General features: G+C 34.0%; 6 protein-coding genes, 2 long non-coding RNA genes and 2 pseudogenes across 16 annotated transcripts; 4 read left to right on the top strand and 6 right to left on the bottom strand.

The window, feature by feature from the left end:
• Positions 1-33697: 33697 nt before the first annotated feature.
• Positions 33698-40058, bottom strand: LOC130976578 (uncharacterized). 8 transcript variants are annotated; one of them, XM_057901470.1, is made up of 10 exons: positions 39761-40058; positions 39218-39364; positions 37754-37838; positions 37619-37669; positions 37400-37506; positions 37188-37320; positions 35812-35941; positions 35402-35725; positions 35233-35334; positions 33698-34413 (listed from the first exon to the last, which is right to left on the bottom strand). In XM_057901470.1, exons 7-10 carry the CDS (start codon positions 35881-35883, stop codon positions 34288-34290), a joined length of 624 nt encoding a protein of 207 aa, XP_057757453.1. In that variant the 5' UTR covers positions 35884-35941; positions 37188-37320; positions 37400-37506; positions 37619-37669; positions 37754-37838; positions 39218-39364; positions 39761-40058; the 3' UTR covers positions 33698-34287. The 8 variants fall into 8 exon arrangements, with proteins under 8 accessions (XP_057757453.1, XP_057757452.1, XP_057757454.1 ...); XM_057901469.1 differs by lacking the exon at positions 39761-40058 and having other exon boundaries at positions 39189-39462; XM_057901471.1 differs by lacking the exons at positions 39218-39364; positions 39761-40058 and adding an exon at positions 38058-38131.
• Positions 40059-57994: 17936 nt separating this feature from the next.
• Positions 57995-58870, bottom strand: LOC130974694 (uncharacterized). Its single transcript, XM_057899553.1, has 2 exons — positions 58616-58870; positions 57995-58153 (listed from the first exon to the last, which is right to left on the bottom strand). The coding sequence occupies exons 1-2, from the start codon at positions 58868-58870 to the stop codon at positions 57995-57997; spliced, it is 414 nt and encodes a 137-aa protein (XP_057755536.1).
• Positions 58871-60958: 2088 nt separating this feature from the next.
• Positions 60959-65653, bottom strand: LOC130976527 (uncharacterized). 2 transcript variants are annotated; one of them, XM_057901408.1, is made up of 4 exons: positions 63925-65653; positions 63734-63833; positions 62808-63640; positions 60959-61180 (listed from the first exon to the last, which is right to left on the bottom strand). In XM_057901408.1, exons 1-3 carry the CDS (start codon positions 64542-64544, stop codon positions 62879-62881), a joined length of 1482 nt encoding a protein of 493 aa, XP_057757391.1. In that variant the 5' UTR covers positions 64545-65653; the 3' UTR covers positions 60959-61180; positions 62808-62878. The 2 variants fall into 2 exon arrangements, with proteins under 2 accessions (XP_057757391.1, XP_057757390.1); XM_057901407.1 differs by having other exon boundaries at positions 60959-61166.
• Positions 65654-70370: 4717 nt separating this feature from the next.
• Positions 70371-73126, top strand: LOC130976786 (uncharacterized). Its single transcript, XR_009084764.1, has 3 exons — positions 70371-70653; positions 70757-70900; positions 72781-73126. It is a non-coding gene; the product is annotated as an uncharacterized LOC130976786 (long non-coding RNA).
• Positions 73127-84757: 11631 nt separating this feature from the next.
• LOC130974092 (uncharacterized) lies at positions 84758-91801 on the bottom strand (annotated as a pseudogene).
• Positions 91802-91847: 46 nt separating this feature from the next.
• Positions 91848-94285, bottom strand: LOC130974094 (uncharacterized). Its single transcript, XR_009084399.1, has 3 exons — positions 93387-94285; positions 92266-92322; positions 91848-91916 (listed from the first exon to the last, which is right to left on the bottom strand). It is a non-coding gene; the product is annotated as an uncharacterized LOC130974094 (long non-coding RNA).
• A 781-nt stretch (positions 94286-95066) lies between these two features.
• Positions 95067-96722, top strand: LOC130977059 (uncharacterized). The gene is made up of 4 exons (XM_057902058.1): positions 95067-95175; positions 95706-95987; positions 96101-96590; positions 96662-96722. Exons 2-3 carry the CDS (start codon positions 95717-95719, stop codon positions 96382-96384), a joined length of 555 nt encoding a protein of 184 aa, XP_057758041.1. The 5' UTR covers positions 95067-95175; positions 95706-95716; the 3' UTR covers positions 96385-96590; positions 96662-96722.
• A 1830-nt stretch (positions 96723-98552) lies between these two features.
• Positions 98553-100563, top strand: LOC130976827 (uncharacterized). The gene is made up of 8 exons (XM_057901758.1): positions 98553-98600; positions 98685-99156; positions 99232-99318; positions 99444-99572; positions 99663-99797; positions 99979-100091; positions 100162-100255; positions 100341-100563. The coding sequence occupies exons 2-8, from the start codon at positions 98719-98721 to the stop codon at positions 100512-100514; spliced, it is 1170 nt and encodes a 389-aa protein (XP_057757741.1). The 5' UTR covers positions 98553-98600; positions 98685-98718; the 3' UTR covers positions 100515-100563.
• Positions 100564-100947: 384 nt separating this feature from the next.
• On the bottom strand, positions 100948-102373 carry LOC130974693 (protein FAR-RED ELONGATED HYPOCOTYL 3-like). Its single transcript, XM_057899552.1, has 3 exons — positions 102171-102373; positions 101516-102081; positions 100948-101064 (listed from the first exon to the last, which is right to left on the bottom strand). Exons 1-3 carry the CDS (start codon positions 102370-102372, stop codon positions 100948-100950), a joined length of 885 nt encoding a protein of 294 aa, XP_057755535.1. The 5' UTR covers position 102373.
• Positions 102374-116973: 14600 nt separating this feature from the next.
• On the top strand, positions 116974-121641 carry LOC130976467 (kinesin-like protein KIN-7K, chloroplastic; annotated as a pseudogene).
• The last annotated feature ends 22538 nt before the right edge of the window (positions 121642-144179 follow it).

Raw genomic sequence — 144179 nt, 5'->3', positions numbered from 1 at the left:
AAATTTAGGACAGCAACAGTTATAGTCTCACCTCTAAGATTCTTGCCAAAATGAAAACTTGCCATTTTCACATGCACCGAATTTTTTGAATTTGAATTTTTTGGCTGCTTTGCTACATTGCCGACCACCTTGGCATTAGTTCCTCCTTCTGCATTGCTGTCAGTCTTGCACACCTTCATATCATGACCAAACTTGAGATAGGAGCCACAAATACAAATAAGATGAAGACTTTCATATTCAACCTCATATTTAACACCTTCAACAAGAATCTTCCTAGTCAAATCTATCTGAACATAGGCACGAGCATATCGTCCTCTTTCAACTAATTTTGTTGTCAAATCAACCTTGACGGGGATGCCAACTATAGGCGCAACACGAAGCACTGCATCTTTTTTATAGCACCAAATTGGTAATCTAGAAATTCTAATCCACAATAAAGTTGTTCCAAAACAGTTTTCACTTGATCTAAACTCTTGATCCCAAGGCTTCACTGCCACATAATTTTCCTCAATCATCCATGGACTTCTTAAGAGAACCTTTTCTCACTCCTCAACGACATCAAATTTCACAAGAAAATAGTCAAATCCCACATCCAACAGATCAAAACCTCCCTTAATCCGCTATACCGTTCAGAGTTTATGAGACAATCCAGTGTAACTATAATGTTTACCTAACACCTTAATCATTGTAGCATTCTTACAAGGTTCTGCCAAACAATTCTTAGCTTCTTGGGTAAACGTTATACTCAGTGGCAAGAGATCTTCTTAGTTCCCAAAAACTACTGCAATGTTATCTCCTAATAAAGTTTCAACTAGTGAAAAAACTTTAACAACCTTAAAACCCACAACTTTATCCCTGAAAGAAACCTTCAAAGGCTTAAAAATTCCTCCCAAAATATGATCCACCTTTTTCCTTGATGCAAGCCCTCCTCCCTTGCTCTCCCCTTATCTCTTCCGCCAACATTATCGGCTGCCTCGCCGTATTTCACCTGTAAAATCTCTTTTCGGCTCACTCATCTTTGATTTTTAAAATTGTACATAGTATGGAGTACGTACTCCCACTAAACCCTAATTTATTTGGAGTCTTAGATTAAGTTGAAAGAATGATATTTCTAATTTTTTAACTAATTATAAAAAATACTTGACCCTAAAATATTTTTATTGAATAAAAAGGTTTTATTTTCATTTAATCAAAATTACAATATACATAATTTTTTAAGGTAAATTCTACCCAACCCCTTTAAAATAACATGTAAGTTATCCTTTATGATGTGTCAATTTTTAATTGGTCATCATCTTAACTATAGTTGGATTATTTTGTAATTCATTAGTTGAGATGGTAATAATATAATTCCTTGAAATAAGAGTACTTAAAAGTATAATTAAAATCAGGAATATAACAATATAATAATAAAATTTGTATTTTAAACAAATAAATATATCTTTTATCATACATAAATTATTTAAAAAAAATGAATAAATGGTTAAAATTAATAACACAAGTTTAAAACGATAAAATCTAACTTTTTTACAAGTATTTTTTTATAATATTTTTATTCTTTTAAATTTTAATTTATTGGTACTTTATTATTTACTTGATAATTAAACAAATTATTTTAATGAAAAATTATTTTTTGTATTATTTTAAAGAAGAGACCAATATAACGGTTTAAAAAATAACTTAAAAATAATATTTTAAATAAAGAATAGTTAATGTTAAAATTTTTAAATGCAAAAGTAAATTGTATAAATATTTAAGAGATAAATATAAAATATATGTCTAAAATAAATAAAACAGACAAAAATGAATAATTCTCTATTTTTCAAGAGTACTTCTATTTATATGTTTTATTTATTTTAAGCATGTATTTCATATTTATCTGTTAAATATTTATACAATTTATTTGTGTATTAAAAAATTTTAGTATTAAATATTTTTATTTAAAATATTATTTTTATGTTATTTTTTAAACTGTTATATTGGTCTCTTTTTTAAAATAATACAAAAAATAATTTCTCACAAAAATAATTTCTTTAATCATTAATAAAATAATAAAGTAGTAATAAATTAAAAATTAAAAGAATAAAATATTATAAAAAATACAGTAAAAAGGTTAGATTTTATCATTTTAAATTTTTGTTATTAATTTTAACAATTTCAATTTTTTTAAATAATTTATGTATGGTAGAGCATATATTTACTTGTTTAGAGTACAAATTTTACTATTATATTTATATGTTCATGATTTTAATTATATTTTAAGTATTTTTAATAGATTTACTTTATTATATTATATTTTACATATGAATATATTTTCTATTATGTAATTAAATAAAGATATTTTTTTAATAAAAAAATTTAATAACAAAACTAACCATTAATTATACTAGTAAAGAGTGATCCACATCATATAGAGGGATCGAGCGAGAATACTAGGAATGATAGGAATTTAACAACGCAGTTAGAGAATGATTCACTGAAGAAGAAAAGAGAGATTGCGTGAGAGTGCAGTAAATAACGACGAACGTCCGCGCTTCTTGACACGATGGCGACGGGTGATGCTTGGAAGGTGGAAGCTACCCGATAAAGAAAGAATTAAGGAGAGGAGTGGAAAAGTGTTTCAATTAACGGACTGAGATTTTGATATTTTAAGAAATTATACCATTACTCATCTCAAATAATAAATTACAAAAGAATCCAACTATTCAGCATTTTTGAAATATTAAATAATTAAATCAAATATTTTCTTTTGCATGTGAGAATAAATCAATAAGATTTTATATAATTTTTTTATTTTAAAACTGTATTGTATACTGTCTTAAAATTAAATTTCAAATATTAAATTATATCAATAGATAAATAGAGATAAGATTTTTTGGTTGAAAATATGAAAATTAAGCCAACCAAAACCACAAGTTATACTACAGAAACAATCACCATCTTTAAGCAGTAAACAGGTAGCATGCGGATAAACTTCAACCTCATCTCCACCCTCATATGGATATTCTTCAAAATCTAACCGTCACTAATTTCCACTCTTAGGGGTTATCCTAGATCACTTTCTCCATCAAATACATCTCCAAAATCTCTTTGTAGAAGATACACTTCATTCCTGCCTTCAGAACACACTCTGTCCCTAATTCCAGGTCCAACGCTTCTCATAACAACAAGCTCGCATAAACATATAACCATGTCTTCAATCGCAATGACAACTGTTAGCATCCACTTCAGATAGGCCGCTCTGTTACCCTGGTGCAAAGGCACCAGAATATCTAGATGGTAGTCTCGTAAGTGATTATGGGTTCGATCCGTTTGGTCTAGGAAAGCCAGCAGAGCACCTCCAATTTGACCTGGACTCACTTGATCAGAATTTAGCTTGCAGATTTGGACGAGGACAGAAGTGGTAGACGTGAAGGCAACGCCATTTCAACCGTACAGTGAGGTTTTTGGACTACAGATGTTCAGAGAGTGTGAGCTCATACATGGAAGATGGGCTATCTTGGCCACTCTTGGTGCTCTCACAGTAGAATGGCTCACCGGTATTACATGGCAGGATGCTGGTAAGGTATGTTTGTATTAACTATTTACTTTTTGAATATATACATGAGCTTTGCTATCCTGTTATTCCTGTTAAATATACTATAAAAAAAAGTTTTAATGTTATTTATAGTGAAAATATATTTTTTATATAAAAGTAATAAATAATATTAAAATATTTTTTATAGTATATTTAATCTATATCTTTAAGACACAGAATGGTAAAATATATATATATATATATATATATATATATATATATATATATATATATAAATTGAAATCAATAATTATACATGTATTTGTACTTTCAGTTATATAATATGTAATTGTACTTTGTATTCATGTATCCTTGTGAAATGGACTTGTTATGCCATTATTCATGTATCTACAAAAGTCATCCTTATTTTTTCAGTAAAAATACTAATCCTAAAATTCGAGAGACTTTATCTGATATTCTCGACATTTCCCATGTTGGGAATCAAGATAAATATTTGGGTCTGCCCTCAGTGATACAGAGATCGAAGAAAGCAACCTTTAATTATATTAAGGATAGGGTGGCGAAGAAACTACAGCATTAGAAAAAATCCCTCTTATCAGCCAGCGGCAGAGAAACATTGATAAAAGCCGTAGCCACTGTCATTCCGATATATACGTTGGGGTGTTTCAAGCTGCTTGAGACTCTTATTGAGGAAATACAGCGTATGATAATGAGATTTTGGTGGGAACAAAAGGAGAATGAAAAAAGACAACACTGGATTGGTTGGGATATAATCTGTAGACCTCGTACTCAAGGGGATTGAATTTCAAGGATTTAAAAGCCTTCAATCTAGCTATACTAGGAAAACAAGGCTGAAGAATCATTTCTCGACCTCACTCTCTATTGAGCAAAGTTCTAAAAAGCAGATACTTTAAATACACTTCCTTTCTAAGGGCAAAGACAGGATACAATCCGTCATTGGGGTGGCGCAGTATTTTGGAAGGGCGAAAAAATTCTCGAAGAAGGCTGTCTATGGAGGATAGGACGAGGTGAAAAAGTCAGGGTCTTTGAGGATAGATGGTTAAAATAGGTGGATCCTAACTCAATTCACAAGAATACTACTGCCAACAACAAAATTGAATGGGTCTCACAGCTAATAGATCACAACAAACAATGGCGAAGAGACATTGTAGAAGCAACATTTCAACCAGACATTGCACAGATTATTCTACAAACTCTAATAAATGAAGGGGAAGATTTACTAACCTGGCCAGCAGAGCGAAATGGACAGTACTCTGTTCAATCTGGTTACACCTATGCCTTTAGAATGCTCCACGATCCACCGGAACTGCTATCTGAAATTTGCCAGCAGAAATAAATGTGGCTAGCTCTTTGGAGGATCCAATGTCCTCCCAAAGTAAAAAATTTCCTCTGGCGTGCTCTTCACAATGGTCTTCCAGTGCGGTGAAATTTGAACTACCGATTCCCAACAGTTCTGCCACAATGTCCTAGATGCCCAAATCCTTCGGAATCGGTGACCCATTGCTTAGCCTCTTGCTCTCACTCAAGACAGATATGGTGTTTGGCAAAGATCCAACCTTCAGAAATGGCTGGAGATGACGACATATTCTGGAAATGGTGGGTGCATGTGAGTGGAAGGATGATGGGAGAAGATGGAGGAAACAGACAAATAGCAAAGATGGCTTTCACCCTCTGGCAAATATGAAAAGTGCGTAATATGAAGATTTTTGAAGACAAGAGCTTCTCACCTTTTGAAGTTTTCTCCATCGCAAATAAGATGGAAGAGGGATTTGCTACAAGGACAATACATGGATGAAGTAACTATTGAGTTCTTAATCTCGGTTGGTTTAAAGTAAGTTAAGTGGGACTACCTTAGTAAAGTAAATTAAGTGTGAGTACCTTAGTCTCGGTTGTTTTAAAGTAAGTTAAGTGGGAGTACCTGTTTTGGTTTTCTTGTATTGTGCTGTCCAAAGTTGGACCAATTCTATTTGTTACTTAATCTTCTAATTAATAATATTATATTCTACCTTTGGAAAAAAAATGTATTTAACCTTTTATGATATAGATTTTTACTATGCTAGTGTGGCATTTTATTTTATTTTTAATTTTAATTTTATATTTTATTTGAAAATGTTAATGATTATCTTTTGTAACAATATCTAATGAAAAAATAGTTAATTTGAAATTTAACCTAAGACATATATGGCAATGTCTTTTATTTATTTTAAGAACTAATACTTTATAAATTAAATATTGGAAATTTAGAATTCAAATTGAATTGATCATGTCCTAAGGTATTACAAGATGACTAAATAATAAATTTAGATAGTTACATCTAAAACTAGATCTAAGGTAAGGAAGAAAATAATAAAGACATATGGTATCTAGTTCATAATATATGGAAGTAACTTTTTCATGTGTGTTCCAAACAATTATTTTTTTAAGGAAAAGTATGAGGAGACAATAGCCTTATTGTACAATGCGTACAATGGGGTTTAATTGTAATTAAAATTAAATTATAGGTAATTATTTAATTTTAAATTCTTTCTAATTTGAAATTTGAATTAAATTAGGATTACCTTCAGTTATAGAATCAAAATAACAAACTCCTCTCTAAATCCGCCATTACCTCCTTTCTCTCCATCACTTCTTCCCTAACTAACCCTTATCTCTCTTCTTCGTTTTCTCAACCCAGATTACCCTAACCATCACCCCCCAGCCAACCAACCACCGTCGCCCACCCTCTCTCTCTCTCTCTTCTCTTTCTTTCCTCTTTCCCCATTTCTCCCTGCCGTGTTCGCTGCCCCCACGCCACCGTTCGCGCCTGCCAGCTCTGGCGAGCAACACCCCGGTGCAACCCAGCAGCGGCTGAGTTCTGTGCCGCTGCGACACCATCACTGCCCCCGTTCTTCTTTCTCTCCTTCATCAACGCAGGTTCCATCCCTTTCCTTGTCCCAGGTTCTTTCTATTTTATTTATTTCATTGCTTTTAATTCTGGTTTCTACATATAGATTAGGCTTAGGACTAATTAATATCTGTTGCTAGATTGAACGTGTTTGTTGGCTGAATTTTATGGGTTGATTGCTGCTTCCATTGAACTGAATGCTCTCTTTACATATGATGCACACCATATGCTCGATGAAATGCCTAAATGAAATCTGTATGTTTAATTCTTATGTATAGCCAGCATTTGACTTAAATTCTATTCTCATGAGGCATTATAATTTATAATTGTGCAGTTTTATGTGATTCCTAATGATGTTTGAGTTTGAATTTTGTTATGCACTTGTTTGTGATTTTTTATCAAAATACCAATTTGGTTAAAAATTCAGATGTTGTCAATTGTTTGGTATATTTTTAAGAAGTGCATACCATATTTTATTGAGTGATTTGAATGAAATGGTTTATTCATGTTGATTTTGAACATAAATGATCACATGCATCATCACTCGTTCTTTGAAGTTTTTGAGCAATTAAAATTGTTTTTTATCAAAATTATTGCTTCTTGAACAAAGGACTGTGTTTATGTGATTATTTTATACTCTTTGACATAAATAAGTGGGCTTCTTTATTATTGCCTTGATTATTTTCTTTGTGCTAATTTTGATTAACCCTTGCAAATTCAATACACAATTACAATAACAGTTTTCCAGCCTCAATTCACTCTAAATTGCTTTAGTCTAAGTTGTTTGCGCGTTAAATTGTATTTATTCCTTTATTAGTTACTTAGACTCCTTAATTGTGGAAAACCTCACTTTCTTTTGAGCATATTACACATTTTCAACCTGTTTTCCTCAACATTTTACATATTAGGTTTGTCTTCATATCATCACTCCGCGAAAGTTCTTTAATGGAGTCCAATTTAGTTGAACCGATGTGTCGTGTTCCATCTTCCAAGTGGCATATTTATTTTTATGTTTAATGCTTATCCAAATGCATCATAAACATTCATGATTCAACCAAATTTATGAAGATTTTATGTTCATGGTATGCTTTTATATATGAGAAATTTGTATGTGTTAATTAAGCATGGCATATTAATGTGACGCTGGATGAAACTAGGTCTTTCTTGGACTAACTTTTATTGGTATATGAATTTATATGGCTTAATGTAAATTGCATGTATAAGCATGAGATTATTGAATATGAAAAATAGCGAATGTTATTATCATCATTAAGATTTAATTTGATAATGAAAATTAAATAGCCAAGAGTTAGTTATCAACGGATGGGCGACTAAATATGTTTCCTGCATGTTCAGTTTGGAATATACATATGATCACACATGATAAACACTAAATGAATAAAAAAAACAACTCTACTCAACATTGGCTCTGAAACCGATGTCTGGACTATGTGCTTGGTAGTTGTATCTACTGCATGTTCATGTATGTGATGTATAGTGACATTGTTTGTGCTGGTTAGTGAGGTTTCTTTTTTGCTCTATGTACTTAGTAGAATGATTGACTTGATTTCTTTTTTATGGTTGCATTATTTGTGCTGGTTAGTGAGGTTTCAAGCAAATGATATATACTAAGGATTTATCTTATTTTTTTGGAATTGTAGGCCATGCAACTATCGGATGTTATTGAGGTTGGAAGTGAAGAGACGGATCTTGGTTATGAGGTTTGGACTCTAGAGGTCGGTGCCCATGTTCGCCGCAATGAGCCCCACCAATTTGATACTATAAACGAAAACGGTTATCTGGTCTGGAAAGAATAGGTTTATTTTTAAAAAATTTGGATGTTCGTTTCTAAATATTAATGATGTTCACCGTTATTATATCCATCCAGATGGTTAATTTATTAGACAAGATGGATGTTTATTCTGATTATATGATCTCACTTATTGATTACACGATTATCGCTACTCACAAATGTTGGATGTTCATCTTTACATATAACTGGATGTTCAGACCGTGGTCACTATAGCGTCTATTCAGGACGCTTCATGAAATGTTGACTCAATGTCAAAATTCAAGAACTCAATGCTTAACAAATTCAAGTCATTTGACTTTGGAAAAGTAAACATAAATCTCTGGATAAAGGCTAGATGTTCGTTATAGTAAGATTCTAGATGGTTACTTTCACAGAAAAAATGGATGTTCATTTTCGCTGTAACATCTGTTCAAAATGCTTCATGAAAACTCGACTCAAGTTCAAATTTCAAGAACTCAATGCTTAACAATTTCAAGTCGTTCCACTTTGGAAAACTAAAGATAAATCCCTGAATAAAGACATAGTTAGACGGATGTTCGTTTTAGCTAGAATATGGATGGTTCCTTTCACAGAGAAAATGGATGTTCACTTTCATGAATTTTTTAGAATGTCATGCCTGAGTGAATGAAGACCAACATATTCACAAAATTACAAAAGGTAAAAGAGGGTCCACATTTACGTCCTCCTAGTTTCACATAAATAAATTCCCAAGACTAGAACCAGTGTATAAACAAAACAAGCATATCAAAAGTTTTAGTCTAGTATGAGTATGCTAATTTTTCCTGCCCTTGACCTTTTCCATAGGTGGTAATCCTTCAGCCCGTCGCGTCAACGTCCTTGTGCTAGATGTTGTGAGTATGCTAACACCTGATCATGCAATTGATCCTCTGCAATGCAATTTAAGGTTATTTTCATTTTATAACAAGGAAAAAAAACATAACATGACAAATTAACAATTATATAATCCAACGACTAAAACCATATTCCCTACAAAAATAAGTAGAAACAATGCACAAACCCCTCCAGTGCGCACATTAAACACAGACCGACTTATACAAATGCTGCATTCAGCTTGAATTTAAGCGGACTCACAGACCAACTCATACAATTAAAAGCACAACAATTAGCAAGCTTTATTAAATTCACGCAATTAAATTCGCGCTAAACTTTAATCAATTGTTAAAACAAAGCCACCAAAAAAAATGAATAAAATAAATCTTCATTAAACACTCTTATCCTTTTTTAGGTTCTATACTGAAGATGAAAAATAATGCAAAGACTTTGGCGAACCTGCAAAAAGATCCAATACATAATTCTATATAGCCTTGGTTTAATATGTCCTATGTTATAGAAGATAAATAAAGATCAAACCTCAAAACTTCCTATTTGAAACCATCTATAGTTAAGATGAAAAACTAATTCATGAACACATATATCAGCAAATACAAAATATAAATGTCCATCCACACAGTTAACTCATGATCCAACTAACTAAGGGGAATGTCCATCAAACACACCAACCATCCAATACACTATCACAGCAACCACCCAAACTGATTACAAAAATACTAAGAAAGGAATACGAGGAGCACAACCGTCAATTACAAGCATACCAATCATCAAGGCAAACTACTTTTGCACAATTCATCAACCTGGCATGTCCATTTATAATTTTCTTCATTCACAAGAGGGCATGCGAATAAATGATTCAGAAAATTGCTATCCAGTTCAGATGAACTCGAATTAGATCATATACAATGGAAATGTTTACTTAACAAGCAAAACGCATGCAAAAAACAAAACATAAAATAAGCATGTACATAATAAACAATTCAATGACGTTGTAAACAAGACGGTTTACAAACTATAAAATGTATTGAAGACACATTTACTGTTTCATTCCTCTTCCTAGAAAATATTACCTGCTTAGAGTCTCCTTCATGCACTTTTGTTGTCCGAGGTTAAAAATCAAACGGTCCAAGCCTGAAAAGACAATTGTTTTACTATCATTAAACGCAATATCATAAAGTTCAAGTCATTCTTTGTTTACATTGACAAGAGCAACATTGTTAGTATCGGAGATTGTCCAAAATATTTCAAAATTGCAAGATTAACCATCCAATATACCACTAAAATGAACATCCGACAAATATCAAGCAAGTTTCAACAATGGTCAGCCAGTTTACGTCACATGGGATGCACTGGTCCCCACGGATACAGGAAAAAAAATTAAAGTCAAACTGATCTTTCAACCATATCAACCAAACTTTATTCAACCTTTTCCCACGCTGAAGTTAAATCATCATGAATTGTTACAGCCTCAACTAACTACAGACTCCACAGTCACCGGGATGCTACAATCGGACCTAATGCTTTCTTACCATGGTTAATCACTCATATCATCAACAAAATCCATATATGATACTACATGCAACAACGATTATCATTCGAAAAATGAACAACTGCACATACTTACCTTGGATGGTTAGGATTCCTCCGGTGATGATGTTCATTGTCTTTCAGGTGAACCGTTGAGGAGCTTGTGGCTGGTCTCCCAGGTTCCGATGTGCAGCTGCTCGCAGTTGACAACGACCACGCAAGTAGAGGGGTGCGACTGCTGCTTCCCGCCGTGAGCGCTCCCTTGCTTCCTGGTCTGATCGGAGACGGCGCTCAGAGGGGCTGCGTTGCGGCTACAGCGGGGCGTTCAGTGGCTGCCAGGCGCTGTCCTTGATGGCTGCGTTGTAGTCGTCTCCGTTACCTGTTCGCCTTCCACGCTTCAAGGTTCCGCCGCAAATGGGTCTTCTTGAGTCGCCGGTCAATGGAGCTATTTGGAGGGTTTTGGATGGGAAGTGAAACGTGCAAAACCTAATGATTTGGGATTTGGGGAAAAAAGTGTAATTAACATAAAATGTGTGGTATGGTAAACTAAACAGCCACATCAGATTAGGGTTAGTCATGGGTTAATATCCTCTTTAAAATTAGATTGGATCTTATAAACAGCCCATTGTAGGCATTGTATACATATTTCATTGTCTAATAAAAGGGTCACAATACCTAGGTCAACCACTTCCATTCTCGCCGACCACATTGATTTGGATTGAAGTTTTAGTGATTGGATACATAGAGTTCCAGAGGAATGCAGAGCTTGACCCAGAAAAGAGGCTTTACCCAGGTGGTAAGTTCTTTGACCCATTGGGCCTTGCTGAAGACCCAGAAAAGAAGGCCACACTTCAGTTAGCTGAGATCAAACATGCTCGCCTTGCTATGGTTGCCTTTTTGGGCTTTTCTGTCCAGACTGCTGTAACTGGGAAAGGCCCACTTAACAATTGGGCTACTCATTTAGGTGACCCACTTCACACTACTATCAGTCTATCATTGACGCCTTCTCTTCCTCTTCTTGAGCCTTTGTAAATCATCATCGTCATCGTCATTAATATAATATTGTGTATTTGTAAAACTCGTATTATGACTTTGGGTTGTAAACATTTTACTTAGCTGTATTAGTGCTTGGGGAAACGGTGAGTGAGAATTGGAGGGCTAAGCTATGTTTCTCTTAGAAGTTAGTATGATCTTATTATGTACATAAGTTTAATTAAGCATTGAAATAAGGGCAAAAGAGTTCAGCAAAATATGAAAGATAAAGTTGAGATATTCATAAATGATTAAATGTTATGGTAACTGGTAGAAAGTATGATAGAGACCGTGAGAAGAAAATTCCGGAAGTAGAAGAGATTAGTTCCCAGCGGAGAATAAATTAGGAATAATGCAATGTTTTAACAAAGATTTTCGTTAAGCTGCCATGCACATTGGCTGATTGGCAGAAGCATTGGAAGTTTGTAACGAAGATATATAAGGTAATTAAAAAGCCTTGCAGTTCTCTTGGTTTGACACACTCAACCCTAATTTTCACATGACTCTAATTCTTCTAACTTAGACATCGCAATATCTTTATAAGTACCACCCTCGTTCTTTTATGTCGAATAGGGTCCATCATCCACATGTCGAATAGGGCCCACTGTCAACGCAGGTGTTCGTCTTCACCACTTAACCTTAAATTCATCAACTTAATTAGGTACTTTCTGTTTAAAAGGTAACCTTTTTTCTGATATGTCCAATAACATATTTAATGGGTGAATTACACGTTAAGTTAGCAAATGCCTATACTAACTGATGGGGTTCAAATCAAATATATTTTCGATTAATGTTAACAATGTTTTTTTAATTGGAATCTCCCAGACTAATTCAAAATATTATAATTACAAGTATAGCAAACTATAAACAATGATGTATAGAATTTTTCATCTTGCAATGCCTCCTAGGCAAGGAATCCCTCAAGGCCTCCTAGGCGCAAGCCACCTCCAGTAAGAGATTGGGCACCTCCTAAGTAAGGCACCTTCCAAGATCTCATAAATAAGGCATCTCATAAAGCCTCTTGGGTAAGGAACCTTTGTTAAAAAGGCTAGGCACTTCCACAAGTTAAGGACATTTCCTAGTGTAAGTTGGGCGCCTTACCGTTGGAAGGCCAAACACTGAGAAACCGAGTCGTGAAATTAAGACTTGCATTAAAGCAGTAGTAGTAGATAGAGCAAGCTGAGAGGGCTATATGTTGTCAAGGATAGACTTAATAAAATTATACTGGAGAATTCATTTGGAATTTCGGATGCACCATTTTAACATACATCCTTTTTATGTAAATTATGGTTAATGACCTTGTGACCCTAAGCGTACGTATAAGACCAAATAAAATGAATGAAGATATAAGGCACATCCGTTTAGTTTTTATTTTTAGACAAACATTAAAATTACCAATAATGTATTCTTTGTGGAATCTATGTATAGTATCATATATTTCAAAAAATATATATCATATAAGATATAACATTATTATATTACTTGTTTCCACTAAGACTTGAGTGAAGTTAGAGGAAAACAAGAGAAACAAAACCCCTCAGTTGTGTTTTATATATATAGTGAAATCTTTGGTGGCCAAAATATTAATAGTTAAAGATGGTCAAGAGTTGACTTTTAAATAAAATAATGATACCTGGTGAATTTAGTTTCACAACTTTTCAATAGTCTAAAGGGTGGTTAAGAGTGTACAATAATTACTAAGAAGTTATCATACGGATAGAATTGTCATTTGAAGTTACCTTATGATGTGTTGTTGGATGTTAAACAAAAATATTATTGGGCCATTAATCCATTATACAAAATAAAATCAAAACTGCTCAAGCATGAGGTCTAATAATTTTTTTGGTACGATTGCAAAATAAAGTTTATTTCTTCAATATTTATTCCTTAGTTTGTTTGTATTTCTCTAAAAAAAATAACCGTAAAAAAATATTATAATACCCTAAAAATTTTATTAAGGAAACAAAATTAATATTTTTTACGACATATATTTGTAAGTTTTATTTTTTATATTTGTTTAAAAAATCGTTGGATTGTGAGAGTGTTCGGTTTTTTTTAATAATTATACAAAAAAAATAATGAATTAATATAAATATATTAATATTTGTAAAATACATGTTATAAATATCAAAGTCAGGTACCAGTATAAAATATATGTTAGAATATAAATACATATTTATTATCTATTATATACTACTGATTTTACAACTAAAATTAAATATGCTATATGTCACTTTTTCATTGCAATTAAAATCAAATTTTTCTCTCGAAATTAAAGAGTTCTCTCCTCCTCCTCTCTCTCTCCATTTCTCTATCTCTCTCATTCCTTCACTCACTCTATCTCTCTTATATATCATTATCAATTACTAATTATAAATTTGACAATCAAAATATACAACATGACATTCTCTAATTACATTCAAACAAAATTAAAATTTTGAAATTGAATATAGCTATATTATATATTATATTTATATATTACTAACTAATTTAATAACTAAATGTGTCACATGACACTCTCTTATTAAAATTTAAAGAAAATATATTCTTCCAAAATTACTAAATCTCCTTCTTATATTCTCTTATCTACCTCTTTTTTTTTCTATTTCTCTCTATCATTCGCACTCGATATATAATTTATATTTTATATTAGAAATTTGACAAATCAAAATGTGCCACCAAATATTCTTTTATTGTAATTAAAATAAAAAAAATTTTAGCTTCTAAAATTAACAAACTCCTACTCCCATTCTTCTTTTTTATCTTTCTTTCTCTTTTCTCTCATTCTCTATTTTTCTCTACCATTTTGTTCTACAAAAAATAAAATTAACAACATAATATAATTTAAATAAAAAATCTTATTATATACATATTTTTTATTTAGCTTTAAATTTTTTCTACTTATCTTTCAAATTTATGTTTTCACTTTTTTTTTTCAAATATTTATTGTATATAATTTAAAAAATACTAATATTGTGATTAAAAATTAGAATCGATATAAATTTTTTTATGCTAATATCTAATTATATTTGTATATATATAGAGTAACAAATATTATTTTTAAATAACAAGCATAAAAATTAATTATTTTTATTTATACAACAAACTTAACACCTAATTAAATATAAGAGTATACAAGTTATAAATTCTTTCAAATTTTAGATAACGAATATTAAAATTAATTATTATTAAAAAGTTAAACTCTTTCATATGAAATACTAAAAAACTTATTGTTAGTTTTGGAAGCTAAAGAAAAATTTTATGTGATTACAATAAAAGAATATTTGGTGGCATATTTTGATTTGTCAAATTACTAATATAAAATATAAATTATATATAGAGTGCGAATGATAGAGAGAAATAGAAAAAATGAGAGATAGATAAGAGAATGTAAGAAGGAGGTTTAGTAATTTTGGAAGAAAATATTTTCTCTAAATTTTAATAAGAGAGTATCGTATGACACATTTTAGTTATTAAATTAGTTAGTAATATATAAATACAATATATAATATAGCTATATTCAATTTTAAATTTTTAATTTTATTTGAATGTAATTAAAGAATGTCATGTTGTATATTCTGATTGTCAAATTTATAAATAATTAATAATGATATATAAGAGAGATAGAATGAGTGAAAGAATGAGAGAGATAGAGAAAGGGTGAGAGATGAGGGAAGAATTCTTTAATTTTGGAAAGAAAAATTTTCTTTTAATTGCAATAAGAAATTGACATATGACACATTTTGATTGTAAAATGAGTAGTATATAATAGATATAATACACATATATTTATATTTTAATATATATTTTATATTGGTGACTGACTTTAGTGACTAATTTTAGTGTACACATAACATAACCCTTTATTTAGTGAAGTTTTAGTCTTGCATGGAATGGTTAATTTCATTAAAAAAACTTTTACTGTAAATTTTACACAGAATCAATTCTGCAATCAAATCACAAAAATTTATTGAATGGTTAATTTACAAAGAAAAAGAGATTTCATTATTTGAACCTAAATTTTAAAAAAAATTGTGATGGTTTAGTTTGAATTTTGGTCTTTCTTAAATTCATGTTTTTTGATCTCTCTTACACAATTATATAACAACATGTACTTTTTTTATATTATACAAAAGATAACCAATAAAATGTAATGGCACAAAATATTTGCGAAGACACTATTATTAAACATATTATAAACAATATTGTCAATATTAAAATAGTAAGAAGATACTTTTTAATTATTAAATTTTCTGATATGTTAATTAAGTTATTAAAATTTTATTAATATATTTAATTTTACAAATGTTGATATATTTATATTAATTCATTGTTATTTTTTTATCCTTATTAAAAAAAAACGAACACTCTCACAATCCAACAATTTTTTAAACAAATATAAAAAATAAAGCTTACGAATATATCTTGTAAAAAAATATTAATTTTGTTCTCTTAATAAAATTTTTAGGATATCATAATATTTTTTACGATTATTTGTTTTCAGAGAAATACAAATAAATTAAGGAACAAATTATTAAAGAAATAAATTTTATTTTACAATTTAGCCAAAAAAATTATTAGACCTTATACTTGAGTAGTTTTGATTTTATTTTGTATAATGGCCCAATAATATTTTTGTCTAAGACCCAACAACTAGGGGTGCACAGACCCGGCCCGGCCCGAAGTTCCGACCCGGGCCCAAACACTTTAGGGGCTAATTTGGTGTGATTTCATCGGGTTTAGGGTCGGGTTAGGGTCTCAAAAATAGACCCGGTCATTATTTCGGGTTGGGTCCGGACCATAGCTCGGGTCACCCGAAGTCGGCCCGGTGGCCCGGTCATCATACATAATTTATATTTTGTGTTATTAGTGATGGATCATGATTATTTTTATGTAGAATTTAAGTATTGTAAACCTTAATATTTTGTGTTATTAGTCATTATAAGACTATAAATTAATGTTTTATGTTTAGAATGAATAAGACTTTAGACTAATGCATAATATTGTGTTATTTGTATTGATTTAAATATTTGATATTATTAGACAATATTAGTATTTATTGTGGTTTTGCTTTAGTATTGATTGTGGTTATGCTTTAATTTTAAAAAAGGGTTGATTCTTGTTATATTTTTTTAAGTAAATTTTACCATGTTAAATAATGGTTGGAGTCTTGAAAATTTGGATATTTTTACATGCTAGCTTACAAGAAGGTATCAACGTAATGTAATGTTAACGGCCCGGTTTTCACCCGGTATAATTGTGGCCCGAAAGTGTATTGATTTCATCGGGTCTAGGATCGGGTTCGGGTCTAATAAATAGACCCGGTGTATATTTCGGGTCGGGTCTGGGTCCCATCAAACCCGGCTTCACCCGACCCATGTGCACCCCTACCAACAACACATGAAATAACTTCAAATGACAATTCATCTACAAGGTAACTTTCTAGTAATTATTGCACACTCACTTAACCTTTTAAAATATTAAAAAGTTGTAAAACCAAATCCACCAAGTATCACTATTTTATTTGAAGGTCAACTTTTAGCTATCTTTAGTCATTAGTATCTTGGCCACTAAACTCTCTCTCTCTCTCTCTCTCTCTCTCTCTCTCTCTCTCTCTCTCTCTCTCTCTCTCTCTCTCTCTCTCTCTCTCTCTCTCTCTCTCTCTCTCTCTCTCTCTCTCTCTCTCTCTCTCTCTCTCTCTCTCTCTCTCTCTCTCTCTCTCTCTCTCTCTCTCTCTCTCTCTCTCTCTCTCTCTCTATATATATATATATATATATATATAGTATTTTGATACATTTAATAATCCACCTCCTAAACTTGCCTCCCAACTATTGTTAAAGATCGAACTCATACTTGCACACCAAGCATACCCAATTAATAGGTTCAAACATCATGAGCATCTCTGAAGAATGCAAAATGGACTACAGTGTTTTGCATTAAAGTTAGTACTCGAACCCAGCTACTATGCCTTACTTAACTCTGTTCTTCTGTTTTGTTTTACTCATCGTTATATTATTGCTATTCCATCTTTATTCAGGTATGATATTATCATCTTATTATTCCTTTTCCATTTTTGCTTTCATGGTTGTTATACATACATACATCTTTGTTTAAGGATGAACTTATTTTATTTTATTTTTTTGAAGTAAAGAGCTCAACACAACAAGGTGGAGCATATAAAATAATAAAGAAAAACCCGATAACTCTAGTCATGACAACCCCTAGTTATCTTCGGCATTGCCATCAACAACCATAGGGTTCGCCACCACTCCACTCATCGGAGAGCAAAAAGGATCTACTAATAATATCCACCACACGTGAGCTTTGATTCCTGAAGATTCTATCATTCCGTTCTAACCAAACCGTCCAGATAACAGCAAAGAAGCCAATCACCCACTTCCTTCTCTCACCTCTTCTTGCTGCAGCATTCGTCTAGCTTTCAAAGTGTTGTTTGAGTGTACCAGGCATGGTCCATTTCCTTCCAAGAGCGAATAGTCAAGTACACCACACTTGCCAGAAAATCTCACAACCAGCAAACAAATGAAAAGCAGACTCCACAGACTTACCATATAAGACACATATACGATCATTTGGGTTAATTACACCTAGTCTACACAGTCTGTCCTTAGTATTCACCCTCCCCACCAACACAAACCAAGAGAATAACTCAATCCTTGGTGGAACGAAACCCTTCCAAACTGCACTTGTGAAGCTATAGCTTGTGATTTTCTCCGGGAGAACCGCTTCCTGCAACACCTGCACAAATGAGTTAGTTGAATAAATACCAAACCCTCTCAGATGTTAGCTGAACAGACTGTAAAACCTGATGAAGTTGGTTTACTAGTGCCAACTCCCACTGAAAAAGCTCTCTCCTCCATTAAAAATTCTATATCCACTCTAGTCCATCCTAAAACCCGCAATTCCCAATAACAGAACCTTTGAGGTTTGAGACCGAGAAAAGCCTTGGAAATAACTCTTTAAGAACACCGTGAGGTAACCAGATATCCTCCCAGAATCGTACTATTCTGCCATTCCCTACATCCATATACAAACCCCTGATCATTTTTTTCTCTCACATGTGGCTCACTGATTTGTAACTGGCAAATATCCTTCCAAGGACCCCCTTCTAGGTACAGGCTAACCACACAGCATCTCATTCGGATTCAAGTTATTACAGGAGCATACAACTTTCTTCCACAGGGGACAATCCTCTTTTGAGAACCTCCACCACCACTTAAAGAGCAAAGCTGTATTCCGAATTACTGCGTCTCCAATTTCCAGACCACCTGCCTTTTTTGGAGCCATCACCACTTCCCATTTTACTAGTGGTATCCCATTTTTCCCATTCTCTTTACTCCACAAGAAGCGCCTTTGGAGTGAGATCAACTTCTCCGCTACCGCATTCGGCATCTTGTATAGGCTAAGATAGTAGATAGGCAAACTATTCAGAACAGACTTAATAAGAACCAGCTTACCCGCTTTGTTTAGGGTCTTTGCTTTCCACAGACTTAACTTGTCTTCCACCTTATCAATCACCGGTTTCCAAGTCTTCACAAGCCTCGGGTTTGCTCCAAGAGAAATGCCAAGATATCGGACTGGTAGAGACTCCTCCTTGCATCCCAGCAACTGACACATCTGACGCACCCAATGCCGATCACTGTTAACCGGAATGAAGCTAGACTTCTCAAAATTGATACTCAACCCCGACATCAGCTCAAAGCAACGTAACAATCGCTTGTAGTTCCTGATAGTTTCTTCCTCAGTAGGACAGAAGAGAATGGTATCATCTGCAAACTGTAAGTGTGACAGCTCAATGTTATCCCTTCCAATCAAAAGTGGATAGATGCGGCCATTCCTTACTGCCTCCCTGATCATCCTATGTAGCACATCAACAACTAGCATAAATAGAAACGGAGATAAAGGGTCTCCTTGTCGTAGTCCCCTTTTCATCTTGAAAGGCTTAGTGGGGACCCATTTATCAGAACCGACATAGACACAGAGCAGACACACTCCTTAATCCACCCCCTCCATATATGGCCGAAGCCCATCTTCTGCAAAACAATATCCACAAAGCTCCATTTGTCCCGGTCGTATGCCTTTTGAAAATCAAGTTTAATAATCGCGGCACTCTTCTTCCTAGCCTTCAGCTACTGCACAGTCTCACATGCTATCAATGCCTCATCATGAATTTTCCTGCCCTTCACAAACGCACTCTGTGTCTCTCCTACTAACCCTGGCATGACCTTCCTCATTCTCCGAACCAATAACTTAGATATGACCTTATACACACAACCCACCATACTAATAGGCCTGAGGTCTTTTATTTCTTTAGCCCCAACAAACTTCAGCGTCAGCGCCACCCAAGTGATATTCGAATCTCTAGGTAACCTAGAAGACTGGAAAAAATCCAAGACTGCTCCAGTAAACTCCTGCCCAACTTCTTTCCAACACTTCTTGATGAAATTCATATTATATCCGTCACTTCTTGGTGCTTTTGTTGACTCGCAATCCCATACTGCCTCCTTTATCTCTTCAATAGATGGCATCAACTCCAGTTCTGTTACCTCTTCCACAACTATCTGCATTACTAACCCATCCCAAAAGTCTACGTTAGGTGACACCTCCTGTTGGTACAAGTCCTTGTAGAAATCTCTTATGGCCACCTTAATCCTGGCTTGATTCCTCACTTCTCTTCCATGAATCATTAAAGCATCAATCCGGTTGTTCCTCCTTCGAGATGAGGCTAAATTATGAAAGTACCGAGTATTTTTGTCCATCTCCTTTGCTTGCCTGGATCTTGATATCTGCTTCCAATGTATCTCCTTCCTAATATACCACCTCTTACAAGAGTTGACCAGTGCCTTCCTTCTTGCTTCCAAGGTTCCATCATGCAGTCCATTACTGACCATATCATCTACTTTCTTGATCTCCTCCTCAAACTTTTTAATCCTCAAGTCCATAGACCCAAAATTCTCTCTATGCCATCTGCCCAAAGGAACCGTCATGGCCTTTAACTTGTCCAGGAACCGCAACTCCCCTAGGCTTCTCCACTCCTCCTTCACCATCCTCAAGAACCCTTCATGAGTGAACCATAATCAAGACTTCGAAAAGGTCTCGGCCCCCTTCCGACCTTTGCAGCTTCCATCACCATTGGGCAATGGTCCGGTAACCTTCTTGGACCACCTTGTAGCCTTGTATCAGGAAACTTTTCTAGTCATTCCAAAGTAACTAACATTCTATCAATGCGGCTACAAGATTGGTCCCTGAACCAGGTAAACAAGCGGTCAGATAAGTCTAAATCCACTAGTTCCAGATGAACTTATTTTATAGAAGCATCGAGTTAAAACAAATTAAATCCCTATGGTGGTTTCGAGATTCACGACTTTAACTATTTTAATTTATTATATTCAAAAGTCATTGTACTGATACTCGAAATTCAGCTTTAGACACTATATTGGTCCAATCCCTTCATCATTTTTGACATTGAACTAACTAATAGAATGCTAAGGTAACTCTAACATGTCATGCTAGATCCAGACTAAATGACCTCATTTCGTTTTGGCGCTTAAACAGGTAAAAATAAAATTATTTTGGAAAATAAAAAAAGATAAAATGATTTGTATATCATATAAATTCTTCTTTATCTTTTCGTTTTTGTCTTATTTAAACACTAAAACAAAACGATGCCGTTGTAAGTTAAAGTCACTTTAACACTTCGTTCGCAGACTAAATGCTAGTAAAAGTCTAAGAACTAATTATTGCCAAGAATTAAATCTCAAAGATCAATATAATGAATTTTAAATTTAAAAAACTAAAATCATAAAAGCCATCAATTTAAGAAACCACTTTTGAGAATTTAATTAGAAAAATAACTTAAAACTAAAATAAACTAACCTTAATAAAATAGAAGAGTAAAACAGTAAATAAAGTAGATTTGCAATTACTCTTCAATCTTTCTTCTCTAATGTTCTCTAGATAGTTTGAATAGACCACCAAACCCAAACAAACGATGGTTCTATAGTGAAATATAACAACTAGCATAATAAAATACACTAGGAAAAATATATAGAAAATGAGATATATAATGTTATTAATTATATCAAAATAATTCAAAAGGCCTATTTATACTCAAATCACGGCAGCAAAAACCAATTTTACTAGCAAATTTTCAATCACAATAATATAATAATTATTATATATCTTATTTAATTTTTATTTTTGCATTAATTATATATTTATCGTTATTATTATTTGTTATAATGACAATTATATACTTTTACAACTTCATTCCATTAAAACCTTTGAGCAATATAAAGTATAAGAATGTTGAATTACCAGTAAATATATTAACGATTATTTTTATTACTACTAAAATAAAATAAATAATTACTAAAAGATGATTGTTTTTTTAATAGAAATTGATGAGAAATATGAATTAAATCAAATAACAGATCTATAACTGATTTATAATTAATTTCATTTAATCAAATTTTAACTGAATCGATTAATGATAAGGACATCATATTTAAAATAATTCATAACACTTCACTTTGAATGTTCGGTTCTGTGGAAGTCTATAACTTAATTTGTTTTTTTTTTTTTGAAAATACTAGATAACTTAATTTGTTTCCAAACTTCTATAGAGAGACAAGAGAAAATATTCAGTTTGGTCCTAAAATTACACTCGAGCCTTAATTTAGTGTTTAAAATTTTAATTACTTCAATTTAGTTTCTAAACTTTTTAAATTTTAATCATGTTAGTCCCTGCGGTGATTTCCGTCAAAGAGTCAATTGAAAAATTTAGGAACTAATTTGAGACAATTGAAACTTCAAGGACTAAATTGAAACTCAAGTGAACTTAAGAGACCAAATTGAGTATTTTCTCGAGAGACAATAACTTAATTTGTTGTTTTGAAAATATTACATTTTTTTTCTTCCGGTAAATTCTCTCTATAATTAGAGACACAATAATTTTAAGAACTTATCAAATCTACGTAAATACATATCTTAAACAAGTAAGATACACATCGAGATATAACCATACAGTGGAAGTACCCAAAGCAAATTGTGATAACTACTTGATGAAGCCACTCATAAATGTTCTTATCAAAGTGGTAATGGATCAACTGTTCTAACATCATTTTGGTTATTTATATTGAAGGAACATTAAAAACAATTGAGAGAAAAAAGTTTAGCATAAAAATTATATACGATAGTATTCATATTAAAAACAAAATTTATAAATAGGAGAAAAATACTACACAATATTGGAATGTGCAATTTAGAGAACTCAAATATCGCTGCTAAAAGGGAAAAAAATTACACTCTTTTCCTTGATAAGATATTTGGTGAAGGATACTTTTAATTGGAATACTTAAAATTTGCGAGATGATGAAAATAATAAAACTGCATAATAAAAAATTAAAGAATATAACAGTACAAAAATTATTTTTCTTTAGGTTTAATTTGTTCCTACCAAATTACTATGGCACGCAAAGTGAATTATTGACAAATTTTCTGCAGAATATAACGAAGAACACTTCAACTTGTTTCTACACTAACATAATCAAGTCTTACATCAAATAATTGTTTACAGAATAATATTTTATGTTCTTCTTTCTAAAAATGTTGAGATTGATTGCTCAAAAATAATAAAATGTGAAAAATTTATAGACATTAAGTACATGTAACATACAACAACGTACTCATAAATAAAAATATTTATTTTAAAAGAATAATTATTCAATAAATTACAACTTTTTAATAAACTATAACTTTTGAATAAGTCACAATTTCATAAAAAGAAATAATCTTTTAAATATAACATTTAACATATTTTATATATATCTCACCTACCTGATCGAGGCTCAATTTTAAAACGTGATAAAGAGCAAAAGACGGTAGAAAATAGAATAGCTTTGAATTTGGCATTAGAGTCCAGTACGGTGACTTATAGTGATACGAATGCTGTTATATATATTCTACAAGAATATAATGAAGCTCAAACTCTAAAGAGAAGATAACTAAGAAAAGGGAGAAAGCAAGGAGGTATAGACAAAAAATTTTAAATTAGGGAGTGTCAGAAGTATGATTAATATAAGGGGTTTGGTGGTGTTGGGAGAAGTATGATTAAGAGCTTTAAAATGAGTAACAAAGTTGATCTTTTAGGTGTAATAGAGACAAAGAAAAAGATGCTTATGAAATTTGATGTGTTGGGTCTCTGGGAGGGTGATAATATAGGATGGTAGTTTGTAAGATTTGAAGGGAATTTGAGAGGTTTGCTACTAATATGAGAGGATAATTTTTTAGAAAGACTAACTGTTATAAAGATGTGAGGTAGTTGTGTGTTAAGGATATTTTGGCAAAAATAATTTTTATTGTGCTTTTTCTTTGGTACATATAAGTATGTATAGTTTGGATGAATGTCGTGTAGCAGGACAGGGTGCTAGTTAGTCTAGAGTGGCTAGAGAAGTTTTCTAAGACGCCAGGTGGATTGAGAGGGTTATTAGATCATTATCTGGTGACAATGGATGGGACCTTTCATGAGCTTGGATGATTGGCTTTCACATGAAGAATTCCTTAAGGTAGTCAAGGAAGATGACATAAGATAACTTTTGGAGATATACATGGTATTCAGTGGCGGAGTTTGAAATAAAATTTTGGGGGGAGTCGGAAAGAAGATAATTGTCAATATGGTTTTGATATGGACCCCATTTAAGATAAGCTCGTCTAACCTCGTCTCTCTTATTTGGGTGATATTGCCAAATTTAAAACCTTTTTCTAGAGTCTCGTTTCAAAGAATTAAGGTCAAACTAATCAGATGCAACTCTTTGAACTTTTGAAGGTTGTATCTCACTTTTTTCGTGTTTCATTAAAATAGAAGAACTATCTACAGGTGTTGATATTGTAAAAGTTATATGTTTTCCTTCTTAAATATTAACCTTCTTCTTAAAAAATGCATCAATTCTTTGATTTTTTAGGATTATTTTATATAAAAATTTGAATATATATCCGGTAAAATATGTAAAAAAGAAGTTAGAAGGAAAAATATTAATACAAATACGATAGTATCAATACTTATTGAATATTCTAATAATTTTTATCATATAAAAAATTAAATTAAATAAATAATAAAATATAAAATACTATTAAATTACATAAATAAAAAATACCTAATTTTTTATATTTGAACTCAAAGGTAGATGGAGTGTATGTTACTTATTGAATAGAGAGCTGCGAAATACGAATACACTCAATTCAGTCCAAATTTAACATGTTTTGAATGTTTAAAACTAAAAACTATTATGCAATAAAAGCAAGAGATGAAGATTGAACTTTGGTATTTTAAGTTATAGTAAAATATTTGAGCCAACTTAACTATTTTCTATATTTTGAAAAAATATTACTAATTTTTTTAACAAAAGTTTGGGGGCCACGGCCCCCTTGTCTCAACTAAATTCCGCCCCTGGTACTGTCAAGAAGTTTGAGCATTGAATTATTAGCTTGATTTATTATGGTAGGACAGATGAACACTAAAAATTATTTAGATAGACTGTGATTGTTAACAGAACAGATAATATTTTTGGATTGTATAAAAAAAAAATTGAAACAGTTGAATAGCTGATTATTTTGTGACTATAATTGTCTGTATTCAAGAATATAAAAAGTGTTGGCAGATTTCATACTTACAGTGCCTTTTGTTTGGTGTTTAATTTTTGTTTAAATTATTTTTTATAATAATTTTAAAATATTTAAAATTTTTTAATTTTTATATTTTTATATTTTAAATTTAAAATTAATTATTTAACTTATTTTAATAATTAGAAAATATCTAGATATCATAGCAAACATTATATGATTAAAAAGCTCTTTGAAAGAAGTCTAAAAGAAGTGAATTATGACTTTATAGTGTAGTGTGAAATGTTAGTTAAGTAGAAAAAATAAAATCTTTTTAACACTCAATAATAAATGTCAGTGAAGTTATTGGTAAATTATTCGTCAGGATAAAGAATTAGCAGAGTTGTGACTTGTGACCATGCGAAAATAGTAAATATTAATAAGAGTTAGAGAATGTTGTTAACAGCTTTGGTAGTTTATGTTTTATTTGTTTGTTTTCTTTAAATTTCTATTGCAATAATTAATAAGCTCAATTTTAAAGTGTGGATGTACTCTTTTTTTTTTGAAAAAATAAAATAAAATAAAATTCTTAATTAATAATTTTATATTTCTCAAAAACAGTAAAATCACGGAAATGAATTTTTTAAATTTTTTTAATTATTTAGTAAAATTTAATTTTTTATCTTATATTTTTTAAAGTGGAAAAAAAATACGTGAAAAAAATATTAAATAATAAAAAATAAACTTTATAAAAAAAATTAAGAAGATCTATTCAGATAGAATCACAGGTAAAGTACCTTTCAATTTGTGTGCTATAGCAGGCACTCTTCCAGTTTCACGTATTAAATAGGCGCATCTCTATGTAGCATAAGATTTTGTTTTACATTATTGTTTAATTTTTAATATTTTTCAGCTCAATATATCCGACGTTAAACCAAATAAGCAATCAATTTATTATCACTACTGGACTTCTGAAGAGGGAAATCTAGTGTGAACTGTGAAGGCAATATGGCGTCCATGCTATCGCATAGTAAGTTTCAATTCTAAATAAGTGAAAACTCAAGTGAAGTCGACTTTGCGTAAAGTTGATATTTGAGAGCTGTTAGATGAAAATTTAGTCAAATCAGTTAAATCATCTAACGGTTCTAAGTATTAACTTCACGTGAAGTTGACTACACCTTCTAAATATACTGTTGATATTATTGTAAGTGTTGGATTTTCTTGGATGCCTAGATTGCATTTTTCTCTTGTTACAGTTACAGTGGGTACTAAAAATATTTTTTATATATTTATATGTGTTTTATAAATTTTTTCTAACAAAGTAACTAACTACAAAAAATCAAAATTTTTCAAAAAAGAATAAATTTTTATAGTAAAGTAACTAAACTTGTTCTAATAGAATAATTAGATCTTATATGAACATAAAAAAGTTAGTTATTATCGTATTATTTTATACTTTTATTTTATTTAAATTATAAATATAAATCTAATTTAATTGTATTGTTTATGAAGTTTAATTATACATAAGAATCATATTTAATTATAGAATAAAACTGTAAAATATTATTTTGATTCCTAATGTTTGGACCAAATTTTAATTTAGTTCCTACCGTTTTAAAGGTCCAATTTCAATACCAAAAAATTTTAAATAATTTAATATTGTCTCACTCTTAAATTTGACACAAACAATTAGCATATTAAATAGTCATAAATAAAATTGATCCACCAATGATCACTAATTAAAAAAATTTTTTTAAGAGGAAGTATAGGGAGCCAATGGAGTATCTGTACAATGTGTACAATGGGGGTTTAGGGATGTTGATTCAGTAGGATATTAGATGTTTATTATCCCTGATATCCGGATGGTTATTCTGGATAGTATGAGTATATTGTGTTTGAAAAATTAGTAGTATTTTATTCTGGATGTTCATTTTTTAACTCATATTGTGCCAAATAAATAGCACATTGTATACATGTATAAATACTCCATTGACTCCCTAGCGGGATTCTTTTTTTATTCTGGATCATTGATGATTGACTGATAGAATTTTAAATGTTTTTTACAAGAAAGAAATCAAGAAGAATAAGTGTTACAAAAATGTTTTAGTTATTTTTTTTAACATAAGAAAAAAAATGACTTAACAATAACGTTGTTAATATCCATATCACTCGCCGTGTTAACTTTCAAATTTCAACTACATAAAGGATAAGCTGGCAAAGAAGATGCAATACTAAGAACAATTCCTATTCTCAGCTACTGGTCGAGAAATTTTAATTGAAGTCATTATTATGATAGTACTAATATACACTCTGAGCTGTATTAAACTTGTACAAACTTTAATAGAGAAAATTTTAAAAATGATCATGCAATTTTGGTGGGGCAAAACAAAACAAAAAGAAAAATACAATCAGTAATTGAGTTGGGACATTATTAGCAAACACAAGAGCAGGGTGGACTAAATTTTAAAGACCTCAGCATTTAACCTTATAATGGTAGCTAAGCAAGAATGGAGAGTTATCACTAAACCACGATCACTGATTTACCAAATCTATAACAACAGATATTATTAGACTCACTTCTTTCCAAAGAGAAGAAGAATTGGACCAACCCCTCGTGGGGATGGAGGAGCTTGTTAGAAGGCAAGAAAGTACATGGAAAGTTATAATTGTCTGTAGTGCATCACTCTATCTCTTCTATTGTTGGTGAATAAGCTCTATTGTCCATATCTCCCCGCAAGCTAGGAGCATGGAAATTCAACATTCCTAACTTGGAGTGAAAGGTGCTAAAGGGTCCAGGAGCCAGTGCTTTGGCAAAGACGTCGGTTAATTGATTAGCTGAAGTAACGGGAAGAAGTTTGATCATCCTACATTGAGCCTGGTCACGCACAACATGACAGTTAATTTCTATATGTTTGGTGCGTTTATGAAAGACGGAATTTGTAGCAATATGCAAATCTGATCTATTGTCACAAAACATACGAATGAGTTCCGTTGTCCACAAGTATCACTTTTAATACTTGTAACAAGTAAATTGATTTGAAATTGAAATTCGTATTGAAATTACTAAATAAAATGAGACCAACATCATTTACCTTTTGGGAAAAGAGAAAAGGTAACATAAATATTATTTTTAAATTAATTAAATAGGAATTAAAATGATCAAAAAATAACGCTTTCCAATAAGAAATAATATTATTCTAGCTCATGTGAAAATTCTTTTTGGATGAACATGCAAAGTTGATTGATCACTTTTATCTTTGATATTTTAGTTGCGGGAATTTAGATATCTAGTGAGCGACGGAGGCTCGTTCAAGTAGTTCCATATCCAATACATGAATGGTATGATAAATGGGATCTAAGAATATTAGTTCTAATCTCTTTTCTTTGCCATTATTTACTCATGCACGGTGGAGGATCAAGGAAAGTTGATTCTGATACTTACAAAATTATTTGGTCATTATATATGACCTCAGAATGGGTATTAAGTGTATCACTAGGTATTATCTCCAACAAAGTAGGAGAACAAGTTGGAGAAAATGATAACAATCAGGCTCTTGTAGCATTTTGGAGCACAATATTGTTAGTTCACATTGGTGGTCCACTAACCATTACAGCTGAAGCGCTAGAAGGCAATGCTTTGTGGCCCAGAACCTTTCTTCTATGGATATTACAATCAGTTAGAGTACTTTACATTATTCTATTGGCTTGGAAAAGCAACTCTTGGCTTTCATACTTTAGCAGTGGCATGCTTGTGGTTGGTTTTATCAAATGTGGGGAGAAAACTTGGGTTCAATATAATGCAAACATCCATATTGATAAAAAATTCATAGAGAAATCTGATGAATCCATTTCAAATAGAAATAATAATGAATCAACAATGGACTTTTCAAAAGATCCTCGAAAATTATTTGAACATTTCAATCTCTTCTTCTTTAGTCTCTTTAAGGATTTGGTCCTAAGTTCCGAAGATCTTGAGAGAGAGCAGTCTCGTTTTCGAAATTTGGACCATAAAAAGGCTTTTGAATTTGTGGAGATCCAACTTTGGTATGCCTACGATGTTTTCTACACCAAGGCCTACGTAATGTTTACTCGTAGGGGTAAAACATTGTGTGCTATTACTGCTTCCATCACTATCACAGTGTTCATTTGCTTCTGCATAGTTCAGGACACAACAATGCATAGGATATCAAAGGTAGATCAAGTTATTACGTGGCTACTGGTGGTTGGAGTTGTACTTCAAGAACTTGTCACTATAGGAAAACTACTATTATCAACATGGAATGTGAGGATGCACCCTGTGGATATTCCTTTTTTTGAAAAGTGGGGGGGGGGACTGAGAAACTGCAACTTAATAAATTTTTGTCTGCGATATAACCTATATTATTGGAGTTTAGAGGACATAAAGTCACGTCTTTTTGACAAAATAGATAGAACTTTCAAAGTAAATGAAATATTGACAAAAAATATATTTGACTACTTGTTAGCCAAATGCACAGGTAAGAATGGGATGAATTTTGCCATTATGGAGTCAGGTCTCAAGTCCATAGAATGGACCAAACATCACTACAAGAATATGGCCGATTAGCTACTACAAAAAGAGTCGTAAAATCGTCGCTAATCTGACGCAAAATATATTTTGTGACGGATTAGCTACCGCCTAGCAACTAATGGTTTTCTCGCTAATTACAAGTCGCAGATCAGTGACGTAAACACAACAGTCGCTAATTCATCGGAAAGTTTTTTAGCTACCGAATAAATAGTCGCAAATCAATCACTAAAGTAAAAGCTAATTCCGTAAAAGAAATGGACTAAACGGTAGTCGCTAATTAGCGATAAACTCTACTGCAGCAGACTCATCGCTAAATGCAAGCTAACTGCGTATACAAAATGGAATGGTTGGTTGACGCTAATTAGCGAGCAATTTTTTCGAATCTAACTCGTCGCAAGTTATCCGCTAATATGCTCGCAAATCTGTCACATTGTGTAGCAAATTTATAGCTAATTTTTAAAAATCCTTAATCAAATTTGTAGAAATTTTGTCGCTAAACCAAAGCTATTCGAAATGATAAAGTAGAGTTATGAAATAGTCACTAATTTGCTAAGAAATAATATGTAGTCAATTAGTTGCAATATTATCACAAAATGTCATCGCAAATTCCTTTTAAAATAGTAACAAATCGATAGGTATCTCACAATTGTTTCAGTCGCAATAGAGTCTTTAATTTGTCACCATCATCAACAGCGAGTATGTCGCTAATTTTACTAGAATATCAATTAGAATTCCAATTTTTTGGTTATACTAAAATAAACATCATATTATTTTTTTATTTTATTGATTGAAATGAAAGATTATAATGCATAAATATAAAATTAGTTCATAAAAATTATACATGTTTTAAAAAAAATCAAACCCAACATATTTATTAAAATAAAAGTCTAATGCAACATCTCCAACATAGATACTTCACAAATAAAATACCAAAACAAGCTAAATCTAATAATATCAATAACTATAAAAATCAATCCAAATAATTATTTATCAACTAAGTAAACTACCAATAAAAGTAAGCAAACTTCTATAAAAACTGAAAATGAAACAAATTGCCTAATCAATTATCTATCAAACAAATAAACTACGATAATAAGCTAAGCCTAACAAAATGCATTAACATAAGCCACCTAACCAAATATTATTCCCAACTAAATCACTCTAATGGTTCTTCTCTTGGGGGAATCCTGGAATCTTAGAAAGGAGAGACAGTAAATTACTCTGTATAGCTTCATTTACAACACTAGGCAACACTGCATTTATAGCACTAGGCAATGCTTCTTTAATAGCCTTAGTGATGTCTGTTTGTGAGACTGACTTGCCTGTAGAAACACCTGTATCTTCAGGTAATGGCACATCTCTATGATCATGAATACCAATATCCAGACTGCGGCCTAACCCATGAACTCGTCCTTTCTTGTTGGTTCCTGCAACTTCTGTCCACACGTCAGGATCAACTTCAGGTTGATCTATTAAATCTTCTCCATATTTTTGTGATATTGCCTCTCCATATGAGTCCTACAGCAGAAAAATAAGGACATATTCACTACAAGAAAAAGCGTGTTTTTCGACGGCAAAAATCAACGGCTATTTCTGCCGTCGATAATTTTCGACGGCTTGATGTCGATATTACTAAAAAAATAATTAAAAATAAATATATTAAAATCGATAGCCTATTCGTCGATATTTTTATAATGCATTAATTTATTTTCCTATTATCGTCATGGTAAGGGCGAACCAGAAGTCGAAAATAAAATCGACGAATATGACGTCTATTTTATTATTTTAAATATCGACAACCTTGCCGTCGATAAATTTGAACGGTCTAGATTACTCTCTCAAATGGATTGTACGGTCTAAATTTAATCTATATAATAGATGTCATATGTGTTGTTTTTTTAATATTAAAATCGACGAATATAGCGTCTATTTTATTATTTAAAATATCGACATCTTTGCCGTCGATAAATTTGAACGGTCTTGATTGCTTTCTAAAATGGAGTGGACGATGTAAATTTAATCTATAAAATAAACGCGATGTGTGTTGTATTTTTAATATTAAAATCGACGAATATAATGTCTATTTTATTATTTAAAATATCGACACCTTTGCCGTCGATAAACTTGAACGGTCTTGATTACTCTCTAAAATGGAATGAACGGTCTAAATTTAATCTATATAATAGACGCCATATGTGTTGTTTTCTTAATATTAAAATCGACGAATATAGCATCTATTTTATTATTTAAAATATCGACACATTTGCCGTCGATAAATTTGAATTTTTTTTAATTAAAATCGACAAATATGCCGTCGATTTTTATCACTAAAAACATATGTTCTCGCGTCCACTCCCGCTTCCAAATTCAAAAACGCAAACTTCCCAAATTCAAGTTAGGTATTCTTTGGTTGACTTTGCTTTCTCTTCACCACCGCTCCGTCCGACACCACCACCGGCGACCACCATCGCCTACCCTCTCTCTCTTCCTTCTTCTCTTTCTTCCTCATTTCTCCATTTCTTCGTTCCTGCGTGCGACACCCCTGTTCGTGGAGTCACCCTCTCTCCGCGTCTTCAAGCACCGACAAGCAACCACCAGCGGCGGCGACTTCTGTGCCACCGCGACATCACCACCACCCCACCGCCTCTCCATTCTTCTTCCTCCTTTCATCAATGCAGGTTTCCTTCCCCTGTTCCCTGTCTTTCTTTTCTTTATTTTCACTGCTTTTTAATTCTGTTTTTAGAAATTTTGGTTAGGCTTAGGTTTGTTAAAACTTGTGTTTCTGGACTGAAATTGTTGTTGGCTGTATCTTTTTGAAATTACTGGGTTGAATGCTGCTTAGATTGAACTGAAATTTACTGTTTTGAACTTTGCACACCACATGTTTGGAGAAATGCCTGAATGGAATTTTTTTATTTAATTATTGTTTTGCTTCTATTCTTTACACTTCATTTGCTTTACCCTTCCTTTCTTTTCTAATTGCTTCCCCTTTATTTTATTTCTGACATGCTTTCTATTGTGTGCCCATATAGGCCAACACCATGCATTCACAAGGTAAGAGAGATTATTTGACAGGGACCTTGACACAATTTCACTTATATTACCTCTTCCCACATTAGATTCACCCTATCCACCTCTTCATATCCATCTCTAGATTTAATTTTATTTGAATCAAGATAACATACTTTATGCACTTATATATAAGTTAATCTATTTACCTTGATCAATTATATAATGTGTTTCTTTAATTTATTTTTTCATTGTAAACTTGAGCTATCTGTAGGTAATAAGTTGCTTATCCTTTTTCAATTATTTTTGGCTTTTCAGGTTTTGATTGAACAGTTGACATCTTCTCTTCTGAACAATTTGCTTTTCTTGATTTATTATGGATTAGTTATTGAAAGTTAGCCCTTTCTATATACCTAATTAACTTGCATCTTTTTAGAAAATTGGCTATGGTAAAAGACTAATAAAGTTAAAGCCATTATTGTTCATGTCAGAATAAATAAATAAATCTTCAAACAAATTCATTTAATTTGGTATAATTTGCTCATATTTTTTGTCTTGTGGATACAGACGCTTTGAAAACAATACATTAAGCAGATTGGTGCCTCAGAGCCTCAACAACCTTACCAATGTTGCAGACCTGCAAGCATTGATAGTTTTTGGTATCACTCTTGGAATTTCAATATTTCCATGACAAGATTTTATTTTATTTTATGCTTTTCAGGATATTGTGCAACAATAAGCTGGAAGGTCCCCTGCCAAATCTTACTGGAATGAGCTCCCTGAAATACTTGTAAGTAGACAAGCATTTGATTTTAGATAACTGCATTATTATTGATCATGATAGTTTAGGTCATTTAGTTTTAGTTTTAGGCATGTAATATTTTATATGTACTCAAATTGATTAAATGTTTCTTGTAATACAATGGTGAAATTCTCTAAAATCCATGTTGAAGGGATTTGAGCAGCAATGCCTTTGATAGCACAGATTTTCCACAATGGCTTTTGATTATGAAGAATTTAACAAGTGTAAGTCTTTCCTTGATAATGTGTGGAATGAATAATCATAAACACCAAATATTGGTGAAACTAAGCAAGTAATGGAACATAATAAAAATTGCAACAATTAACTGCAATTTTCTTTACAAGGACGGAATATTAATTTGACATCATACACCGTTTAATCAACTTCGCTATAAGCTGGTTAACTTAATGAATGATGTGAACATTGCTAGAATACGTATTGATCAACAGTGTATTACTGTGACTGAAATATTAGAATGTTGAATTGATGTTAATTTCAATTTTTAACTATGCTACCAAGATGTGCATTAAAAAGATAAAAATGTATGTGAGGGCTACCTCATTGCATCTTCTAGATCCAATTCCAAGCATGCATTGAGAGAATGAGCATAAGATGTGAATATCTTCCAAATTCTTTTCAGATATCAACCTTTATTTGTCTGAGGATCTTGATCTGATGCAGGAAGTGGGAGCTCTACGTTGGCTCTGGATTCAACACACATGGCGAGTAACATATTCTGATATGCATGAGCCATTGTGGAAAATCTGTGCTATCAACACTCATGAACTTGCTGCATTACTTTCCTTGATTGTTAGAAAATTGGAAGATGAAAATTTAAATCACTGAACTGTAGTGTTATTTATTATTTTGATAAGTTTGTAAACTCATTATCTAATATTTAGTATAAATTTTATTTATAAATTTTATTTTTATATTTAAAAGTTTATTTGTCTTGTTATCTGATATTCTGTATAAATTTTATTTTTATATTTAAAAGTTTATTTGTATTAACGGTTCACTATTTTTCAAATAAAAAAAAACATATAACTATTAAAATCGACAGCAAAGTTGTTGCTTTTAAAAGTTGAAATAGACAAATCTAAATAATTAAATCGACGGCAGCTGTGTCGATTTTATTCAATCTCATATCGACGGCGTCGTCGTCGATTTTATTAAGCATATTATAGATAGGAGTGTTGTTGATTTTATTGAGTTAAATATCGACACATAGGCCGTCGATTTTATTGAATCAATTATCGACAGAGAAGGCGTCGATTTTAAATAATAATATCGACGGCAATGTTGTCGATTTTAGTAAGGATGTAAAATTCTCATACCCATATTACAGACGGAACAAATGTCGATTTTATTAAATTATTATCGACGGCCAAGGAAGCCGTCGATTTTATTAGTATTTTGAAAAATCGACAAGCTTTATAGCGACCAACTGCGCCGTCTATTTTGCCGTCGAATTTCATTATTATCGACGGCTAAGCCGTCGATTTGGCCGTCGATTTTAATGACGTTTCTTGTAGTGATTATTAAGAAAACTAAAACTAAATTATGCTACAAAATTAAAGACACTTACAATAATTTCCTTGGATACTTTAGAAACATATTCTCCACTTTTTTTCTTATGAACATCATCATATACTTCAAGGAAAGATACACGACGCTTCAACTTAGCTTCCTGTAACAAACTTTATTAGAATATACTATCATAAATCATTTGTTATAGACAATATTTTTCTTTATACCTTTCTTCTCTTGTGTTCGCCAAAACTGATAGACCCTGCAGTGTGTAGTTTATGAGTAGGCATAGCAGCCCTATTTTTTTGGCCGGCCACAGACTTGTTTTGCCACTTTGAATCTAACCAATGATCAACTAAGCCATTCCAAACATCAACTTTCATTGCTTTAGGTCCATGACCCTTAATATCAGCAATACTAGTAGAGTTTGCCTCCTTAAAAGCTCTATCCCTTGCTCTTTTCAAAATATTAGGATAGCGGTCATGCATTGTCTTATTCCAAACAGTTCTTGCCATAGCCTTATCATAATTCGATGCAAATTCATGTTTTTCCTAAATTTAAAGAGTGAAAGAATTAGCAAATACTCAATCCAATTATTTGTAAAAAATCGCAGTGAAACAACATTATAATTACTAACCAAAAAACCTTTAAACAATTCGTCCTTTATGTTTGGACAATAATCCTGCCATCTTGGCACTGGAGAAGGCATCCTACTTAATAAATCTTTCGTGATGTCACGAGTTATCGTATGATCTGTAAATCTCTTCCTACATCAAAAAATACACAACTATCAAAAACAGTTTAACACACAATAACATAGATCATTAAAGCAACAAAAAATTCTAGGCTTAGCTATACTACTCATAACTTTAAAATAATTCATGAAAATAAAATAGATCAAAAGAATATAAAGCTCCCAATAGTGCAAGACTAAAGCAGCAACCATTGTTATCTTCATGCAAGCAATCCCAACAAACAGTTTTTCAAATAAAAAACAAGTTTATAAAATGCACTATAAAAGTATCATCATAAAACCAAAGGCAAATGACACACATGACTCACCCCTTTTGAGGTTTGATGAAATATAAACCTGACCCCATTTCTCTAAAATCATGCATTGATTAAATAAAATTCAGGTAATAATAATGTTGTACTCTTATATTTTCTAAAATATAATGGTAAATTGTAAACACTCCTAATGCACCATTTAAAGAGAGATGAATGTCACTTGGACAAATAGAGAGAAGGTATCACAAATTCACCAAACCTCGGGAGGTTAGTGTCTTTTGCACTAAAGATAAATATATTTTATCTCAAATTGTAAAAGCCACAGGAAATAAAGAGGCAGATCAGAAAAAAAACAAGTAATAATCAGAACAAATATTTAGTTTACTCAAGAGGCATGTATTAACTGCTGGTCACATACCATTTTCATGGAGCTGCTGTTATCCATATTTATGTTTGCTGTTTTGACAAATTTCAGATGAAAGGAATACAAGAAATATGCACATATTTATATTTATTTTTCTTAATTGAGCAGAAGTGATAATACTGGATCAGAGGATATAAAAGAAAAGAGATTCTTTATTTCTTTAAAACTATTTACTAATAGATTTTTCCATAGTGATCTAAAATGGCCATATGTTTTGGACTTTAGTGAAATGGATTCCCTATGTCGTGAACTTAAGCTTAGATTAATATCAATGTTTTGCAAATAAGAAGAATATCCACATATTTATATTTATTTTTTATTTATTTCATAAAAATAAATATAATAATAATTAATAAATAATATAGCATAAATGAGACATATATAAGACTCTAACAGCAAACACACCTCTGTGATAATTTGTGATTGCATGAAAAAAACTAGGTACAAATTAAGTCAATTTTAATAAATCTAGTAATAAACTAGTAAATTAAAGATCCTGCACCTAGTGATACTCTTCTTTTTCATTTTAAGTAGAAAGTATGCTGATATAGGAAGGTCAACATAATAGTATAACTACTTACGGTTTATCGCCTTTCTCTACAGCTATTACCAGCTTTCCGTTACTCCTAGTTTCAGCATGCACACTTGATTGTCCAACATTAGGTAGCTCATTATCTTCTGCATCTAAAGCAGATGCGTCAGACGAATTCACACCTACAATGAATAAGAAAATTTTCAATTAGATGTGCAGTTATTTGTGAATACGTAAACATTTATCTAAAGTAAATCATACCATCTAATTGAGGTGATGATTGTGATAAAACTTGTGGGGATTGGTTTGATGCTGATCCCACATTCAAATGTGTAGATGAGGTTCATCATTATTATCGTTCTGTTGACCTAAACAAAAAAAAAGCCAAAAAAAATAGATAAAATAAAACCACTTCCTCGTCAAAGATTAATTAAATCACAATAAAGATATACAACTCAAACGTATAGTACAACTATATACCTAACACATGTATTGGTAGTTGAGAAGAATCAATATCAACAGTTTGCTCACCTAAACTCAATAAAATAAGCATACATCATATTTCCTAAACCCAGAGTTGTTAATGGTAAAATAAATTAAACGGCGAATGTATACCTGATCTACGTGAGGAAAGCTGAGATTGATCGAGACAAGTGTTTCGTACTATTCGTCCACCTCTACCTTTTGATGCCATGATTATCTGTCAAATAAGAAATAAATTAAAAAGAAAGTGTTATTAAAATATTTAAAATACAAGCAGTTAAAATATTTAGAAGCGATAGTTACCAATAAAAAAGAATAATAAAACATTATTATTCAGTTTAGATCACAAAAGTTGAATTACCATATTCCAGTAAAATTAATTTAAAAGAAATTCCATACAAAATAATGAAAAGATTGCACCGAGAAAAGGATTTACCTTAAACAACTAATCTATAATGATATTACCACAAACTAGAAGAAGAAATAGTCATCAAATTTTGTCTATTAACATGATATAGCACTGCGAGTCCCTGGTTCAAGGAACAAAAAAATAAATAAAACACTCAATATGAATGTAGGAAGAGTAGTGGGTTTTCACGTGGTGCATCCATCTATCGTAGATTAACAAGGTACATTTGATTATTAGAACCTAAAAGATGTCTATGCAATAGTGTATAATGTAATTATTAATAATTGGCATAATTAAAATTTGAATATGCAGCAAACTTAATTGATATGTGAAGTATTAAAATATAAAAAATTAATGTTATTCTTTTTTGCCTGTCCCAAACTGTGTTAAGGCTTTCTCTTATCCAAATATCATAGTGTTATTAGAGAGTTCATTATTCTATTTTAAAATATGAATTCAGGCATCATCAAACATAATAGATGGCAAGCTCGGATTGGAAGAGTTGGAGGCAACAAAAATCTCTATCTTAACGCTTTTAGTAAGTGAATATAAGCATCTAGCTATTCTATTCCACTTCTATTTTTATTTCTCAATGGTAATTCACTAGCACATGCCAACCAAATTTTTTAATTACGGGCAAAGAAACCTCCAAGTAACTAGACCAAGAAAAAGAACCATGCATATGATTACTAATTTTGGGTTACTAAATTTTAATTGCGTTGAATTAAAACACCTCCTAAAATATCATAGGTACACGTATATATAAAATTAATGAAAGCAATAATTGATGGATATACTAAAATTGGATGAACTTATAATAAACTGTGTAAAAAAAGTCATTACAAAAAATAACATCGTAAAAATAAAATAATATCTCTATTTATTTTATTTAATCAAGAGTATTTAATTATGGAATATAACTGTACCTTTAAAGGATTTGAGAAAAAAACGATTTGGGTTTGGGAAGAGGTGATTTTAAAGGTTTAAAAATATTTTTCAATCTCAAGATGCAGGCCTCCATGAATAATAAAATTCACAGCAACGGCATAATCTAATTCAATGAAGATGCCATAATCCAATAAAACTTTGAATGCAAGTAGTATCATCTTTCATATTAAATTAATGATAAGAACAAGCATGAGAAGAGATTAAGATAACCTGCAACTAGATGGAAAGGAGCAGCGAACCTGCTACAGCGACGTCGTGGATCAGACCTCCTTCAGCGGTGTTATGGGCTGGACCTCCTTCAACGGACCTCCTTCCTTAAACAAACGGCACCAACAGTCCTTCCTTTTCCACCACCAGAAACCCGTGTTTTACTTGTTCTAAGATGGCTAAATGGCAGAAAGGGAGATAGTGGGGATAGTGGGGTTTTTAATTTTTGATTTCAAGTATTACAAACTGCAAATTAAAAGTGCGCGCGGTTGTTGTTTTTTGCTTTTAGCGCTTTTTTCTTAATTAGATATTCTATAACTCTTTTAAATTTTTGTGTTTCTATTTTTAAATTTAAAAATTATTATTTTAAAAAAGAATTAAATTTGTAATTAAATTTTAATACAATTAACACCAAACAACAAAAAAGGCAACTCAAAAACCAACTATCCTCACTGACAGAAAACCACAATGACTAGAACAAGATAAATTGAAACAGTAACTCACCAATTAGAACAAGACCAACTAAATCAATAACTGAAAAATTAAAACAATAAAGAAGAAGAAAAACAAATTACCTTAGTTTTCACATGTTTTAAAAAAATCAGCAGCAGAAGGGAGAGGAAGCTGAAGCTTTCATACTTGATGGATATGGCTGAACGAAGGGTTACACAACGGCAGATGAGAGACTTCACAGCCGGAAAATGGCGACTGCGTGGAGGCTCGAAAATGCATGGGAACAAAGGCGTTTGGATGACGCTTGAGAAGGGCGTACCGCGGGGTACAGACGCGGTGGCGGCAGTGGCTGGGCAAGTTGAAGAATGGCGAAGAGATGGAGGTTGCATGTTCAAATTTCTGCTGCGTTCGAAGCTTCCAAGAAAGGGGCTCTTTTGGAGGTTTGGGAATGAGGTCACAGAGAGCTGAGGGCAACGAGATTTAAGGGTGTTTTGGTTGGTGCTGTCTATGGTAGCCATGAATGTGCTGTGGCTACAATGACTATGGCCTTTCTTCCAATTAGTAAACTACACGTGGATAGGAGAAAGTTGTTTGACTTTAAAAGCGTATCACTAAAAGTGTTGTTTAAAGAGAAAGTGTTACCTTTAACTTGGCTCTGATACCAAATTTTTAACTTTGAATAAAAATAATTTGTAAATTCTATAGTATTGACCATTTCTACTACTTTGATGTATATTTATAACTTTTTAATTTTGTTTTAGTTTATAATATTCTTTTTTGCATGGATTACTGTATATAAAATCTTTTATTTGTTTGTCTTTTTCTTTAATATAATTTCTCAAATCCTCAATAACTTCTTTTATTTCTACACTTTCTCTTGTTTCTAAATATCTATTTAATTTTTCAATTTCATTTTCCATTTTTTCTTTCAGCAGCTTTAATTCTTTTAAGTCATAATATGGTTTTCCAGGCATTTATAAATTTTTTAAGTTTAATTCCAACTTGTTTATATTTATTCTTATTTCTATCCTTTTTATTATAAGATCTTCAATTTCAATCTGAAGATTATTTAATTCCCTTTTATACTCCTTTATTTTACTTTTTAATTTTTCGCCCTTTTTCCTATTTATTTTATTTTATGGTCTTTCAATCTTTGTATGCTTCATTAATTATCTTAAAATTTCTGCAAATTCTATCATTGATTCATCACTATTTTCTAGAGATTCTATTAATTTTTCTAGTTCTTCGACTTCTCTTTTTAACTTGTCATAAATTATTTTTAGAGCTTCAAATGCTCTTTGATTTATTTCAGAAAACTGTAAATAATTCAACCGATTTTCTCTTTCAAAGAGCTCTTGTTTCTTGTCTTGATAAGTTACATATATTTTTTCTTTATTTATTGTCATAATTTAATGTTTAGGGTTTCATTTAATTTTTCGACCTTTTTTGTTAATTCTTTTATTTCAGAATTTTCTTCTTTAATCTTTAACTTGGATAAACTTAAAGGGATATTAATTTTAGATTCTCTTATTTGAAAATTTGATGAAACTAATTTTTCTGATGGTTCTTTTAATAATAGAACTGGGTTTTCAATAGCTTTATATTTTGGTATTTCTGTTTTTACAATTTTCTGAAATAATTCATCAACATAAATTATTTCTCTGTTTTTAAATATTATACTATGATGGCTATTTGTTAAAGCATAATTTATTGCATATGTAATTGAAAAAGGTTCATCGTCTTGTTCCATTAGATTCTTTCTATGAAATTTATAAGCCAAACTTATAGATCTTCCAAGGTTTTCAATTGATAAAGGTATAGCATATCCAAGATGGGCATTGAATTTAACATTTACGTTTGCCAAGTTTTCATGAACAATTCCAATTATTTGATCTATTGGGTCATCAGTAATTCTTTTATCACAGATTGCTAAGCTTATTGGTGAATTAATTCCTTTCATATATGTAGATTTGATTAAGACTTGTATAGTACTAATATGAATCCATCCAATTTTAGATCTTTTTTGTTGATCCTTAATTTTCTCAATCTGTTTACTCAATTCTTCATCATTTATCAAAGCTATTTCAAGTTCTCCATTGGCGGATTTTATCTTTATAGGGGCTTCAAGTTGAATTTTTCCATAGTATATTATATTTTTTCTATTAAAAACTTCTTTTAAAAGATTTTGTTTATTGAAATTTTCATTTGATTTGAGATTTAATTCTGTTTTTAGAACAGCCTGTCTTTCATTATCTAATAAAGCAGTTAATCTATAATAATCAGATTCTTCTGTTAATTCTAAGCTTTCTAAATAATTCATAACTAAGAAATTAGGATAAAGGCGTACCTTTCTGGAGAAAAACTTCCTTTATTTAGTATATTTTACATAAGATGTTTTTATCTCCAGAGGGGAGATTGTAGATACTAACTCCAGAGGGGAGTTTAGAATTGGTTTTTTCCTAAGGGAATTCTTCTTCAAACTATAGAATCGCCTCGGCAGCTTCCTCCTTGCTCTCCTAGCATATGAGTACTCTTAGCCTCCTGCTTTCTATGGTTTGATGCCTTCTACAATTGCCTAAGCAACCTATTTATAATGGTTGGATCTGATGGACAATTCCCATCCTTACCCTTCTTATGACGTCATTGCTTACGTCATTGTTTATTATCTTGCACCAGCTACATTGTTGGTGCTCTATGACCTAAGCGCTTATGTCACTATACAATAATGTTGAGAGATGCTTCAGATGTGATGTCCTCCTCTTTCATTATGTGACCTTCAGATGCATTGTCTTCTTCCTTTATCATGTGGGTTGATTCCATTTCATTATTGCTTTCTTCAGATAACTCTAAGACACATAGCTGGCACTTGTGATCTTCTCTGTCTTTTATCAAATAGCAGAGATTCCTCTTTATCCCTTCGGGGAGTTTTTCTAAGAGTCCAGATAAGTTGTAGAATGCTGATTCAAATTCCACTAAGAGTCTCATCTCTCTTTCTTCAATTTCATTCCTTTTACTAGACACAAGCAAAGTATTTCTGCTTTTATAATTGATTCTTGTGTGAGATTCCCTTATTATCTTTTGAGTTCTTTCGAAGACCCTTGCTAGTGTACTGGCTAGTCTTCCTTCATGACTGTAGATTGTTAAATCTTGAACTTGACCAATTGGTTGAAAATTTCCTGGGAAGACGGACATGAAGATTACTTGATGTGCTGGAACCAAGCATTCTTCTTCTTCATTAAAAATAGGTTGACTATTCGTAAATTTTAGGGATATATCCCTTGGATTTACGTTGTCAATCATATTTTTAAATCTCTTTACTGCATCAATGAATCATGCAGGAAACTCACTAATAATTTTCAAATCATTAAAAATTAAAATTGTATCAATTAATCCATACTGGAAAAACTGATAGGTGTCAGATGGGGAAGCATCTGGAAATATAACCAGCTTTGTTAGCTGTTTTTTGGCAATAGGATAATATCCCAAGATTGTCCTTTTTTCTTCAGTCCAATTTAGGACTATGTTAAGGGTTTCTCTGAGATTTGATCTACAGACCCTTTTCTTTTCCTTGATTTCAGCCCTTGTAGGAATGTTTTTTATTATTCCTGTTCTCTGGGTTTGAATTGGAGCTTTATCTGCTCTTTTTAGGGTTTGCTCTGGATGAAGAGCTTCATATTCCCTGAAAGATTCCTTTGCTTCTTCCAGTGTTAAAAACCCTCCTTTATGAATTATATTTGATTGATGTGTAAATGGTGCTGCTTTTTCCCAGGCATCATATACTCCTTTCATGGGGCCATTATAAATTACATAATATTTTTTATCTTGGGTGGATTTTTTGATAATTTCAGCAATTGTTTTATTTTCTGGAATTTTTTCTTCACCTGATTTGTCCACCACACTTAGCTGGCTGAACTCTGATGGTTTTGGTTGTTGTGTTGATTTCATTGCTTCGATGGCCTTCTTGAGGGATTGGATCTGTGTCCTTATTTGGTGACAATGCTTGCATTTTTCGAGTTCTTGTTCGTATTTCTGAATTTCTTGATCTAATGCGTTGTAGACGAACTCCATTCTCTTGTTAATGTATCTGCAATAACATTTTTGTCACCCTTAATATATTCAATTTTTATTGGATATTGTAACAAAAATAATTGCCATCTTACCAATCGTCCATGATTATAATCAACTTTTAAATTATATCGTATGAAACCTGTTAGGTAACTTGAATCTGTCCTTAATGTAAAATCTCTGGGTAGTTGATGAGCGGATAATTTATACGCTTTTTGGCATTGTTTTTAGGTAGTTTTTAGTAAGTTCAAGCTACTTTTAGGGATGTTTTCATTAGTTTTTATGTTAAATTCACATTTCTGGACTTTACTATGAGTTTGTGTATTTTTCTGTAATTTCAGGTAATTTCTGGCTGAAATTGAGGGACTTGAGCAAAACTCTAAAAAAGGCTGACAAAAGGACTGCTGATGCTGTTGGAATCTGACCTCCTTGCACTCAAAATGGATTTTTTGGAGCTACAGAACTCCAAATGGCGTGCTCTCAACGGCGTTGGAAAGTAGACATCCAGAGCTTTCCAGCAATATATAATAGTCCATACTTTATTCGGAAATTGACGACGTAACTTGGCGTTGAACGCCAAGTACATGCTGCTGTCTGGAGTTAAACGCCAGAAACACGTCATGATCCGGAGTCGAACGCCCAAAACACGTTATAACTTGGAGTTCAACTCCAATAAAAGTCTCAGCTCGTGGATAGATCAAACTCAGCCCAAACATACACCAAGTGGGCCCCGGAAGTGGATTTATGCATCAATTACTTACTCATGTAAACCCTAGGAGCTAGTTTATTATAAATAGAACTTTTTACTATCATAATCTCATCCTGGATTCTGGATTGTAATTTGAATCCTGTGATCACGTTTTGGGGGCTGGCCATTCGGCCATGCCTAAACCTTTCACTTATGTATTTTCAACGGTGGAGTTTCTGCACACCATAGATTAAGGGTGTGGAGCTCTGCTGTACCTCAAGTTTCAATACAATTATTATTACTTTTCATTCAATTCTCTCTTATTCTTATTCCAAGATATACGTTGCACTTCAACTTTGATGAATGTGATGATCCGTGACACTCATCATCATTCTCACCTATGAACGCGCGTAACTGACAACCACTTCCGTTCTACTCTAGGCCGGGCGCATATCTGTTAGATTCCCCAACAGAATCTTCGTGGTATAAGCTAGATAGATGGCGGCATTCATGGGGATCCGGAAAGTCTAACCTTGTCTATGGTATTCCGAGTAGGATCCTGGGAATCCGAAAAGTCTAACCTTGTCTGTGGTATTCCGAGTAGGATTCCGGTATTGAATGACTGTGACGAGCTTCAAACTCCTGAAGGCTGGGCGTGATGACAAACGCAAAAGAATCAATGGATTCTATTCCAACCTGATTGAGAACCGACAGATGATTAGCCGTGCTGTGACAGAGCATTTGGACCATTTTCACTGAGAGGATGGGATGTAGCTATCAGCAAGGGTGATGCCTCCAGACGATTAGCCGTGCAGTGACAGCGCATAGGACCATTTTCCCAAGAGGATTGAAAGTAGCCATTGATGATGGTGATGCCCTACATACAGCTTGCCATGGAAAGGAGTAAGAAGGATTGAAGGAAGAGTGAGTAGTGAAGTAGAGTTTCAAGAGGAACACAGCATCTCCATACACCTATCTGAAATTTCCACTATTGATTTACATAAGTATTTCTATCTTATTTTATTTTCTATTTGTTATTAATTTTCGAAACACATAACCATTTAATCTGCCTAACTGAGATTTACAAGGTGACCATAGCTTGCTTCATACCAACAATCTCTGTGGGATCGACCCTTACTCACGTAAGGTTTATTACTTGGACGACCCAGTACACTTGCTGGTTAGTTGAACGAGATTGTGGAAAGGAAGTGCTGAATTAATGTTTTTGTGCACATACCAAAGAGCCAATATTGTTGATCACAATTTCGTCCACCAAGTTTTTGGCGCCGTGGCCGGGGCTTGTTCGAGTATGGACAACTGACGGTTCATCTTGTTGCTCAGATTAGGTAATTTTCTGTTCAAAAATCTTTTTCAAAAATTTTTCTTTTATTTTTCGTTTTTCCTAACATTATTTTCGAAAAAATTAATAAAAATAAAAAAAAATTTTATGTTTCTTGTTTGAGTCTTGAGTCAATTTTTAAGTTTGGTGTTAATTGCATGCTTTAAAAAATTTTTCTTGCATTTTTCGAAAATCCCATGCATTCATAGTGTTCTTCATGATCTTCAAATTGTTCTTGATAAGTCTTCTTGTTTGATCTTGATGTTTTGTTATTTTGTGTTGTTTGTTGTTTTTCATATGCATTTTTCGTTTGTCAGAGTCCATGCATTAAAGATTTCTAAGTTTGGTGTCTTGCATGTTTTCTTTGCATCAAAAAAAAAATTTTCAAAATTATGTTCTTGATGTTCATCATGATCTTCAAAGTGTTATTGGTGTTCATCTTGACATTCATAGCATTCTTGCATGCATTCATTGTTTTGATCTAAAAATTTCATGCATTAAGTATTTTTGTTGTTTTTCTCTCTCATAATTAAAAAGTAAAAAATAAAAAAAAATATCTTTTCCTTATTTCCCTCCAAATTTTCGAAATTTTGGGTTGACTTGGTCAAAAATTTTCAAAATTAGTTGTTTCTCACAAGTCAAGTCAAAATTTCAATTTTAAAAATCTTATCTTTTCAAAATATTTTTCAAAAATCATATTTTTTTTCATTTTTTTATATATTTTCGAAAATTTTAAATATTATTTTTCAAAATCTTTTTCTTATCTTTTATACCATATTTTCGAAAATATGCTAACAATTAATGTGATTGATTCAAAAATTTGAAGTTTGTTACTTTCTTGTTAAGAAAGGTTCAATCTTTAAATTCTAGAATCTTATCTTGTAGTTTCTTGTTAGTTAAGTCATTTTAAAAATTAAATCTTTTTCAAAATATCTTTCTTTTAAAATTTTTATCTTATCTTTTTATCTTATCCTTTTCAAAATTTTATCTTTTTCAAAATTTGATTTCAAAATATCTTATCTAACTTCTTATCTTCTTATCTTTTTAAATTTTGATTTCAAATCTTTTTCAATCAATTAACTAACTTTTTGTTTGTTTCTTATCTTTTTCAAAACCACCTAACTACTTTTCCCTCTCTAATTTTCGAAAATATCTCACCCCTTTTTCAAAAATTCTTTTTTTTAATTAACTAATTGTTTCATGTTTTAATTTTAATTGCATTTTATCTCTAATTTTCAAAAATTACTAACCCCTTTTTCAAAATTATTTTCGAAATCTCCCTTCTCTTTTCTTTTTCTATTTAATTATTTAATTACTAACACTACTCTTCACCTCTCTCCATCTAATTATCCGAATCCCCTCTTCTACATTCTTCTCCCCTTTCTTCTTCTACTAACATAAAGGAATCTCTATACAGTGACATAGAGGATTCCTCTTCCTTTTCTTGTTTTCTTCTCTTTCATATGAGCAGGAACAGGGAAAAGGGCATCCTTGTTGAAATTGATCCAGAACCTGAAAGGACTCTGAAGAGAAAATTAAGAGAAACTAAATTACAACAATCCAGAAACAACCTTTCAGAAATTTTCGAACAAGAGAAGGAGATGGCAGCCGAAAATAATAATAATGCAAGGAGAATGCTTGGTGACTTCACAAAGCCAACGTCCAAGTTTGATGGAAGAAGCATCTCCATTCCTGCCATTGGAGCCAACAACTTTGAGCTGAAACCTCAGCTAGTTGCCTTAATGCAACAAAACTGCAAGTTTTATGGACTTCCATCTGAAGATCCTTATCAGTTTCTAACTGAGTTCTTGCAGATCTGTGAGGCTGTAAAGACGAATGGAGTTGATCCTGAAGTCTACAGACTCATGCTTTTCCCTTTTGCTGTAAGAGACAGAGCTAGAATATGGTTGGATTCACAACCCAAGGATAGCCTGGACTCCTGGGATAAGCTGGTCACTGCCTTCTTGAATAAATTCTTTCCTCCTCAAAAGCTGAGCAAGCTGAGAGTGGATGTTCAAACCTTCAAACAAAAAGATGGTGAATCCCTCTATGAAGCTTGGGAAAGATACAAGCAGCTGACCAAAAGATGTCCATCTGACATGTTTTCAGAATGGACCATATTGGATATATTCTATTATGGTCTATCTGAATTTTCGAAAATGTCATTGGACCATTCTGCAGGTGGATCTATTCACCTAAAGAAAACGCTTGAAGAGGCTCAAGAACTCATTGATATGGTTGCAAACAACCAATTCATGTACACTTCTGAGAGAAATTCCGTGAATAATGGGATACCTCAGAAGAAAGGAGTTCTTGAAATTGATGCTCTGAATGCCATATTGGCTCAGAACAAAGTGTTGACTCAACAGGTCAACATGATCTCTCAAAATCTGAATGGATGGCAACATGCATCCAACAATACTAGAGAGGCAGCTTCTGAAGAAGCTTATGATCCTGAGAACCCTGCCATGGCAGAGGTTAATTACATGGGTGAACCTTATGGAAACACCTATAACTCATCATGGAGAAATCATCCAAATTTCTCATGGAAGGATCAACAAAAGCCTCAACAAGGCTTTAACAATGGTGGACGCAATAGGCTGAGCAATAGCAAGCCATATCCATCATCTTCTCAGCAACAGACAGAGAATTCTGAACAGAACACTTCTAATTTAGCCAATCTAGTCTCTGATCTGTCAAAGGCCACTTTCAGTTTCATGAGTGAAACAAGATCCTCCATTAGAAATCTGGAGTCACAAGTGGGCCAGCTGAGTAAGAAAGTCATTGAAACTCCTCCCAGTATTCTCCCAAGCAATACAGAAAAGAATCTAAAAGGAGAGTGCAAAGCCATTGACATAGTCAATATGGCCGAATGCACAAGGGAGGAGGAGGACGAAAATCCTAGTGAGGAAGACCTCCTGGGACGTCCCTCAAGCAAGAAGGAGTTTCCTATTAAGGATCCAAAGGAATCTGAGGCTCACATAGAGACCATAGAGATTCCATTAAATCTTCTTCTGCCATTCATGAGCTCTGAAGACTATTCTTCCTCTGAAGAGGATGAAGATGTGACTGAAGAGCAAGTTGCTCAATATTTAGGAGCTATCATGAAGCTGAATGCCAAGTTGTTTGGTAATGAGACTTGGGAAAGTGAACCTCCCTTGCTCATTAGTGAACTGGATACCTAGATTCAGCAAATTTTACCTCAAAAGAAACAAGATCCTGGCAAGTTTTTGATACCTTGTACCATAGGCACCATGACCTTTGCAAAAGCTATGTGTGATCTGGGGTCAGAGATAAATCTTATGCCACTCTCTGTAATGGAGAAGCTGGGGATCATTGAGGTACAACCTGCCTTGTTCTCATTACAATTGGCAGATAAGTCATTGAGACAAGCTTATGGAATAGTGGAGGACGTGTTAGTAAAGGTTGAAGGCCTTTACATCCCTGCTGATTTCATAATCTTAGACACTAGGAAGGAAGAGGATGAATGCATCATCCTTGGAAGACCTTTCCTAGCCACAGCAGGAGCTGTGATAGATGTCAACAGAGGTGAATTAGTCCTTCAATTGAATGGGGACTACCTTGTGTTTAAGGCACATGGCCATCCCTCTGTGACAAAAGAGGGTAAGCATGAAGAGCTTCTCTCAGTTCAGAGTCAAGAAGAGCCCCCACAGTCAAACTCTAAGTTTGGTGTTGGGAGGCCACAACCAAACTCTAAGTTTGGTGTTAAGATCCCATATCCAAACTCTAAGTTTGGTGTTGGGACTACACAACATTGACCTGATCACCTTGTGGCTCCATGAGAGCCACTGTCAAGCTATTGACATTAAAGAAGCGCTTGTTGGGAGGCAACCCAATTTTATTTATCTAATTTTATTTTATTGTTATTTTGTGTTTTATTAGGTACATGATCATGAGGAGTCACGAAAAAAATCATAAAAAATTAAAAACAGAATCAAAAACAGCAGAAGAAAAAAATAACACCCTAGAGGAAGCACAGGCTGGCGTTCAACGCCAGTAAGATGCATCTGGCCGGCGTTCAACGCCAGAATAGAGCACCATTCTGGCGCTGAACGCCAGAAGCAAGCAACATTCTGGCGCTAAACGCCAGGAATGTGCCTAGAGAAGAAAAGCTGGCGCTGAACGCCAGTAACAAGCATGAAACTGGCGTTCAACGCCAGAAACATGCTTTACATGGGCGTTGAACGCCCAGAATGTGCACCACACGGCGTTTAAACGCCAGAATGGTGTGCGAAGGCATTTTACATGCCTATTTGATGCAGGGATGGAATTCCTTGACACCTCAAGATCTGTGGACCTCACAGGATCCCCACCTACCTCGCCCTCTCTCTCTCCATTCATGGTCATCCCTTCTGTTTTTCATTCACCACCTACATCTATCCACTCTTCCCCATACACCCCACCTACCTTTACAATTCAACTTCTCTTTCCCACCCAATCCCACCCATATAGCCAAATCCATCTCCCCTCACTCTCCTCCATTTTCTTCTTCTTCTTCTTCTTCTCTTCTTACTCCTCTTGCTCGAGGGCGAGCAATATTTTAAGTTTGGTGTGGTAAAAGCATAGTTTTTTTTGTTTTTCCATTACCATTAATGGCACCTAATGCCAGAGAAACCTCAAAGGGAAGACAAAAGCTTCCACCTCTGAGTCATGGGAGATGGAAAGACTCATGTAAAGGGTTTATAGCTCAGTGGTAGAACATGTGGCTGCAAATCAAGAGATCCCTGAGATACCTCAGGGGATAAGTTGTCCTCCACACAAATATTGGAAGCAACTAAGGGTAGAAACGCCAAAATTACTAGGAATCATTCAACAGAAGCAAGGAAAAGACATAGAGGAGCTCAAAGAGCACCATTGGACCTTCAAGAAGGCGCCACCCTCACTCAGGTGGATTCATTCCTTGTTCTTATTTCTTTCTGCTTTTCGGTTTTTATGCTGTGTTTATCTATGTTTTGTGTCTCTACTTCATGATCATTAGTAGTTAGTAACTATGTCTTAAAGTCATGAATAATTCCATGAATCCTTCACCTCTCTTAAATGAAAAATGTTTTAATTTAAAAGAATAAGAAGTACATGAATTTCGAATTTATCCTTGAATTTAATTTAATTATATTGATGTGGTGACAATACTTTTTGTTTTCTGAATGAATGCTTGAACAGTGCATATGTCTTTTGATCTTGTTGTTTATGAATGTTAAAATTGTTGGCTCTTGAAAGAATGATGAACAAAGAGAAATGTTATTGATAATCTGAAAAATCATGAAATTGATTCTTGAAGCAAGAAAAAGCAGTGAAAAAGAAGAAGCTTGCGAAAAAAAATGGCGAAAAAAAAATATAGAAAGAAAAAGAAAAAGCAAGCAGAAAAAGTCAATAGCCCTTAAAACCAAAAGGCAAGGGTAAAAAGGATCCAAGGCTTTGAGCATCAATGGATAGGAGGGCCCAAGGAAATAAAATCCAGGCCTAAGCGGCTAAATCAAGCTGTCCCTAACCATGTGCTTGTGTCATAAAGGTCCAAGTGAAAAGCTTGAGACTGAGTGGTTAAAGTCGTGATCCAAAGCAAAAGAGTGTGCTTAAGAGCTCTGGACACCACTAACTGGGGACTCTAGCAAAGCTGAGTCACAATCTGAAAAGGTTCACCCAGTTATGTGTTTGTGGCATTTATGTATCCGGTGGTAATACTGGAAAACAAAATGCTTAGGGCCACGGCCAAGACTCATAAAAGTAGATGTGTTCAAGAATCAACATGCGTAACTAGGAGAATCAATAATACTATCCGAAATTCTAAGTTCCTAGAGAAGCCAATCATTCTAAACTTCAAAGGAAAAAGTGAGATGCCAAAACTGTTCAGAAGCAAAAGGCTACAAGTCCCGCTCATCTAATTATAATTAATATTCATTGATATTTTGGAATTTATAGTATATTCTCTTCTTTTTATCCTATTTGATTTTCAGTTGCTTGGGGACAAGCAACAATTTAAGTTTGGTGTTGTGATGAGCGGATAATTTATACGCTTTTTGGCATTGTTTTTAGGTAGTTTTTAGTAAGTTCAAGCTACTTTTAGGGATGTTTTCATTAGTTTTTATGTTAAATTCACATTTCTGGACTTTACTATGAGTTTGTGTGTTTTTCTGTAATTTCAGGTAATTTCTGGCTGAAATTGAGGGACTTGAGCAAAACTCTGAAAAAGGCTGACAAAAGGACTGCTGATGCTGTTGGAATCTGACCTCCTTGCACTCAAAATGGATTTTTTGGAGCTACAGAACTCCAAATGGCGCGCTCTCAACGGCGTTGGAAAGTAGACATCCAGAGCTTTCCAGCAATATATAATAGTCCATACTTTATTCGGAAATTGACGACGTAACTTGGCGTTGAACGCCAAGTACATGCTACTGTCTGGAGTTAAACGCCAGAAACACGTCATGATCCGGAGTTGAACGCCCAAAACACGTTATAACTTGGAGTTCAACTCCAATAAAAGCCTCAGCTCGTGGATAGATCAAACTCAGCCCAAACATACACCAAGTGGGCCCCGGAAGTGGATTTATGCATCAATTACTTACTCATGTAAACCCTAGGAGCTAGTTTATTATAAATAGAACTTTTTACTATCATAATCTCATCCTGGATTCTGGATTGTAATTTGAATCCTGTGATCACGTTTTGGGGGATGGCCATTTGGCCATGCCTAAACCTTTCACTTATGTATTTTCAACGGTGGAGTTTCTGCACACCATATATTAAGGGTGTGGAGCTCTGCTGTACCTCAAGTTTCAATACAATTATTATTACTTTTCATTCAATTCTCTCTTATTCTTATTCCAAGATATACGTTGCACTTCAACTTTGATGAATGTGATGATCCGTGACACTCATCATCATTCTCACCTATGAATGCGCGTAACTGACAACCACTTCCGTTCTACTCTAGGCCGGGCGCATATCTGTTAGATTCCCCAACAGAATCTTCGTGGTATAAGCTAGATAGATGGCGGCATTCATGGGGATCCGGAAAGTCTAACCTTGTCTATGGTATTCCGAGTAGGATCCTGGGAATCCGAAAAGTCTAACCTTGTCTGTGGTATTCCGAGTAGGATTCCGGTATTGAATGACTGTGACGAGCTTCAAACTCCTGAAGGCTGGGCGTGATGACAAACGCAAAAGAATCAATGGATTCTATTCCAACCTGATTGAGAACCGACAGATGATTAGCCGTGCTGTGACAGAGCATTTGGACCATTTTCACTGAGAGGATGGGATGTAGCTATCAGCAAGGGTGATGCCTCCAGACGATTAGCCGTGCAGTGACAGCGCATAGGACCATTTTCCCGAGAGGATTGAAAGTAGCCATTGATGATGGTGATGCCCTACATACAGCTTGCCATGGAAAGGAGTAAGAAGGATTGAAGGAAGAGTGAGTAGTGAAGTAGAGTTTCAAGAGGAACACAGCATCTCCATACACCTATCTGAAATTTCCACTATTGATTTACATAAGTATTTCTATCTTATTTTATTTTCTATTTGTTATTAATTTTCGAAACACATAACCATTTAATCTGCCTAACTGAGATTTACAAGGTGACCATAACTTGCTTCATACCAACAATCTCTGTGGGATCGACCCTTACTCACGTAAGGTTTATTACTTGGACGACCCAGTACACTTGCTGGTTAGTTGAACGAGATTGTGGAAAGGAAGTGCTGAATTAATGTTTTTGTGCACATACCAAAGAGCCAATATTGTTGATCACAATTTCGTCCACCAGTAGTAAATCAATTTTCCATTTCTTAAGAGATTTAATTGCTGCTAGAGTTTCCTTTTCATGAGTGGTATATCTCTGTTCTGTTGGAGTAAAAGTCCCTGAAATATACCTGCAAAGTAATTCCTTTGGGGAATATTTAGAATCTAGTGATTCTTTTTCTTGTTCCAAACTTTTTATAGCTTTCTTAGCTTTTAGACATCCTAACCAGGTTATGTCTGAAGCATCTATTTCTACTATTAAGTAGTCATTTTCTTCTGGAATATAAAGTTCTGGAAGTTTTTCACAAAGTTCTTTAATTCTTTGAATTTGCATACTATCTTTTTCATCCCATTTCCATTCTTTTTTAGTACTTATTTTTGGAAATAAGCTTTTAGTGTATTCTGTTATATTCTTTAAAAATCCTTGATCGGAAATATAATTTATACACCCTAAAAATCTTTGTAATTGTTTTCTATCTTCTATTTTATTAGGAAATAAATTTACCTTTTCTAGAACATTTGGTTGAAGTTTTAGCTTACCTTGAGTAGATAGAATTAATCCAAGAAACTCTATTTCTTGTTTTGCTATTCTTGCTTTCTTTTTGCTAAGAACTAATCCTTTTTCTTTACATCTTTCTAAAACTATTAATAATTTTTGAAGATGATCTTCTTTATCCTGTTTTGTAAAAATTAGTATATCATCAATGTACACTAAAACAAATTCATTTAACTCTTTTAGATTTTCTTCCATAAATCTTTGATAAATACCTGGGGCTTGTTTTAATCCGAATGGCAATACATTCCATTCATAGAGCAACACACTTGTTGATTCTTTTGTTGGGCAAGTAAAAGCAGTTAATTTCTTTGTTTCTTCGTCTAAACGAAGTTGCCAATATCCTGATTTTGCATCGAGATATGAAAACCAAGTTGCTCCTTTGATTTTTTCTAAAATAGAATCTTTTCTTGGAAGTTTATGGGCATCACCAATAGTTGCTTCATTCATCTTCTTATAGTTAATAACCATTCTTCGTTTTCCCCTTTTAATTTCATTATTGTTTTCGACATAAAAGGCTGGAGCCGCATGAGAACTTTTACTTAATCTTATAATTCCTTTTTCCAAAAGATCTCTACATTCTAATGAAAACTCTTCTCTATCTCTTGCGGAATAAGGGATTTTATTTGGAACATTTATCTCTTTTGTAGGATCTTTTAATTTAATACTTACTAATTCGTTGTTTGTATTTTTAATATCTAAAGGATTTTCAGCACAAATTTCATCCAAAAGTTCTTCTATCTTTATTTCAAGATTTTTTTTGGGATATTTATCTGAAAGTATAAATTTAAATAACATGTCTCTAATATAGAAAATATTTTAAATTTTAAGATCTTATCTATAGTAGTAGTTGGTATTTTTATACGTTTTGATTTTTGATTTATTGAAGAATCGTGTGGAGCTTTTAAAACTATATATGTTAATTCTTGAATGAATGGATGATATAGCTTTAAAAAGTTATTTCCTATGATAAAATCCACTCCAGAATCTAACATATATATTGATGGAATAATGAACCTATAATTTTGAATAAAAATTTCAACCATCTCTGCTTTTTGGTCAATTTTATGTATTGATTTGTCAGCTATTCTAACTCTTAATGGTTTCTTTAATTTTTTCCAATCAAGTTTTATATTTGAACTAGCAAAGCATTGTATTGCTCCAGAATCTATGAAAGCATTTATAAACTTTTCTGTTATTTTTATAGTAATAAATGTGGCATTATTACTCAGTCTCTGAGTCTGTTTTCGAGACATATTCAAAAATATAGTCTAAGTTATCATCAGATTCCTCTAATGGTTCCATGAAACAAGACTTAGCAATTTCTATTTGTTTAGTAAGATCCTTCTTATCTTTTTTTTTCGGGCATTCATTTGCATAGTGTCCTTTTTCTTGGCAATACCAACACTTACAATTTTCTTTTTTATTCGGGCAATAGTCATTTTTTTGTCTTTTGTTTTTATCGTTATTTCTTTTTCTAAAATACCTCTTTTTTCTCCAGTTTGGATAGTATTTTCTTTTTCTAAATTGATATTTTCTTTTTCTTTGAAAATTTTTATTAAGACCATATTTTTGGGGTATCTCTTCATTATCCTGACAACAAATTCTAATTATATTCGCAAATCTTTTTTGAGTTGCTTCTTGCATACAACGTTCTTTTATTTCCTCTCTTATTGCAGAGGTTGCTCCACCAAAATTATTTTCAATTGTCCCTCTATTTATTTCTCTTATAAATCTTCCCATTATAAATTCATTAGCAGGATATAGAAGTTTTGTTATATACATACTAAGATAATGATTTTTATCTTCTTCTTTTAATTTGTAATAATGTATTCTATATTCGCATATATAAGATTCTACATTACATAGATCATATATCTGAATATTAGCTAAATAGTTTTTTGCTTCTTGATATTCTTTATTATAGACTTCTTGTTTATGATCTATAATATTTTTTCCAAAAAATTCTTTATATAGCATCATCATTATATATAATATCTTATCATAAGCTGTTGCTTTTGTTGCTAAATCTTCTATTATTTGATTTTCTATTGATGTCATATAATCTCTTATAGTTCCTTTAGTATGAAACCCTATGTAATTCCAAATATCTCTTCCAGACAATTCACTAAGCTTTGGATTAGTAAAAGCTTCTAATAAAAAGGAATTCAACCAATTTTCGAAAATTTCTTTTTCATTCTTTTTACAGTCTAAGTCAAGCATTCTTTCTCCTTCCATTTCCTGGATTTTAGGGACGTATTTTGATGGTATTTTTTTATATATTGAATCTTTATTTATAAACCCTTTTTTAAAAGCATAATTATCAAAACATGTTTCCCATTTAAATTGAGATTGATTATCCTTAGATGTTCCGGCTTCATTTTTAACTTGTATTGGAATTGCTGGTTCTTCGTCACTTGAATAATCTAAGATATGTTCTTCATTTTCTATATTTCAGAATTTACTAATTCTTCTTCTATTTGAAATTTCTATTCCATAATATCATTTTCTTGAGCCATTTTTAATTGTTTAAAAAGCATTGTAACTTCTTCTAATTTTTCTTCAATATTCATAATTTTAGTGGTGGTTTTACTTTTAAATCTATTATGTTGATTATGTTTTGAAATTTTTCTTCCTTGGGATTCTCTTTTTCCTTATTTCTTTGAAATTTTATGGATGTTAATATTTCTTCAAGCATATCTACTATAGAATTTAATTGTGGGTTAAAAGTATGATATAGATGTGGGGAATCATTTCCATGGTAACATTTTTTAGAAATTCCATGTGAAAAATAAGTTTTTTCAGGTTTTTGAAGTCCTTCAATAAAACTTATAGTAAAATAAAGATTTTGAGAAAAATCATTTTGTATTGATTTTAAGAATTCGGTGTCATTACAGTTAACATTAGTTAAAATCATTAATTTTTGATCTATTAATTTTGATAACTTAATTATTTCTTCTCTTAAATCTTCTAATTTACTTTTTTTCATTAGGTGACGCTTTTGTGAAGAGTTACAGTTTTAAGTGAAAAGTATAACTTTAGAATGTGTGGTTTTGATTTTGCCACGTAAGCACATCTTTGAAAAGGTGCATTTCATAGCCACCACTAGTTACCATAGGCATAGTCACTAGAGACTTGGCTATTTTAATTTTGTTTTTGTTTCTCTTTCTTTCTTTGTTACGGTGCCAAAAAGGGCACCCTGTTATTATATTATTACTTGTGTGAATTTTTGGGCCTACTTCATATATTCACATGCAAAATTAATTTTAGTTTAGAGAAAAGGACAAATAAGTCCCTGACCTTTTACCCCGCGAACATTTTCGTCCCTGACCATTAGAAAATACATTTAAATCCCTGACCTCTTTGAAAATAGGACGAATCAGCCCCTTCGTCAAAAAGCCACCGTCAGACACAACGGAAAAGTCTGACGTGGCTTCCCTTCATCTTACCTGGCATGACGGATGCCAACGTGGCACGTTAGTGAGATGGAGCATTTGGAAAGTGGACAAATAAGTCCCTGGAGCCCATAACTACGTCGTTTAGATAGGTGCCCTAATCTTGAAATTCGTTTGGCTTCTTCGTTCAGGCTGGTGGCTGGTGGTGAGGAGAAGAGTTCTGCGGCTGCTGCTGTTGTTGCTGTGGCTGCTGATACTGAATGAACTGTTGCACAGCTGGGGATGGGGTTACCTGAGATGGTGTTGGTTGTGGAGTCACCCGCGACATGTCTTGTTGAAGTTGGGGTGTTTGGTATTGTTGATTTGTCAATAGTAAATACTGATTCTGAGAGAGTTGGGGAGCAGCTGGAGGGTTTGGCAATGGAGTGGGGGGTTGCTGCATGTAATAAGTAGGTTGTGGGTGGCTTGGGACGCATTTGCTACTAGAGCTTGAGCATGGGGTGCAGCCGGTTGCGGCTGCTGCTGCTGTGGGGGAATTTGATGAGGAAGTGCAAGAGCTAACTGCTGGTTGTGTGCATCAGATGCACTATCAATCTTTTTAGGATCTGTTGTAGAAGGCGATGATCTCTCCTCTGAGTGGCTTGAGTGTCAGCTAATTCTTTCTGAGTGTCAGCTAGCTCTTGCTTGTCTCTTAAAATTTGTGCAGATCTATGAACCTACATAACCAACGTATAGCTATTTTTTGTGAGTTAAATGCTTCATTTACTCTGCACTGCTCATAGCTGAAAGTTATTTTTTGCGTATATTGGAACAGTATCAAGAAAACACAGAATATTCGAGCAATAACAAATTGTTAATCTAGCAATAGAGATTAATGTTCGGTTTGTGATTGATGAATGGTGCTTCATTGACCAGATAAACAAAGTATAGCTATCTTGTTATGTTGAACAGGTTTGCAAATCAAGAAAGGAATATGGTTGGATTTCCCAATTGAGAAAGAATGTCTGCAATTGAATTGGCAGGGGAAAAAATTGCTTCAGTTGATGTATAACTACTTCAGGATTTCATTAACACAAGATCCAAAGTATTCATCCATCAGATGTGGGGTAGTGCTGTATGGGTACTAGGTAATATATAAAATGAAGTTAAACCTAAGAATATATATGAAAGCAGCATACCTCTTGAAGATGTTTTTCAAGGGCCTTGAGCTTTAAATCTTGCTCCCCATGGTCACGATTTAAATCAGATCTCATTTCTCCAATAGATTTGTCAAGATTGTAGCAATATAATTCCAATTGGGATAACCTTGAACTAATTCCCTCAAGAAATCGCATGAGGTTGTCAGCATATTTTTTCATGCTCTTCTCCACAGTTGCAATCACATCTTGGCTTAGAGAATCTTCAGGCGGATTGTAGGCAGTAGTAGGAAACATTGATACTCTCGTCAATCCCTAACCTTTGAAGATGGTTCCTCTGCCACCAACACCTCCTTCAACCACCACCATCCAGCTCCACGCCCACATGCACCACCACCAACCTTACCTTTTCTTCCTTCTTCTTCACCCACAAAAACTGTCCCCTACCTTAAGTGTTGTGCCTATCTAATCAAAATCTATAAAGAGAAAAACCTCCAACAGGCATGGTTGTTGTTAATGATGATGATAGCAGTGGTGAGGCACAGTGGATGAACGACGTAGTTATGGACTCCAGGGACTTATTTGTCCACTTTTCAAATGCTCCATCTCACTAACGTGCCACGTTGGCATCCGTCATGCCAGGTAAGACGAAGGAAAGCCACGTCAGACTTTTCCGTTGTGTCTGACCGTGACTTTTTTATGGAGGGACTGATTCGTCCTATTTTCAAGGAGGTCAGGGATTTAAATGTATTTTTCAATAGTCAGGAACGAAAATGTCCGCGGGATAAAAGGTCAAGGACTTATTTGTCCTTTTCTCTTTAGTTTATTATTATCATTACAATCAAATACCCAAATAACTAATATCTAAATAACAATAATAGAAAGCAGATATCCGATGACTTTACTACCCATAGCTATAAATCATATGGATTAAAGAAGAAGATCTCTTACATGGGCCAGGCCCATGAGTTCTATTATTCAAATGATTTCCCCGGACCAAGAACTATGCATTTTTCTTCAAACCACCTAACATGTTCTCACAACTATATCTCACTAACCCAGTTTAGATACAGCAAAAGCAGCTCCAACATAATAACTTAATAACTATACTAAAAAATTAAAAAATACCATGGTTCTTATATTTATTTCCAATAGCCGCGCGAAGCGCGGGCAACCCACTAGTTATATAATTACTTGTGTGAATTTTTTTTTAATATAAATGAACATAATTTAAATTAACCATTTAATCAATTCAATACAAATAGACATATTTAATTATTACTAGTATGATTAATTATGTTTATATATTTGATTAAAAAAAACTTATAAAGTTTTGAAATTAAAAAATTAACAATTAAATCTTTTTAAATATATCCAAGATATATGTAAAATAATACAAAATAAATATATACTCGTAGTATTATATATTTTGGATATATTGGTCCCAATACTAAATTAAATTTAATTCCGAATTCATAATCCAAATTAAATTGAAGTCAAAATCACCTCAACATTCAACAAGTTAAATAAATAATGTCTATCAAAATTATATAATTATATTTTTTATCATCATATTTTATTTTAATTCTTTTGAATGAAAAAATAAGAATAAATATTACTTTCTTTAATTTATCAGCGAATCAAATATAAGAGCATTAATTTTTGTATCTTTGTCTTTTGTTTATTCTTTTTAATTAATGTCATTTTTTAATTTCTTTCCTGAAAACCACACGTAGCCTAAGTGTTGAAATTTAAATCCTTAATCTGCATATGAGATGAAGGGATACTATGAAAAATCAAACCCGAAAAAGATATATATATATATATATATATATAATTAATAGACGACAACTTTAAAATGTTTAAAAAATGCGTTATGATTATAGTAAATAAGTTCTTTTTTAGAGTATAATAAATAAGCTCTTTTACAATAAGATATGTGTAAATAAAAATAATTCAACGAGTTAAACAAGTTGATTCGTATAATGTATTTTTTAAATTAGACAAAAAATTAATTTAAGGAGGAGTTTACAAGATGTTTCTAGAACAAAACAATAACATTTAAATTAATTGTATGTTACTTTTTCTTTTAGTGGGTTGGTCCGATTGTCGAATTAAGTAAAATAAAATAAAATAAAATTTGCCAAATAAATACGATATAATATCTAATAGTATATTATTAAATTATGATATAATATCATTATTGATGAATGATAGTAAATTACTTATTTTGAATTCGAACTTCATTTGCTCCTTTGGTATAATTACTTATTTTTTACTTCCTTATTATAAAAAAGATTAATAAGCTAAGCCAAAGGTTGGTATAATTTACTTATATTTTACTTCCTTATTATATAAAAGATAAATAAGCTATTTTACTACCTTATTATATATCAAAATTGGAATTCTATAGCTACTCTCGCATATAAAGAATACATCACTAAGTATTGCCTATATAAGAAATTATAGGAAGAAGAAATCCAATAATATTAAACACCACAACAGGATCCATGTCATTTGCTGCCATGATCCTATAAAACAAGTAACTTTATCCCATCCAAGGACTAGCTGTCTTATCCCGAGAGTTCAATATCTGAAACAGAAAGGCTACAATGCATTCAGAAATCATTTAAACAATAAATTTAGAAAAAATAAGGAAAATATTAAAATGGTTCCTAATCTACCTAACAAGATCAGTTCATTATGTAATATAGACCAGAAATTTAGCACTAAATTCAATACATTCACTGATTAAACACTCGGATCAGAAGCATCGATCATAAACCATGAAATAATCCTAAAAAAAATTGAAAAACTGAATGCCATTCAGGAAATCCATCTACAAGATACTAAAATTTATTTTGTAGATGGCAACAGCAGTGAGAAATTTCTGTCGCACTCAAGTAATACACCAAATTTATTCCCACTTGTTCAAATGGTTAAATTTGATTCTCATGTATCGTAGAGGCATAGCATGCCAAAGCTTACTTTGTGGACTGTCCTAACTTCTAGGCCCTAGCTAGCTAACCAGTGTAACTACCTCAGCTTATGAACCCTATCTTCTACGATATCATTACCGAACCCAACGAACCATCTTTCTTACTTGTTCCTTTTTGTCTGGATTCAAAGTTTTCTCACCATCTACTTAAAAAAAACATATCTTAGAAACACCCCCAAAGATTTCAGGATTATGAGAAAAACCCAAACTATTGACGGTTATATATATAAATATAACTTCCCTTTCAAGGGCAAAACAAAATTTCTTCTCCTATGGATTACTCTAAGTCTCTAACCACTTCCTTTTAGGTTATTTTTTCTAGTTAAACTTAAAAAAGTGGACTGATATATCACATGTAATGTAATGGGTAAGGCTAAGCATGTGAATTCTTGTATCTCAATTTAATACAAAAAGAAAAGGCTATCCATGTCAAAAAAGGAGGAGAAGATACGTTATTGTCATGTTCCATAGAAAATACAAGATTGTGAAAATAGCTAAACACATAAAACTTTTCTTGATAATAAAAAATAAACATGAATGATTAATTAATTGTTTGTGAAAAGAGAAGCTTCTATTTCAATATAGATTCATGCATAAACCGCCATCTAACTCTTCAGATCAATACAACACAATACATGTATTTCTCAAAACAGCTTTAATTTGGTGCCAACATATATAGCAGCAAAGCAACCAGAAAATTCAGATCTTTGAAAACAACTCATCATTTCTGAGTTGCACTTGTGATATTGTGTGTGGCATTTCCATTCTATGTGGATGAGTGAAGAGCGAGACACAAAAAGAGACATGTTTCGTTCTGCAAGATGGTGGACCGACAGGAACAGAGTCAAAGCTCTTTTCAAGCTCCATTTCCATCTCACACAGGTTTCATTAGAGATGGTAGTGAGAACAGGCCATGACATTAACACTTTAAGGAAAATTTTCTGGTCTTACTTATCTGTCATTTGCACACTTCAACAAAGAATTCATTACTAAATTTTCAATTTTACTGCCTTTTACTAAAATCTGAGCACAGGACTAATCAAGAAATGTAGTTTGAGATTGATAGAATGGATCAATTAGATTTTGAAAATTAAACAAGAGTATTTCAACAAATGAACATGAACCAATTCAAAATGAAGCAGTAGAGTAGTAGACATATACAATTAAATAACCCCAGTTTCTTGAGAAAAAGATAAAACAATCAAAGAAACAAATTTTGTTTTAGTCATAGCTTACCGTGATTTTGTAGGGTGGCTGAGGCATTTCATCGAACATATGAGATACATAAAGACACAAAACTTGTAAATCTACATCACATAGTCTTCATTCTCGTCTTCGGAACAAGCACTTTCACTATCTTCACAGTCAAAATCTTCGTTATCGTTGATGAACTCATCATTCAGCAAAGTGTCCATTGGCCAATTTATATCTTCTTCATTTACCTCTTCCATTGGAGCATTTGCATCAAACAATGAAATAACTTCATCCTCCGAAATGACATTTTGGGCTCTTAATTCAGAAACACTATCTTGGTAAAAGTCATTACTGTCATCTTGCCCATTGGGTTCTTCATCTGGATCATGCAAAGTTTCATTCATATATAACTTGGCTCTAACTTTACAAGCCGCCCACCATTCCCTGTTGGACTTATTCCCACTATGTGGGTATTTTGTGTAATATACCTGTTGTGCTTGTTCAGCCAAAACAAACGGCTTATTTGATTGTAGTCTTGATTTATACTTTATATCAACTAACCCATATCTCTCATCAACTTTGACACCGTTAATTGGGTCAAACCAACAGCATCGAAAGATAAATACAGAATTTCCATCACCCAAGTATGACAGTTCCAATATCTCCTCAAGAATGCCGTAGTAGTCTAAGTCATTTTCTCCATAAATATTTCCTTTAACACATACCCCACTATTCATAGTAGCTCTATTTTTGTCGTGATCCTTAGTATGAAATCTATATCCATTAACTTTTAAGCCGTTGTACGAAGTGACAGATTTAGAAGGACCATAAGCGATCTGTTGAATCATTCTGCTTCTAATATGACCTGTATCTACCTACAAATGAATATGATAACAATTGAAAGTTATACATTCTTGCAATATAAATAATTTTAATGTTATAAATATTTAATTTCAAAAATCACTCACTTGATTCTTTATCCATCTACTGAAGTCCTTATCGCGGACAATTAGTATTTCATCCTCGGAGATATTTGGATCTAACTCTTTCAGTGAATCCTCAAATTGTCTAATAAATAAAGTAATGAATATAACATTCAATTTATTTCTTTAAAACTAGCGTATATATAATATGAATATAAAAACTAGTTCTAACTTACTGGAGATAAGGTTCTATTTCTTCGCAGTTGACAAGAATGTATGTGTGGACGATATGAAGTTCTTCATCAGTTAAGTATTTTTTTGAACCTCGCCCAATGGAAAGGCATGGGTATCTAAAAATAGACAAGTGATTCTCATCCATATTTGAGCCACCATCATCGTTCCTGGGAACTTGAGTCCACCTTGTTTGTACTGTTGATTCAAAATACATAGAAGTAAAGTTTGAAATTTCTTCCAAAATATATGCTTCGCAAATAGATCCTTCAATTCTTGCCTTATTTCGAACTTTTCGTTTTAAGAATAGCATACACCTTTCAAATGAATACATCCATCGATACTGTACAGGTCCTCCAATCTTAGCTTCATAGGGGATGTGGATAACTAAATGCTCCATCACATCAAAGAAAGCTGGCGGAAAAAATTTTTCTAGCTTACAAACCATTTCAATAATGGAAATCTCTGCCTGCTCCACAGCATCAGGGCGTATTTCAGTAGCACAAATTTCTTTAAAGAACAAGCTGAGTTCTGTTAGCACTCCCCATATGGATTTTGGCAACACGTCTCGAAATGCCAACGGTATTAGTCTTTCAATGAAAACATGACTGTCGTGACTCTTCATTCCATATATCTTCCCATCCGCTAGATTAACACATCGTGAAATATTTGATGCATAACCATCAGGAAATTTTAATTGCTTTATTCACTCACATACTATCCTCCTTTGTTGAGAATCTAAGACATATATGGATTTCGGTTTTTTGTACTTCCCATTCTCGAATACCAACTCCAAGTTAGGGCGCTTGCATATTAGCTTCAAATCTTCTCTTGCATTCGCGTTGTCTTTTGTCTTGCCCTTTACGTCCATAACAGTGTTAAAGATGTCGTCAAAAACATTTTTTTCAATATGCATAATGTCTAAATTGTGTCTTATCAAATTAGTTGACCAATAAGGCAACTCCCAAAATATACTTTTTCTCACCCAATTATGAATGGTACCAAAGTCACCCTTTTTTCCTCTCGAATTAGCCCCAAAGTTAGCTTCCTCGAGTCTGTCCAACTCATTTACGATGTCAACTCCACTCATTCGTTTCGGTGGAAAAGAGTTTTTCACGGTTGACTTTTTAAAAGAGTATCGATCACGACAAAATGCATGACTAGCAGGCAAGTACTGTCGATGACAATCAAACCAGCATGGTTTAGCGCCATGTTGTAGTCGAAACGATTTAGTGTTCTTCATGCAAATCGGACAAGAAAGTCGACCGTGAGTGCTCCAACCAAACAACATTCCATAAGCCGGAAAATCGCTTATAGTCCACAATAATGCTGCCTTCATGTTAAAATTTTTCTTTTGCCATGCATCATAAGTAGTAACACCATTGTCCCACAAAACCTTTAACTCGTCAATTAACGGTCTAAGATAAACATCTAATCTTTTTCCAGGAGACTTCGGTCCAGGGATCAAAAGACTAAGGAATATGTACTGTCTTCTCATGCACATACTTGGAGGAAGATTGTAAGGTGTGACAAACACAGGCCAACATGAGTATGGAGTCTTCGAGCCAGAAAATGGATTAAAACCATCAGTGCAAAGTCCAAGCCTAACATTTCTAGATTCTTGGGCAAATAGTTCATGGGTGGCATCAAATTGTTTCCAAGCATCAGCATCAGCCGGATGTGTGATAACCGATTCATCGTGGCGTACTCCATCCACATGCCACTTCATATATTACGCAGTAGTTTTAGACATAAACAAACGTTGAAGCCTTGGAGTAATATGAAAATATCTCAATATTGAGTATGGCACACACCTACTACTATTAATTGTATCCCCTGCCTTTGGCTTAAATCGTGGGTGTCCACACATTGTGCAATCTGCATAACTAGTCTTGTCACTTGTTTCTTTATAATATAGCATGCAGTGATTAGGACAAGCATCAATTTTCTCATATCCTAATCCTAATTCTTGAATCATTGTCTTTGACCGGTAAAAATCTTCTGGCAACTTCTCTGATTCTGGGAGCATGCTCTTGATTATGGCAACCATTCGATTATAACAGCTCTCACTCATGTTGAATTCTGATTTCAAGTTCACTAGCTGGGTTACAGCTGACAATATTGTATGCTTGGTGCAGCCATCCCACAAAGGTTCGTCAGCACTCCTCAGCAACTTATAAAACTTTGACGCTGATAGATTTGGATCCTCTTCTAAACCTTCCATTACATTTAAGTTATCACCTGCAGCATCAATAACCATGTCTACATATGGATTTGTATTCTCTTCCTCATGTTCTTGGGTAACATTTGTTGCATTCTATTCAGCCCATCTTTCCTCACCATGAGCAATCCAGTTTGTATAACCCTCCATAAACCCACGATCACACAAATGCTTTTCGACCCAAAATATTTCATCCCTAATCCTGTTCTTACATTTTGTGCATGGACAAAGAATGCGACCTAAACTATCAATGACTGTCGGGTTTCTTTCTACAAAATTTACGAATTCCACAACACCTTTCTTAAATTCCTCGCTTAGATGACCAGTGCAATCTTGCCTTCGTGACATCCAACTCCTATCAGGCGCCATGATTATCTGGACTAAGGTTTCATTTTAGTTGTAATACCAATGTTTAACGTGTATATAAATGACATAGTCTCGTGTATTTTTTTTCCTAAATTTCATTCATATATTTTTATTCACACTCACATTAAATAACCCCTTCTACAAATCATAAAGTAACAAACTTAATACATTCAATTTGAAAATAAAGATATAAATCATAAAAATATAATATACAAAACATGAAGGAAATTATAATAAACAGTTTGAAGCATTAGAAACACCAAAAACAATTGGGTATCATTAATCTCATGTCAAGAATTTCAAATCATGAGGTTAAAAAATATGGAGATATACCGGGTTCAAAAAACTAAATATCAATTATATCTTTTAATACAATAAGAACCCAACAGATTGACAGAACTACCATAATAGTAAGAAAAGAGGAACTTACGATTCATGACATTATGAAGCAAGACAACAAAACACTCAAGTTCAATCCGTAAAGAATTCAGTTACAGAGAAAGTAAATTTAAGTGATCATTTCATTTCAAAACACCAACAAATTCAAGGTTCCAGCAACAAATTTCTGCAGCACATTCAACCTTAAACAAAACTTCAACCTTCAACAACAAAATCAAATTGCATTCAAGTTCAATCCGTGACAAATTCTTTCAACAATGAACAAATTTAAGTAATCATTTTAGAACAGCAACCAATTCAAAGTTCTAATTACAAATTTCAGCAACATATTCGACTTTCAACAATAAAATCAAAGTGCATTCAATTTAAATCAGTAACAAATTATTTCAGCCATGAACACATTTGAGTGATCATTTCAGAACAGCAACAAATTCAAAGATTTCAAACACAAATATCAGCAACAAATTCAATTTTCAACGACATCATCAAAGTACATTGATGAATTACAGCAACACAGCTAAAACAAAAAGAAGAGGAAAATTAATTGGAACTGACCAAATCAGGGTGCGCCGTAGGAAGCTGACGGCGAAGCTCAAAGTAAGACGACGAATGAGACCCGCCCACCGGGATCTGCTATCTCTGCTGCCGGCGACGACTTGCACAGGGACAGCGTGCTTCTGAGTACGAGGGGATGACGAGGCAGAGAGCCCGGGACCTGCTGCTTCTTCCGCGGCTGGGTGTGAGATAGTGAAAATGAAGAAAGCTGAGCAACTGGCGGCGGCGACTGTGCTTGAGGGAGAGAGTGGTGTGAGCAAGATGAGAGAGCATGAGGGAGAGGAGGCTTGAGCAACGTAAGCGAGCTTGAGGGAGAGAGACGTTGGGGTTCTTTCAGATGGATAGGGTAGGAATAAAAAATTAATTTTTATATTTTTTAAATCATAAATTTAAAATAAAGAATAACAATTTTATAAATAATAAATTATTAATAAATAAAAAATAAAAATAAAAATAAGAATTTTATGAGTTATTTAATTTTTTGGGCAAAACACTTCAATAAACTAAATATACATCAATGTTATCTGAATGTCTCAAGTCAGAAAATACAATGTCAAAGTTTCAAAGCATATTTCTGTATAAATCGAATCCAATATATTCAAATAAATTGGATTCGAATTAAGTGCATGGTTAAAATGCTAATAAATCGAATGGATTGGCTTTGATTTACATGTTTGATTCGTCTCCCATAATTCAAATATAATAAATGCATGAAATTTTGGCTATAAAATTTATGTTTTGAAAAATGATTTATTAAATTAGTCTTTTAGAAGATAATTTTTAAATAAATTTTTAGTATTTATTTTTGATAAATTAAACTAAAAATAATTTTCAATAAGCACAACTAATAATATTTATATTTAATAATGGTATTTTAATTTTAAAAATATTATAATAAATATAAATATATAAAAATTAAATAAATTTATATATTTATTAATATATAAAGTTATATTAAATTTTTTAATTTTAATAAGAACAAATTAATAACTTTCAGAAATATTTCTATAAGAAAGAGAAATAAAAATATATTATACCCACTTTATTATAGACTTATTCACTCAACGTACTCTTTTAGTACTCTTTTTAATTATTATTATTATTATTATATGATCAATTTTTTATTTACTTTATCCAAAAAAGTCAACAATTCATACATAATAATCTTATTATTGAGAGTACCTAAAAAGAGTATTAAAATATGTTATTTTATATGTTATAAATATTTATGAGACCTTTTTTTGGTACTCTTGTTAGATACTCTCCATAATAAGATTATTATGCATGAATTGTTGACTCTTTTTGAATAAAATAAATAAAAAATTGATCATATAATAATAATAATAATAATAATAATAATAATAATAATAATAATAATAACTTTTTAAATGCTAAAAGTTTATTTAAAAATTATCTTTTAAAAACTAATTTAATAAATTATTTTTCGAAATAAAAAGTTTATAACCAAAGTCCACGCAAATCGAATCTATTAAATTCGAATTATGGGAGACGAAGCAAACATGTAAACCAAGCCAATCCATCCGATTTATTAGTATTTTAACTATGCACTTCATTCGAATTCATTGGATTCCATTTACTACATGTTTTATTAAATCGAATTTAATCAAATGTGCTTTGGGACTTTGACGTTCAGGTAATATTGATGTGCATTTGGTTTATTGAGATGTTTTACCCTAATTTTTTTAATGTATAAGATAATAAAATTTAAATTAATTTAAGTATAATACTAAAATTATTTAGATATTATTATAAGTAACAATCAAGATAAAAAAATTATAAATATTTTTAAATTTGTTTATTTTTTCAATCTTATTTAATTTGAAGCGGATATAAAAAATTAAATTTAAAGAATTTTTTTCTCCTAAAATTTTAATTGCTAAAAATTTTTTCTTTTAATTTTATATTTAATATCTTAAATAATCTTTAGTTTTATTATTCTTTTAAATTTTTTAATTTTTATTTTTATTATTTTTTTTTACCATTTTTTATACACATATCTATCGTTATTTGTTTTCATTAAGTACAAAAAAATGAAAAAGAGTATTACATGCACTCATTAGAATAAAGAAAAAGACAACAAGAATAGAAGTTATGTATAAAATAAAAAAGGTAACAGTAAAAACAAGGAAGAAAAATTAACTGATAATTATATTTTTGACCAATTTTTAAGATGCTAGTTATATTAATCAGAGACAATAATAGTTATACATGTATAAACAAGGATAAGAGAAAATAATAGTGTATAATATGATGAGATAATTTAATAAAAATAAAAATTAATAATTTTAAAAATAATAAAATTAAAAAATAATTTCGATAAGATTTTTTATCTATTAGAATTATAGATGGAAATAAAAAATAATTTTGATGTAAATTTTTTAATTTGCTTCTAATAAAACAAGATTGAGAAAATAAATAAATTTAATAATATTTATAAATAACTAATCTTCATATAATATTAATAAGTGTTTATATTTATTTTGTTACATATAATAACAACAAAATATTTTTTTAATCTTGTTTTTCATTTAAATTTATTTATTTTATACAATTTACATGTTAAATAACTAATGGTATTTTTTTATAATTTATTTTTAATTATTAAAACTAAATTTATAATTTTAAAGATAAAAATATAAAATTAATTTTTTAAACTCAATAGAAAAGCGGCTGAACAGACACGTGATATAACCACCCTATCCGATGGCGCGCATAGGATTAGATATATGAAAATATAAAGCATAGATAATGAATTAGTTGAGAAATTAGCCTAAGAGCGTTACCAACCATTAACCCGATTTTTCCTTCCTCGATTTTCTTTTCCTTTTTCCGGTTCAACCGAACCAAACTTTCCCTACTCACATCTAACCCTGATCACTTCTCCTCTCAGTGCCGTTTGAAACCATGGTCACACCTCTTCAAGCATGCATTGATGCGGTGTTGAGACGAGGAGAAGCCAGGAAGCCTTATGCACCGCCTCACCCACTTCCTTTTCTTCTATCTCTTGTTAATAGCGCTTCTCATTTTCTTTGAACCAAAACACGCATAAACGAAGGAGAAGAACAGAGAAGGGGAGCAAAACGAAACTGAAGAGAAAGGAAGAAGCCATCCGCTGCAAGAAGGAAGGCACCCCACCTCTCATCACTCTGAATCCTCGAAGCTTCTTTGGTGGGTGAGAACCAGCAACTCTCCTTCTTCCTCTTCTTCAGATTCAAATTCTGTTCTTTTCTTTTATTCCACCTCTGCCATTCTAATTCCAATTCTTGCTAGAACAGTAGTGACCATAGGCAAGAACTCTTCCCTTGCTTGAGGTGAGGTCGGCCATTCGTTTTTGAAAAAGAGGCTAAAGCTCCAATTCCATACGGTTAGGGTTCTGATTCCGGAAAGAAGTAAATATAGAATTTCCAATTTCAAAAGAGGTAAGGGTTAAGACAATTAGATTACTATTCTTGTGGTTGTACCTGTGATGAGAATAGATAAACTATTATATGATTGATTGATGATAAATGAGGCTCTAGTATGTGTTTTGATGATGGTTAGGTTATATGAATTGTTATGTTTGATAAAAATGCAGAAAAGTGAATTTGAGTTATGAATGTGTGTTTGTAAAAAGGGGGTAAATTAATGAGTATAACCTCTTAGAGCTATGCTGACTATGCTAGAAACTTTAGTTAGTCAAGGGAAAAGTAAAACTATGATTTTAGATGAATTCTAGGCTTGAACATAAGATTTGGCATGTGAGGTTGTTGGAAGTGCATTATGCAGAATTTCTACAACTTCTGCATAATTGGCAGCAGAATGAACGAATTTCTGGGAGCATTCTAGGTCATAATTTTAGATGAAATTATTTTTCTATGAAACTTTCATGTGTTTTTAATATCTCTTAAAAATTTCAGAATTAATTGATAAGTAGATTGGGAGAAATGAATTTTTGAAGATTGATGGTTTCAGCAGAAAATTCTGTTTCTTTACTGCAGAAGCACCAACTTCCAATTCACTTAATTTATAATTCTGATGAGTATTTGGGCTGAAACCAACGGCAGGCTCAAGCTTTATGTGTCTAAAATGTTCAGTTTAAATTTCATGTCAAAACTCTTTTTAACCAATTAGATATGTTGCAAAAAGTGTGAGTTGTTTGCTGGATTTTGAAAACAGATTTGTATAAGGCAGGGCTGTGTTCCTAACTTCATAACTTTCACATGTGACATGGTAATAGTCTGAAATTTAGTTTTCTGGAAAGCTGGAAGAGTCTTGTTTAATTACATAAATTTTGAAAGGCAATGGGTGAAAGTTGGATTTTTAGTGAATTTAACAAGTTTCCTGCTCGCTGCTGTTTTTTTTTTTCTGCAATGATAGCAGAATTTTTGAAAGATTTGTACAAGTTTAGGAATGTCCCAGAACCAAGTTTTATTTTCTAAACCCGTGGTTTTATAATAACTAAGGGGATTAAAGAGAGTATAATGACCAGTTAAGAATGTCTACCTGGTAAATTGTTAAGGGAAGTTTGAACGATATTAAAACTGAGGAAACCCATAAGGGTGGTTTTAGTACTATTTTAGGGGAGATTATGTCCGAGTTTCCATAAAAGTTCAGGGACTTAGTTAAATGAAAATGCGTAAATTTTCCCCAAGAAGGTTTAAGGTTAATGGGTGATGCGGAGGTATGTATAGTTAGGCGGTGATGCGGAGGTATGGTTTATAGTGTTGGTGATGTGGAGGCACGATAAAGAGAAAGGAAATGAGAAAAACCATGTATGGAAGAGATAATTGAAACGAGTAATAAATTATGAAAAGTGTATGTTGAATGAGCCTTGTGCCGAACTGCTAATGCGAAAGTGCCCGCCTAAGGGATAGCTTGAGATTTGCTAATGCGGGAATGTTCGCCTAATTGATAGCACTGTTCCTTACTGTGATACACATTGAACTGTTATTATAATGAGGCCTAATTGACACGGGTAACCGTGATGCCAAGGTGTCTAATTGACACAGAAAAGGGACCATATTCGGGGTTCACTCCGAGTAACGTCGGGTTGCGGGTAGACAACCGACGCATGAGCTCATGGCCTGCGCTAGGAACAGGCATGCATCATCTTGTTTGCGCATATGAACTTCTTGTGAATTGTTTACTACCTTTTCTTTCTTGTTCATGCTATTTACTTGTTATATATATGTTTGTGCCTTGAGTCTCTGTGTTTGTTCTTTTTCTGTTTTGCGACAACTTAGAGATAAAGACCCTAGGTTCCCCTTTTTGAGAACTCTAGGTTCTCACCCTTATTTTCTTTCTTTCTCCCCATCCCTAGACTGGTCCGGCAGAGGAGCTCTTTGAGTTTCGTTCTAACTTCTGAGCTATGAGGACCCAATGCACGGCGGAGTTTTCATATGGAGCACGCTTTGGACCGCTTTCTTGAACCATGTTCGGAGATCACTCCAAAGTTAGTCGCAGTGAATCTTTCGCTCCTTTTTGATGATCTTAGTATTACTTTCCCCTCGCTTTTGTAGAACTTTTAGAGGGGTAGGACGTCTTAGTAGTTCAGTTCCAGTTTAGGAAGCTCGTGTGAGGGTTGGGACTGATCTCTTCTTTTGTATCTGTACATATAACTTGGTGTGATACTCGGCTTTGTTAGATGACACGTATCCTTGAACTCAAATCATGTGTATATTGTATATATGTTTATATATGTTATTTACTGTTGCCATGTGTTTTCTTACATGACAACTTTAAAGAAACTAACCTTGCGAGCAACTAAACGCTAACCCACGAATAATAATTTATTCACAATTAAATCGATAAAGGCTTTTATTGATATTAATTTATAAAAATCTGAGTCTAGAGCTAAGTAGGCCTGCACGACGAGTAACACCTGGACATTTGGCATTCGTCATGACGTGTCGAAAGCTGGGGTGTTACACGTGAGCCACTAGTTAAAGTAATGAGGGAATAAGGACTAACGTATTTCCTCACAAATTAATAGCAACATGAAATAAGTGAGGAAAGTTTATCAGTTGTTAAGCGGTCGCTAATTCCTCACCAAATAAGCTTTTGATTAGTGACTCAATTGCGACCAATTACTTCTAACATTTTCTCGGTTAGCTTTGGATTTATTACGACTCTGCGACGGATTTTCAACGAAATTAGCGAGTAATTTGCTACAAATTAGGTAGGATATAGCTTTTGTTTGGCGACAGTATTGCAGTTGCCAAGCCGCTCGCTAAATTAAACTTGCGACAACTTAGCGACAAATATATTTCACCTGCTAATCAGCGACTTGAAATCAGCGAATGAAGTGTATTAATTGTTAAACGGTCGCAAATTTCTCGCTACTTAGTTCCTAGGCACTCAATATCCGTATTTCCACTTTAGCGACTGATTAGCAAGGAACACTTCCCTAACTAAATGATTTATTTGTTGCGACGAGTTAGCGATGACTGTTTTCTGTCGCTACCCTAATTTTGAATTTTTACAATATTATGCGACAAATTTGCGAGAAACTAGTTGCTCGCTAAAAATAAAAACTTCGGTGACAAATTAGCTAGGAATTTGTCCATCGCAGAATGCATTTCAAGTCTTTTTGACTGATTAGCCAGTAACATTGTTCCTCACTAATTAGCCTTTTCGCACAAACTTTATTTAGCGACCAACTAGCATGTGAACTGTTTCTCGCTAATTGTATATCAAACACTTGCGACAGAATAGCGACAATAATATCCCTCACTAATTTACTTTTATTTGATTGAATCCCTAAGTGACTGATTTGCTAGAACATTGTCACTCGCTAATTAATTTGTGACAAATTAACGAGAAAATTTTCCTCGCTCTTTTTTTAGCTACAAAAGTCAATCTGCGAGTAACAAACTTACTCACAAATCTCTCACTAATCAATCGCTTTTCTCAAGTTCGGGTATTTTGTGACCGCTCATTAATTTCGTCGTTAGTACCTCACTAATTCCTCGCAAGTTAATGACGGATTAGTGACAAAAAATATTTCTCGCAAAAATTTGTCGCTAATTTGTCAAATTCTTGTAGTGCATGTAGAATTTCACCAAAGCATTCTCACATGGCACATTGCCACAAATCTCTGCTATCATGGAATTGATGATGTTGAAGGACTTGGACAAACCGTTAAAGATAAGGTGGACAACAGTAGGGAGATTTCTGATTATATGTTGTATCTTCTAATCATGCAACGTCACATGTTGCCTATAGGGAGAGGGGTGATCACTGCTCCTGCCATATTCACTGAAACATCAAAACGTTTTCGAGAATTGAAGGCAAAATCTGATAATGTGCGTGAAGCATGTGAGAAGTTGATGCAATTTGATAAAGAAGGGAAAAGAGTCCAACCGGGCTCTGCTCTATTTGATGGATGCAGCCTTGCGCGCTCTCTCATAAATGAAATGAAAACTGTAAGGAGATGGGAGTTCTTGGAGGCTATGTGGATTGAGATACTTGGTTATGCTGCCACACAATGTAGGCCGGAACAGCATGCCTAGCAACTGAGAAAAGGGGGAGAGTTTCTCTCTCAAATTTGGCTTCTCATGGCTTATCTTGGTCTCATTGAACAATTCCATGTCCATTCTTCCTCCTCAAAGGACCAGTCCACTCATCATCACATTAATGAACAACAACAAGGTATAAAATTTGAAAACTTTCAATTTTCGATGGATGATTCAAACTATTTCTATTGTTTCATATTTAATATATATGCCTTGATAGCAGCTATGAGTATTGAATCTAAGACCTTATGTATTCTATCTAAATCCGGTATCGTTAGACCAATTAGAGTGGCTTTCTTGAAAATTTTGAGTAAAAATGTAGAATAACAAACAAAGAAATAAAATAATCTTGTGAAAAATAATCAAGCTTTTAATATACCAGGTCATTAAAATCTCATGTTAATGCACAATTACTGAGCTATCTGAATAACATTCATGTTTTATTTAATATTTGTCCAGTTTTAAAGAACTAAGAGTACATCGTACGTTTCTTTTTTTTATCTGTATATTTTTTTTATTAAAAGATTTTGGACTAAACTATTTGATGGATTTTTGGAAAGAAAACAATGATGAAAGACTTCAAACACCTGAAGATAGAACTGGGGAAGGAGAAGTCAATGATATTGAAGAAGAGATTCCTTGAGTTAATTGTTCCATTGTACTTGTTCTTCTTTCAATCTATTTTTTTTGTGTGTGATTATGACAAACTTGGACCAATATTATCAACAGTTTGTCTCTATCTGTTGTGTAATGTTATAATTCTTGGCTTGGAAATTGGATCAAATATGTATTGTTTCTAGTTTATTTTGGATCAGAAGCTAAATTCTATGCTATATATTTAACTGATTAATGCTTGTAGAACCGGTAAAGTGAGAATTGAAGGGCTAAGCTGAATGCTTCTCTAGTTGTTAGTAGTAAAAGCATTAAATCTTGGAAATAAGATTAGCAAGCATAAAAAGAGTAAAACCCCTCTCCGGTCCCTAACCATTTACGAAATTGACCTGGCGCCTCCTCAGCATTGGAAATTAACAACACGATCCTTAACCATTCTCTGCGTGTGACCAAAAGGACCCTCTTACCGGTACTTCCGGTTAAGAGGGTCCTTTCGGTCACACAGAGAGAATAGATAAGGACCGTGTTGTTATTTTCTAATGGTGAGGGGACCGGAGAGGATTTTACTTATAATTGGAAAATAAATTAAAAAAAAAGCATTGTTTTAAGTTTTGCATCTAATGTATTCTGTCATATTTTACATGTTAACGGAGAGCAAACAACGTCAAACTTAATAGATAGCACGAAATTATTAACAACGAGACTTAACACAAAAGTGATAATTATTTGGGTTGATTAAGCATTATTATGTCTTGGATTTAGGGTTTTAAGAACGACATGTATGTTCTATATTGTTGAACCTAAAAAAAAGTTAGTTCAAGATTATTATTCCATACACCTTTTTCTAGAAAAATTAAACTGCTTTTCTTATTAGTGGAATTAAATTCATCAACCATAATTTTAATAGTAGGATTACACGTAGAAACTAAATATTCTTTTTATATTTTTAGAAGTGATATTTGTTTCATCCAAATGTTCGTGATATGACAAATTAATTTTAATTTAATTTTACGTATTTTAATTTTGTTTATTTAGTTACTAATTTGAATTTTATGTCAAAGGATTTAGAATTTTCTTTATTTAACCTAAAGTTGAGTGAGTTTCTTCGATTTAATTTCCAAACCAGTGAACAAATTATATTGAGGTATTTCTTTCTTATTGCATCAAGAAATTGAATCCAATGGACATCCATCAAATTGTCATCAGCACTTTTTTTTTTTCAAAAGACAAATTTTATTGGTGTAATAAAATAAAAGGCCCATTTTGGGCTTACAGCAACAGAAAAATGGGAATTCCCCAACTAAGTAAAAGTATTAGATGGTATCTCCTGATTAAGACATGGAACGTTACTAAAAGGCATGAAAAAGGGTAAAGTGAAAAAGGAAGAGTTTTTGGAGAAGGAGCGTCGTTCTTGGAGCTTCATCAATGGAGGTGAGTCACTGCTTCCAAAGTTCCGGATCTTGCAATAGCTACTACTTCTTGAGAAGAAATGACTTTGGCTTCAAAAATTTTCAAGTTTCTCATCTTCCAAATCTGCCAGGTTAGTATTGCTGCCAAATGAGTTTCTTTTTGCATCTGCCTACGCTCTTTGAGTTGTTCTTGGAGCCATAACCACTATCTCCATGTTTCTGTTTCTTGGTTTGTCCAGGGAAGGCTTGCTATTTTCCAAGCATTCTCTGATTCCGGACACTGGGTGAGACAGTGGAGAATTGATTCTACTGTAGCATCACAACGATTACAGATTGGGTTCACCATTTGGATTCTAGAGTGCAATCTTTCTTGAACTGGTAAGCCTTCATGCATTACTTTCTATAGAAAAATTTTAATTTTGGGCTGGTATTTTAACTTCCAAATTGAACTCCAGACTTCTCTTCTTCTGCATTGTTCCGGCAAAAATTCAACTGGTGCATGGTAGAACTGAAAGGCCAACGTATATCCAGAGGCAACCGAGTAGCATTCATTCTTCTCTTTACTCCAGGTAACGATATCTTCTGTTGTTCTGATGCTTGTGTTCATGATTGCCTGTGCTACTTTTTGTGTGAATATTGAGGTGATTAGCTCTTGATTCCAATTTTGATCTGGTAGGAGTAGTTCAGAAACTCAAATCGGGTGATTGTGTGAATGGTTGATAATTTGAATTTCATTTGGTTGAATTTGCTTTATCCAGTTGTCCTCTAAGATTTTAACTGAATGTCCCCGTCCAATCTTCCAAAAAATGCCTTTCTCCAGAACTTTTCTACCTTCCAGAACACTTTTCCAGCCCCAAGATGGATTATTACCTGTTTCTGCGCGTAGAAAGGTTGAAAATTTAAAATATCTGCTTTGATAGACCTTGTAAATTAGAGAGTGAGGTCGAGAGATCAGCCTCCAGCCCTGTTTTCCTAACATTGCCAAGTTAAAAGCCCTGAGATCCTTAAAATTCAGACCACCTTGGTTCTTTGGTCTACAAGCAATTCGCCAATTAATCCACTGCATCTTCCTCTCTGCGTTCTTTTGGCCCCAGAAAAACTGCATTATTGACTTTTGGATGTCCTCTAATAGTGTCTTGGGGAGTTTAAAGCAGCTCAGTGTGTCTAGAGGCACTGCAGTTGCCACTGCTTTTATTAAAACCTCTCTGCCACTAGCTGACAGCACAGCTCGCTTCCAATGCTGTAGTTTTTGCAAAACCTTGTCTTTGACAAAGTTAAATGTCTCTTTTTTGATCTATTGACCACTGCTGGAAGGCCTAAATACTTGTTCTGGCAGCCAACATGTGGTATAGACAACAGGGCAGCTAGCTGATCACGGACTGATAGAGGAGTGTTCTTGCTAAAGAAAACAGAAGACTTATCTAAATTTATCACCTGACCACTCACTTCTTCATAGTCTCTAAACAACTTTAGTAAACTTTCGCAATCTTTCATTGTCGCCTTACTGAACAAAATAGAATCATCTGCAAAGAATAAATAACTGACCTTAGGGCATCTGGGGTTCAGTCTCAAACCAGAAAACTCTAGCCTCCGTTCTCCTCTGTGGAGCAAACGGGAAAAACCCTCTGCACAGAACAAAAATAGATAGGGGGAGAGAGGATCACCCTGACGTAATCCTCTACATGGTTTAAAAAAACCATGAGGTTGACCTTCCACAGTAACAGAGTAAGAAACCGTTGTCACACACTCTTTGATCCAGTCCATCCACTTTTTACAAAATTCCATCTTGCTCATAATCTCCCACACAAAAGTCCACTCAACCCTGTCATAAGCCTTGCTCATATCAAGTTTTAGAGCCAATTCATAGTCTCCATAACTCTTGTTCTTCAGAAAATGCATAAACTCATGCGCAATTAAAATATTGTCGCTAATCAATCTTCCTCTAATAAAAGCGCTCTGAGTATCACTTATCACCTGATTCATTACATGTTGTAGTCTGTGTACCAAAATCTTAGAAATGATTTTATAGAAAACACTACTAAGGCTGATTGGTCTAATGTGCTTCATAGTATTAGCATTTCTAATTTTCGGAATAAGGCAGATATTTGTATGATTGAAAGCTTTCAACAATTTACCTCCTGAAAAGAAACTCTTGATTGCACTAATTACATCCTTCTGAATTAGCTCCCAATAAAATTGAAAAAACTTCCCTGTAAACCCATCATCTCCCGGAGCTGAAAATGGATTAATAGAAAATACTGCTGCTTTAATCTCACTGTCTGTTACTGTTCTAGTGAGCATTCGGTTTGTGCGAGCATCTACCTTCGTAGGAATTTCTTCTAAAACTTTCGTAGGTTCCCTTGGATTGTCAGAAGTAAATAGATTAACAAAATATTCCTGAGCTACAGCCGCAATACCTTGTTGATCAGAGGCCACATTACCACTGTCATCTACGAGTTCTTGGATTTTATTCCTCCGGCACCTTGCACCCGATTTAGCCATTGCACCCGAGATTTTTCCTTCCAAAATCGTTCTTCCTGCTCCAAGTTCTCTGCTAACTCAGCCTCCAATATCCTTATTACTGTGCCATCTGCAGCTGCTCCTTTTTCTTTTTCTTCTTCCAATTTCCCCTGCACTCTTCGGATCTGCTGTTTTGAATTTGAATCTGCTGATTTTTGCCATTCAAATAGTTTATGCCTGCAATGTTTTAGTTTTGTAGCCAATTTGAACATGGGTGAGCCCACTACTTCCAAGTCCCAAGCATGTTTAACAATATTTGATACCTCTTCTTTATCGCACCAACGCTCTTGGAACCTGAATCTTCTTCTTGACCTTCTTTCTTCCTTTTCTGAATTAATGAGCAAGGGGCAGTGATCAGATCCTGTACCATCCAAATGAGACACGAAACCGTTTGGATATTCTACTCTCCATTCCGTCGACACAAGTGCTCTGTCTAGTCTTTCTTGAATAAAATTGCCTCCGAACTGCCTATTACTCCATGTGAACTTCTTGCCTTCATATCCCATATCCACCAATTCAGCTTCATTAATAAAATCATTGAATTTCTGAATGGATGATGCTGATTTCATCCTCCCTCCCTCCTTCCCATGGTGAGCCTTTATAGCGTTGAAGTCTCCTACCACCAATCGATGCTCTCCCGAAGTATCCATAATCTGAAGTAGCTGCCCGAACTGCGCTTCTCTAATTGATTCATCTGTGTGGAGATGCACAGCAAAAACTTCCCATGTCTTTGCATTTTGACTATCCTCCCATGCAAAGTGCACTAGAAATGATTCAAAAGCTTTGATTTGCACCTTCGTTTCCTCCTTCCAAGCAACCATTAACCCTCCTGTATGTCCAATCGGGTCCAAGCAAAACAAATTCGAGAAACCAACATCCTTAATCACCCTCTCCACATGCGAGGTATTGTTTTTGGTTTCACAAAGAAACAATACCTCGGGAGAATGAGATTTAACAATCCCTTTAATGTTGTGAACTGTAAGGGGTTTCCCCAAACCCCGACAGTTCCACATTGTCATCTTCATGGATCCTTGGGTGCCAATTGTTGGGCGGCACCCTCCCCCTTCTCAGTTTGACTTGTTTCTATCGAACAATGCTTCTTACTTGCTGCCATATCCTCCTTTTCCCCTGTTCTCCTTTTAACCCCTGTTACCTTGTTGCCCATTTTACCTCTCCTTGCCATCTGTTTCCAACTCAACTTGTGTTTTCCTTTGACCTCAGGTGAATTGGCCGAAGCACTAAAAGAGAGTATGCCGTCTGAGGTATAATTCTGTTCTGAATTTTCTTCTCTATTCTCCATCTGTGCTACTTTTTCACTATTATATTGCTTTTCCTGAACTGTCTGATCAGCAAGGCCCAAAATCCTCCTCTTCTCTTTCTGTGTTCTACTTTTCACTTCATCTTCCTCAACTCCTTTTCGCGTGTTAACCTCATTAACTGAAAGACTTGCAAAGCTTTTAATCAGGTTTAACGGAGTTGGCTTTCTATCTCTTTGGTTTTTCTTCTCTGACTGTTGGTCATAATGTGGGTTCTGGTTCTCTTTTTGGGAGCTAACCCTCCTTCCAAATTGTTCAGCTCTGACCCAAGGCCCCCATTTCTCTTCCTCAACCTTCCCTGCCGCTGAATCCTCAAGGAATTTGCTGCATCCGCGAGCCTCGTGTCCCAAGAATCCACAATAGTAACAAAAGTTTCCTATTCTTTCATATTTGACTTGCAGTTCAATCACCTTCTTATCTCCCCCTGCAATCTTCATCGATCTTCGCAATGGTTTTGTGACATCCAACCCAATCTGCACTTTAACTATTTGCTCCTCTTTTCCTCTTAAAATAAATAAGTCAACATCCATCACTTCCCCCATCACTCTCCCCAGCTTCCTACCTAATTCTTTCGTTTTACAATGTTCCGGTAAACCCCACAACTGAATCCATATAGGCACTTTCAGGAATTCAGTTTCCACAATTGAATCCTCTCCTTTCCATCTCTTTAGGTTGAGAATATAATTTTTAAATAGCCAAGGGGCTCCATTCTCAATCCTAATCATCTCAATCTCCTTTTCAAAGAAAAATTGAAACACGTTGCCACCATGATCCAAAAATTTGAAGCCCACCGGCTGTCTCCAGATTGCAAGTAGAGCAACCTCTAACGTACCAGCACTAAACTTACGATCAGCCATTAATCTCCCAACTAGACTTCTTGTACATTTCTCCAAACCTTCCTTTATATCCTCCTCCCCAAATTGAATAATTTGGTCTTCCTCCAGTACCTCCAATGCACCTTCTAACCCCTGAAATGCAGCAGATGCTGCCATGATCAAATCGTATGAGACTTACTCACAGAAATTTAATAAGGATTAACCACAAAACCCTAGCAGAGCACTTTTTTAAAAAACCCTAGCAGAGCACTTTACATATATTTTGAAAAACCCTAGCAGAGCACTTTTTTATTTTTTAGCAGAGCACTAATTGTCATCAGCACTTAGTGTTAAAATCTAACCCATAAATAATATAATGAATTTTCTACTTTAAAGTTGATTAGTTGCACCTTCTAATTAGTTAACGAACGATAGATTATATATAATTATTGAAAGTAAAATGGAATGAATATTTATATATATTAATATAAGGTGGATAAAAAATTTTATAATTGTCTTTTTATATGAAGTAATTTTTTTATTATTAAATGATAAATTATAAAATTTGATTTTAATATATTATAAAATATTTTTTTAAATATAATTAAATAAATAAATCACACTTTTAATACAAGTATTTTTTATAAGAAAATATTTTAATATTTTCGTTTGAATAGGTGCTTTAATGTAAAATCCTAGTTTTGAGGAGGGGTCATCCTCCACGTACCAACCAACCAATCAATCATTCTATGCAAATTGCAAAAGAAAATATATTCTTTTTTTTGTTTTGGATGCTTTGCCTATATATGTTTCATTTTGATTCAAAATAAATGATAATAATGTAATGATAAAAGTTGTGTTTGGCCTAAAAAGACTGAAAATCCACACCTTTAGTTTGTTCTAGTTTGATTTTGACTTTCTTGTCACTTTTCTTCTTGTAAATTATTACCAATCGACCTAACTTAAATATCAAACTAAGGGGGCAATGCTAATTAATATACCAAAAGAACTAATTTTATGATCAGAAATATTTGATAACAAAAGAAAAAAAAAGTCAAAAATAGTTAAAATTTTATTTTTTTAAATATTTATTAATTATTATTAATTGTTGTAACAACAATAATTAAGTAATATTAAATAAAATAAATTCTGATTATTTGTTTTATCTCCCTAATATTACTATTTCATGAAATTGATTATCACAACAAAAGAAAAAAGCCTTAATTATAAGGTGAAAACTCACATATATGTAATTATTTTCATGTGAAATTGATAATTGAGAGTTAGATGTGATAATTTAGTTAAATATGTCAAATTATCTATCGACTCTCAACTATCAATTTCATATAAAATTAACTGTAGTTAAGTTTCTACTTAATTATAAATACGTGGAAATGCAATATAATGTGATTTTTTGTCCCATCTTTATTTTAATCAACAAATGGAATTTTCTAAAAAATAATATATTGCTATAGTTGTAAGTATTATTATTACAGTCTATTATTTTTTAGATCAATAGAAAAAAAAAATTCGGATATCCGTCAGTCGAAAACTACCGACTAATCCTTGGTCATATATAATTTCATCTTTCTGTGGTTAAGAGGTTGATCATGAAATCTTGTTATTTTCCATGATGACGAAAACAATGACATGAGAAACGGACAGAAATTAAAGTCTTATCTGATCAACAAATTATAGCCAGACATGTACGCAGAGTGCATGCATGCAATTGTCTAAATCCTATTCCTATCAACAATAAATTCAAAATTTAGCATAGAACAAATTAATGTGGCATGCATGATTAATTAAACTTATAATATTATTAATTCATAATTTCATATATCCAAATTACACCTGAAAATCTATCAAAAGGATTCTTGTTATATAGTTTGTTGCCAACCAATTCATGGGTTCAGCAGAAACCTTTTTATTGTAGTGCTTATCTCATATATACATTACATGCGTTTATGTTTTCACTTTTCAACAAAAAATGTGGTTAAATACATTCAGCCACACTTTTAAATGCATTAGTCACACTTTATTGATGTTAAATGTCTGGATAAAATGATAAATATATGCCATGCGTGCATAACAAAAAGAATCTTGCTTCTGCCTCTTCAATTTGATTGTAGGGACATTATATTTATCATTCAAATAATAAATTAAAATAATTTCCATACCTTGCGGTTCAATAATTCCATTAAAAAATTATACAGACATTAGTATTACTTAAAAATAACCTAAAAAGTTGAAGGTGAAAACTCAGGTGCAGTCGACTTCACGTGAAGTTGATAGTTGAGAGCCGTTAGATAAAAATTTAGTCAAATCAGTCAAATCATCTAACGGCTCTCAATTATCAACTTCACGTGAAATCAATTGCACCTAAATTTTCACAAAAAATGAAACACCGTAAAAAATCAAATTAAAAACAAAATTAGCAACTTTTAACGAATAGTAGTCTCAACAATTATTTATTTAATTAACTCATATTTTAAGACCTTGCGCACGAAGAATCCCAGTTGGTTTGACATCAGGACATTCTCTGTCGTTGCTCATACATACGTTATTCTTTTACCTATAATAATATGCTTCATCATGCATGCCACTTTATATATAAGATAATGTAATAATAAAATAATAATGATATGAACTTATGATTAATTATTCCTTCTTTTCTGGCAGGTTTCAATTTACAACATAACAAAAGCTGGAATATAAAACTTCAGATACTTTTTCATTTAATCAGTTGCTGCTACATTAATGTATATTATTTTTTGTCCACCTGCCATCGTATTGTTTAGCACCACTATAAGCTGTGAAACTTTTGGTAGTACTTTTTCAATTTTCATATTTTAATATAATATTTATTAAAAAAATATTTTAACATCCACACAATATTAAAGAAAACATAATTCAATCTATACTATACATTTCGTTTTTTTTTTTTTTGTGATAAATTAATATAAAAGACTATTAAGAGATTTTTTAATTAAGAAAAATAATCAACTACTCTCAAATTATCAAAATACATTAATATAACTTTTTTATTTTTACATTGATATAAATTTTATACTGAATCAAGTTGACTTGAAGAAAATATAAAAAATCAAATCAAATTTTCATACATCTCCTACACACCCACCACATATCATCCCTACAAAGAATTACAAATTTTAACAAAAATTGCATTAGACTCACGTCTAACCAATCTGAAATTTCATGAGACAAAAAATAAAAAAATAAAAGAAAATAGAGTGCTTCATTTAAATCAAAACTGGTCCTCTTTGAGACATTAAGACTACATTTGTTTCCTGGGATTGAAACTAAGATTGAGTATAGTGTTTAGAGACTGAAACTAAAATTTCTAGGAACAGAAACTGAAATGTTAATATTTCTTTTCAAAAATACTCTTATTTAACTTTTCAAATTTTAAATCCACCCCTCAATCTCTATGTTTATCTTAAACTAATCATGATACTTAGACATAACTCATTCATGTACATTTTACACCAAACACAGACTTAATTTAGTATTTGTCTCTTAGTCTCTATTTTTCAATCTCAGTTGCAAACCCAGCTTAACATACAACATGAATCTATTGCTTGCTAGAATCCATCACATATCTTGTAGATATCAACATCAACTTTAACGAGATAACCCCACACTTGAAAAAGTTACCAAATGAGAATACGGCCCAAAATTTTCCCTAAGATACAGTTTTTATTAGTTTCTATAAAGACTTCTCAAGCAGTCATGGATGTGTTCATCTCATTCAGTATGCGGAGGTATCTATTATGGTCTAAGGTGTTCTTGAAGCCAGGAAGGAAATCTATAAAGAACCTTAGAACTGCAGCAAGACGTTGACTGTCATTGGAAACAAATGCTGCTTCCAAGAACAATGCGGGCCGGATGCTATCCACCTGAAAATAATTCCGATATTGGTTTACTTCAGAGTTTTGCAATTTTAGAGGGCGTAAAATCATTAACCAAGACCCAATGACCATTTCTTGTTTTTCCCTATACATTTATTAGTCATTGGTCTGTCTGTAAATACTAGCTCTAATACTTTCTCTTTAAAACAGTTGCTTTTCATCTTTGACAATTTCATGAATCAATAACCACGTTGCTCATCTCTGAAGTAACTACTAACTACCAGTAACACAATCTCCCCAACCATAATGCCAAAAACATTGCTCAATTTGGATTATAAACAATTACCAGTTAAGTTACTATGCAGTGAATGATGGAGTTTTTGCAAGCAATAACACCAGCATAGTTGATAATTACCTTGAATTTCTGTGCATATCGTAATGCTTCCATGTGGTATCCATCTTGCAGTAGCAGCATCACATAATCATGATGTAAACCAAGCTGTCTCAGCATGTCCAGTCCAAGCTTCCTAGTTTGCATATTCTGACGACCAGACTCTAGGAGCTGTAGTGCAACTTCCTTAGAGGGGTCCAAAATCTATTACAAAGAGAGTCTAATTTCAAAATAAAACTTAACAATAATTTAGTATAAAGGCCTTGCACCTCCAAAATAATAATAGAGAAATTTCAGTAACCTTGTTTATGACAAACAACCCAAGTTCTGCATATCGTTCATTGCGGACCAGCAATTGAATTATCAATACATACAGATTTGACAGTGCTCGAATCTTTTCCACATTTGCACTGCAATAATTAATAGAGAACATTGAGGATCTGGTCCAAAAATAAAAAAAATACTAGCAGTATTGCACATAACCTATGGCAAAATGATGCGAATGTGGAATTGCGTTGTGTAGTTAAGGAATTTAAGTTGCAGACTTCAACATCTTTTAAATAGGCAAAACTAATATTCTCTGTTGTACACAGAAAGTGGAAAATCTATGGTAAGCTTTTTGGAGCTAAAACTGTAAAACAGCTTCTAGACTATTGAGTGATAGCATACCTGTGAAGGAATTCAATAATGATGGCAACCAAGTAAGAAGGGTCTCCAACCATCTCTTCATCAATGGGAGAAAAGACAAAGCTGTACATCTCATCTGGTGAAATTGCTGCGGAGGCGAGTTGGGATTCCTCTTGCCCAAGCTGCAGAGATGGTTGTGTAACATAAGCATTATGAACTTCAGTGCCATCGGAGTTCTCATCGGAGTTCTCATCGTTCACTTCATCCCCAACTTGGGTCTCCTTTGAATTGCATTTTGGATTTGCAATACGGGACTCATCCTCAGAATCCAGACTTAAAGCTTTACTAGAAGATCCTCTGTCCACCCTTGCATCGGATTCACGTGCAATTGATTTTCCAATTGCATTTGTTCCTACAGCAGATACGTCAGCACCAGCATTTTGTACACTAGATGCCGATGGCTTCTCTGGCTTCAGGCCCTTAAGATAGCTACCGGTCTTAATTGAATGAGAGTATGAGGTAACCACTACGTGTATAGCTTTGGCAACTACAGGTACAGGCCTATGCTCCAGAATAAGTGTTCAAATTATACCTAAGCACAATTGTTTTGCCTGAAAGAGCAGAAATGAGGTTATGTATTCCAATATAATCAAATAACTAACTTGAAGTTACAAACCAAACTAGTATACGTTTTTTTTAAATATCTGAAAGAAAAAGGAAAAAGAAAAATACAGGCAGCAGGCAGAACTATAATCCCACACCAGTAACATACATGCTCTAACAAAGAAAGAAGGTCTGCAGGAAGATCACGGAGCAAAAGAAAGCCATCCCTAAACTTATATAGGTGAGAATACCATTAACATATGTAGTCTTTTTCTAGGAAAAAAAAAAAGTAAAATAAAAGCATGGCCTTAAGGGCCCATTTATATAAGGGATTTTTCCAGAATCACATTCTGAATTCCAGTGCAATGTCTTGATAAAGTATACAAGCAAATTTAGCATTCTTAGGTTTAGCAAGACTGCTGGAGAATTGGTATCCCAAAAGCTAAAAAAAAAAAATCAATATATGGTTTCGCTGCAGACATGATACATGACAGAGCTCAATGGCGTTGTTTGATTCATGTAGTCAACCCCACCTAGTGGGACAAGGCTTTGTTGTTGTTGTTTGTTTGTTTGTATATGTAAAATCTTGAAAACACACATACGTGTGTAACTTTTCCAGGCAATGAACACGAAATCATGCTTTTTGTATATATATAGCAGATGGTAACTGTTTTGTCTAACACTATTCTTACGTGCCTTGTTGCTCAACCCTAGCTAACAATCACATATTTTCTTCTTGTGCACGACGGGATACTACTGCTTCATTATTGTATCCTAAAGCACTAATCAAACCTAAAGTATTGCTCCGGTGAGGTGGAGTGTGGGGGAAAGATACCTTGTTAGCTTCCAACTTCCTCCGCTGCAGGAACTCTAATATTGATGGGGCCTCTGAGATACTGGCAGAAATTGCCTGCAATATAAGACTACTCGTGAAAAGCAAGCACACTAAACATGATATTGATACTCAAGAAGAAATTACTTACCTCTAAGTCTAAATGAAACTTCCATAATAACTTGTTGGTCACATCACATACAAGGTCAGGCACTAGAAAAGTCCATGAATCGGCATAGGTAACTGCTTCATGATTACTCACGTTACTGTATGAACTGTGACTTTCTCTACCACTAGATTGAGACGTAGTAGTACTGGACCTAGGAAAACCTCTTAGCAATAAAGGAAGGGGTGCAGATATCGGAGCTCGAGAATCTGCAAAGAGATCATAAAATATGACAACCTTTGCTTCAATTTGATGGATAAGAAGTACATTGTCAACCACACTCACAGCAACCCTGCTGGAATATATTGGTAGAGAACCCTGCAAATATCATGAACACAACTCTCGTTTCATATTGTCTATAGTTCCATGCAAAACCACACAAGATAAAAGGATGAAATTACTAATCCTAGACGTACATATTTTGTTTTCCAAACTTCTACTACAAAATTTTAAGCAAACGTTAATTTGGTCAATTAGAAGAAACAGAATTGTATTGACTTTAACATAATGAATCTAACTAGGTCAAATTAGAAATCTCTTCAAGTATGAGAATCTAATTCCTGTCCTGATATTTCTTATTGAATTATAACAATCTGATTGCTTATCCATGGTCAATTAATAACAAATTTCTTTTATTCTAGTAAGTAAATTGATAGGCACTTCGTGCCTAGTGATTTGATTTCTTGAGTTTTAAAATAAAAACATAGTATTAAAATTGATAATGGAGTAAAACCAAAAAAATTTTAGTTTAACAGATTTGAGCAAAATGAGTAAGACTATAAAAGGGAACATAAATTGTTATGAAAAAGCAATTTTCTTGACCAACCCATTATGTGAATTAATTGTTCTATATATGAAACAATAAACCTAAAAACGTCACGTGAACTCCCACCCCACACAAAACTGTATCTGTTTAACATAATAAAATTGACGTGCCTGTACCACCAAGGTAGGACAGAGGACAACATTCCCCACAGAAAATTGACATTTTTTCAGAAGCTATGTTAAGCTAACCTAGGTATTAGTATTGAATGCAGTGTGATACTATATGTAAATACAATAACAAAATATAGGTATGGTAATATATATTAAACAAAAAATATCATGATTATATATATAATAAAAATAAATATTAGTAAAACATTTATCAACATTTATAATATAATTGAAGAAAAATACTTTATATGGGCAAATTTAGATTTATATATTGAACTTTTCAAGTAATAAAATTTTAACATAGTAAACATTCACCAAAAGGAAAACTTTTAGAATTATGCAAAAGAAAAAAAAATACAAATACAAAATTATAATGAGTATTGATACAGAATGGGTATTAATATAGGTAAATCACCAAAATTGAAGTATTTGTGCATAATAGTTCCGAGGAGATTTCTAATTTTCTTTTAAAGAAAAGACAGTTTAGGGTAAATTCAAGAGTAACTCATAAAGAAATTTGAGTAAACCAACCTGCTGAATCACAGCATCACGATATAGCCTATATGAATGGAGTAGCATAGCAACACTATCAACTTGCAAGCAATATATCCTACCATAACTGTAAAAAGAAAAGGCCAAAAAATCAAAAACAGAAAACCAAAAAACAAAAAACAAAGTGAGCTGTGTAAATTATGACGACTTAAGCTTGAATGCTTAAAGAAATCAAATACTGATATACATACACAGTGATAATAAAGATGTCTTCAGCTGCTAAAACAGGCTTACTATTGGCCTCAGATTTGGCCATAACCATGTCAAACCTTGGCAAGCGAACAATATCTGCAGATGAAATCTAACAAGAAATGCGTTGCTGTATTAGCCAAATGAAATAACATGAAGTTCATCAGTTGACATTCTACACTGATACTCTTAAGCAACATGACGAAGCTGCATTGATACATGTCTTTTTTTCTGAACAATAATGATCTCAAATCCTCTTTTGACTAACAATAAATTACAATTCTTCCATGAGCTACAAAGCAGGTCAGCAGTATTGAAATTTAGCTACAGCTTAATATTATAAAGCATTCATCTTTGCACATACACTAATTACAAATCCTAGTTCATGTCATAGCAAATAACTTGTCCTGTCACAAGGTAATTTCATGATGAATCTTATTATTATTTGACAAACCAAATAAATGTATTTCTAACATAATAATTAGCATGAAACAGGAAGTATAATATGCAAGTTTTACCTGAAATCCATGGAATGTCTTGCACTGCATTCCAGAAGCAAGAAGAACCAACCGACTTTCATGTGTGTAAACGTACCAACTCACATTCATTTTCTTTGTTTCGACCATTTGAAGTGATTTAGAGGCTGAATTATATGCATACAAGTCTAGGCCACTGTTGAAATAGATTGTAATTCAGTTGTTTATTTATTTTATGTTTATATATATAAAAGAAGAAAAACTGTACATTTTCAGCTAATAAATATTTTCTCTATCTTTTGTTGTCTTCAATAAATTTAACATCAAAATGTATTAAAAAGCTGCATCATTAAAAAATGTGAATTTTATCACCAAAGAGGGGTGGAAAAGTCAACAATACCTGGTCTTAACAATTACAATATCACATTGTTGGCTATCAGTCCAAAAAAACCCAAGTATGCTTTCTGATTCTGGCCTGCACTTAAGGCTAAAAGTTTCCCTTGTCTCTCTGATCTGAAATTGTATCTCATGGTTCGATCGTTGGATCGCGATAACCTTTGTGTCTAAAGAGTATCGAATAGCTAAAATAAGCCCCTCACTTATTAAATCAGTGGCGGGATCAATAAGAGGATCAAAGGGAACAACTTTCCATGAAAACACCTGAACATTAAAACAACCATTCTGGATTCAACATTTGAATAAGGTAGTATGGAAATAGATTAATAACAAATCATTTCAAAGTAATGTAACAAGGTCGACATCATGTTTCTCTAAATAAGAAAATTTTACAAGGTACGTCATATTACTTGATCAGCTGTTGGAGAGAGTAGCAATTTGTTTCCATCATCATAAAACAATCCCTTTGATCCAGGAACATTGCACCGAAATGGTGGATACTGAATGTAAGCATGTGAAAGGCCACCAGTGCCGCTGAGACCTATATTAGGTTTTGATGTTGATGCTTTTCCAGCCATGTTGCTGAGTCCTCTTTCACTACAGCAAACCTCTAAATTAAATATACTAGACAGCAGATTTAAGTAATGCATCTTAATTAACAGGTGATACAAGGACTAAAAGTTAAACCTGTGCTATGTCCAACTATTGGACCTTCCTCTTAGACTGATGGCAGCAAAATTCTTCTCTAAATACTTCTCTTTCATAAACACTAAGCTATTTAGTGCGAGCTTAAACGTTCTTTTTCAACTGATTTATATAATATAAGATATATCAGAAATGCAAAAAATATAGCAACTATTCAGCTGTACAACATAATAACTACAAAAAATAGGAAGAAAAACCAACAGTTCTTAAAATTAGTAGTAGTTTGTAGCCCACAGAAGTAATTAAATGAAGCTTTCGGAAAGGTTTCTGTTCAGTCTTTCTTGAATGCTTTTGCTCAGAATGAAAAACATAGAAGGTATCTTTTGCTTTTTCCTTAAATTGAAACAAACAACTTTATAGCTGAACTGACAAGCCACGGTAGTAGCAAAAGTTTCAAGGCAAGCCAATTGTAGAATACAATACCGTATTCTGCATACAACTTTTTAATGCCAGAAACTCCTTTGCACAGACATCACGTTCAATCTCTGGAACCTTGGATGCAACACAGCTCCCATATGCTTTTGCCTATTAGATGAGATTAACCAAATAAATTTTTATAATCAACCACCAAGTACCAACCAATGACTATGAAAGGACGGAAAGAATATAAGAGAAAAGACAAGCACTTAATTTACACAATGCAACTCATTACCTCCCTTTGCCAGCAACAAGATGTTTAATCACAACCACAAACATACTTCAAAGTGAAAAATGATAAATTCATGTCACCTATTACTAAGAAGCTACCAAAGTTATTATGTAAATTTTAAGACCAACATGATGTTCTACTTCTGCATGCAATTTCATTATGTAACTCAAAATCAAAATCAAAATCAAAATCACAGTTGTGGCTCACTCTAAGATAGAAACAAACCTGAGATGTACAATTCACTAAAATGCGCTTGAGAGTAGAAGTAGTTTTCGTCTTTTCCTTCATGTCAAAAACACTGCAAAATTTACAAAAAACTAAAACTACAACATAGCTAACAATCTTAATATCGAATATTCTGAATTTTCAAAGACCATTGATAAAATTTTAATTTCTCCTTAAAAACCTCAAATCACCAGAACAACTATAGTTCAAATCGAATTTCTAGCAACAAACAAATATTAAGCCCCCAAATGACCCTTTTCGCCCCAATTCGCTTTCACAGAAGATTAGAAATTGTTAAATCATAGCACACAATTATAATTGAATATCTAAATTAAAAAGAAAAAGAATATATAAAAAACGGAGTATATGCATATTAATCCGAGAATTGCAAACAAAACAACTCAAATCAAAGAAAAAGAAGAGAGCAAAAGCTAGTTCACCATTAAGAATGTGAAATATGCATATCTACTTCTGCAACAGAATAACGAATCGCAGATGACGAGGCAAGCTTGATTATGTTTATATACGATTCATTTTCAACAGTGGAACTACCTAACAGTCTCGCGTTAATGCTTCAAACCAAGGTTCAGAAAACCGGACCGGTCATCAAACCGCTCTAGCTACTGGTTTACTGATCCAACCGGTTTAACCGGAAGAACCGTTTCAGAATAAAATAATAAATAAATTATAAATAAACATCATAAAATATAATTATAGTATAAATCTTAAATATCTTCCAAATTTAAAACACTATGAAATGTCAACCAAATCCATATGATTTTATCAAAATACAAAGTTAAATAGTGAAAAGAGCAATGGTGCAAACAGCAACAGTACAACTAGAAACAATCATTAATCGCTCCTAAATTAATTCAAAACAGTAGCATAACAAATAATCACCCCTAAATTAATTTAAAACAGCAGCATAACAAAATCACTAATCACAAATCACTTATCACAAATTCAAAATTCAAAACACTCAATGCCATAAATCCATAACAAAACAGCAGCATAAGTGCATAACAAGTTAACAACAGCAGCTTAACAAGTCACTAATCAGTAATCCCAAATTCCAAACTCAAATCAGCAGCATTGATCAAACTAAATTAGTAAATTTATACCAGCTACCATCAATTTATTTTTGTATTTTGCAACCCCTTGTTCTGTTTTGCAGTTTTGCTTCCTTCCACTTGATCAAATTAGATGTATTGAATCCAATTGCCAACCCTTCATCCAATGGCATAGCCCCCTTAACTGAAAGCCGCAATTTGGTGCAGCCCCACTTGCCCATTAATGTCTCCCACTTCCATATATATATACACACAGAATTTATTATTATGCTAAACCATACATTGTTAAACTAGAGGCAGAGGGTTGCATATTAAGCTTGACAAAAATGTCAGAGCTTCCATTTCCACTAACCTCAAAAATGCAACCTCAAATCCCTGAAAACAGAGTAACACAGACTCAAGTTTCCACTAACCTCAAATCAGTAAATCAGTAATCACAAATTCCAAATTCAAATCAGCAGCATTACAAAAGACCCAAGAAATCACAAATCACAAATTCAACTTCAAATCCTCAACAGAGTAACACAGACTCAACTTTCCACTAACCTCAAATCAGTAAATTAGTAATCACAAATTCCAAACTCAAATCAGCAGCATTACAAAAGTTATAAAACAGCAACCAGCAACCAACAACCAGAAATTACAAAACAGCAATTACAAAGTTAAAAACATAACTGAAATTACAAAGAGCTTCCATCATGGCAAAACCCAAATCACTCTGATTCTCACAATAGCAATAGCAATAGCAACAAGCAACAGCATCAGATTCCGCAATCAATCATCCAAAAACTAAATCAAATCAATCGCATAGTAAATTAATTGCAAGAACCCTCCGTATGGAAAATGAAATTCGAGCAAAAACCACACAAATTAAAACAACCAACAAATCAGTGCACCCAAGCAGCTTGCAGAACAACACACAAAAATCGAAGTAGTATATGAAACGAGAGAGTACAGAACTCACAGGAGATGCAGTAGACAAGCCAGCCAAGCGCCAAAACATCTTGAATTCTCAGAGGAGGAGGAAGAAAGAATCGGATCAGGCAGGGCGCAGAAACCCTAGCGCCTCGGGTTCCCAAATCGAATCAAAAACGGGGGAAACTCTAGAATCGGGAATAGGGGCGACAAGACGACGGCGCGCAGGACGAAGACGATAGAGGATGGACGCCGAGCGAGGAAGAAGAGAGCGAAGTGCGAACAGGGGGTTGAGAAGAACCACGGTCAGGAACGAAAGAGAGAGGGAGCACAAGTTGTGGGTTTGGGACAGGGGGAAGGACGAAGTCGCGGAAGCACCGACAACCACGACAGCGGCGGCGGAACCGGGCAGAAGAAGTTAGAGAAAGTTTGGGATTTGTTTCTTCAGAGAATGGCTTTGAAGGAGGGGGCTGGGTTTGGGGAAGGAGCAAGGTTCTGAAAACCGGACCGGTCATCAAACCGCTCTAGTCACTGGTCCACTGGTCCAACCGGTTCAACCAGTGGTTCAACCAAAAAAACTATTTTAGAATAAAATAATAAATAAATTATACGGGCCTGCTACACATACAAGCATACAAGCAACCAAGTTGGCCCAGCCCAAACACGAAACACGCGCACGAAAGAGAGATAAGATGCCGCGTCCAAATCACGCGCTCAGCATTCGAACGGTTACGTATGGGAGACTCTTCCACTTCTTCCACTTCTTCCATTTCTCAAGGCACTTTCAAATCAACCAAACCCTCTCATTTTCGAGCGAAGATCAACTTTCAAAATATAGAAATCGTAGTTCGAAAACTGCATCAAAACACCATCAACCTCTCTGTGAAGAAGAATCTGAAGAAAAAACAAACCAAGAATACTCAACGTAAGTGCATTAAAATACTGTATATTTTACTTTTCTTCTACGTCGTTCTGATAGGGTTTACTGTTACTGTTGCTTCTTTGTTATACGTCGTTCTTCTGAGTTATACGTCGTTCTTCTTAGTTCTACGTCGTTCTAAGTTCTCCTGCTATTTTTGTTGATTTTTGGGGGTTTATTCCGTATATTCGGGGGTGTAAACTGCTTAACCTTGTAATGTGGCTTTATATTGAAGCATGGCTGAGTGATATCTCTCTGATATCTATATGGATGTATCTGAATAATATCTATGGGTGTATGTCACTGTAATCAATGGGTGTATCTTGTTTGAGATCTTTGGGTGTATCTCACTGTTATGAATGGGTGTATCTCACTGTTATGAATGGGTGTATCTTGCGAATATCTGGCTGTCTTGACTCATATATATGGGTATATCTTACTGTTATCAATGGGTGTATCTTAGTTGTTATCAATGGGTGTATCTGAGTCATATATATATGGGTGTATATTACTGATGTCTTTGGGTGTATTTTTAGTTTCAGAAAAAATGGCAGCAAGAAACCAAACCAAAGACCTCAAATGTGCCACACATCTCCTGAATGATAAGTTCAGAAACATGACTGAGGAGAAGAAGGCCATTGTCAGGGATCTTGGATTCGGTGGGTTGATGCACATCCCACCACTGAGGGTGGATCACCAACTCTTGAGAGAGTTGGCAAAAAACTTCAAACTTGGGGAGAACAAACTGAGGACAGGATATGGTTCTTTCCATATAACCCCGAAAAAAATAGGTGATGCGCTTGGCATCAATGCAACAGGTAATTAGCTCAAAATTATAGATGTATATTAAGTTGTTGCTTGGGTGTATATTAACCTGATGCTTGGGTGTATCTGAACTGACTTGGTTGCTTTGTTGTTTTCCTTTTTGTAGGAGATCTATTTCCTGAGAAAGTTGACTACAAGAAACTTTCTGAATCTGACAAAATAATTTATAAAAGATTCCAGGGTAAGACCCTCAAAAGTCTTACCGATGAAATGATGGAAATCGGCGTTGGCAACGAAGAGGAACGCCTGATGTTCAAGAGGATATTCATCCTCTACATACAGATGGCGTTCCTTTTGCCAACGACGATAAACAAAATATCGCCGGTGCACCTGGTCCCGATTTTTGAGATGGAGGGCATAGAGGAGAGAAACTGGGGGGGCATGTCTTGACCTTCATGATCAGGGGCATAACAGACTACCAGGAGAAGAAGAAGAAGGCAATCAATGGCTGCCTCTTCGCCCTGATGATAATCTACTTTCACCTTTCAAAAAACAAACGCAACAACAGGGGTGAAAGACCACCAAAGCCATGGATTGCCAACTGGACTAAGGAGCAGTTGGTGAAAAGAATGAATGAAGAGAGAGAGGAAACTTTGGTGAGTAATCATAATAAGTTAGTGTACTTTATTTACCCTAATGGTGCTAACTAAAATATCTCATGTTTCAGGGGATTCTGAATTTGGCAGAGACAAAAGAAAAAATGAGAAAAAAAGAAAAAAAACAAAAAGAACAAGAAATAAAAAAAAAACAAAAAAAAGGAAGGCGAGCTCAACATCGTCTTCGGAGACAGAAACTACCGAGAGTGAAACTTCTACCTCTGAGTCTGAGGCTCAAGAAGACTCGGAGGATTCGGGAATTAAACACCCTGGCAAAAAGGGGAAAAAGTAAGTACCATACTTGGGTGTAATTTCTTTATAGGGTTTGGGTGTATTTTGCTTGTCCACGTTGGGTGTATGTAGCTTATTAAGCAGGGTGTGTTTCTTTTGCTGCGTTGGGTGTATATTGTATACTCAGTTGGGTGTGTCTCATGAATTCAATTGGGTGTATTTTTAGTATGTTCTAAATGATGATTGTTTGCCTGCAGAATGGACTCAAGAAAAAGAAAGCAGAGGGAAGAGGAGTCGGATTCTGATTCAGAATCTGAATCTGAACCAAGTGACGAGTAATGTCCTGAAATTATTACTCCTTTCTTTTGGCTTCGTTATAAAGATTTCGTGTATTAACTGAAGCGTCTGTTATTGACTTATAGGAGCGAAGAATCATTGCCTGCGGAGAAGGAGAAGAAAAAGAAAGAAACAAAAACAACTCCAAAAGAGTAAGCACTTCTTTGGATAAAATTCTGTGATAAAATTAATTTTTATTTCTGATTGGTACTGTTTTTTTTTCCACCCAGAACACCACAAAAAAAGAAAAAGTAGTTGTGGAGGATTCACCTCCTGAAGAAGATCAATACTTTGACGGGTACAGTACCTCATAAGCTATACTATGGTCTATCATCGTAATTATTTTTGTTAACGTCTTATTTTATGAATGTAGTGAGACATATGAAATATCGAGTGACGAACTTGATGAATGGCTAGGGGAAAACGTTCGTAAATCTGCTGCAGAGGGGTATGTCTTGCTGTGCTGTGTATTTGAGATTTTGGTGTCTTTTGTTTGCTAATAATTGTATCTTGTTTCGCAGGGACAACCAGCCTGACCTGGGATCGACAGAAGATCGCTATGTGTCCTCTGAAACGTAAGAAGCTTTATTATTTAATAAAATCTTGTTATGTATTCTGTGAAACAATATGGGTGTATTATGTGCATCAAGTTGGGTGTATCTTGTTCACTAAGTTGGATGTATATTTGTTTTGAATAACATGAAATCTGTTTAGACTACCGGCTGTCAACTTGGGAAGTGATGATACTTCCTCTCAAAGACGCACAGAACAGAGTAGTGTAACCCTGCCGTCTCAGAGCATGTAATTTCTCTTTCAAATAACCGTTACTTTTCTTCTTCTAATAACTTCTACTTCTAATTCTGTATATATTTTTTTTAGAAAAAAAAGCCCTTTATTATTTTATTCAAGAAAAAAAAGGCAGCAAAAAAAAGCAAAAACTGCAACTATGTAAGTTCTCAAAAAACAAAGCCCGTCTTCTTTTTGAATTGTTCGGGTGTATTTGTTGACCTTCTTTGCATGTATTTTAGGTTGACTCCGGACAATTCGAATATGATGGTTGTTAGGGAACAAACGCAGTCGGAAGCGCTTGCAATGTGAGATATGCAAGAATATTTCAACCTTATAACCTTAATATTTTCAAATATGTTGTTAACCTTTCATTTTTATTCTTGTTTAGAGTCCCAATCCAATTTTTTGTGCCGCCATCCCAGCAAACAACCACTGACGCAGATTCCGAACCAACCCCTATGCTACAGATTGAAGGGGCTAGAGAAACGTAAGAAATAGTATTGGGTGTATATTTGCTTAATGTTTGGGTGTATATTTGCTAAGAGTTTGGGTGTATACTCTTCCTGATCGATTTTGTGCAACTGTGCAGCACTCCTGAAACCCCAAACAACATCAAGAAACAACACCCAAGCTTCCCCCAGCTCCAACAAAAATGTAAGTTAATTAGACTAGAATCAATCCTTGCTTGTCATCCGTATATTCTTATTCTTACTCTCATTCTTATACATACTGATGTAGTCATCCAGACGCCGAGGACGCTGCTGCCCTGTTGATGATGGCACGGACAGCAAGCTATGTTCCTAAAACAGATCTGCCGATGCCATCATTCAGCCTCGGATTGACAGATTCAAGCCAGGAGGGGGCGTCGACGCAGGAGACAGAAAGGGAAAAATCTCCAGAAACTGCAACTATACTGGAACAATTGGACAGTTTGGTCCAAAAGTTAGCAAAGGGAAAAGACGAAAGTCCGCAAATTCGGAGGGAGACTGGGGGAGAAAGTTCTGCTAAGTTTGAAACACCGGGGGGAACAAATCAAATTCCGGATGATATGAAAGAAAAGTGCTACATCTGGGGGACGAGACTGAAGGAGGATGCAAAGGGCGATACTAACGAGTTTGAGGAGATATGCACTGTGACTGGCCAAGGAGAGTACATTTTGATGAGAACGCACCTTGCATCCCTCCAGGCAAACAGTGATATAGAATGTCAGGTAATTTTAGACTAACATTAATGTTTTTACACCAAAGTCAACTGCAATGGTTATTAATTTAAAATTGATTTCTAGGTTGTATCTGCCATCTGCCTCATCCTAAACCAGAAAAAGGAAAAGAGGTTTCATGCACAAATATACTGTCTCCCCCCAGATATTGTGGTAAGTGTTACTTCTACGAACTTTGGGTGTATTTTATGCATTGGTTTGGGTGTATTTTTTTAGCTTAGATTGGGTGTAAGTTGTTTATGTTCATGTTTTCATTTCTTGTATTGCAATTCTTGCAGAGCATGGCACTTTCTGATCACCCAAAGGGGAAATTCATATCTCCGAAAACGAACAGAGAATTCAGGGTGGAAGCCTACCCCAATTTCATTCCCTTCATAGATAGGAAAAAATTAAGTTCGCATCCATATGTAAGTTTTTGTTTCGTAAATTTGTTAGTACGCTTATTTACTTATATGCCAAGTAAAATAACAGACTGTTGAAATGTGGCAATCTTTCAGATTTTTGCTCCTGTTTGCCACTCGGGACATTGGTGGTTATGGCTGATAAATACAAGAACGCGGAAATGTCAAATACTTGACCCGCTGCACAAAAAAGCTCCAAGCCATGAGAGAAAGGACATTAATAAATTCACTGTAAGTTCCCTCTGTCTTCTTTACTTTAATAGATACGTCTGTTTTGAAAGTTGAGTTGGGTGTATATTCTATATTCAATTGGGTGTATATTCCATATTCAATTGGGTGTATATTCCATATTAAGTTGGGTGTGTCTTGTCAATTGACTCGGGTGTATTACTGACTTGTTTTGGTATTTAAGGGATATGTATTTTCGAGATTGATAGCATATGCCGGCGGGAAACCTCTCGAGAAAGGCGAAAAGGAGAAGGAAATTAAAGCCCCATATGTTAAAATTTCAGGCCAAAAAACAAGGTATAGATTTGTGACTCTGAACCTTAAACTTTCCTAAATGAGATTTGTAATTTATTTTCTTCGTTTTCAGCTATGACTGCGCTATTTACGTAATGAAGTGGCTTGAGTTAATAGAGCCGGAAAACATTAAAAAGGGGAAGTATGAATGGGATAACTGGACACAGGTAACTGTCTTTAGAAGTATATAACTCTGTATTACTTTACTGAATTAATATTTCTGTTTAAACATAACATACTTTTTAATTGTAGGAGGAGGTGGACCACTACAGAGTGGAATATGCTTCCCGGATACTATTTAGTGAGTTGAATAGACAGAGAGATCAGGCAATTAGAGAGAGTAGTGCTATAAGGCTGTCGAAGCCATCCTCTGTATTATTGAGTCCGTTCTGTCAGATTAATTCTGAGGATATAGAAACTGGGTAGTTTGTAAATTGAACAAATGATGTAAATGTTTGCCATTCAATTTATTCAATGTATATTTTTTCCCATAGTTAAACTATCTGTGCTGCTAAACTGTCTGTGATGTATTTAAAAACTGTATTACAGGTGGTAAAACATAAAGCAAAAAATCAAGGCATACGCATATTATAAATTGTTACACCCAACGCTAGTCTAATAATACACCCGAGGTTGAGTAATAATATACACCCAATTGTCTGTGCAGTATTCAAAATGAATGAATTACAACTACTAAAATATGAAAAAAAAAAAACATCAACTGAAAAATACGCCCATAACCTGTGAAATTTTACAGCTTTTGTTCTATATGTATCTATATATGTGTCTATATGTAAATTGTCTATTAACAAAAATACACCCAAAGGTAACAGGGATTTTACACCCATACTCCCTATAACTATACACCCAAAGAGTTATCCCCTGCTGCTGGTACCCTGAACTGATAATTTATAACTTGTCCCTGGTATTGGCTGCTACTTGAATGCGCCGCTGATGCAGCATCAAACAGGTTTATCTGAATATAACACTCACGCATTAGCTAAACAATTAACTAGAAAAATAAACTCAATCGCCACAGATTTAAAGAACATCACATTTACCTCGCTTAAAACTTTTGTCTTCTTTTCTTTGTGGCATTTGCAATCTGTTTCTCCAGCTTTGAACCTAGCCTGTTTTTTGGACGTCCTCTTGTTCGAATCCTTGGCGGGCTTTGAAGCTCGTTAACGGATTCCAAGTTGGCGTCTTCGTGGGATAAAGAAGATGTCCCCTTCCTTTTGGCTTTTACTGCTTCCATCTCAGCCATGACGTTGTCGTACGCACGGTGCAGAATTGCAGTCAGCTCCTCTGATTCGGAGGCAAATTCGCAAATATTTTGCGAACGGAAAACAAGTTGGTCGAACCTCTTGCTTCTTGGCTCAATTAGTGGCTCGTCGTGGCTGCTCTTGATGTGTGTGTTGCCTCTTTACCTTCTTGCTCCATCGTTCCAGTATGTACCTAGGGGACACTTGGCTTACTTGTTCGAAGCTTAACACGCTTAGTGCGTGACGGCACAGTATCCCTCTCGACTCGAATAATAAACATTGGCATTTTACCTCGGCTGCAACTGAGTCGTAGGTAACCGCGAACTTGTCCAATATTGAGCTGGAAACTTGTTCTCCAACTTCGTATACTGAATAGCCTAGAGCAGAATTCTTTAATCTGGTGATGCAATTCGCCTTTCCTCTGAATTGGGCTTGGACTTCCCTAAACTTTGCTTGGGTGTACGCATCTTGAAACTGAGTTTCGATGGGGGATTTGGTTGCACATGGTATGACCGTATGAAAATCTGCAGCATCTGATTCTCTCTCTGCTTGCTCCCTGCTTCCGAGGCAATTATCGTACTGTTTGACGAACTGAATGAGCGAGCTGTTACGGGTGATGTACTTGTTAAAAAATGAATGCATGCTCTCGCTCCTTTGTGTGCTTCTCATCCCTGCCCAGAAGTGGTGGTCCAGATAGATAGGAACCCATATGTGACGGTCTTCGTACAGATCTGCATAATACACCCAAACACACACTGTAAAATACACCCGAGAGACAGTACAATTTACACCTCTGCTGCAGAATTTAAAAACACATTACCTGAGAGCCACTTGTTGTCCGCAAGACCAAAATTCACCAGAAAATCGTTCCAATTCCTATCGAATGAGTCTTTGCTGTGAGAGTTCCAAACAACATGGCTCATTTGTTGTTCGACATCGGCGTGTGCCTTGTACCCGTTTAATTTGCTTGGAATCTTCTTCATGATGTGCCAAATACACCAGCGGTGAACTGTTGTTGGCATACAGGCCTCTAGAGCCCTTTTCATTGATGCGCACTGATCGGTGAGAAACCCTTTCGGAGCGTTTCCTCCCATGCAACGAAGCCAGCATTGAAATAACCATTTGAATGATTCAATTTCTTCGTTCTTCATCAAAGAGCATCCGAGAAGTGTTGACTGGCCGTGGTGATTCACCCCGACAAAAGAACCACAGACCAAATTATACCTGAAACGAAGTGCCATGGTCCAGAATGCAAAATCATTAGGTACACCCCAACAAATGCTTATAATACACCCAATGACACGGCCAATATACACCTCTGCTGCGGATTAGTAAAAATAAATTAATTTAGCATCATAAAAAGGGACAGTTTGTTACCTGTTTGTATTGTAGGTGGTGTCGAATGAAATGACGTCTCCGAAATACTCACAGGCGGCTCTGCTTCTTGCGTCGGCCCAAAAGGCCAGCTTAATCGATTGATCCTCCTCGAGTTTGAGCTCGAAAAAGAAATTCGGATTCTTCTCTTTCATCCTTAACAAATATTTCCCGAATTCCTTTGCATCTTCTTGTTCGGAAACATTCCGCACTTCCCTGGTAATGTAATTCCTCACGTCCTTTTCGATGAAATTTAACTCGCGGTGACCCCCGGCAGCCGCAACAAATGATTGGTAGGTTTTGCTTGGTCTGATACCGGCCTCGTCGTTATTCTCTATCGTACGACGAATGGACATGCTTAGTTCCCTGTGCTGTTTGAGCATCTCTGCTTTGCTTGGACAGCAGGGGTGTGAATGATCCAGCACAACCTTTGAAATGATCCAAGCACCGACATCCTTCAATGTGTGTATATAAATTCTTGCAGGACAGTTTAGACCGGCTGTCGGATTGGTCTTCTCGGTTGGAGATATTTTAGATTTCCATTTTCCCTCTCTGCTACATGTAATCAGTTGATTCTTAATCTCGTTTCCCTTCCTATTTGTGCACCGAACTCTTGTAGAGAAACCTGCAGCCTTGGCGTAGTTCCTGTAAAATTTTCTGGCATCTTCAAGGGTCGTAAAGGTCATTCCGACCTTCGGAACAAGCTCGTCATCAACAACAGAGAGAGGCTGCACAATAAATCGTGTCAGAACTGTGAATACACCCATAAGTATGATACAAAATACACCCAATCATGGCTAATATGATACACCCGAACCGAAACAACTCAACTACAGAATGACCTTTAAAGCCATAAACTCTCAATACACAGACTGCAGAATACACCATGTCAAAAACTAAAAACACACACAATCATGTCTGATATAATACACCTGAACAACAACAACTCAATTAAAAATAACAAAAAACCAGTAAAGTGTACATACACCCACACTTATAGCTAAAATACACCCAAAGAAGAAATTGATCTACACCCGAGCGTCTGCTATAAATTCCAGGTAATTAAACAATGTTCAGCAATTTTTTAAACTACACAATGCTATACAAATTACTGTAAATCAAACCTCAGGAACTTCGTTAGATTCAAATTCATCTGCTATAAATTCCAGGTAATTAAACAATGTTCAGCAATTTTTAAACTACACAATGCTATACAAATTACTGTAAATCAAACCTCAGGAACTTCGTTAGATTCAAATTCATAATCCACATCGCCTGGATTCAACGCAGAATCTGAGCTTGAAGGATCCATTATCTTCAAAACGAGTTCGAACTTTGATTTCAGAAAACAACAAATCAAGAGAGAAAAACGAAGCTCGAGATGCAGAAACAGAAAAAGAGAACGTAAACGAAGAACATACCAGTGAGAAAAGAAGAGGAAAAGATCGATGGAGAAGAATGAGGAAAACGCGCGAGAAGAAGCACAACGAAATCTCAAAATAACGAAAACGAAGAAGGAAACAAATATTTTAAATTTGGAAGTTATATATACGCGGCATATTATATAGCGCGTGTAATCAACGTACCAGGAGGAGCGCGTATTTTAAATTTATTGTTTAATAAACTTGTAAAGCATACAAGCCCTAATGGCTTGTATGCAGAGCTTTTCCGTAAATTATAAATATGCAAGTATTAAGTTGAGGGTATAGGGTAGTATGAAAATGACCATAAGTAAACAACTATATCTGACCTCAACAATCAGCCTTCAGCACCAAACATTACAAAACATTAACCAATAATCACACTAAACCTGCAACTAGCAATTACAAAACAGCAACTACAAAACAGCAACAAACATTGTACATTATAAAACATTCCAAATCAGTGATGACACTAAACCTGCACCCAGCAACCAGCAATTACAAAACAGCAACAAACATACAAAACATTACAAAACATTAGAAGAAAATTTGAACAAAAATTTCAGAAATTAAAAGGAAGAAGAAGAACCAAGCATTCAGAAATTAAACAAATAAGTAACTATTTAAACAAATCAGTAACTATTTCAACAACAAAATTAAATACCAACAGCAGCAATGCAGCATAACAAATCACTGATCACAAATTTCAAATTCAAAACACAGATCACAAATTAATTAATTTCAGATTCAAAAATCACAAATCACAAATCACTCATCAGACATTCAAAATCAAATTCATAACACTGAAACAGCTCAAAATCAAAAAGAAATTTCTTGATTTTAGCTAAGTAATTTTTGGTAGAAAGACTCGGTTTCTTCACACTTTTTAGCTTATTCTTGAATTGTCTCAATTTTGTTTTGTTTGAACTTTGAAGCAATGAAGTGCTGCTACAACTTGAATATTTGACTAAATGAATTTAATTCAATTAAAATTTCAGGAACAAAAAATAAGAATCTTATTATAAAATTGATTTTCATTATTGGCCATAGCGGAAACAACACTCTTCCCATCATCCTTCATTTCGTTATTCCGATAATGTGAAGATTAAAATCAAATTAGCTCAAATTTCTTTAATAAAATGAAAATATGAGAAACAGGTCGACGAAAATGAGCTGCAACCGAATAATCGAATCAAATATAATTATTATCACAAATATAGGGTATGATAAAGGATGAACTAATATTCAAATAGTCACCATCACGATTCACGATTACGGGTCCCTTGTAATAAGCTTTTGATATGCATTCAGAATTTCCATCAAAGTACTACAACTTTGAATCTACGATAAATACTTAAAAGCAATCACAACTTCACAAGCTGAATAACAAAAGACCAATACACAAATTTAAAAAAAAAATGAAAAGCTGATTGAAACAGGGGAAAAAGAAATCCAAGGGTCACTTTCGCTCTCATCCAAGGCTGTGCTGGATTGGAAACAAGCAAAAAACCTCAAGCAGCTTAGGGGTTTTTTGGGTTTGACAGCTCAAAATCAAAAACAAATTCACTAACCTTCCACTGACAGCAGGACGACGACGGCGACACGACGGCGCAGCAGCTGGAAGCCTTGAACAACGAAGTCACCGACGAAGACAGGACGAGGTGCCGAGCTAGAAAGCCTAGAAGAGAAGGTCTGGCCGTATCGATTTGGGACAGGGGAAGGAGGAGGCTGCGGAGACGCCGACAACTACGGACGGCGGCGGCAGTTCCATTGCCGAAGCTGGATTTTAGGTTTTGCCGTTTGGGAAACCTTAGGGCTTGAGTGTGTGGGTGTTTGGTGTGAGGGACTCGCGTGGGGGGTGGGGGTTTTTTATTTTTATTTAAAAAAAAAAAAGAAAATGACGTCGTTTCTTAAGAACCGGTCGGTTCCCGGTCCGGTCCAACCGCCCGGTTATCGGCCGGTTCAACGGTTTTTTAGCGGTTTTGAGAATGACGGTTTTAGAAAGAGGACCGGACCGTTTTTCACGTTTGTTTTCGATCGAATTGGTTCGACTGGCCGGTCCGATCCGGTTTTCAGAACATTGGGAAGGAGGGAGAGTGTCACGCGCTGTGGGCGAGGTGGGGAGCATTCCTTTTTTTTATAAAATTAAAGAACCGGCCAGTTTCCAGTTTGATCCAGTAATTTTCAAACGGTTTTTAGATTTGCGGTTTTAAAGACCAGACAGGACCATTTTTGTTTTCGGTTCCCGGTTGAACCGGTTTGGCTGGCCGGTCCGGTCCGATTTTCAGAACCATGCTTCAAACTTGCGACCCTTAACTACCAGCGAGTGTTCCTTCCTTCTTCGCTGCTTCTTCTCTCTCTGCCTCTGCAAATTCCCACTCTCCATCTCTGGGCCTTATGGGCCTCCATGGTATTCAATAAGTCCAATTAAATAATGGACTACGCCCAACAAAAAAATCACATTGGGCCCAATTTTTTTGTTTCCTAACCCAAAAATAAAACAAGAATAACTAGTTTACCAAAAAACGTAATAATTAAAGAAATGGCGATAAAATAGAAAAAGAATGAACGAAAAAAATTAAATAAAATAAAAATGTGTTATTTTTGTTAACTTTTGTCATGTTGATTGAACCAACATAAATTCCTCACAATTAGATTAAATATGCAATCTACATGAGATAAGTTTTACATTCATCCAATAAAAAAAAGGTGTATATTAATTCAGTGCATAACGAAAACTGAATACATAGTATAATAAAAATTGAAAAAAAAAATAAAAAATACCTATAATAAAACATTCATGGTCCAAATACCAATTTTAGATTATTAATGTAGTTAGAACTGAATTCTGGCATTTTGAATTGCAGGGAAAATTACAAAAAGATAGGCTCATGAAACGTTTTCTGTTTACTTGGAAAGCCAGCTAGCAAATTCACAATAATAGGAACACCACATTGTTTCTAAAGGAATAATTAATTGCTAATGTTACAAACAAAACAAATATGATTCACTGGCAGCACACGAAGACACATATCTAATATCTATCTCATTAATTATTCATGGTATTTGCTTCTTAATAAACTTTATGGTTATGACTTATAGATGCTGTTCAATAAATTACTTTGCCTCTATTGCTACACTTGGTTATACCAATCCAGCTGATGTTAACAATATGTCTTAATTAACTCTTAGAGGAAAATACATCATAATCTGAAAGGCATTTCTGATTTTAGTTTCTTCCAATGTAAATAATACTTGGAAATCCCTTATCCTAATGGGAATTAATTATTTGGGGCATGAAGGAATATTATGTATTGGTGGGGTTTTGTGCTACTACTGTTTTAATCCATATACTATATTGTTTCATTGATTGGTTAGAAACTTCCAACCAAATTTAAAACCCATATTTGGATACCTTAAAAAAAGCTATTTCGTGCTTAACTGAATAATAATTATGGAAGGAACATAAGCCATCAGTTTCAAAGACCTAGCTACATTGGTAGCTATTGACTTGTAACTAAACGTGGTGCACTGGAATTGGTCCAAAAGGAGATTATGATTGTGACACAAGAACGTTTAGCAACTTGCACTTAGCTTCTCATAACCATATACGGTGAATAAATACATCCATACACAAAACTACAAAAATCTATGTCTAATTTATTAAGGAATTATCAAATCTAAACATAGAAAAATGGAAGTGGAATTAATCTTAGATAAACATAATTCACAAAGTTTAATGAAAATAATAAAATACTTTTGTTTTGTCGATTTTTAGTAAATCGATAGTGGTTCGATATCTAGTGGTCTGGAAGCGAAACCTACTCCTCTGTGCGAGTACCAGTTTTCTAGAAGTGCATCAAAGTGTCTTCGATTAGACAGGTATTGAAAATAAAAATAAATAAAATTTGTAAATTAGTAAAAGAAACATGAAGATTAAATTTTTCAAAGAATAAATGTGCAGAAAGTAGAAAGGCTTGATAATGAAATTTAAAAGAAAACAATAAAATGCTTATGATTGGATTAAAGGGCTTCGACATAGAAACTTAAAGTGCAGGAAGATAAATTGGACAAGGAAAATAGAAAACACTTGGAATAAAATAGAATTACTTGAAATGTGCAATTTACAGAAAAGTGAATTAAAAGAATGAAGAAGATGGAAGGAACCCTACAGAAAAGTTACTCGATTGCAGACTCATGAATTCACTGGAATGTGAGTATGCTTGAGTGTTTTTCTGAGTAAAAGTTCCAACCCTTATTCCCTAAACCCTCCTAGTATTTATAACCTACTTCCATAACTGACGATTGATTACAATTAATTACAAGATTTACAATTTTGAATGTGATTCCTCTTGATAACCGTTCCCGCCGCGTGATTGTCGACATTTTCCATAACTTTCTCGTGTGATAGAAGCCACTAACTCTTCCACTTACATAACTATTCGACCAATTCATCGAAGGCCTTACTCGATTTCTCAAATCGAATCTCCTACTCGATTAGGCTTACTCAATTAATAAATCAATCGAAATCAAAGTTCAGCGCTAATCACTTCCAACCTCATGCTGATGCATACATCTTCTCGAGAAACCATACCTGACTCATTCCAAATAAATTCATTCTTATCGAAAATATTTTTTCGATCAATAAATTGTCCCCTTGGATTAATGTGTTTGCCTTCGATAACATTATCGAAAAATAAAACACTTAATCCAAAAGACGTCAGTTTTCAAATCAGTAATAATTATCATTAAAAACTCCCCATTATTACTGACCCATTCGACACGTCTCCCGAAACTTATGCTTTCTCTCTCTCTATCACTCCATCTTCCTCACGAAGTCACCTCTATTCGCATTCCTTCCGCAGTAACGGCTACAGTAATCCTTTAAATTCATCATTTTCTCCCTTATTCGAATCTCTCGAATCTCGTCATTCTCTGAATCTCTCCTACACCAAGAATTCCTTCTCACAAAAATTCCCCAACCTTAAATCTCATCTTTGACAATGGCTGGTTCTTCTTCTCATGTTGCTACCCAAGACAAAGGTAAAGGCTCCATAGTAGCACCGCCACCTCCACCGGCCCTTCGCATTCTCAATCAAGTCAATGATGAAGTCATTGACGATCTTCATTTGCAAACTAATGATACTAGGATCTTAATCCCCTTCATAATCGGTGCCGATACACACTGCTTTCTTGAACCAATTGAATCTCTTGAAAGAGCAAACAAAAAACTTTCTTTCTTCCCAAGTGCTGAAGGGGAAGATTTACTAATAAACCAGTCTTTCAATATCTCACATTTTATTAATCAAAAGTCTTTCAGGAATAATCCAAAAGTTAATCCTCGAGGATATGATTTTACAGCTTGGTATCGACGCTTTGAACCTACAAAAAGCGCTGATTGGGGAGCTTTAGGAATTCATGAACTACTAAAGCTCTCTCATTTTTCACTCACAACATATCCTTGGATGATTGGGGCTGTTATGTGTTTCTGGAACAGAACAACCAACAACTTCCACCTTCCTTGTGGAATGATCAGAATGTCTCTCCTCGACGTAGCTGCGATTACAGGGCTCCCAATAAATTCTCCAAACTGTACTCCTGACATGCAGCCTAAGCGTCAGTACAATATTGCTTTGACCAATTCCTATAGTGATTTCATCGCCCATAACATGGGTGCAGAAGGTACAAAAATCACTGATAATGAGCATGTGGCCTTCTTATTTTATTGGTTAAATGCAATCCTGTTCTGCTCTCGTAGCATACAAATGTCAAAACTCTTCCTTCCTTTAGCTACTCTCCTTTATGAAGGAAAAGTTCTCAACTTGGCAAAACTTCTCCTAGGGCACATTTTTTAAGAACTTGGTTAATTTGTTTGTGACCTTCGAGATAATAAGATAATCAGTACAGGGGGCCCTCTATGGCTTCTTCAATTGTGGCTCAATGCCATTTTTAAAAATTTTTATGACTAAACCTGAAGGTGGTAGTACTGACAAGCAACATATTGAAGGTTTTCGATTGTCTGATTATAAACCCAATTTTCCAAACACTCAATCAGACGAAGATAAATTCTGGACTGTCTTTTCTCTTTTCCATTCCTGCAAAAGTTTTGAAAATGATCAACTCAATTTCACTCCTTTCCTGCGTCGCAATCGTGGCCCTGTCTGGCTAGATCGTTTGCTCTTCCCCACCACTAATGAGGGAAGCGAACTTGCAAATTGAAGTTGGGCAAACCTGTTAGCTGTTCAAGTAATTCTGATAGGGTTGCATTTACATAAAAAGGAAAAAATTCAAGATAACCCTATATGCTCCTCATTTGACAGCCAGACAACTGGGACTATCTCAAGCCATCCTAACGCCACAGCCTCGAAATGATGATCTTTTCTGCCACATTGCTTTAACCACTCAAGAGGATTTTAACTCCTGCCTCTTAAAAAATCAACAGCACAGGGATCGTTTCAATTTCTTAGTCTACGATCGCAGCTTCTACATCACTAAAACTTGCTTCGAATGGTGAGCTGCTTATTATTCAAGGTACACTCGGACCTTAGAAGAAATTCAGCAGACTGCAATTCGAACCATCCCTGTTGCTGAGAGTTCTCCCAAAAGAACTCAAAAAAGAAAAGCCGAAACTGCTCGACCACCACCACACAAAAGTAGAAGAGCTCCTACTAGAACTTCTCAAAAGGTAACTACTTTTTCCTTACAGCTTTTCCTTCTAACTTGGAATGTATTATAAATTATATTTTCTTAACCTACTTAACTCTGTATTCTTTACCAGTTAGTACTACCATCATCAATTGAGAGTTCTGATGAAAGTGAACCAACTAATAAAGACACTCCTGCTGCCTCCTCCCAATCGGAAGACACGGCCGATTCGGATCTTGGTCCTCAACCAATTCGGCAACAAAGACTCGCTCTGGTAACGTTATGTGTCTGATTTATATTGAAATAAATTTTAACTCATAATTATGTACCTTCCATACTAGCCTGCCACTGCTACTCATTTGATTACGTCTCCTGTGGTACCTGATCAACCAATCCTGCAACAGCATCATGACCAAGGGCATTCTTCATCCCATGATTCGATTCAAGCTACTGAATCTTCTCAACCACTCAATGCTGCCTTTCCGCCTTCTCATGTAACATCGGTGGTTGATTTAACAAAAGATCCTCCACGGCATTCTCCCACTCAGACTCTCATACTTGAATCAACTTCACCCAACAACCAGGTTGCATTCTCTGTGGTGAACCAAGAGGCTCTAGATTCTGACTCTCCCTCTCAAAATATTGAAACAACAAATTCAGATTCATCTCGGTCTAGAGTCTTGGAAACCCCTCCAAAACTGCTTAGTCCTTCTCACCAAGTCGGTTTTCAGACTCCTCCCAAACCAAGGCTTGAAACATCAAATGCTTCCACCACTCATACAACTGCTACTTTAGCTGACTTGATCTCTGTCTTAAGCCGAGTTATTGAAGAAAATAAGGTACCTGTACCAGTGCCTACACTCTCAAGACCTGCCACATCAAGGTCTTCATTTGAATTAAATGCTAACACTCGGGAGCAACTTCGATCGCTTATCAAGCTCTTGGATCATCCACCTACCACATGGGTTAATGACACAATTCTCAACTAACTCCTAGCTGATCTTTTGAATTCTTCCTTAGAGCTCCCGGCTAACATACCAAATTCTGCCTCAATTCAAGGATTCAAACAACTTCTCAATGAGAGCATAGCGTCCCATTTTCAACTCTAAGAAACTGAAGCTAAAGAAACTAATCTCAAAATTAATATAGAAAGTTGCTTGACAGCCGCTCAACCAATTCAAGCTTCTCGTGAAGAATTCGATCTGAGAATCTCCCATGCTATTTCTGTTCAAGCTTTTCATGACCAAGAAGAAGCAAAACTTGAAGCAGAATTGGCTCGAATCCATGAAAAGCTTGCTAGAGTGCGACAGAATCGAGCTACTGTAGCCAAACCCTTAGCAGCCGCCCAACAGGAACAGCAACATCTCATTCAAGAACTTGTTTCTATCGATACGAAACATGAAGAATATGAAAAACAACTCGAAGAAGTCCAATTTGACAAATTCAAACAAGTCGAGACATTTTCAATTCTGGAAAACAAAAGGGCGAAACTGCGCTCAAACTTAGCAAAGCTGGTGGCACTTTGAATTTATTTTCATCTCAAGTTTCACTTTATTTTGTAATGACTTCCATCTTTTCTGACCTTTATGCATGTTGAATTTCTATATTTTCCAACAATAGAAATGTTTCAAGTATTTCTCATTAATTGAGTTAATCACTTTTCCTGACTCAATATCTTTAATCTGATAGGCATTTCCAGAATATGTCCCTGTTACTTGAAAGGGACCTTCCCAACTATGGGACCATTTACCCAGAAATCTCGATTTCTTTTCCATCGGTAAAATTACCTTTAAAACTAACTCGCCTATCCTGAAAGACTTTTCTTTAGTTCGACGATTATAACTTCGAGCAACACTTTCTTTTTGTCGAATCACATTATCGAGTGCCAGAATTCGTTCTGAATCTAATTCATTTAACTCATCAAACATTGCATTCCAATAATCATCGACTGGCAAATCATTCTGTTTCTATACTCTTAAAGTATTCAAATTAATTTCTAATGGTAGCACTGCAACATGGCCATACACTAATTTATAAGGTGAAGTCCCCGTCGAACCCCTTGGCGAATTTCGATAAGCCCATAATACTTGACTCAAAGTTTCATGCCATGTTCGAGGCTTATTTCCGATATGCTTTTTAATCAAGCTTATCAAGATCTTATTTGCTGCCTCCACTTGCCCATTAGCATGTGCATAATAAGGAATTGAAGTAACCATATTAATACTTCTTGAAGCCGCAAAATTTTTAATTCGTTGGCCAATAAACATAGTTCCATGGTCAATACTAACGTCTGAGGAATTCCAAATCGATGGATGATATATTCCTCAATAAAATCTATTATTTCACTTTGACCAACTTCTATTAGGGGAACTGCTTCAACCAATTTCATGAAATAATCAATCGCTACTAAAGTAAACTTATGCTGTTTCGATGAAGGAGGATGGATCAACCCAATCAAATCTAAAGCCCAACCTCTAAACGACCATGGCTTTATTATCGAATGTAATTCAGCCGCTAGAATCTTCTATATCAAACCATGTTTTTGACATTCCTGACATGCCTTCGTATAATCAATACAATCTTTTATCATAAAAGGCCAGTACACATGATTGCGGTATAACACCCATTTCATCTTCTTCCCTGCCTGGTGGGCACCACATATTCCATTATGGACCTCACCCAAAGCAATGTTCTAATCTTCTTGGCCTAGACATCTTAACAAACTCCTATCGATCCCTTTTTTATACAATTCCTCAGCCAATAAAACAAAATTCATTGCTCGTAATTTTATCTTTCTATCGACTGCAACATTGGGATCTTTTAAATAACGAGCAATAGGCTTTCTTCAATCAAAATCCTCCCATTCATCCATACATAAAACTTCTCTTTCATTTGCTGGCACCAAAATATAGTGGATACTAGATAATTTTCTAATAGTTTCTGGACCAATTCGATATCTCGAAGCAATTTGGGCTAACTCATTAGCAATTTCATTATGAATTCTAGGGATATGCACCAAAGAGACTCTTCGAAAAGACGTTAATAATTCCCAAGCAGTTACTAAATATTTTTGTAACGTCTCATTATTACACTTAAACTCCTTTGATAACTGCTTTAAAACTAACTGTGAATCCCCTAAAATTTGAACTTCTAAAGCTCCCTTGCCAATTAAAATCTCAAGACCTAAAATCAAGGCTTCATATTCGGCCACATTATTGGAACAAGGATACTTTAATTCAAACAAGAATTCCAATGGAATACCTTCTGGTGAAATAATAAGAATTCCAACTCCTGCGCCATCTTTATGCTTCGATCCATCAAAATACAATTTCCAATAGTTGACTCTCACATCAACTATATTTGCCCCTTGGTCGTGCAGATCTTTCGAATTATCCACGAGAAAATCTGCAACGATCTGTCCTTTAACGGCCTTTGCCGGAACATAATGTAAATCAAATTCTGTCAACGCCAGCATCCATTTCCCCAAATGTTCCCTTAACATAGGAAAATTCAGCATATATTTAATAAGATCAGTTTGTGCTGTAACTTTCACCGATTTAGCCACCATGTAACACTTTAGCTTCATACAAGCATGATATAGGGACAAACACAATTTTTCAATCGGAGAATACCTTGTTTCAATATCAGTTAAAACTCGACTAAAGTAGTAAACTGCCCGTTCATGCCCATTTTCATCATCTTGGGCTAACATACACCCTATAGTATTTTCAGATGCTGCAATTTTAAGGGTTCAGATGGACGAACGTTTGCCATAATTGGGGCTTTAGACAAATACATTTTAATCGAATCGAATGCCAACTGATGTTCCGTGGTCCATTCGAAATTTGAACCATTTTTCAGTTTCACTAGAGGTGCAAATACTCTAGTTCGATCAGAAAGATTCGAAATTAATCTTCGAAGATAATTTACTTTACCCGAAAACGATTGTACTTCTTTCTTTGATTTGGGTGCAGACAACGCTGATATCGCATCCGCCTTATTTTTATCGATGGCTATCCCTTTTTTATGAACAACAAAACCCAAGAAATTTCCACCCGATACCCCAAAAGCACATTTCAAAGGATTCATTTTTAATCCTTTCTTCCTCAGAGTAAGGAATGCTCTTCTTAAATAGTCAATATGTTGACTTACAAAAATCGATTTGACCATCACGTCATCGATATATACTTCCATGAATTTTCCAATAAATTCATGAAAAATGGCATTCATTGCCCGCTGATATGTTGCTCCAGCGTTAGTTCTTTAAACCAAAAGGTATAATTACCCATTCATATGTACCTAATGCCCCAGGACAACGGAAGGTGGTTTTAGCCACGTCATCTTCTGCAATGAAAATCTGATTATATCCAGAATAACCGTCCATGAAACTAAGAATTTCATTTCCCCCTGTAGAATCAATTAACATATCTGCAATAGACATAAAATATTCATCCTTTGGGGTAGCATTATTTAAATCTCGAAAATCGATGCATACTCTTAACTTCTCATTCTTCTTCATAATAGGGACAATATTCGACACCCATTCAACATAATGTGCGGTTCGAATAAATTTTGCTTTGATCAATCGTTCTATTTCTTCTTTAATTTTTATATTAATTTCAGGAGCAAAACGTCTTGGAGTTTGTTTCACAGGTCGAGCATTGGGTTTTAATGCTAATCGATGTTCTACTAATGAACGATCGAGACCAGGCATTTCATGATAATCCCAAGCAAAACAATCTTTAAACTTATGCAAAAGATTGAAAAGTTCAATTCGAAAAGGATCAACAAGATCTTTACAAATATATGTAATTCGAACATCATCAAAAGTCTCCAGAGTAATTTCTTCTAAGGGATCTTGAGATTCAAATTATAATAATCATCCTCTTTGATTGAATATTTTTCAAATCCCAAAGGTTCTAGATCATAAATGCAATCAAAAGTGAAATCAATAGAATCATCAGAAATAGAAGAAACTTGATCTTTGACGAAATCATCATTACTTTTATTTTCTACACAATGAGCCTCTGCTATTAAATCGGCAGTCCGGCTCGCATCATTAGTTTCATCACAAGAAATAGGAAAATCATAACTAAATTCGACTGGAGATGTCGAATCAAACACATTAGAATTAGTAAATTTACTAACCCTATCTGATTCAACTTCATCAAAAGAATCATCTTTATTTTCTAAAATTTGAAAATTATTTAAATAATTATGTAATGTTACCAGTTAATCGGAAACCTCCTCAACCTGGTCCATTGAGCAGTCTTCAAGATCTTCAAGAAAGACAGTCCCAACCAGTCGGCTCGAAACCCAAATCCGGGTAACGTAACTTCATCGAAAGGCCTTCTGAAGTCAAATAGCACCCTTCACAATTATAAGGATTCAGTGACTGATCAACATTTAAGGGCTTTAACTTACGATTATATATCCTAAAATCGACATGCAGTTGTTCGACATATAGACTCGAATCTGCTTTTACAATTTCAGGTTTACCCTCCTTAGTCCACAGAAGCACGTTCTGATGCACAGTAGAAGGTACAACTCCTACACCATGGATCCAATCTCTCCCCAACAAGGCATTATAACTAGTCTTCGATAGCACCACTACAAACATAGAATGTCTTTCCGATGACCCCACTTTCACAGTCAAAATGACTAGCCCTTTCGCTGGTGTAGAAGTCCCACTAAAATCAGTCACAACGATGTTTGTGGGGACCAGATCATCAGGATGTTTTCCCACTTTTCCCAACATCCTCTCAGGCAGAAGACTAATCGCTGCCCCACCATCGATCAATACCTTGTTTATGCAAGAAATGTTTAAAATGGTTATTTTGAGTGCACTGGGAAGAAATTCCATATGCCTGTAGAGTTAAATTTTACTCGTGAAGGTACTTTGGGAGATTGTCTGTGTTTGAAGTAGTTGATGATTGAAATAAGGGGCCTGAAGCTTGAAAATTCAGCATTACTTTTGTCTACTTCAGAAATCAATGGTGTGTCCTGACTTCTCACGTTTGTGTACTGCGTCTATGTTAAGAAGTTGTACTAGTAGGTACATAGCAAAGTAGCATGATCAGAGAGTTGCGATTATTTTCCTTTATTGCACCCATTTATTGCGTCCTTTAAGCATATGTTCCCTCTGCTTCATTCTTTTTTAGGTCATCCTTTAAGCATGTGTTTCCTCTGCTTCGTTCTTAGTTTTATTTTAATTTATATTGAATCTGTAGATAATTGATGAGAAGTCACTTATCAAGAAATACCAACAAGAGATTCAATGCCTAAAGGAAGAATTGGAACAACTAAAGAGGGGTATTGTTACAGTTCAACCAAAAGATACTGGGGAAGATGACATTGTGCTTCTAAAACAAAAGGTAAGTAATTATAGAGTGAGTGAGAGTGTGTGCGCGCTCCCGCATGCGTGTATCCACTGCCTTCTGTTTTTGCTGTCATTTACATTTACAATGGCGTCGTTTAATTCGTGTAGCTGACCCCACCTAGTGGGACAAGGCTTTGCTGTTGTTGTTGTTGTTATATTTATTACTGTCATCATTATTATTTAAAAGCACTTATAGATTAAATTAGATTTCAAAGTGCAAACAGTTCTATCTTTGTTTTTCTAAAATTTGAGCACAAATATTACAATATCACTTGCAAAGAGCTAGTCATTTAAAAAAAAAGATGATAAAAGCTTCTACAAGGAATAATGATGGATATAGAAATGAATATATTTGAAGTAAATTTATGCACGAGTTTTTTGTACTCTGAAATAACCATTGTGAGTTTTTGGTGGTTCTAATTGCTGTGAAATGTAAAGTTAGAGGATGGTCAAGCTGCAATCCCGATTGGAACAAGAAGAAGAAGCTAAAGCTGCTTTGTTAGGAAGAATTCAACGGCTGACTAAACTGATTTTGGTCTCCACAAAAGCATCACATTCAACCAGATTTCCTAACAGGCCTGGTCCTCGTAGAAGACATTCCTTCGGAGAAGAGGAGGTATTTCTAGTTTTTGTTGGTTATCCCTGTTGTTTATCAGATGCAATAACACCAGGATCCTATACTCCGTTTTTAAAGACAGGGCAACTCTTTCCCTGTTCCCTACATATTTTTAATTATCAATTATGTTTACAGCTGGCATACCTTCCATACAAGAGGCGGGATTTAATCTTGGATGAGGAAAATATTGATTTGTATGTTAATCTGGAGGGAAATGTTGAATCAACTGTTGATTCTTTGAAGGAGGAAAAAAAGACAAAAAAACATGGACTACTAAACTGGTTGAAGTTACGTGTAAGTTGCCCATCGTTGTTTGCTGATAGCTTGCATCTACTTTGACTTCATCTTCTTAACCCCATTGGTGTTGTTTGACTGATCATCACAGTTGTTGTCTTCTCCCATTCTTTTCCACTCTAATTCTTTACTCATTAAGGTCTTTTATGCATTTATTGATGTTATTCTACTAATGTTCTATTATAGTTCTTATATATGTGTATTGAAATGAAATATTGGATCTTATTTTGGGTATTGTTCACAAGTTAATTTTCTTTTGTCTAAGCTTGTGCATTTCAATATTTGTTTCAGAAACGAGATGGTGGCTTGACAGGCACTAGTGATAAATCCAGTGGTGCAAAATCTACTAGCACACCTTCAACACCTCAAGGAGAAAGTGGTAACCATGCAGAATCCCGGCTTTCTCATTCTCTAGCTGCAGAAAGTTCTCCATCGGCTGATCTTATATCAGAGGCAAGAGAGGATAAAGATACTCGCGAGGATAGTTCATTGGGACCAGAAACACCTTTGGTATGTAGTTTAACTGCAGGTTTGGAGAAGAAGGAAAATTCCCTAGTATTTTGAAAAATTGATTTTTACTCTAGTGTAACTGGACATAGAAGAAGATTGTATGTTCTATATATATTTAGCCAAAAACAAGTAAAACAATTATTATTGAGAGGCACTTAAATGCTTCAAAAACCACTATAAATAGCCCCAATTTGTCTGGTGATGCATATATGTTTTTGTATTCAATATTTACCCAGTCAGTTTAGTCCTTCATTGTGAAAAGTACTTCTTGATATGGTGATAATTTTATTTCAGCTTTAGTGTTGTTCCTCTGAGTATGGCGATCTCTTGCCTATGTTTTTGAAAGATCTTAAGTTCTTGTGGGAAGATTTATATGTTTCTTTATCATAAAACAGAGAAATAGCGCATTTGTTCATTGAGACATCTATATTTTACCTTCATAGCTTCCCATGTGCTTGTTAATGTTGTAGACAAGCATCAAGTCAGTTGATCAGATCGATCTTCTACGGAAGCAGCACAAGATTTTATGTGGAGAAGTTGCCCTTCATTCAAGTGCTTTGAAGAGGCTGTCTGAGGAAACAGCACGAAATCCTCAGGATGGTCAGATTCATGTAGGTTACTTATCTCTTTTGTTGTACATAGGGTGTTGTCTCTCTTGTTAGAGTCATACCTCTGGCTGTAATTCCTGAAAATTGCATCTTGTGTTTTGTCCATACTAAGGTGGAGATGAAAAAGTTGAAAGATGAAATTAAGGCAAAGAGTGAACAAATAGATTTGCTGGAAAAGCAAATTTCTAATTCTGTCATTGTTTCAGATAAGATGGATCAATCAGGGATGTCACAGGTACATTCAATTGACGTTATTTTTTGTGCCGTTTCACTTGTTAGCAGTCCAGCTTAATGCTGTTTTTTTATGCAGAAGCTGTTTCTGAGTTGATGGCACAGCTAAATGAGAAATCTTTCGAACTTGAGGTGAGAATTATTTACGTCTTTCTAATAGATCCATACATATCATTCACATTAAACAGAAAGTCCAGACTCCAGATAGGATTCAAATGAAAGCTAGCACTGAGCAGGTCTTTAGTGGAACATGTGAGGGGCAATAAAAACCGTAAATTTAGTCCTTAAAGTAAACTTTGTTGTAGTATTTTCCAACTTAAACAAAAAACAGAGAGTATGTCATTAATCCGATTGATTTTCTAATTGCCATGCTGCTAATCATGTGAGACAGCAGTGCCCTTATTATGTAGCATAGACATTTCAATTGGCGATTGATGGTGCATGAACATATTGCCTTGCTGCTACCTGTTTTCTGACGTGTCCAATGTTATTGTGCTAATTCAGGTCAAAGTAGCAGATAATCATATAATTCAAGAACAGCTTAGTCAGAAGGTGGTAAACCTAATCTTAAATTACTTTAAAATTCATATTATTATTCTTTTCTTTATGATGTTATCTAATTGAGTAATTTGGCTTATCAGATTGGTGATGTGAAAATCTGCGAGAAACGATTGCTTCTCTGAAACAGCAACTTGAAGATGCACTGGAGTTGAGAAATTTTAGCCCTGCAGCAAATCATTCTCAACATGGTGAACTTCATCTTGACAAGGGAAATGAGTTGACAAATGATACAAATGAAGGGCTGCTTTTACAAGCACAGGTATATTCTTATCATGTAGGTTCCTCATTGAGTGCCATTACTGTTTTTTAATTTCATTCCTCTTTAGGAGTGGTTATGCTTCTCTGTTGTCTTTTCATTCTTTTATCGTGTCAAGATTAAAACTAAAAAAATGTTTGACAATTATAACTATATATATACTTAATAAGCATTTAAAATAGTTGTAATGAGAGAATAACAAGCATATATACATAATTGTCTTTATCTTTAACTCTTTACTTAAATGATCAATATGGAGTTAATATTTTATCATGTTTATTCATATTTATAATGATTAATAATATAAGTTTACTATTTTATCCTATTAAGAAATTTTTGGAAAACAGAATAGTAATGGTAACTGGAAGTGTGATAGGAGTTCATACAATGAATGATGACCAACGAATTGATCCCCACTATATGCATCTATGTGTGTGTTTGTGTTATATAACGTGTAAATTTTACCAACTGATAAGGGAAAACTAATGTATGCAGTTATATTGACGAAAAATTTTGTCTGCTAACAATATTTGTTTCTACCTGCCTCTAGTGTTGCGTTTAGTTAAATTATCTTAAAGTGGGAGCACGTATTTTGTTTATAGTCAAGTCCTCATTCCTGCTGATTTTCTGCACAGATAGAAGAGCTGAAGCAGAAGGTGAAAGAACTAACAGATGCAAATGTTCATATGCTAAAGGACTAGCCTCAGCTGCTGCTGTTGAGCTCAAGGCATTGTCAGAAGAAGTTGCCAAACTCATGAATCATAATGAAAGACTAGCTGCGGAGCTAGCTGCATCCAAGAATTCATCTTCGCAGCGCAGAACCAGTGGAACTGTACAAAATGGACGAAGGGAAAGTCATGGTAGACTCAGACGAAATGATCAGGGTGGGTCAAATGCAGATGTCAAGAGAGAATTAGCCTTGAGTAAAGAAAGGGAACTTTCATATGAAGCTGCTCTTTTAGAGAGAGATCAGAAGGAGGCCGAGCTTCAAAGAAAGGTTGAGGAATCTAAGCAAAGAGAAGCGTATCTTGAAAATGAGCTTGCTAACATGTGGGTTCTTGTGGCAAAGCTAAAAAAGTCGCAAGGAGCTGACAATGATGCTTCTGCGTCAACCAGAGAGTTTCAATTTAATGAGTTTGACATTTGATATTGTGGCTTTCGAGTTGATCCATTGTTAGCTTATTAGAATTTGGTTTTGATAGGAGTGGTTTCAGAGAGGAGTGTGTAAAGATTTGTTTTTCTGCAGGAATGTGTGCTTTTCTCTTCCCCCTCCATCATTTTCCTTTCTGGTCCATATAAAAAAAAGGCTCCCCCATTTGTATAATCCTTGCTTCCCTTCTTTCCTTCATTGCTCCAAATGTTGTGCTAATTTGCTCCCTTTTTATTTGGTTCGCATCTCTATAGGGATAATGTTTTAATGCATGTAAACTAATATTATTGGTTTCTAATGTTCATTCATAATGAAGTTGCGACTGTGTTTGACCCTTTAACTGTATACTGCTAATCAGTTGAGAAACAGAGGGATTATTAAGCATCTTGGTACAAAATGGTAGAGATGGTTTATCGAATTCAAGCTCTATTACAAGGTCAAATAATTTAACTTCACAAGGTTCATTTAGTATATATATGATTAATTTCAGTAACTTCTAGGCTAGTGTAGTATCATAAAGTTGGCCACGCATGCATGCATGCTAGCTTAACATGGTCAATAGGAAACTGTTAAGTTCTTTGAATGAATTGCATAAATTCACAAAATTCAAAAGAACTATATAAAACCCAACTTAAAAAAAAATAAAATAAATCAACCACATCTTCGATGTAATAAAATGAAATTGATTTCATAATGTATAGGCAGCACGTCAAGTAATGGCTTTTCATTGTTGCCTTATTATATGCCTATGTTAGACTTCGTACAAATGCAACTCTATCTATCTCGCGAAAACGTTAATTACTTTTTGCTATCATATTGTTCTGGGAGTGTTAATATAAATTTATAGTTTTAACTGATCTGGTCGATTTACCCTAACTTGAATTAAGAAATCATTCTACATATAACTTTCTCAATAAAATATAGTACTAGTCATAGCTAGATTAGATAGTTCAGAATCTAAGCCTTTAAAATAGATTTTAACTAGATTAACACGCGCTAATGTAGGAAGAGTTAAATTAATTATACTATATAATATAAATTTAAAATGTTATATTGTTTAGGAATAGGTTAGATAATATATAAGTTAATGTTAAATTTAAAAGCTAATTTGTAAAAAATATTGTACTATTCATTCATTTGACAATTTATATATTATTCAACAAAAAAATTATACAATTTTAATATAGATATAATAATTGTGTTTAATCATTATTTTGTAATTCAATTAAGTAATTATATGTATTTAATTGATTAAGAAATTTAAAATTTTATCTAGTCGTATATCAACAGATTTCATATAATTATTTTTTTTAAATAGTTACTTGTGTTTATTATATTTTTTTTAGATTATATTTAAACACTACTATAGTAGAATGATGAAATTATTAGATGAAATAGAAGTATGAACATTATTAATGTTTTGATAATTAAAAATGATATTTAATTTTTTAATTTTATTTTTTATGAATCATGACAAAATGTCTTTTCAACAATATTATTACAACTAAATGATATTAAAAATATAAATTGTTGAAAGGAAAAAAAGTGATATATAAGCGACAAAGACATTATATAACTAATAAATACAATTATATAAAAAAATAAAAAATTTAATGAATATAATCACACAATTACCTAGTACATATGTTTAGCAAATTAAAAAAATAAAAATAAAAACTATGGTCATTAACCAAATTCTAGTTGTGCAAATAATTAATACGAGTGGAGAGGGAGAAAGAGATATGAGATTATGTAAGAGAAGATAAAAAAATATGTAAAATAAATGTTGATTTATATAGTAAATATATAAAAGAGTGATGACTATGAAATGAAAGAAGAAATTAGATTTTAATTAAATTTATATCTATTAAAAAATTAACATTAAAAATAATAGTGTAACTTACATAAAATAAAATGTAAGAAAATATGAAAAGTTAAGGTTAAATACTAATTGTATAATAAAAAATAATAAAAAATGAGAAGCGATAAATTTAATATAAGAGAATGAAATAAATTTTATAACTCAATTATAATTATTAAAGAGAAATAATATTAAAAAATAATTCTATAAAATTATATATATAAAAATAAATTATTATAAGAAAATAAAAATACAATAAAAATTTTATAGTATAATACAAAGATAAAAGATTATGTTACCTAAAAAAATTTTTATGTGACAATATAAAATAAAATTAAATGTCTAAAAGTAATTATAGACCTATCTTTAAGTTCTCTTTTAATATATTATAAATAAAATACTCGATTTTTTTCTGATTATTTGTAAACTCTCAACCCAAAAATTGGGAAGAAAACATTTTGCTACCCAATCCCAATCGAATATAGTATTGAAGAGAGATTGTATGGTATGGTGTAGATAATAGGATAAAACATTCACACGAGAATAAGGAGTAGCTGATAAACCACATTTTGATGGTTTATTTTGTATTAAATTTGGTAGATTCTATTCACTTTGTTCACATTTATCCAATGAAATATAATGATTTTATAATTTTTTTTTAATTTGTGCTTAAGAGTGAAACATGCTTTTTAGGCTATTAATTTAATAAATTTAATTCACTTTAATTCCATTCGATGCCTTGATATGTTTGTTGAGTGATTTCAGGCTTAGGAGGCAAGGATTGGACTAAAGAAGTGAAGAAAAAGCATGCAAAGTGGAGAATTCATGAAAAAATGAGAATTTGCTGAATTCATGGCGATGCGTACGTGTACGTGTGAGAAGGAAATCTTCCAGACCACGCGTACGCATGACAAGCAGCACGTGACCAACTTAAAGGAATACGCTGGGGCGATTTCTGGACTGAATCAGGCCCAAATCCAACTCATTTCTAAAGTATTTGAGGCCAAATTCAAGAAGGAACAAGGAGGGGAGCAATTAGGGTAGCTTAGGAACCATGTTTTAGGTAGTTTTTTAGAGAGAGAAGCTCCCTCTTCTCTCTTGATTTAGGGTAGAATTAGGTTAATCTCATCTTAGATTTAGGTTTTAATTCTTATTTTGTTCTAGTCTCATCTACTTTTCTTTGTTGATTTGCTTTAATCCTCTTAGTTCTCTTGTTAATTTCTCATTTATGCCACTTTTTATGTTGATGAACTCTTGTTAATTTCTATTTCATTTAATACAATTTGATGTTTTATGTTTCTTTGATGTTTGTTTTTATTATTTTCTTGCAATTGGTAGTTTTAGATTTTATTATTCTTGTTATTTTACTATGCTTTCTTTTTATACCTTCCAAGTGTTTGATAAAATGCTTGGTTGGATTTTGGAGTAGATCTTTATGTTCTTGGCTTAGATTGAGTAATTGAAAAATCTTGAGTTGTCAAATTCTTTTGTTGATTGGTGGTTGAAGGTTGCTAGTTGACTTGAATGCCACTAAATCTAAGCTTTCATTAAGAGTTGATTAGGATTTGTGGAATTTAGTCAATTTTGCTCACTTGACTTTCCTTCATTGTTAGAAGATGACTAAGTGAAAGCAAACTACATTTACCATCACAATTGAGGATGATAATGAGGATAGGAATTCCAATTCTCACTTCTTGCCAAGACCTTTCTTAGTTAGCTTTACTTTCTTGTTATTTACATTTCTTGTTATCAAACCCAAAACCCAAAAATACTTCCTCATAACCAATAATATGCACATTTCCCTACAATTCCTTTGAGAGACAACCCGAGGTTTAAATACTCTCAATTTTTATTGGGTTTGTACTTATAACAAACAAATTAAACTTTGATTGAGGGTTGTCTATCGGTTTGGATCTATACTTTGACGAGATTATTTCTGTGAAAATTTCTAATTGACGATTTTCCTCCGTCAAGTTTTTGGCGCCGTTGCCGGGAAATTGCATATGTGCGCTTGTTATTAGTTATTGTATATATGTTAATATTGTGAATAGTTTGATTTTTGGTTTGTTTGCTAGTTTTTGCTAGTGGTAGGATTTTATTCTCTTTGTTCTTGTTAGCTTTTATTTTTATTTTCTCTTACTACTATGAATTCTCACCCCTTTGGCTATGAGTTTGGTTGCAACTATGTTGTAGAAAATGCAAGCTTTAATGATGATATGTGCTATGGGATTGGAAATCAATCGAAGGAGGAATCGCATTCTTATGAACAAACCTCTTGGTATCCATACCAATTTCCTCCGGCCGACAATGATCCTACTCCATCCTATAATGCATACCAATATGAACCAACTCCACAACATAGTTCTCAACCTTTCTCACAAGCCCCATTTTACCAAACACCTTCCTATAACCCATATCCATCATACAACCAACCTCCTTTACCTCATCCTTGTGACCATTATGAGCGAAAATCCTTAGAGCCACCACAATTCCAATACAATTACTTTCAAGAACCACCATTCTCACATACATCACCTCAATTGCTTTGTTCGACTTACTTTTTGGTTGAAGATCTTGTTGTTACTCCTTGAGAGGGATCACCAATGATAAATTCATGAGGATAACTCTTCGTGAACTTCCATTCTCTTGGTTTTTGGAGTGAGGTTGAGCTTTAATGAGCTTCGACAAGCTGGTCTGTTCCGGAATCTGTGACTGGCTCAAGTGTCAAAATTGAAGTGTCTCCTCCATTCTGATGAGACAAATCTGGACTGACTGGTTCTTCACTTGGGACAGATTTGGGATGTTCTTCACTGGCTTCCTTGTTGACGATATCTTCACAATCTGCATCATCTTCTACCACAATACTGGGAATTGAATTAGAATCACAAAAGGATACGTGTATGGATTCCTCTATGGTCCTACGTTCTTTGAGATAAATTCTATATGCCTTGCTAGTGGTGGAGTATCCAACAAACATTCCCTCATAGGATTTTGGATCAAATTTGTCAAGATTTTCTTTATTATTAAGTACAAAGCATTTGCATCCAAAAATATGAAAGTGCTTAAGATTAGGAAGGGTTCCTTTCCATAGCTCATAAGGGATTTTCTTTAAACCTTTTCTAATGATGGTTCTATTCAAAATATAACATGCTGTATTTACAGCTTCAGCCCATAAAAATTTTGGTACATCATTTTCACAAAGCATAGCCCTAGTCATTTCTTGAAGGCTTCTATTCATTCTTTCAACTACCCCATTTTGTTGAGGAGTTCTAGGGCAAGAAAAGCTATGAGCAATACCAAAATCATCACAGATTTTTCAAAATCATGATTTTCAAATTCTTTTCCGTAATCACTTCTCAAATGGGCTATTTTCAAATCTCTTTCATTTTGAATCTTTTTGCAAAGAGTGGAAAAAGCACGAAAAGCATCATTTTTATGAGCTAGGAAGAGAACCCATCCAAATCTAGAGTAATCATCCACCACCACCAATCCATAATGTTTACCTCCTAAACTTTGAGTTCTTGTTGGACCAAAAAGATCAATATGTAACATTTCCAATGGCCTCTTGGTTGAAATTCCATCTTTTGGTTTAAAAGAGGATTTTACTTGTTTGCCTAATTGACAAGAATCACAAGTAATATCCTTATCAAATTTAATGTGTGGAATTCCTCTAACTAAATTTTTCTTAACTAGCTTAGAAATTTGGTACATGCTAGCATGACCCAATTTCTTATGCCAAAGCCATTTTTCAGATTCAAGAGAGGTAAAGCATGTCACCTTTTGATCTTTTAAATCCTCAAGAGTAAATTCATACACATTGTTACAACGTTTAGCCTCAAACAAAATATCCTCAGATTTTTCACAAATAACTAAGCAAACCAATTTTCTAAAAATTTCATATCCAAGATCACATAATTGGCTAATGTTTAGCAAGTTGTGTTTTAAACCATCAACAAGTAGAACATCATTTATGAAAGAAGATAAACTTTTACCAACTTTTTCAATGCTCACTATTTTTCCTTTTCCATTGTCACCGAAAGTGACAAACCCTCCATCATACTCATCAAGCTTAATGAAGAAGGTTGCCTTTCCGGTCATATGTCTAGAGCATCCACTATCCATGTACCACATATTGTCCTTCCGCTTGGATGCTAGGCACACCTACAAAATAAGCTCAAGTGACCTTAGGTATCCAAATCTTTTTGGATCCTTTGACGTTAAACCACCTTCTTTGTCCCAAGCCATTGTAATCACAAATAATTTTATAAACTTTATTACCAATCATTCTTTCATCAAAGAAACATTGAATGGGAAAATGACCACTTCGATTGCATAATCTACAAAACCTTGGATTTGCTATTTTGTTAAAGCTTGTTGGGTTTTGAAACCTTGTATCATTTGAAGTAGATGCCAAATTGGTAAAACAAGGTTTTTCAAAAGATTTTGGGGTTTTATGAAAACCCAAACCAGCTTTATCATAAAGAAGTTTTTGACTAGCCAAGATTTGATTTAAATTTTTAGAACTTTGAGTAAACTTGGCTAAGTCCTCTTTCAGCCTTCTTATCTCTTTATGCAGCCAGTCATTTTCTTCAAAATAGTTCAGGTTTGCGGTCACAGAATGATGGTATTCACAGCTTTTAAGTTGGACTTTTAACTGCTTGTTTTCTTTAACAAGTTCAACAGTAGTTTCAGCCTCCCTTAATTTATCTTTGAAAAAACTGTTTTCAGCTTTAAGAATAGTGATTTGTGATTCAAGATCTTGGTTATCAAGCAGGAAACATATAATTTTTTTAGAAAGATGATCGATCATGAGATGAAGATCTTCAGTGTCAGGGTTATGAAATACTACCTGTTCAACGTGATCTGCCATGAGACAAGGTTGGGACTTGGTTTCTGATTCTTCATCATCTTCTGAGTCGTTCTCCAAGTCCTCCCAAGAAGCCATCAGTCCATTCTTCTTTCCTTTCTTTGGCTTCTCCTCCTTCTTCAACTTAGGACAATCGGATTTGAAATGCCCAGTCTCTTTGTAGTTGTAGCATATCACCTTACCAAAGTCTTTCTTTTGTTTCCTAGAGCTGCTTCCCTTGCTTCTCTCCTTGAGCTTCACCATTTTTCTGAATCTTTTGGCAAACAAAACAAATTTATTTTCAGAGGAGTTATCACTGAATTCATCATCCAGGGGGTTAGAAACAGATGTGAGAGCTATTCCTTTTCTTTTTGAATCTTTTTTCAAATAAGTGTTTTCAAAAGCAAGTAAATTTCCTCTCAAATCATCATATGTCATAGTATCAAGAGCACTACTCTCAGATATTATTAATGCCTTGGTTTTCCACTCTTTTGTGAGACATCTCAAAACTCTCCTCACAAGCACAGATTCAGGATACTTGATCCCCATAGCAACGATGATGTTGAACCTTTCAAAAAGTTAATCTATTAATTCTCCTTCCTTCATTGAGAACATTTCATACTCTTTGTTCAGCATATCTATCCTGGTCTTCTTTACTATGGTTGTTCCTTTATGAGTTACTTGAAGTTTGTCCTAGATTTTCTTTGCCGTTGTGCATCATGATACCCGTCGGTATTCCTCGAAGCTGATTGCACAGTTGATAGCCTTGGCGTTGAGCTCCACTTTTTTTCTGTCTTCTTCAGTCCAACTGGCTTCTGGCTTGAGAGAGACTACTCCTTCAGCACTTGTGGTGGTTGAAAATTGTGGACCCTCCAGGATGATCTTCCAGAGTCTGTAATCTACTGCTTGCACAAAAATCTTCATTCTTTCCTTCCAATAGGTGTAGTTCTTTCCATTAAAAAGAGGAGGTCTGTTGCTTGATTGTCCTTCTGTCAGATTGTAAGACACTAGGTTTGAGCCACTGTTCTCTGCCATCTGGATCTTTTCTCCAATCTGCAAAGCTTGATCTCTTTGAGACCAAGCTTTGATACCAATTGATGGTTATTAGTGGCAAAGAGAAGGAGGGGTTGAATCTTAACCCTTTTTTTTGCTTAGTAACACTTGCTAGCCTTTGAAATAACTTCTGGAGACTTTTTGCCTTTTTGTCTCGTACCTGACCACGAGACTTTTTCTTTTTATCTCGTAACCAGGCAAGAGATATTTTTCAATTTTATCTCCTATGCAGCAGAAACAGAAATGGAATAGAAGAAAGAGAGAGAATCATACCACGAAGTATCCTGGTTCAGCTACCATGTGCAATGCAGCCTACATCCAGTCTCTATCACAACGATGTTGGAATTTTACTATAATCATCATGATTACATACACCAATTCTCCCTAGGAACTACCCTTCCTATCTGGGACAAGTCCAGAATCTATCCCCAATCTTGAACTTGACTTGGTCACCTACCAAACTTTCAACTGCTAAGTGCTAACCCAACTTGCAAGGGAATTCCCACAGAATCATGAAACACAACACAGATGTACAAAGGACCTCTAGGACATCTATGACTTTTTCTTTTAATTTTGCACACTCTGCCTCTTTCCGCTCTATGGCTTTTTCTTACAAACCTCACTGTTCGCCTTTTTCTATGAGACTCAAGATAGATAAAATTAAACAGAAAAATACAAAATGAAGAACATTGAAGGAGAAGAACTTCTGTTAGCTTAGGTAGCTATGAGAACACTGTGCTTTCACTCTTTTTCTTGCTTCAAGCCCTGGATGTTCTCCCTTATTTATAGAAGGGGAAGCCTCCACGGTTGAAACTGTTAAACCAAGCTGATCTTCTTCTTCTTCAAACCAAAACCGGTTCGGCCAGAAAGAGAGAAGAGAAAACCGAATGTAAAACCCAACATGCAATTACCTCTGTATCTTCCCTTCACACCAAGCTTCATCAATCCGGACCTTCCATCTTGACTTGCACTCCAAGAAGGATTCCTAGCCCTTGATGCGTCCTTGATGCTTGACAGCTCCTCCTACTCTAATCTTCTGCCTTTTCCTCTACGTAGCTACAATAGCTACCTCCTGTGGTGGTTGATCAAAAGTAGAGACGAGTCATGCTTCCAAGGGATCTTCTTCCTCTGACCGAAGTGGATCTCTTCCATTTTCGAGTATGGAGAGCTTAAGATCTCTTCACCATTTCTTACCTTAAGTGGCAAAGATCTCAGCCACACCCTACTTTTGATTTTCTTTTTCTTGATGCCATCATCACAATGACTTCTTGCTTGTGCCTAGCTTCTTCTACCTGCTTCTGATAGCTTGTGCTTTTCTCCATTTTTCCTGTGAAGTGACCGAAAGTGATGAGAGAGAAGAGAGAGAGAAATTAAAACACTTTTAATATAACTAGGAAAGAGAGTGAAATGAATTAAGTTTCCCACTTCCCTTTGGCTTGGTAGTTGTGATAGTAATGATACCAATCAAATCAATTTCACTTTCTCTTTCATGTTTTCAATGCTTGCATTAAATCCAAGTAAATCAAAATTTGAATTCCATAACCCAAGCGAATGGGTAACCGAAATAAACAAGCAAAGCTTCTTTCCTCTTTCTTCTCAATTTCGGACCAAGCTAGTTGATTTCTAACCAAAATTGAATTGGGCTAATAATAATGATTAAAATCTGGCCCAACATTATAGCAATAATGTAGCCACTTATCATATATAATTTTTTGTATCAAGGCTGAATTTTATCTTTCTATTGGGCTTGCTATTTTTCGGCCCAAAATAAAATCTGCAAGGAACAAAATTATTAATTAGAAAATATGAATTAAGGATTAAATTAATAATTTTATAATTAATTATTTTTAATAATGTTTGATTATCATCAATTTAATTTGGAGTTTTCCAAACTCATTAATTTGAATTACATGTAAATCAAGTTCGAAACAACCTAATTCAAATTATATAGAAATGTGCATTGGTTGATTCATGAACCAGTTTTTAATTTAACGAATTTCTATAATTTTTTGCTCCCCTTAGCTTAATATAGTGATTTGCCCTAAATTGCATTCTATAAAAAATATGGCGTGACACCTAACATAAAGTTTATTCGGTTACTTTCACTCAGTTTATAATCATAGTTTATTTTAATACAAACTAATTAGTAGTTGAATTTTAAAGATGAAAAGCTTCACATTAATTCTCTAATATAGAGTTGTAGATGGGGAGAAATAATAATAACAACAATAATCCTAACTTATATTCCAAAAATATAAATTAAAAAAATCATAAAAAATATCTTATTAAAATTATTAAAAAATATTTTTTTTACATTTCTAATACATTAAATACATTAAAATTTTAAAAAATTTTAAATTATACAGAAAAATCCTAAATAGCTTCTGACAATTATTTCAGAAGATAACGAGGTCCTTAACAAAAAAATATCCTTTTCGACTTTTATTTTTATTTTTATGGGACTGGTTAGCCCCTGTGCCAAAAAAAGTCAATATTTTATTATTTTAGCACAGGGGCTAATCAGTTCCATAAAAATAAAAATCAGAGGCCAAAAAGAATATTTTTTTTGTTAAAGATCTCGTTGTCCCTTCGAGATAATTGTCAGGGCCGGATTGAATTTGTTATTCACTCTATTTAAAATATGCTTTAGGACAACTAATTTTTTTATTAAGTTTAATTATTTTTTTAGTTTTTATAGTTTCGTCTAAATACGTTCAATTTGTAAAAAAATATTCAGTTTTTTTACACTAAAATACTAAAAAAGAGGATTTTTTATTTTAATAAATAAAATAATTATAATAATTATTGAAATAAATAATTTAAAAAATATTTACCGAAATAAATACCTGTCTCAGATCTCGTTTCATTTTTCATGTATCTTGTTTACCGATATGTGTATTTTTTCAATTTTCATATATATGAAAAAGAGGAAGCATAGAAAGCCAATATAATATTTGTAAAATGTGTACAATGGAGGTTTAGTAATGTTCGATTCAGTATTAGAGATATAACCATTAGTGTTATCTTTTCCTATCAGCTTAAACTTTTGGCATGAGTAGTTTCATGACATGGTATCAGAACTCTAAAACAGAAAAGTCGAGAGTGAGTAGTTTCATGACATGGTATCAGAACTCTAAAACAGAAAAGTCGAGAGTTCGATCCTGTTTATTATCTCTTGTAACAGGATGGTTGTTCTGGATAGTATGGGTGATGTTTATTTTTTACAATGAAAAATGACGATTTTAAATAATAGGGAAGATAAACCGTTCATTTTAAATAATAGGAATTAACACGTTTACTTGTATTGCACATAAGTGCACCATTAAACTGCCCACTGGCCATGCTAACATGTTTACCTTTTTTCTAACTACCCACTATTTAAAAATTTGAAATATAATTTAAATATACGTAATTTATTTGATCACCCAATTAATATATGTCACTATTCTATTGGCATAAAATATGAAATCTTTTCTAAAATTATATTTTAAATTTTTATGCACCCCTATGTAACAAATAAAATTTTTATGTACTCCTGTGCAACAAAAGAAAGAAGTAAGTGAATATAGAAGAAGCATGGAAAAAGCAAACGTATTAATAATTGGCAGTTAGAAAAAAGGTGCACTTATCTTCTTTCTAAATAAAGGTGTTAACGTATTTATTTTAAATGAACGGTTTATCTTTTTTATTATTTAAAATCGTATATCTTCTCTTTATTTGAAACATTCTATTTTTAATAGTTTGGTCAAATTTAAATGATTAATATTTTTTATTATTTTTAAAATTTATATTTAATTATTTATAAATACATATATCTGATCTCATTTACAGTGTAAACGAGATAATTTTTCATTTATCTCAGTTTACTATGTAAACGAGATATGAGAGGAGTATTTATTTCAGTAAACGAGATATGATAGGAGTATTTATTTCGATAAATATTTTTTAAATTATTTATTTCAATAATTATTATAATTATTTTATTTATTAAAATAAAAAATCCTTAAAAAAAATCTAATTATAAAATTAAAAATAATATAAAAATTTAATTAAAAAATATATAAAAACTTAATTAAAAATTTATCAAAATTATAAAAACTAATAAAATAATTAAACTTTTTTATTATAATACCGACGCAGATTGCTTAAAACTTTGTTGGCATCTATCTATGAATAGTTGTATTTTATTGATTTATTAGTATATATCCGTATTCTACATGAAATAATATACAAAAATATATAAAGTATCTTTTTAAAATTTTTAAATAAAAATATACACAATAACTTTTGTTATAAAATCAATAAATAATAATTTAATTTATTTTTAAAATATAACAATTATTCATTAATAGTAATATATAATTTATGATTAAATTAAAATATTTATATTAAAATCATATCTTTTTAAAGATTTTTCTTTAAATAATATTAATGGTAGAATTTATAGTCATTTTTTATAATTTATGAGTAAAATTTTTAAATTCTATATTCGTATGTTAAAATCGATTTGAGTAAATACAATTTAACATGAGTAAATAGTCAAATTAGTCCCCAAAAGATAATCCGTTTTTCAAATTGGTTCCCAAAAGAATAACTTAATAAAAAATATACCCGAAAAATTTAAAATTGGTAACGTTAATCCTTTCGTCTATAATTTGACTAACGGCGTGAACAGCTACTTACCTTGCCGTTAGTGTGACACATCAGCTGAAGCTTAAACGACGTCGTTTTCTTTGCTCCCCCCTTACAACGCTTCATTTTCCATCCCTCTTTTGTTACATGCCTCTAATTTCATCCCTCTTCTAGAAACAATACCTCTCTGTAATCCCTTCGTCTTTGTTCGTCACCTATACAAAGACGAAGCATTGAATGGCGTATGGAAACCTAGACCGGCGACGACATTGTGTTGGAGTTGAAGGTGACCGGTTTGCGACAACCTTGGTCAACCGAAAAGGGAACACCATCGCCTTGCGTGAGAGGTAGGTAACCTTTTTTTGTTAGTTTTTGAGATTGATTCTGGTTTTATCTCCCGATGAATGTGCTTCTATGATCGTTGGAAATCCATTGTTACTGTTTGCAATTTTAGGGTTTGAAAAAAATATATTCAGGCTTAGGACTTTCGTGGTGATCCATGAATGACTCTGTTTTTCGAGATTTGAGAACTATTAATGCGGTCTGTATAGATGCATGTGTGTGTTTTATTTTCATTTTGGTAGTTGATGATGAATCTGTTTTGCCTGTTTATGAAAAAAATTGCCAATAGTTGAGTGTGTTGCTATTTTGGTTGCAGATGGAAGGTCCCCCTATGACCTTTGTATTTCACCATGGTGGAAAGTTCAAAACCGATGAAGAAGGATATCTGTTTTATGAACCAGATAATACTGAAGTATTAATGGGTGTAGAAGAAGATACTCTAGACGTGTTATTTGTGAAGAGATACTATAAAGAGTTGGGATATGCTGAGATGAATAATTGCTTGTGGAAAGTTCCTGGAACACTTCTGGATAATGGCTTGAGGAGGCTAGAAAATGATGCTGATCTGTTGGCATTGGTTAAGAACTGCAGGAGGAACCATCACCTCATAAACATCTATTTTGAGCATGTAGTGTCTAAGCCACACGTGGTTGACTGCATGAACAAAGATGGTGATGATGTACTACAGTTGCCAACCATCCTTGAACCCCCAGAGAATCTGAATAAGGACCACAATGAAGCAATGAGTCAACCTTGTTATAGGACCACAAAAAAATCACCTCAGTAAAAAAGGAACAAATCTCAGCCCACCAAGTTACCCTCTCCTCAGCCCAGACCTCAACCCAAACCTAAGTCCACACCTGAGCCCACACCTAAGCCCGTACCTGAGTCCACACCTAAGCCCATACCTAAGCCCACACTTGAGCCAACACCTGAGCCCACACCTAAACTCAAACCTAAGCCAACACAGAAGCCCACACCTAAGCCCACATCTAAGCCCATAAAAAAGCCCATCCATCAGCCCAAGCCTTGGACTAAGTCCCAGGCTGCTAAAGTTTCTGCCAAGCCTACAGCAGCCGATAAGATCAATAACAAGGTGAAAGATACAACCAAAACAAGATCTGAAAGGCAAGTTAAGGCAACTCCAATTGATAAAGATAGTGACTCTCGTGATTCATATGAGAATGCTGAAGACAATTTGTACAAGCCTCCAAAAGTTGTGGGAGATTCTACATACAGTAGTGACAGTGACAGTGGAGTTGATGGAGGACAGTCTTCTAGGGCCAAGAAAGTAGATCCGAGAGATAAGCATAGGCCTGCTGCTGATAGAGCAACGGACAAAGCTATTGACACTGATGACTCCAGCTACAAGGATATCGAATCTGATGAATGCTCTGATGCAGGTATTGTTTATTTAACTGTGTACGAGTTATTCAAAATGCTTGTTTTATAATTCTCTGTATTATTTGCTTGTATTACAATTTTGTGGTGAATTGATGTAATTTCATATTCAGATGATGATTTATTGAATGAAGAATCATTAGATGGAGATGAATGGAAGTTAGAAGACTCTGACCAAGAGTTAGACTTTGAGGACGAAGGTCCAGCTGTGCATCTACAGTATAATGACAAGGCCAAATTTGGTGATCTAAAATTTGAGGTAAGCATGGTTTTCAAGTCCAAGAAACATTTTATGGCTGCCACTAGAGATTACACTATTCAATAGGGGTAGGAATATAAGGTTCTCTAAGAATGACAAGGTTAGAGTGAGGGCTGTTTGTAAGAGTGAAGACTGTCCATGGGTAGTATACTGTGCACACAACCCTAGTGATAGTTCTTGGCAGATAAAAACACTAGTTGATAATCACACTTGTGCAAGAAAGCGAAAAAATAGAGCTGCAACTTAGGAATGGACTGTGAATAAGTTATATCCAAAACTTCGGAAGCACCCTAAGATGAAGCACAGGGAGGTGTATGAGTGGTTTGTTAGGAAGTGCAATGTGAAGCTAAATAGTTCATGCATTACCAGAACTCTTAAGAAAGCTAGGAAGATAGTTGAAGGGGATGAGATTGCACAGTATGGCTTGATATGGGATTATGCACATGAGTTACTTACTGCCAATCCAGGTTCTACTGTTCAAGTGGGTGTCATTCCCATTACTAATAATCCACCTCAATTCGAGAGATTTTATGTCTGTCTTGATGCTTGTAAGAAGGGTTTCAAGGTAAGGTGTAGGCCATTAATAGGTTTAGATGGAGTATTCCTAAAGACCTTACATAGAAGACAGTTTCTCACTGCATGTGGTCAAGATGCAAACAATCACATTTTTGTGATTGCATATGCTATTGTGGATATGGAGAATAAAGACAATTGGAAATGGTTTCTGGAGCTGCTCCTCTCAGACCTGGGCGACTATGAAGCAAAGAATTCGTGTTTCATTTCAGACATGCAAAAGGTGAGGACTAATTTGACTCACGATTTAATTTTTAAGGACCATTTTTATTTAATGATGATTCTTTTAAGGACTTATTTGATTAAATATCTTTTCGGGATTCATTGTTGGTGCAGGGGTTAATACTCGCTGTCAAAGAACTCATGCCCTCAGTTCCACACAGATTTTGTGTCTGACATTTATGGCGGAACTTCTCTAAACAGTGGGGGCAGCATCGAGCTTAAAGACTTGGTCTAGGAGTGTGCAAGATCAAGGACTCCAATTGAGTTCGAAAGGAATATGACTAGAATCAAGAGGATTAATCAACAAGTTTGGGACTATTTAGCCAAGTGGCCGAAGGAAGCCTGGACAAAAGCTCATTTCAGTGAAGGGCCAAAGGTAGACAACATATGCAACAACGCTTGTGAATCCTTCAATGCAAAGACCAAGCATGAAAAAGAAAAGCCTATTTTGAGCCTAGCAAAGGAGATGCGAAGAATAGTTATGAAAAGCATGACTGACAACAGACTGAAGCTAATGAATTATCAAGGAATACTTACCCTGGTTCAACAAAGTTGGCTAGAATCTCTGATTAAGTTATCCAGAAACTGGGCTCCCTACTGGTTGGGTGATGCCAAAGAGGTCTTGTACGAAGTTCAAGAATGACCAACTAATATGGTGGTAGACTTGGGTAACTATACTTGCTCCTGCAGGTTTTGGCAGTTGACATGTTCAACTCCTAACTCATTTCAAGTTGTAGATACATACCATATTTCATACTTCACTAAATGAAATTTGTTTTTGTGAAATTTATAGGAATGCCTTGTATGCACGCAATATCGGCCATTCAAGAAAAAAATGATAAGAGACCTGCGGAGTATTCACGAGTGGTTGACAATGGAGGCGTACAGAAGAACGTACCAATACAATGTGAATACTGTCAAGGGACAAGAGCTATGGGAGAAAACTAGTTCTCCTGCACCTGTTCCACCACCAATAAAACCTAAACCAGGAAGACCAACAACAAAGAGAAAGAAGGACAAGGCTGAAGGACCTACTGACACGAAGACAAAGATGAAAAGGAAGTATAATCCAATTCGGTGCATGTACTGTAGAAAGGTGGGCCACAACAAGAGAACTTGAAGCAAGAAAAAGCAAGATGATGCTCAAGAGAAGGCAAGGCTAATGCAATTGCAGCTTGCAGTTGTGCCACCACCATAACGTGCACCTGGTTCGGAAGCAGACGACGTAGCTGACACTCAGCCCATTCATACACTCCCTGCAATTGCACCAGCTGCTCCAGATGAACAGACTGAAATTCCTGTTAGTCAGGATGTTCAGCTTCTACTGACACAACAATCACACACTTCAATCATAGGTTATCTTGTATTCAGTTTTAAATTGAACATTATTAACTTGCATCTGCTGAATATCACCCTTTGTAGTTCATTAAGAATATGTTTTGTTTGAGATAATGATGATAACTGTTTGCTGCAGACTAGAGGTAGAGTAAGGCCTCCAAAATTCCATGTCAGGGCAAAGGGAAATGCCTCTCCAAAGCCTGTTGCTCCAGGATCAGTTGCTGTATCTGCTGAAATGATCAAGGGTAGCAGCTCCGCAACAGCCAAGAAGCTTGCTAGTTTCATGACATTTGTTCCAACTCTGGGTTTCAAACCTCCCAGAAAAAAAGACATGGAATGACTTGAAGACTTGAAGACATAAAATATAGGGCATTTAGTATTTGTAATTTTGTCAGGGACTGAATTTGCCATTTGTAGGCAATGTGGTAGTTGTGGTTTATTGGATAGCCCTGTTTTTTGTATAGCCCTTTAGCCAAGAATAGCCTTAGTACAAACTTATGTTAGGATTTTTGAGCTTATCTTTTTGACTATCAGCTTCTACTTTTGTGTTATTATCATCTTAAAACAATGTTGTTATTTGAATCTGAGACAATGGAAACTGGTAGACCATTGGTCATGTTATGCTAATCCTAGTTCACTTCATTTTAATTCTGTTTCTTCTGATTTGCTAAAATTATGTTATGATCAAGAAAAATGGTATATGTAGAGAACCTTTTTAATAGTTAAAAAACATGAACATAGAATACCAACAGGTTTACTCAGAAGTTTGTTCATATAAAATATAACAGCAAACTATGAAGGTTCACAACATCCACAATTTCACAATAACTGCTTTACTTGCCACTAAAGAATATACACATAATCATAAAAACCACAATCACAACTATTAATCCAAAATATAGTTGCATCCTCAGTGCTCTAACTTCAGCTTCTAAGCTCATCATTCTCCATGATATGTTATGGTTCAAGACAACAACATCACTCTCCATTTCTGCATCAGTTTTAACATCTCCCTTTGCACCATCTAATCCTTCATACTCGTCATCCTCAGCCCACCTAAAGTAATTGCAGTGGCTACCCTTCTACAAAACATTAGGTTACAAAAATCTTAAAATCCCACGCAAATCATTAGAAGCTTCAGGAAGACTATATTCATAACTCACCCGGTATCTTGGACAAGCATAGAAAAATCTATCTGAATTTTCTTTTGTCCCAGACTTCTTGATCACTGTCTTCAGCCCACAAAAGCACACTTGGTTCGTGTTCTTCCTCCGCGACCGCAGCGACGAGCTCAAAGCATGGCTTCCGTGTGATTGCGACAGTTGTCGACTGCGACCCCACTTACGTTACCCATCATGCAGTTGCTCAACAATTTCGGCCTCTGCAGAATCAATCTAACGCTGCAGCAACAATGGCATTCCACAAGAAGAAGGGATTAAGGTTTACATACTTAGGACTAGTTTGACATAAATAGCGAAACATATCTTGTCACTAGCATTCTGCACCAAGCTGGCATGCTGATATGCCACACTGACGGCCACATAAGCAACAGTTAACGGCGTCAATGACGGAATCAACAGAAGGTAGACGGAAGGACTAACGTTACCAATTTTAAATTTTTCGGGTACATTTTTGATTAATTTATTCTTTGGGAAGGGGACCAATTTGGAGATCGGGTTATCTTTCGGGGACTAATTTGGCTATTTACTCGATTTAACATTAAATAAAATTTTTCATTGAATTGCCTTTTTTATTGTTATAAAAATAAAATTATTTGCAAATAACTTTTTTTGTTGAAATCTATATAAAACTATTTTATATTTTAGTATCATATTCATTATTGGAATTAAAATAATATGACCAACATTGTTACCTGTTGAAACTTACTAATATATTTTGTCTATTCTTGAGTTGAAGTAGTTGTATTTATACCTATAACCAGTTTCATATTTTTTTTAGTTTAAACACCTAAAAAATTACTAATAAAGGTAAGATGAATATATAACTGAATGTACAATATCTTATCTTAACTCTTGTAGAATGATAGAAAGAATTTGTATCTGAATTGTTCATACCTAAAATAATAATTATTAATACATGCCTTTTCCAAAAAAAAATCTTTTCTTACAATATAAATAGAAGTGATATTAATTATTTAACAATTGAAGTCGATTTGACCGTCAAGTATAATAACTCTTTTTCAAAAGACAAATCTTTGTTATGTGTAAAAAAAATTAAGATATCATTCAAGTATTTATCAAGTATTTTATAACAGTACTTATTATCCAAGGAGTAGTCTTTTTTCAAACTGAGTTTGATTCTTGTAACACCCCAATTACCCTAAGCCTTACCTCTAGCCGTAAGGCAAAGGTTAATCAGAGGTTATGACAATCTTAAGGCTTATACATATATATATATATATATATATATATATATATATATATATATATATATATATATATATATATATATATATATATATATAAGGAAATAATATTATCTAGAAGCCTGATGAAGGAGTAAGCTCAAAAACAGAATTTCAGAAGCATGAAACATTCACACGAAGTTAACGCACAAGATACATGATATAGGTGCAAGAGGATAGAACAAATGTTTAGATATAGTAATATAAACATAGAGAACTAGCCGCAGCTTGCGGAGTTTAAACCGACTAGTTACAAATATAAAAATACAGAGTTTTAGAATTAAAACATGCTTATACAACCTATCTCTCAACATAGCCTCTAAGGCTATAAAGATAAAATACAAAAAGATGTGAGAGTAACTATAACAAAGTAAAATAAATTAAACCAAGGAGGAACCATACTCCGCTCTGTCACCATATCCGCAATCTCACCGAAGTAGATTACGACCTGCATATAAAAAACAACAACAAAGTATGGAATGAGAACCGGAGGTTCTCAGTATGGTAACAGCGCCCAATGATGTAAGATGTAAGGCTCCGGGACGCCGAAGGCAATCCTAGAACTTCACATCACATACTGATATTCAAGCTTAGAACAAAATAAATAAAAGAACTTAAACCATAAACCAGGGTTTTCTAAACTTAGGGGGGATTCTAACTAATCACACTGCTGTGTCCCACAGCCTTCACCAACCTTACCTCCGTGCGATCCCATCGCCACTGCCTACCTAACCTCCTCAACACCAAACAAACACAGATAAAACAAGCAAATGATACACAGGTAATATTCATGTATAGCAAGTAATTCAAGAAGCAAATAGGCATATTATACAATTAGGCAAACTCAAGTAAGCAAAGCAAGCAAGCATATAGAAGATGCACATGATGAATGTCTGCCTTATTGGCTGTGATATCACATTGTCGGTTCAACTGCCAACCCGACACATCTCCATGGAGATGTTGCCCTTCGGATTCATGATGTGGGAACCCCCGAGATATAGTGCTCGGATCACTATCCAGGATTTTGCGTCTGTACGCTTTGATGATCCGAAGGGATGCGAGCGGGATCTATTGTCACCGACCTCACATCTAAGTGCAAGCGAGATGAACCATCGCCCTTACGCCGCCGCCGCTACCTCAACAGGCGGGATCCAACCTCGGCCCCTGCTGGGCGCATAGCGTCTTAATATCTCAATAAAAAGTAGTACAGTGGTTTTCAAAAACATTTTTAGCATAAGATGGATCCATCACTTCATTCAGAGCTCTCGACTCTTTTCAACCATTATTCATTCTCATTTCAGTTCCGAACTCAATAGTTCCTTAGTTCTCATCTCATTTGTCAACCATTCTTCACCTACCATTGAACCACCTTCAGTACGCCAGAAACCTAGGCCTCCATTTTTCTAAACTTTTCCAAATAAACATCAACTAAGACCCTTAGCTTATTTCCCATATTCCCATGCTCAAAAGTAGGCCCAAAAGCTTTAAAATGGTATTATAGAAGCTTACAACCTTGTTGGGAAGGTGAAATAGTTGAAAACAAAGTTTAAATTTGTGAAATAGGGCATGTGCGTCAGCACAGGGTGTGCGTGCGCACGCCCAGGAAGATTTTGAAAATGTGCGTACGCACAGGGTTGTGCGTACGCACAGGTACTGAAATTTATAAAGTCTGTTCACTCGCACAAGCTGTGCGAGCACCCCCAACAGACGACCCTTCCCGATTTGTGCGTGCGCACAAGTGGTAATTTTTTATTGATGTGCGCGCGCACCAGCTGTGCCAGCGCTCAAAACAGTAAGCCTTCCCTTGCGTGTGCGTACGCACAGGTCTGTGCGTCCGCACAGGTCTAACTTTTCGCAGGGTTATGCGTGCGCACAAGGCTGTGCGTGCGCACATATCAGAAAATCCTGAAATTCTGCAATTTTGCAGAATTTTAGATTTTCAACACCAACTTTGAATGATTATAACTTCCTCTACAAAATTCCAAATTTCACAACTTTATATCGATTTAAAGGGTTTTCAAAGTTCTTTAAGTCTAGACAAGTTTCATCAGATTTTGAAAATTGAAGCAGAAGTTATGATCAGACAAAGTTCACCAAAAATCTATTTTTTACCAAAGGCCTCAAAACTCCAATTTTTCCAAAACTCACAATTCAAAATCAAACCAACCACAATCCAATATTACCAAAACAACATAAAAGCCCATACCCTTCCTTTTCAAACTCAACCATCCATAATCCCAATTACACTACTCAATACCATCAAATTCCTTACTCATCAACATCCAAAACCATCATAAATAGTCTTTAACCAACATCAAACATCAACAACTACTTCAAATCCTCATCACTTAATCTCAACATTATCAATCATTATCCCCACTTATATTACTACTCTCAACATACACACTCACCAACATCAACCAACATCACAATTTATAATTAGCAACAACAACATCAATATTCCTCGTCAACCTTTATAATCATTAAATACCAACAGCATCATTATTCATCGTCAATCCTTAAATACCAACAACCTCATCAACAACACTAATCATCAACACTCATCAACACCACAATTCCCAATAATCATTCTCAATCACAATAATCCAATACAACCCACAATTATCATCAATTCGCATATAAATATTCATACACCAACAACATTCAATCCTATCATAGGGTCAACTAGCCTAAGTGTCCATAAACATTACATGTTACATAAAGAAAATCAAAATCATACATTGGCCGATTCCCAAAACGTTCCAAACATCAAAACGAAGCCACCAAGCTTGCTCCAAAGCCTCAATCAACTCCGACAAACACCAAAACTCAATCTAATATCACATATACATACCAACATCAAAATCTAAGATACACAAAGCAACTAAACACAAGAGTTTAGTAAAACCTTACTTACCCAACGTGATTAGGGGTATAATCCAACATTTACCTGCTACTAGAGATCACCTAAACAAGCAAAACCACAAAATCTACTCATAAACTATACATGAAAACGCGCAGAATCTAGGGCTGGAAACTGGGATGTGAAGAGAGATATCTTACCAGATTTCTTTAGATAAAAGGGAAGAGCTCGTCGAGAGCTTCGCGTGGCCGCAAACGGCTCGTCAATCGGAGCTCCGGATCGAAAGTTATGGCTCCCAGAAGGTGGAGGTAAAAAGTAACCACTCCCCTCTTCTCCTCTCATCTCAAAACCGCGCCTCTCCTCTCTCTTAGGGCTGGAAAATGAGTTCAATACTCATTAAATGAGCTTATATATGTTAGGTCTTGGGCCCGATTTGGGCCCAGTCCAATTCGTTAGTGTTTTTGGTCCGTTTGACCCATTTTGGGTCAAAACCTTAGAGATTAGTGTCCGATTTTTAATTCTAAATTAATTTTACCCCTTTCAAAATAATAAATCAATTTTCAAAATATTATTTTCCAAAATACACGGTACTGGATAGACTAGAGCCGGTACTGCCAAATTAAGCGCAATACGCATTTTTACAGAAACTTTTCGAAAGAAAATACATTTTCCAACTTAAAAAAATTCACTGAAATCAAATTTCACATTTATATTTTCAAATTAAAACTTCTAAATTTTGAATCTATTTCGAATACTAAAATTATTTTATTAAAACGGTTTTACGTAAAAACATGAGTTCTTACAATTCTCACTAACAATATTCTTTGAGAGTGATTGAGTTAGATCATAACTATAAAACCCTCAATTATATTTGATAGTATTTTGATCCTTAAATATACCTCATTTTTCTAATATAAAAGAGTAAAGATGTAATATCAATTTTTACATTGCACCTCATGACACAAAGCC

The sequence above is a fragment of the Arachis stenosperma genome, chromosome 4, assembly GCF_014773155.1.
Source record: "Arachis stenosperma cultivar V10309 chromosome 4, arast.V10309.gnm1.PFL2, whole genome shotgun sequence".
Classification (NCBI taxonomy): domain Eukaryota; kingdom Viridiplantae; phylum Streptophyta; class Magnoliopsida; order Fabales; family Fabaceae; genus Arachis; species Arachis stenosperma.
The sequence above is the reverse complement of the archived record's forward strand: the minus strand, read 5'-3'. Positions and strand labels throughout refer to the sequence as shown.

Bases quoted from the DNA above. Each gene is read 5' to 3' on its own strand.
- LOC130976578 (XM_057901470.1), bottom strand. From the start codon at position 35,883: ATGCCTTCTCCAGTGCCAAGATGGCAGGATTATTGTCCAAACATAAAG. The intron at 35,726-35,811 runs GTTAGTAATTAT...CTTTAAATTTAG, and splicing joins AATTGTTTAAAGGTTTTTTG to GAAAAACATGAATTTGCATC. The intron at 34,414-35,232 runs GTAAGTGTCTTT...GAGTGTTGATAG, and splicing joins AAGTATCCAAGGAAATTATT to CACAGATTTTCCACAATGGC.
- LOC130974694 (XM_057899553.1), bottom strand. From the start codon at position 58,870: ATGTTTCCTACTACTGCCTACAATCCGCCTGAAGATTCTCTAAGCCAA. The intron at 58,154-58,615 runs GTATGCTGCTTT...TTGGTTATGTAG, and splicing joins TTGAAAAACATCTTCAAGAG to GTTCATAGATCTGCACAAAT.
- LOC130976527 (XM_057901408.1), bottom strand. From the start codon at position 64,544: ATGAAGAGTCACGACAGTCATGTTTTCATTGAAAGACTAATACCGTTG. The intron at 63,834-63,924 runs GTAAGTTAGAAC...TTTATTTATTAG, and splicing joins GAAATAGAACCTTATCTCCA to ACAATTTGAGGATTCACTGA. The intron at 63,641-63,733 runs GTGAGTGATTTT...ATTCATTTGTAG, and splicing joins GTAGATGGATAAAGAATCAA to GTAGATACAGGTCATATTAG.
- LOC130977059 (XM_057902058.1), top strand. From the start codon at position 95,717: ATGGCAGCAAGAAACCAAACCAAAGACCTCAAATGTGCCACACATCTC. The intron at 95,988-96,100 runs GTAATTAGCTCA...TCCTTTTTGTAG, and splicing joins GCTTGGCATCAATGCAACAG to GAGATCTATTTCCTGAGAAA.
- LOC130976827 (XM_057901758.1), top strand. From the start codon at position 98,719: ATGATGGCACGGACAGCAAGCTATGTTCCTAAAACAGATCTGCCGATG. The intron at 99,319-99,443 runs GTAAGTGTTACT...CAATTCTTGCAG, and splicing joins GTCTCCCCCCAGATATTGTG to AGCATGGCACTTTCTGATCA. The intron at 100,092-100,161 runs GTATAGATTTGT...CTTCGTTTTCAG, and splicing joins ATTTCAGGCCAAAAAACAAG to CTATGACTGCGCTATTTACG.
- LOC130974693 (XM_057899552.1), bottom strand. From the start codon at position 102,372: ATGCCAACAACAGTTCACCGCTGGTGTATTTGGCACATCATGAAGAAG. The intron at 102,082-102,170 runs GTAATGTGTTTT...TGTATTATGCAG, and splicing joins GGACAACAAGTGGCTCTCAG to ATCTGTACGAAGACCGTCAC. The intron at 101,065-101,515 runs GTAAAGAGGCAA...TGTTATATTCAG, and splicing joins TGGAACGATGGAGCAAGAAG to ATAAACCTGTTTGATGCTGC.